The 144,179-nt window shown below is 43.4% G+C and overlaps 1 protein-coding gene and 1 pseudogene across 2 annotated transcripts; both read left to right on the top strand.

Annotated features, from left to right (window-relative positions):
- Nucleotides 1-660: 660 nt before the first annotated feature.
- Nucleotides 661-95,147, top strand: LOC311111813 (disintegrin and metalloproteinase domain-containing protein 10-like). Its single transcript, XM_084154675.1, has 16 exons — nucleotides 661-810; nucleotides 30,429-30,579; nucleotides 56,905-57,023; nucleotides 72,600-72,758; nucleotides 79,815-79,915; nucleotides 82,266-82,430; nucleotides 86,581-86,673; nucleotides 88,326-88,509; nucleotides 91,641-91,804; nucleotides 92,056-92,239; nucleotides 92,349-92,499; nucleotides 92,655-92,838; nucleotides 92,956-93,064; nucleotides 93,214-93,434; nucleotides 93,647-93,773; nucleotides 93,950-95,147. The coding sequence occupies exons 1-16, from the start codon at nucleotides 744-746 to the stop codon at nucleotides 94,057-94,059; spliced, it is 2,289 nt and encodes a 762-aa protein (XP_084010801.1). The 5' UTR covers nucleotides 661-743; the 3' UTR covers nucleotides 94,060-95,147.
- On the top strand, nucleotides 40,286-41,613 carry LOC311111327 (sideroflexin-3-like; annotated as a pseudogene). The gene is made up of 2 exons: nucleotides 40,286-40,306; nucleotides 41,094-41,613. The product of its transcript is annotated as a sideroflexin-3-like (transcript).
- Nucleotides 95,148-144,179: the final 49,032 nt, after the last annotated feature.

A 144,179-nucleotide genomic window follows, 5' to 3' on the forward strand; every position in this document is an offset into this window, starting at 1 on the left:
TTAGACCACTGCGCCACTCAGGAGTGGTGTACTGTATTCAGTACTGAAATCATATTCCATTAAATCAGGGTACAGGGATATTTCTAAAACTCTGTCCAAGACAAATGCATTATTGTCAATACATGATATTGTATTATACAAAGCCATGAGTGGCTCCATTCCATCTTATATAGCGCAATTGAACAGCAAACCTGGTTTCAAAAAACAAATAAACCAACCCCTCACTGCACAACGCCTCTCCCCCATATGACCTACTTGTTGTGTGTATGTACTGACATGTATGTGTAACTGATAGATGCACACACACACAACATGTTAATGTTTTTAAATGTATGTAAATTGTAAAGTATTTTGTCTGTAATGTATTTCTCGTTATATGTTGGACCCCAGTAAGACTAGCTGTCGCCATTGGCGTTGTCTAATGGGGATCCTAATAAATCAAAAATATTAATTCATAGGCTAACTTGATATTGAAGAGTGGCTTGGTTTGTCACTGTTGAATTTATTGCAATTGAATTGTTGTTTTCAACAAATATAAGGGGCCCTATCAAATAAAAGCAAGCAGGTTTTGTTGCGCTAGTGAGGTAGGAGGGACTAGTACTCTGCCTGCGCCTGACGTCAGGCCGTTGGAGACAAGCGGTGAAAGGCGGTTGTAAAGGTACTGCCATAAACAGAGCGCGGACTGCGCCTTTAAGAACTGCAAATCGAAACAGTAAAGCATTCGCGGTGTCAATGTACTAACAATGAATTTAATCGATATGGTCTTGATACAACTCTTGCTGTTGTTTAATTGTATATGGACTATTAAAGGTAAGTTTTGTCATTCTGATTCATACAGCAAGGAAAGTGTTTCATCGCTAGCTTGCTAGCTCGCTAATCGGATTGAGGAAATGGTAGCAAGCGAGCTAGGCTAGCAACGTTACCTAGCTGGGAGGGGTGACTGTTCAGCTCTTGTTTTTATTACAGTTATGGTTCAGCTAGGACTATATCGAGAGAGCCTGCTAGAGCCTACGAAAGGTCCACCGAAGTGAAATAAGAATGTAACTGTGGTGGATATTCTTCTTAAAAAGAAGACATTCTCAACTATCTAGAATGTAATGTTTACTAAAAGTTACCTAGCATCAATATAGTCCCCATCGCTGCAGTTTCAGTCACGCACTGTTAGTTCTGAGAGGTCTAGTACAGTGGTTCCCAAACTTGAAATGGGGTCCCCTGAGAATCTGTGATCTTATCAAACAAATTAAGAACTTTTTTAAATCTAAAATAACTTTTTTTCTCTTCAACTGGGTATAGAATACAACCTTTTAGTGTAAACGAATATCGCTTACACTATTAGAATGCGCTTTCATAGTTCGCTGGACAGCCAGCAGGACCTACAATTGAGTGAATATGAACACACAGCATTAACTAACGTTAGGGGATATACTTTTTCCAAATTGGGTCCTGTATATTCTAGTGTCAATTTAGGGTATTGTGCAGTAAACGTTTGGGAACCCCTGGTCTAGTAGCTAGCTAGCTGATTTGTATAGATGTTTGCTGGCAAAGTGATTAAATGCTAACGTACAGAACTTGCTAGCTATTTCGACAGAAAGGAAAAAGCTAATCACACATTGTGACGCGGTAAATTGCAGTTTTTACTTGACATGTGTCATTCTCATTATATGCCCACTCACTGACTTTTCTTTTTGTATTTTATTTGTACACAGCTTAGCTAGATCTCTATGGCTCTGATGCAAATATGACTTGATTTCTATGGTAGGCTATATGTAGTTAGTGATCCATATTTTCATCGTCATTCTAAGCTGATTTGGATACATTCAGGACTCCGATCTCCTGAAAACATGACATATGGACAGGATGTCCCCTGTGATGTAGTAGCATACATTAGAATAGACCTTTACTGACTCATGTAGGCTATTTCATAAACATGCCATCAAACATATGACTTCATCATTATTCCTCACCCTGTTAAGGTCCCACTCCATCTGGGGCTGACTACTGCTGAGTTGACTATACGCCTCATCTGTCTGACATCGAATGCATTTTTCATTTCCCTCTCCCGTTTGCCATGGGCAAAAAGACAGATGCAGCGTCTGTTTTTACCTGCTCTGACAGTCTGTGTTTTCACTAGTGTGTGTGTGTGTGAACACAAAGTGAGTAATTGATCTGCCTGAAGCTGCTGTGGGCCTTGTGTTCCCCTGTGCCCCCTGAGCATTGAGCTCCCCTGTGTTTCCCCACTGGTGTCCTGTTTGTTTGTTAAAACGATGGAAACGGAAACATTCTACTGCAGATGAAGTGTTGTTTCAGAGATGGCTAGGTCTGATTTAAATGATCAGGACTTGGATTTCGTTTTCGCCTCATAAATTGTTATTGTCTTGTCAAGTCCCAATATTAAAATTACTAGTGCATAATTTATCATCCTAGTTAATTATTTTGTTTGTTTATTCCACTTGAGTAACTCTCATTAGCTAATAAAGTAGAATGAACCATGTCTCTTGGCTCTCCTCGATGAGCTAATATTCCCACTCATTTGCATTAATCATACTTTTTCGGTGTTTGTTGACTCAGTTATGTTATTCATGACTGCCAAGTTTGAGCCTTTAATTTGCCTATTTGTCTTTTAGTACAGTAATGACTCCAATCCATACAAGGGACTGGGGCATACGCTCAAATTCTAATACTGTAAAAGTACATCCTTCCTCCCTGTCTTCAACTGTCCTTAGGGTGAAGACTCTTCTGATGTGGTTTGATTCGTGAAGCAACTCAATGTTACGCCATATTGGTTTTGCCTACCCTACAATGTCTGATCACGGTTCACTTGAAGGGCTTAAATAATTAATAAATGCTTTAAACAATGCCTTCAGCATCGAATTAGTTCACCTGACATGGGCCAGATGTTGAGTTGGGTCAGATACAGTCATTTTGATGTCAGGGCTATCAGACTAATGGCAGAACTAAACAGAGCAGCAGCAGCAGAGCTCTGTTTGAGGCACATGTTCCCTGGTGTGTCTTTAAGAGAGTGTTTGCTGCCAATTGTGAGCAGAGCGGATGCCGCCCAGAGTCAGTGATGGGTTACCACGATGGTTGCTGTCGGTGGAAAAGAGGATATGAGCCAGACCCAGCACAGCCTTGTGTGAATGGAAATCAAAGGTTTACTGAGGAAACAGATTTCTCTTGGAGGACCATGACAATGGTCTTTCATAAACTAAGAAGATATGTCCACTCCGAACGCAATTTTAAAAGCACACATTTTTACTCAAATGGAGAGTTTGGGATTAAATTTGTCACCACTATAGCAATTCATGTCGTCTAGGCTTAGGCTATATGCTCAGAACCTCAGATCGTTGTACACTGAGTGGACAAAACATTAGGAACAATATTGAGTTGCACGGGGCATGGACTCTACAAGGTGTCGAAGGCATTCCACAGGGATGCTTCCCACAGTTGTGTCAAGTTGGCTGGATGGCCTTTGGGTGGTGGACCATTTTTGATACACAGGGGACACTTTTGAGCGTGAAACCCTTCACACACTCAAACCGGTGTGCCTGGCACATACTACCATACCCCGTTCAAACGCACTTAAATCTTTTGTCTTGCTCATTCACCCTCTGAATGGCACACATACACAATCCATGTCTCACTTGTATCAAGGCTTAAAAATCCTTCTTTAACCTGTCTCCTCCCCTTCATCTACATTGATTGAAGTAGATTTAACAAGTGACATCAATAAGGGATCATAGCTTTCACCTAGATTCACCTGGTCAGTCTATGTCATGGAAAGAGCAGGTGTTCCTAATGTTTTCTACACTCAGTGTATAATCTTATTCATTTTACTGGAAAGGCATATTATATTATCAGGATTGGGTTTCAAAATCTATAATTCAATGCCAGATGCCACACGCAGATTAATATTGAATGTGAGAGATGTCATAAAACCATGGACTTGATTCATGGGTGGATATTAATGATTTGTTAGGGTTTGTCGTTAGACGGAGTAGACCAAGGTGCAGCGTTGCAGGCAAACATATTTATTTAAAGAGAGTAAACCCTCGAACAAAACAACAAACGATACGTGCAGTCCTACGGTACAGACCAAAAGGAACAAACCAACTGGAACAAGATCCCACAACTATTGTGGGAAAACAGCCTGTATAAATATGGCTCCCAATCAGAGACAACCAGCAACAACTGACACTCGTTGCCTCTGATTGGGAACCACTCTGGCCAACACAGAAATACAAAACTAGAATCCCAACATAGAAACACAACACATAGAATATACACACCCTGGCTCAACATATAGAGTCCCAGACCCAGGGTGTGACAGTCGTAACAGATTCTTCCCTTTTGACTCAAATATGTTTCCAGGGTTGGAAATTAATTATTCATAGAGGGGAAGCAGGAGATCTGGCTAATCTGTTCTTGCTGAGATAAACATTATCAGCTGGTCCTGATCCAAAAGCCGTCATTTCTAAAGAGGAAGTAGAGTAGGCAACCATGTTAATTAACTAGGAACATCCCTATGTTCCAACGGATCATATTCTCTTCACCTGTTGAGATGCTGTATTTTCACTAGCGCTGTGGGACTCCACACACCGGCTTCATTATCTCCCATTCAGCTGTTTCATCCAGACATTACATGGGGTGTGTGACTTCCCCTGACATTTTAATGTATTGGAGAGCATTTGCCAAGAGAAGATTAGAAGATGTCATAGAGAGAGAGACTGCCTAAAGGCCTTGTTTGTATGTGGAGAATAAAACCGTGTTTTGGAGCCATCAGGAGTTGCACTGAGTCCTGTGCTTTGGTAATACGCAGTGGCTTGTCAGGGAGGCATAGCAAAGCCTTTCAGAATGTGGGGTTGTGGAAAAAAATGTAATCCTGGATTATATTTCCCCTCGCATGTCCAAATATTAAACTTCAATGAGTCTCCACAATTGACATTGTTATAAAAACACTTGATATTGTATTTTGTTAGTTTGAAGCATACAGAGCAGCATTCTAGTATATTCACACTCACAAACTAACAAAGGCAAATATTATTGACTGTATTCAAGATGTGCAATGTCAGTGTCAGAAATGCACTGGGGCAGAGGGGCTTTGTGCATTTTTGACCCGAGATTTTCCATATTTGCCCCAGAAGGCTCTTGACAGGAAAAGCTGCCCCAATCTTTTCCAAAACAAGTCAACGGGCAAAATATGCCCCTAACTTTAGATATTTTTTTCTCCATTGGTATCACACTTCATACAGTATGTGGCCACAAAGGATTCTCCTTGACTCATCCAATCAGATAAAGTGCACTCTGCTGGTAGCTATCTCATTTCCCCACACCACTCCCCCATCTCGCCCTCTTTGTTGTCAACATTCTTATTTTCGGTGTATTTTCCAAGTTGTGAAAATCCTAGTGTTCTTGTCTGGTGTATTGCCAACCAAGGTCAGAGATTGCTTAATTGGATTTTCACCGCTCAAGGGCATCTTTTCCATGTTTCAGGTGTAGCCTAATATACAGCCTATAAACAAATAGGCCCTATGTATGAAGTACAGGGAAGTTTGTCTAGTGGTAGTGTAGTATTGAAACCCAAGGTAATATTACATTTCTTCACCTTAGGAGGAAATGTGATTCACACAATAGTTGTTTTGCTCCTAATTTAAACCTCCTCTGAATAAGCCATGATTAACCCACAGCTGCATTGCATCATACTCTTACTGTAGTGCATGGACTGTAGGGTTGCAACATTCCAGGGACTTTGAATAAAGACACTCCCGCTCTCAGCTGGTCGTAGTGTGTCGCTGCAGTAGTGTGAACTCAGTGACATGATGGGCGGAGCTGTTTCCATTCTGTGCCATCCCAGGGTGAGCAGACAGAGTAGTGTGTGGCACCACCAACATGCACTGTAAGATTAAAAACATGGGTCACTGCACTGACAGGAATTGGGTGCTTTGCTGTGTGTGTGTGTGAATGGTTGAAAAACACAGGGAGGGAGTAAAGATTTTTTTTTTAAACATGACCTTTTAGAGGTGATGTCACTGCTGTTGTAATGTCATAGGTTTCCTGGTTGACAGTATTGTGGACCTCAGCAAAATGGATGCTGAATGGTTTTTGTGTTGAGGCATTTGTATTAATCTTATAAGCAGGCCTATTTGTTCTCGCCAGTCCCATTTTAGGCTTCTTGCTTTAATATGTACTAGTCGAATTAGGCCTAGGCCCTCTGAAGACAATCAAGCAACAATTGCAACAATTTAGTAAACTGAAATCTGTAGCCAAGCATAAACAATCAATAAAGATTACCAGTGATGTTTTACTGACAGGGACCTACCAGTCATTGCTTATCAGACTCACCACATTGGTTTGTTGAAGCACCGTTTCCTCTGCTGCTTTCTTTTTAGGAGAAACTGTGAAATGGTTGGCTAGTTTGTTCATTCTGAGACTTGTGACATGGTGCCTGACATTTGTATTTCTATAATGACTGTGTTATTACATTCCCTGTCAGTTTGTCTGGCTTTATTCAGAGTGCATGGTTCTACCACTAGTGTTTTGACTTGCAGTTTCCTGAAAGACAATAGTAAACAAACATTGACCTGAAAATGGTTCCTGTGTTAAGCTGCTCGGCGATAGTCCTTTAATCGTGTTCCAGTGTCATCACTATTCTTTTCACAGCAGTATCTCTTTCAGCTGGGAGCTGTAAGCAGAATCACATTCAGTTCTGACTTCATTAGGCTCTTTGCTTGTTAACAGTCAGACTTCTAGCCTGCCTTTTTGTTTCTTTGCTCTCTGCATCATATTCAAGTGGATGTTGAGTAAGACTAGAATTAAGAAATCTACTCAAAACCGCAATGTTTTTAGATGTGTATGTGTGTAGTAGTATAATTTGTGTGTGTGGGCCTAGTCTAGTTATCATTTTGTGCTGAGCCCTCAGCCCATAGAAACATGCCTTCACATCACAATCTCCTTTGGCCACTGATGTGACTTTCCACAATAGGCTAACCTAGTTCTATGTGCAGAAATTGTGCTGTGTGAGCCATAATAGCTGCTTCATAACTATTTTAGCGTCACGTGAGCAATGGACCCCACAGCCTGTACAGTAGTTCAGATGAACTTCTTCTAAGCATGCATGGAATGAGGAGGAACATTGTACCTAGCTACTAGTGATGGGGGGGGGGGGGGGTAGATGGTTAATTGTGCTTTGTTTTGCTACTGCAGGCAGCGTTCGCTAGAGACAGTCGGCTGTACCTGCGCCAAAACTCGGCTATTTTTCATCGTATAGCTTGTTCTCCATCTTCCTTTTTAAATGGTGAGCCAACATGTTTTCAGCACTTATTTCCCTGACTGATTAAAACTCATTTTCTCATGCTCTCTCGTCTCTCTGCAGCAGACATATAGTGAGCAATATGTTTGGTACATGAAATCGCAATAAAATCGCAGTATCGTATCGGCACCTAACTATCGTGCTAATATCATATTGTGTGGTCCCTGGCAATTCCCAGCCCTACTAGCTACAGTGGCTTGCGAAAGTATTCACCTCGCCTTGGCATTTTTCCTATTTTGTTGCCTTACAACCTGGAATTAAATGTGATTTTTTTTGGGGGGGGGGGGGGTTGTATCATTTGATTTACACAACGTGCCTACCACTTTGAAGATGCAAAATATTTTTTATTGTGACGCAAACAAGAAATAAGACAAAAAAACTGAACTTGAGCGTGCATAACTATTCACCCCCCCCCCAAAGTCAATACTTTGTAGAGCCACCTTTTGCAGCAATTACAGCTGCAAGTCTCTTGGGGTATGTCTCTATAAGCTTGGCACATCTAGCCACTGGGATTTTTGCCCATTCTTCAAGGCAAAACTGCTCCAGCTTCTTCAAGTTGGATGGCTTCCGCTGGTGTACAGCAATCTTTAAGTCATACCACAGATTCTCAATTGGATTGAGTTCTGGGCTTTGACTAGGCCATTCCAAGACATTTAAATGTTTCCCCTTAAACCACTTGAGTGTTGCTTTAGGAGTATGCTTAGGGTCATTGTCCTGCTGGAAGGTGAACCTCCATCCCAGTCTCAAATCTCTGGAAGACTGAAACAGGTTTCCCTCAAGAATGTCCCTTTATTTAGCGCCATCCATCATTCCTTCAATTATGACCAGTTTTCCAGTCCCTGCCGATGGAAAAACATCCCCACAGCATGATGCTGCCACCACCATGCTTCACTGTGGGGATGGTGTTCTCGGGATGATGAAAGGTGTTGGGTTTGCGAAAGACATAGCGTTTTCCTTGATGGCCAAAAAGCTACATTTTAGTCTCATCTGATCAGATTACCTTCTTCCATATGTTTGGGGAGTCTCCCACATGCCTTTTGGCGAACACCAAACATGTTTGCTGTCATGTGAATTTCTATCTCTAATTCGACCTAAACTTGAATCATTACCAGAGGTTGTAAAGCTCTGGTTTTAATCATCAATGATTCAAGGTCCACAATCCACAAGTAATTATCGGTACATTTATTCATGGAGAGCTCTGCTCAAAAACACAAATAACCTGTTTTTTATACCCCTTGACAAACAAAGACACTATGCTCCTCCCACCTTTAGGTGGCTTTCTTAAACAGTTCCCCCCTTCCCCCTTGAATGGTTAGTAACACCCCCTCTGTTAGTGGGTTGACACTACATGATAATTCTAACATTTATACTGTGTTTGGGGTGAAATTCTTTAGTCATTATTCTTAAAATCCAAATTAATCTAACAATCCACCCCTTTGACTAAATATTCCCACATTCAGGATAAATGTATTTTACAAGCATGATTAATCTCAGAGATCACATCAGAACTAATAAACATTTCATCCAATTGCGGTCTTTCAGGGTCCAAATCCTCGTCATCCACCAAGCCTGGAGGATTGTTTTTCACATTCCCCTGGTCAGAGTCCGGAGTCAGTCCATCTCTCATCATTGTTTAGATACTGCATTTCACCAACGCCTGACTCACCAATCCTCGGACACAGGGAACAAGACAACAACCACATAATACAAGAATACCCATACAAACACTGATCGCTCCTAAGATGGTGGCTGCTAGGGTTTTCCATTTACCAAATATTTAATCAAACCACCCTATCCACAATGTACTAACTTCTGAGTTCAGTTCATCCTTCACTTAGTGCAGTTAATTCTGTAAGAGCTCTGGTGACTGTCCCATCCAGTGTGGTGTTGTTAGGGATAAATATGCAACAATGGCTTATCTTTCTATAGACACCGGCCCTTTCTGCCTGATCTAGAACCAACCTCTACTAAGTTATGAGCGGGATGGCGGATAATCGCTCAGAGATCCCCTTTACTGCATCTCTAGTCTTGTCAATAAATCGTTGTTGGTTGTAATAGATATAATTTATCCAATCCATATTTTTGTTTGTCACCCACCAGAAAAATGTTGTAGTAAAACTCTCCCATATTTGATTTATAGCTTTGTATTCGTTTGGAACACCCCTGGGGATGCCTATACCATCTATCCAAATTGGGCTATTTCCTTCCTGACTTATTTATTTTTCTCCTAATTATTCTTCCCATCACTGGTCTTTGATGACCAATTCTTACAGGTTGGACCAACAATACTGGTGCACAAGTACCCACCCATCCCTCTGGTAATGTCTGCCGAATGCTCCCTTTGTTAGTGCATGCCCACCACACATCAGATAGAGGGATGGTTAGGTTCCTAATTTTTTTTCCTTCCTTCCTTATCTAAATCAGTCACATTAATTATCTCCTTACAGCCATCAAAATCACCCAAGTTACGGGTGCCATTTCTATGTCTGTAACACTGGTATTCGCCAGGAGTTAAAGTGAATCTAGGTGGGCTGGCCCAGTATGTCAATTTTGCCAGCCCAATCCCTGTGCAATTTGGCTCTTTTTGATTGGACCCCAGGTCTAATACACAGGGAAACATTGCCTTTGGCATTGGGGCGGTCAACATTGTTGGTCGCCCAATGGAGCATGCATAACAATTGGTCTCCCCCAAGGCCCTAGCGGTGTATTTCATCCACTTTAACCAGAGATTCTCATCAGGGACCCCCTCCACTTCCCCATTGTTCCATTCTTGGAGGAGAAAATCTTTCATAGTGGACGGGTTAGTTGAATTGACTCCGTCATCCCTTGACTGATTTACTCGGTCTATTGCTGTTAGTGGATTAATGACAGTACCTGCTCCCTCTATATCTTTTGACTCCATCAAATATAATCTTAGACAAGTATCCCGTCCGTATACGTCCGCGCAAGCCCAGTAAGTTCTTTTCATGTCCTCTTTAGTGACTTTTACTATTGTTACTACCATTTCCGTGGGGATGTCGTTATACCTTCTTATCCTCCATCTTGACGTCCAGCCCCCCCCCCCCGTCTCATATCTCCGTCCCCCAGTATATCTAAATACCTGAGCCCAGGAACAATCTGCCGAGGGAGCTGAACATAAATACAACGGGATCTTATAATCCCCTGTTGCTTGCTTATCCGCTCTGATAAGATCCCTAATCCTAATTTTGAATCTTACTCCCCACCCCTCTCTGACTCCTATTTTGTAGATCACTCGCCCTTGATGGTCAGTATGTCGGGTCGCTTTCCCTTTATTTCTTAATAATGGTAAGGCCATAGCGTAATTGGTGCGAGGTGGTGGTGGATTTTGACCTACCACGACTATTGCCGAGACTATGATGCAGCTCAGGGTCACCCATATTCCCAAAAACCGCCAACCCTCTCCTGTCTTGAGTCCTTCTGCTCGGTACCACCCCATACTCACACCCTAGGAACACACTACAGTGATGATAGGTCTGGGTAGGAGATCTTCGTTGACAGAGATGACCCCCGGACCCTGTGGCCATGTTCCGCTCGTCAACTCTGCGTGTGCTAAGCGGTGCTTGTATGTGGTCTTACCTTCTTGCAGTGGGTAACATGGACCCAGGTTCCTCTCTCTGCTATTCTAATGGCCAAGGTGGTTACCAACATAACCTGATAGGGCCCTTCCCAACAGGCCTGCTTCCAGTTTTCCTTCTAGTGACTGGATGCTCACCAGTCACCTGGTTAGATAGTGGGTCACCTTCTCCTTTAGTTCACCTGTGGGGCACAAAACCTCTGACATACGGGTGTGGTTAATAAACTATCTTCACACATGTTCAGATTAATCTAACAATTTCTGACTGCATTCTCTTTTTAGACTATCTAAAAAATGTTTGTTTTTTTAAAAGTATTTTGTCCTCTCCTTCGTATATTATTTAATACAATTAGCCTCTTCCCCCCTCTTGACACATAGTTCTGCTTATGTGTCAATTTTTTCCACCTTCCTAAACATTCCCTTAGGTTATTTATCAACCAATTGCCATGCCTTTCATTTTTGAGATTGTCTTTTGCTTCTTTATTGCTCCTCCCACTTCCTTTGTCTTTATGGCGGCTAAATTCGACTTTCATTCAGTTCAGAATCAATTAGTAATCCAATCAAACAATCTCTTATCTTGTAAAAACACTTATGTTTAGTTCTACCCCGGCTCTCCCGGGCTTGACCTGAAGACTGATTGTTGGACATGACAAGTCAATTTTTTAGGTCACTTAAGTATTCTGCCTAGCAACAAAGAATAAAAACCTCTATGTTCGTGATTAACCCAGTTATCTCTAATAGCCCACCAAAAAAACCCTCATCTTTAAATCACGACCAATGTCATCCCTCCATCTACCATTTGGGTAACATCCCTGATATATGTATGAAAAGCTAAGACTGTTTGGGAAGAGAGCAACAACATAAACTGTTCTTCCTCCTCAGAGTTCCAAATGATTTTATCATGGGCTGCCATTGCCTTCCCATAGATAAGATCACTTAACTTCCCAGTATGTAGTTCATGATGCGGTACCCAAGCTCTACAGTAGTTTATCATCCCCAAAAAGCTCATCATTTGTTTTTGTTTTTTCCAATGGTTTTGGCGCTTCAAGTATAGCAGTTTTCCTGGATGAGTTTAACATTCGCCCTTCCTGAGTTATAGCGTGTCCTAGGTAAATCACCTCGCTCTGCCAAAGTTGAAGTTTCTTTTTGCTCACTTTGTGTCCCTGTTCTGCTAGGAAGGTTAACAATTGGATTGTATCCCTCTTACATCCCTCCTGAGTGGGATTAGCCAATATAATATCATCTACATAAACTAACATTTGGCTTCCCTCCTGAGGTTCAAACTTTCCCAAATTCCTAGTTATAGCCTGGGCAAAGATTGTAGGACTTTCCGAGTAGCCTTGAGGTATCCTAGCCTAAGTCCATTTTCTTCCCTGAAAAGTAAAGCCAAACCACCCCTAACTATCCGGATGAACTTGGATACTAAAGAAAGCATTAGCTAAATCTATCACTGTAAAATAGGAGTTCTCTGGTTTCAATTGGTTCAGCAATGTATGTGGATCTGATACACATGGAACTCTGGGAATGATATTTCTATTAACCCCCTGCAAGTCCATGACCATCCTCCAGTCGGTGCTAGGTGCCTCCTTTCTAACAGGAAATACTGGAGAGTTCCATTGTACCTCATCTCCAGGAATTATCACCCCTCCCTTAAGTAAATGCTCAAATGTAGGTGTTATCCCTTTTATTGCTTCTGGTTTCATAGGGTATTGCTTTTGGTATGGTCTATGATCGGATCGAGGAATCACTTGTACTGGAGCTACCCCCTTAATTAGTCCCACATCGGCTGGTCCTTGTGACCATAATTTGAACGGAATTGCTGCTAACTCAGCCTCCTGTTCCTGAGTTAAGAAAATCTCTTCCTGTCATCCGTTAAAACTTATCTCCAGGTGGACCCTGGGCTGGGTTTTTTGCTCTCCAATTCAACTTTATTCTATATCTCCCAGTGGAGTGGCCATACTGATCCCCATTTGGTGTATTCTGCCAGTCCGTGATGTTTTTCCCCTGTTTTATCCATTTACCTAGTGATAACCATTCCTCTGAAGGTTCTTTAACATGGGGGCTCCACCTTTCTCTGTACAGTCTCTGGCTTTGTGGTCCTAACTCCACCTCTACAGCTGCCCGTTTTTTATCATAGTGAACCCATTTCATCCCAATTGTTTTTTCTGTGGTTTTTAACAATTCTTCCTCATAATCTGGGTTAGGACCTGGGTGCTCATTACACCATAATGTACAGTGTAAGTCATCTACCGTCATCTTGGTTGATCCAATCACTAACTCATTACTTAGGTCCATTAGTGATTTCGGTATGTCTGTGAGTCCCCCTCTTAGCAGATCCTGGCTATACCAATAGCATGGTTTTCCCTCCCCGCTCAATACCATATTATCTCTTACGACATATGCCTTCATACCCCTTAGCGTCGGCTTTACAGCTACGTTCAACTGAGTCATGGTATCCCTTCCTAGCAAATTGACTGGACACAGGCTTGATACAAGTACAGGTATGCATACCTCTCCCCCTGAATCTTCATGTTTTAAAGTCACTGGGGCCGATAATCGCTCTATAAATTGATGGCCCGAGGCCGAGCGTACCATGATTTTTTTTCCCCATTCATTTTAATTCCTTTGGGTATGTCGGCTACACAGATCGCTGTGCGACATGCCCCTGTGTCACACAATAATTTAATATTTTTCCCCAATATTGTTAAGGTGAGGTATGGTTTCTGTTCTTGCTGCAGAGCCAATTCAATCGTTTCCAATTCAAACACTTCACACCCCGTATCAATGGTATCCTCTGACCCCTCTCCTTCCTGTCTTAGGGTGCACTACACCCTCTATAGCTCTTACTACCTCTTTCTCTCTATCTAACTTCTATCATTACTGAATCAATGATAATACATTTACATTCTAGTCACCCAGCAGACGCTCCTATCCAGAACAACCTACAGTTAGTGAATACATATTATTCTTTTTTTTTCTTTTTTTTTTTCTCTCCTGGCCTCCCCCCGTGGGAATCGAACCCATAACCCTGGCGTTGCAAACACCATGCTCTATCAACTGAGCTACATCCCTGCCGGCCATTTTCCCCCCTACCCTGGACGACACTGGGCCAATTGTGCGCCGCCCATGAGTCTCCCGGTCGCTGTCGGCTGCGACAGAGCCTGGATCCGAACCAGGATCTCTAGTAGCACAGTTAGCCCTGCGATGCAGTGCCTTAGACCACTGCGCCACTCAGGATAATAATAACTGCAATAACTATCAATAATAATTATAATAACTATTACGAATTATATTGTCCTTTTTCTGATGTTCTAATTGTAGTCTATCACCTTAGTTCAAACTATAAAGTTATTCACAACAAATCCAGAACCCACCACAGGCTGGCGCCATTCCCCCAGCACAACAGCCAATGCCACTTGCTTCCCTGTAACGAAAATAAATTATTGTTTTAAAATCTTCCAACCATTTGTATTTTCCTGTCTCTCACTCCCCCCCCCCTCTCCTGCTCCTTCCTACATTATGGGGGAGGCGCGGGAAACTTCCCTACAATCTACCTTCTTAGGAAATAATGTCATTTGTAACATATTTTCATAGATTATTTAGAATACTACTAGTTATCTTATGCAACTTTTAATACACGTAAAAACTCTCCACCCATTCTCTATTGAATAAGTGAGTCTTCCTAGTTACCCCATAACCACGCCTCAAATCTTTTATTTAGCATTTAACCAACCAAATACTAAGTAGTATCCGGTTATCATTTATACCCGCCGTTGAATTTCCTCATACACACATATTTCACCTTATGCCATTCAAATGCCCAACACGACAGAATAGTTCAATGCAACTCTCTATTGGTTTTTCAAGTCGCTCCGGACCAGAGCGTCTGCCAACTGACCAAAAACGCAAATATTCTCCACCTTCTCACCCATTACGTACGTCTACGTTTGAGTGCGAAAGTTCAGACACATGCATAATAATATGGCATCTAGCAGACGCTTCTATCCAAAGCGACTTACAGTCATGCGTGCATACATTTTTTATTATGGGTGGTCCCGGGGATCGAACCCACTACCTTGGCGTTACAAGCGCCGTGTTCTACCAGCTGAGCTACAGAGGACCACATCGTTGGACTTTATAGGTACCTCTCAAATAATCGCTTTGTGGTGTTTTTAGCCAATTCTTAATTGACACAAATCCTTTTTTCAAACATTTTACCCGTTGAACAAAAATGGACTGTCCTCCTTTTCTTTACCCATGCAGTCACGATGGTTAAATATTCCTTTGTTTACCGTTAAAGCACTTTCGCGCTTAAAAAAACGCTGTCTCCAGCCCCTCTCGCTGTTTTTTTTTCAAATTCATTTGATATGCATCTGCCTACTAACTTTTTTACTTCGAGATGCCCAATAAATTCATACCTCTTCTCCCAAATGGATTCATAACACATATTTATTCGATCTCTTTAGAAGTTTTATTTCCCATGGCTGAAAAATAAAAAGTAATAATTCCCAGAATTATTGTTCTAGGAGCTATTATTTTAGTGCGTCTTTTGAGCCAACGTATGATTTGCTTTTATAATTAACCATTTAAAATTATTTAACCCCTAACCCAGAGCTTTTATTTAAAACTCCGGTTTCATGAAAGGGGTCGATAACCATTTTTTTCTCACGCGACCTAATTTTTTAGCTCCTTCCTAGAAATAATTATCACGTATACTGATGGATTCTTAAGTCTCACACGTACACAACATTATACAATCATTTGCTAAACCTATTTGTAACCTAGAGGTCGTAACTGCTCTAGTTTCATGAAACACACAGAGTTCTAGCAAATCCCCAGCCGTATACGCGACTTTTGAACCGTCCATCCATAGCACACGACGAAAAATCATCACTTTCCCTGTTTATCGTAGCACTGTACCCAGTACAGTCTCAATAAAAAAACTAGTTTACATTGGTGATGGCCTTCACCCCTTGTCATTTCGGACTAGATTATTCTGGTAATAGCTATTTACCTAGGGTCAATTGCGGACCCTCCCTGTTTCATAATAATTATTACTTCCTTTGACTTTGGTAACTAAGTTCAACTCATTTTACCAAAATCCATGAATAAAAATTACTGACCTTTTCCTCGCAGTCTGGATTAAAATGCTTTTTCAAACTTGTTAACGTCTTTATCGTTCATAAGAGTAATCACCAGCCTGTTTTATAACCTTAACGTCGAAGGCCAGGACTATTCTCCACGGATATAATCACCCGGCCGTGCACGGACTTCGGTGTCTCTAGAACGATAAAGATGTATTAAGATCCGGCTCGAAGGACCAATCTGTCATGTGAATTTCTATCTCTAATTCGACCTAAGCTTGAATCATTACCAGAGGTTGTAAAGCTCTGGTTTTAATCATCAATGATTCAAGGTCCACAATCCACAAGTAATTATCGGTAAATTTATTCATGGAGAGCTCTGCTCAAAAACACAAATAACCTGTTTTTTATACCCCTTGACAAACAAAGACACTATGCTCCTCCCACCTTTAGGTGGCTTTCTTAAACAGTTCCCCCCTTCCCCCTTGAATGGTTAGTAACGCCCCCTCTGTTAGTGGGTTGACACTACATGATAATTCTAACATTTATACTGTGTTTGGGGTGAAATTCTTTAGTCATTATTCTTAAAATCCAAATTAATCTAACATTTGCTTATTTTTTTATTTAAGCAATGGCTTTTTTCTGGCCACTCTTCCGTAAAGCCCAGCTCTGTGGATTGTACGGCTTAAAGTGGTCCTGTAGACATATACTCCCATCTCTGCTGTGGAGCTTTGCAGCTCCTTCAGGGTTATCTTTGGTCTCTTTGTTGCCTCTGATTAATGCCCTCCTTGCCTGGCCCGTGAGTTTTTGTAGGCGGCCCTCTCTTGGCAGGCTTGTTGTGGTGCCATAATCTTTAAATTTTTTAATAATGGATTTAATGGTGCTCCGTGGGATGTTCAAAGTTTCAGATATTTTTTTATAACCCAACCCTGATCTGTACTTCTCCACAACTTTGTCCTTGACCTGTTTGGAGAGCTCCTTGGTCTTCATGGTGCCGCTTGCTTGGTGGTATTGCAGACTTTGGGGCCTTTCAGAACAGGTGTGTGTGTATATACAGTGGGGGAAAAAAGTATTAAGTCAGCCACCAATTGTGCAAGTTCTCCCACTTAAAAAGTTGAGAGAGGCCTGTAATTTTCATCATAGGTACATGTCAACTATGACAGACAAATTGAGATTTTTTTTCTCCAGAAAAAGGATTTTTAATGAATTTATTTGCAAATTATGGTGGAAAATAAGTATTTGGTCACCTACAAACAAGCAACATTTCTGGCTCTCACAGACCTGTAACTTCTTCTTTAAGAGGCTCCTCTGTCCTCCACTCGTTACCTGTATTAATGGCACCTGTTTGAACTTGTTATCAGTATAAAAGACACCTGTCCATAACCTCAAAACAGTCACACTCCAAACTCCACTATGGCCAAGACCAAAGAGCTGTCAAAGGACACCAGAAACAAAATGGTAGACCTGCACCAGGCTGGGAAGACTGAATCTTCAATAGGTAAGCAGCTTGGTGTGAAGAAATCAACTGTGGGAGCAATTATTAGGAAATGGAAGACATACAAGACCACTGATAATCTCCCTCGATCTGGGGCTCCACGCAAGATCTCACCCCGTGGGGTCAAAATGATCACAAGAACGGTGAGCGAAAATCCCAGAACCACACGGGGGGACCTAGTGAATGACCTGCAGAGAGCTGGGACCAAAGTAACAAAGCCTACCATCAGTAACACACTACGCCGCCAGGGACTCAAATCCTGCAGTGCCAGACGTGTCCCCCTGCTTAAGCCAGTACATGTCCAGGCCCGTCTGAAGTTTGCTAGAGTGCATTTGGATGATCCAGAAGAGGATTGGGAGAATGTCATATGGTCAGATGAAACCAAAATAGAACTTTTTGGTAAAAACTCAACTTGTCGTGTTTGGAGGACAAAGAATGCTGAGTTGCATCCATAGAACACCATACCTACTGTGAAGCATGGGGGTGGAAACATCATGCTTTGGGGCTGTTTTTCTGCAAAGGGACCAGGACGACTGATCCGTGTAAAGGAAAGAATGAATGGGGCCATGTATCGTGAGATTTTGAGTGAAAACCTCCTTCCATCAGCAAGGGCATTGAAGATGAAACGTGGCTGGGTCTTTCAGCATGACAATGATCCCAAACACACCGCCCGGGCAACGAAGGAGTGGCTTCGTAAGAAGCATTTCAAGGTCCTGGAGTGGCCTAGCCAGTCTCCAGATCTCAACCCCATAGAAAATCTTTGGAGGGAGTTGAAAGTCCGTGTTGCCCAGCGACAGCCTGAAAACATCACTGCTCTAGAGGAGATCTGCATGGAGGAATGGGCCAAAATACCAGCAACAGTGTGTGAAAACCTTGTGAAGACTTACAGAAAACGTTTGACCTGTGTCATTGCCAACAAAGGGTATATAACAAAGTATTGAGAAACTTTTGTTATTGACCAAATACTTATTTTCCACCATAATTTGCAAATAAATTCATAAAAAATCCTACAATGTGATTTTCTGGAAGAAAAAAAATCTCATTTTGTCTGTCATAGTTGACGTGTACCTATGATGAAAATGACAGGCCTCTCTCATCTTTTTAAGTGGGAGAACTTGCACAATTGGTGGCTGACTAAATACTTTTTTCCCCCACTGTATACTGAGATCATGTGATACTTAGATTGCACACAGGTGGACTTTATTTAACTAGGATAATAATGTGACTTCTGAAGGTAATTGGTTGCACCAGATCTTATTTAGGGGCTTCATAGCAAAGGGGGTGAATACATATGCACGCACCACTTTTCCGTAATTTATTTTTTATAATTATTTGAAACAAGTAATTTTTTTTCATTTCACTTAATCAATTTTGACTTTTGTGTATGTCCATTACATGAAATCCAAACAGAAATCAATTTAAATTACAGGTTGTAATGCAGCAAAATAGGAAAAATACGCCAAGGTGGATGAATACTTTTGCAAGGCACTGTACATCATGCTTTTGTGCTTCAGACCCCTCCCTTGACAATTGCCCATACAGCACTGTGGCTCCCAGACCCAACATAAAAGTGTATTTGTCCAAAGACATCTGCTGCCACCACTGCCCATCTGATTAGTAGCTCCTCAGTGGTCAAAGGCTGCGGCTAGCCACAGGGACCACCGGACAGTGGACGTGACATTGGTCCACACCACAACAGTACCCACCAATGCCATGTTATTTCAGCCCCTCAATAGTCAGTGGCTGGATGTCTTTTCTTTATTTTATTTTTATGTATTCTTTTTTTTTTTTTTTTTGTCATTTAGCAGACGCTCTTATCCAGAGCGACTTACAGGAGCAATTAGGGTTAAGTGCCTTGCTCAAGGGCACATCGACAGATTTTTCACCTAAGCTACCTAAGTTACCTGCCGCCCCCTTTTGTCAGGGATGTAGGCTAGTGGTTTACCCATCACTCATAGTGTTGTAAGGTTCAAGCGCAGCCAGGAGAACAAGTGGTGGAGCCCTGAGTCCTCTGGCCTGCTTTACCCAGCATGGTAATGTATGGGGAGGGTGAGTCATCATAACGCAAGCTGTTTCCTCTTCCTCTGTTCCTGTCAAGGGGTTCTAGCCTGTCAAGCTTGGCACCTCCGTGAGTGAGGATAAACACTTTACTGAAATACTATTGACAGAATGAAGCCCACAGGCACTACTTGTCATTGACAGCTCCTGCAATTTGGGCTAGCAGGTACATCCCAGCAACATACAAATAAGGAGTAGCCTACATTTTCTCTTGCAAATAGTGTTAGTCCTCTTAGTCCTTTACCCTGCCAACTAATTCAAAGTCAGTGACTTACAACACTATTCAAATGGTTTGACTAGGCTAACAACATTCTTGTATTGGCTAGGCATAGGCCTATATTGTATCTCGATTTGAATATTCCATAGGGTTTTGCATTAACTTTTTGTGGCTGCTAGATGAGGGAGGAAATTATGTTAATGAACGACTTGCTAAATCTGCCTTTTCTTTTTTTTTATAATGTCATGAAAACACTTCCTTATCCTGGCATATCCAGCAGTGGCCTTGTTTTCAGAGGCCCACTGGGGTCACAGTCCTCACATGCCCCTTCTTCCTTCCTCCGGACAGTGACCCTACACACAGACATGGTGTGATATGGAAAGGAAATTAAGAGGCACGGCTGTGCCATGGTAACAGTTAGTTGTACATCAACAGCCTCTGAGTTGACCTTTACCCTGTTGATTCAGTTTATCCTGTGGCAGCTTTGGCTGCTGTAGGCTGGGCTAGAGTGGGTTTGTACAAGGGTCTCACAACAGGCTAAATATTTCCCTTTGAGATTTAACAACTGATGATGAGAACTGAGGATCACTGGAAGGCATATCCCCTGAAACTGTAGATTGTACTAATAGAGAGCAAAATACGTCCCATTCTCATGAAGTTTTAAATTATCTGGGGTTTTTTGAACTGTGAATAAATCCACTTTGTTGCAACTTCGTTTCTTAGAAACTTTCAGTGTTGCAATTACTAAGGCTGTGACGATACCACTATCACAATATTTTTTCCATGGCTAAAATGAAAACAGGAAGCAGACAAATCTATTTGGTCCTTTAACAATCTGCTGTATTTAAGTTGTGTGCCATAGCTTGGAAAATAAATACATGTGACTCTGGATGACAACATAATAATGTTTGTTTCCAACATTAGGGCTGTTTTCCTAAAGCAGTTAAATCCGCTTTGTGTTTTGTTTCCTTGCCACGGTACTAACCAGTATCGCCATACTGGTATCATCCCGGCCCTGTCAATTACCCCAATCAAATATTCAAATGAGAACTAACCTTGTTCTTTAACCAAACATTTCAATTAAACTAAAGGCTGTTTTGCATTATAGTGTTGTGTAATTTTGTTGATATTTTGTGTATCACTTCTCAGAAATACCAGCCCTGGCCAAATTGAGCCATATAAAATGAGCCGTATCTTTAGTCAAATAATTGCATTTCTCTCTAGTCTCTTCTGCTTTATTAAACTGGTATTGCATGTTAATAGGCTGTGTGGGACAATGCATAGGAGATGTCATGCCAATGTATGGTGGTTGATGGAGGCAATCTGAGTGTGCTCTGTTTTGTTTTCATAAAAGGCCCCTCTGTTTCCTGATTTGATTAATCTTCTTCCCTTGTTCTCACATTACAAAGCCCACCAGCCCCTGTGTTTCTGCCCATCAGTGTGCCATAGTCTAGACCGCTGCTGTCATTAGTCTATTTGTTGGGGGGAGGGCTAAAAAAAGCTAGTGTAAATCTCTCTGAATATTTTCTCCCTGACTCGTTCAAGAACATGTCATGGCAGGCCGGGTGTGGCCCCTGCTTGTTGAAGAGTTTACTCCCACACACTGGGGCCACCATGACAATACAATGTGTCTCTGTCTGTGTGTGTGTGTTTTACTGTGGGACCATTACCCCAGCAGTAGCACTGTATGAGCTCCTCTCTTCAGGTAATTATTCCCAGAGCTGTGAAGCACGGAGTGTCCCCTTCATATCAAACACAGCATTAACTAATGACCATACATTTCTTAATGGTGTTTTAAAATAGCTTCTCAAGTATTAGGCTAACACATCAACAGCTGTGAGAATCTCTGAAAGGAACCGGCCATCTCAGCCAATCTCTTTTGACCATGTTTTTTGTATGGTGACTTAGTAGTCTCCTTGCTCATGAGGTTATAGACAGGTTGGTTGTTTAGCAACAAAACCGATGCGTGGGTAACTATGAGGAAAAACAGACAGGGTTGGCTTAGATTGTTAACAACATGTGAACTATATATTTAGTCTCCAATGTTAATTAAAAACTAAAATAAATTTGCACAATGAGCTTGTTGTCTCTCAAATACATCGTTACAGTTGTTGGTTAGCTAGCTAGCGAATTTTTGCCATATTAGCATAGACGTGACATCAGTAAAAACACCTCAAAACAAGACATGGTATCAAGATAAAACTAGCTGAAAAGAGCCACCAACGATTCCCACATGGCAGCTTCTTGTCATTGTTGCTAGCTATCTGGCCATCCAGAATCACAACAACACGGCCTTCTGCCTCATTGAAGCGTGCACATTGTTTTCGTGACGTTGTCAGCTAACCCGTCTATAGCCAGCTAGCAGGTGGACTGCTAAAACAGCAACTCATTTGGCTCCTGTCCTCAGGTGTGTTCAACTGTTCGTATCTGACCATTCTTTAAAGCCTTTGTTGACTAGGAGTGGACCAATGATAACGCTGGGCGGATAAGCTGTTCTGTGCGGCGGTGAGTCTCGTGCACCAGCTGTGTGTGTGTAAACCTGTTTAGCGTGGCTACTGTGCTTCGTGGTAGAGAGTTGAGCTGCTGCCATGGTGTCGCTGTGGGAGCCAGTCCCGCCCTCCCTCCCTGGCCGTGCTCCGTCTTCATTACCCAGAGTTGTGTGGAGGCACATTGCCAGAGCGTGCTCTTTAGCATCTCAAAGTTCCCCCAGTGTCACAGCGCTTTAATGAAATTGATGGCCTATGTCTAAATCTGAGCCTGTCTTCATGCAGCTCTCTCCTCTGAGGATTATGCTTTGCCTCAACAGTTCTCTCCACTGTCACACGTCCTCTTGACTTCCTGCAAACTGAGGGCTTCATCAGCGGAGAGCTTGGAGACTGGGTAGATGTGCTCATTTAACAGGCTTGGGACTGTCTGGGAGACATCTCTACCAGCCTTAGCTCTCGCCAACCACTTGTTTTAAAGTTAGGCATTTGTTTTTCATAGGTGGCAACAGCTTACTTTTTTTGTATTTTTTGACATATCCCTCCTTTTTAAGGATAATCTTTTAGCTATTTTGCCTTCAGCTGTTTATTCATCTAATCTCCTCAGATCCACTTCTAGCATTCTGGAGGTAAGAGGAAAATCGAGTGTGGAAAAATGATTATTCTCCCCAGATGAAATAGTCTGCTGTCAATGCTCTCCCTTCATAGAAAAGCATTGTTCCTTTGCCACACTGTTGTGCTGTGCGCTTAAAAAAAAGTGTTTTTGTGTTCCAGTCTAGCAGATGTGATTTTTATTTTTTCTCTCCCTCAGTATTTTTTGAGCCCTTTCAAATTCAAATGTTTAAACGCTCTCAACTCTGATAGTACACAGCTGTCAGGAAAGAGGCTGTATTTTACACTTCGGCAGGATCCTAAGGAGCCCCTCAGTGTGAATGAAGTGGGATCATGTTCCCACCAAGGGACAGCTCTGGGGACACCAGACTGGACACACAGTCTAGCCCTACTGTCTGGACTAACTAGTGAGCGGAGCAGTTTGACCATTTGCCCAGTGTTGCCAAGCTGTCTGGGCAGAGGAATATTCTCAGCTAGCATCAGCCAGTATAGTAGGCAGTCTCAATAAAGCTCAAACATAGCAGCCAGCCAGCATCAGTCAGCCAACCGCTGAGCTACATATGAGCAGGAGCCAGTGTGCTTTGCTGTTCCTATGGTACCAGCTTTAATTTTAACCTGAAAAAGAAGCGAATGAATAAGTGATGGCTGCTTCCATCCCATGTTGATTGCTAAAAGTGTGACTGTTGCATCTAAAAGCTCTTAAAAGCCTCCTGATTCCCCTCACTCTCCTGTAATATAACAGGGTACCGCACAGTGACAGACCCCCCCAGGAGAGAGAGAGGAGCCTCGTGTGGAATTGCGATGCACGTCAGTGTCCCTCTCTTAACGAGCAGCATTTATCCCCTCGCCGGAACTAGATAAGTGGAGAGTTTTTATCACAGCCGAGCAGGTGGAAGCAGGGGCCGCGTTGCTGCTGCCTCCGGGAGAGAACTCCATCTAACACTGCTGCTTCCAACTACAAAGTCTTTAGTGATTTCTCCTTTATTTTCTCTGTCTGCAGGTTTGCTTTGTTCAAACTATGAAGGAGTTTTCCTCATTCATTTCAACCACAATCACTATGAAATTCTAAGGAACTGGAAATCTCTAGCTTCTGATCTGGGCTATAGGCCTATAGGCTAAACATACACATATTTAGGCAGTACATCTGTGGGAGTGCACCAAGTCCTTGCCTTGCCTGATGATCAACCTTGGTAATCTAGAAAGTAAATGCCCTTGCCTCAGAGTGGAAGATAGCTTTTTGGTCCAGTGGTATGGTTGACTCTGGAGTAGGGCTGTCCCCAACTTGTTCAACATTTTTAAACGTGTATTTTTCCATATATAGACACATCCTATGTGTTTTTATCAAATCAACTATATGCAGTGAGCGTGTCTGATGCTGTAAGCGCACTGTTTGATGAAATAATTAAGATACACAAATTACTAGAGGGAATCCGACCGCAATTGATTTGATTGTGCCGGGCCAGGCTCAGACTAGCACCCGTTGTCTCTCTCTCCTCCCTGCTGCAGCGACCACCACAGAACATCAATAGTGTTTATCCCGCTGTCCGTGTTGCTGAAGCTGCAACATAATTAGCAGCCATTTCTGACTGAAAGTTATGTTACTGAAATCCCTCATTTGTTTAGGAAAAACATTCCCTATTCTCTCAACCCTTGTTCTCTTTACGTGACACATTTATGCATCGCATGCACGTGACCAAAAGGGCCTGACCTGTAGCATATCATAATCACATCAATAAATTGGTTATAACAAACTCTGAACACCGTAACACGTGACGGCAAAATGGATGTAGAGGACATGACAAATAAACTCGAAATGGGGCCATGTTTACTGGTTGCTCAGGAGGTAAGGGGAAGTCAGATGTGTGGAATACATTTGACTAGTTGTGGAAAATACTGGAGATCAAGAAAAAGAAGGTAAGGAGCAAGCGCTGCGTGCCAAACAGGTGCTGTTAGATGACAATATAATTTCTCTGACCGTTTGGAACAATGTAAACAACACTAAATAAATATAAGCGTACCAGAGAGTCATAAAATAAATAAAAATAAAGCCTTTTTACAGCAGTCGACTAAATGGGGTTAGCCCTACTCTGGAGTGTGGCGTACTGATGACCAGGTTTTGATAGCAGTCGGTTACATAATGGTACTACTCCTCAGTTTTTCTCAGCTTTATTGAAGAGTACGTAAGCCTTGGTTATTTTTCATGTCTTAGTCGTGACAGACTTTCAGCATGCTTATAGAGAAGACCACACAACATGTACTGCACTGACACAAATGACTGATGATTTGTTGAAAGAAATTGATACGAAGATTGTGGGAGCTGTACTGTTAGATTTCAGTGCAGCCTTTGATATTATTGACCATAACCTGTTGTTGAGAACTTGTGTTATGGCTTTTCAACCTCTGCCATATCGTGGATTCAGAGCTATCTATCTAATAGAACTCAGAGGGTTTTCTTTTAATGGAAGCTTCTCTAATGTCAAACATGTAAATTCTGGTGTAATGACCTGCCACTGGCATTAAACAAATGCTGATGATTCAACCATAAACGCATTAGCAACCACAGCTAATGAAGTCACTGAAACCCTTAACAAAGAGTTGCAGTATGTTTTGGAATGGGTGGCCAGTAATAAACTGGTCCTGAACATCTCTAAAAGTAAGAGCATTGTATTTGGTACAAATTATTCCCTAAGTTCTAGACCTCAGCTGAATCTGGTAATGAATGGTGTGGCCGTTGAACAAGTTGAGGGGACTAAATTACTTGGCGTTACCTTAGATTGTAAACTGTCATGGTCAGAACATATAGATGCAATGGTTGTAAAGATGGGGATAGGTCTGTCCGTAATAAAGAGATGCTCTGCTTTTCTGACACCACACTCCACAAAGCAAGTCCTGCAGGCTCTAGTTTTATCTTGATTATTGTCCAGTCATATGGTCAAGTGCTGCAAAGAAAGACCTAGTTAAGCTGCAGCTGGCCCAGAACAGAGCGGCACATCTTGCTCTTCATTGTAATCAGAGGGCTAATAGTAATACTATGCATGCCAGTCTCTCTTGGCTAAGAGTTGAGGAAAGACTGGGTTGAAATTCCTTTGCATAGTCAACTTACACACAGCACTGACACACATACTTACCCCACCAGACATGCCACCAGAGGTCTTTTCACAGTCCCCAGGTCCAGAACAAATTCAAGGAAATGTACAGTATTATACAGAGCCATGAGTGCATGGAACTCCCATCTTATTTAGCGCAAGTGAACAGCAAACCTGGTTTCAAAAAACAAATAAAGCAACACCTCACGGCACTACACCTCTCCCCCATGTGACCTACTTGTTGTGTGTTTGTAATGACATGTATGTGTAACTGATAATGCACACACACTACATGTTAATTTTCTTAAATGTATTTTGTCTGTAATGTATTTTTTGTTATATGTCGGACCCCATATATACCGATATTTTAGAAATACAGACGGTTTAATTTTCAATGCGGGGGTGCGTGCTACGCCGCTGCTTATACAGTTGAAGTCTGAAGTTTACATACATCTTAGCCAAATACATTTAAACTCAGTTTTTCACAATTCCTGACATTTAATCCTAGTACAAATTCCCTGTTTTAGGTAAGTTAGGATCACCACTTTATTTTAAGAATGTGAAATGTCAGAATAATAGTAGAGAGAATGATTTATTTAAGCTTTTATTTATTTCATTACATTCCCAGTGGGTCAGAAGTTTACATTCACTCAATTAGTATTTGGTAGCATTGCCTTTAAATTGTTAAACTTGGGTCAAAAGTTTCGGGTAGTCTTCCACAAGCTTCCCACAATAAGTTGGGTGAATTTTGGCCCATTCCTCCTGACAGAACTGGTGTAACTGAGTCAAGTTTGTAGGCCTCCTTGCTCGCACATGCTTTTTCAGTTCTGCCCACATTTTCAATAGGATTGAGGTCAGGGCTTTGTGATGGCCACTCCAATACCTTGACTTTGTTGTCCTTAAGCCATTTTGCCACAACTTTGGAAGTATGCTTGGGGTCATTGTCCGTTTGGAAGACCCATTTGCGACCAAGCTTTAACTTCCTGACTGATGTCTTGAGATGTTGCTTCAGTATATCCACATAATTTTCCTTCCTCATGATGCCATCTATTTTGTGAAGTGCACCAGTCCCTCCTGCAGCAAAGCACCCCCACAGCATGATGCTGCCACCCCCGTGCTTCACGGTTGGGAGGGTGTTCTTCGGCTTGCAAGCGTTCCCATTTTTCCTCCAAACATAACGATGGTCATTATGGCCAAACAGTTCTATTTCTGTTTCATCAGACCAGAGGACATTTCTCCAAAAAGTACGATCTTTGTCCCCATGTGCAGTTGCAAACCGTAGTCTGGCTTTATGGCGGTTTTGGAGCTGTGGCTTCTTCCTTGCTGAGTGGCCTTTTAGGTTATGTTGATATAGGACTCGTTTTACTGTGGATATAGATCCTTTTGTACCTGTTTCCTCCAGCATCTTCACAAGGTCCTTTGCTGTTGTTCTGGGATTGATTTGCACTTTTCGCACCAAAGTCCGTTCATCTCTAGGAGACAGAACGCGTCTCCTTCCTGAGCGGTATGACGGCTGCGTGGTCCAATGGTGTTTATACTTGCATACTATTGTTTGTACAGATGAACGTGGTACCTTCAGGCATTTGGAAATTGCTCCCAAGGATGAACCAGACTTGTGGAGGTCCCCCCAAATAATTCTGAGGTCTTGGCTGATTTTCTTTTGATTTTCCCATGATGTCAAGCAAAGAGGCACTGAGTTTGAAGGTAGGCCTTGAAATACATCCACAGGTACACCTCCAATTGACTCAAATTATGTCAATTAGCCTATCAGAAGAATTGTCCAAGCTATTTAAAGGCACAGTCAACTTCTGTCCCACTGGAATTGTGATACAGTGAATTATAAGTGAAATAATCTGTCTGTAAACAATTGTTGGAAAAATTACTTGTGTCATTCACAAAGTAGATGTCCTAACCAACTTGCCAAAACTATAGTTTGTTAACAAGAAATTTGTGGAGTGGTTGAAAAACGAGTTTTAATGACTCCAACCTAAGTGTATGTAAACTTCCGACTGTAACTATAAGTTAAGTATAACTATAAGAAATCTAAGATGTGTCAAATTATATCCAGCTCAGGGCTCCAGCTGTTCAAGTGGCTATATTTCAATATCAAGCTTATTTTCTTACAGCAGAGATATTCATACGGCCCAACCCTACGCATGGTATACATCGTCCAATGAAATGCTTACTTGCAGGTTCCTTCTTGACAATGCAACAATAATAAGAAATAGTAACAGATAAGAATACGAACATAAAGTGAATGGCTCAGTAGAATAGAATAAGCAATTCCGGTACCAGGCCATAATGCAACCGGTCCGCATGCTCTCGATGGTGCAGCGGTAGTGTTTGGAGAGGACCCAGGGCGGCATGCCAAATTAGGAGGGCATGTTCCCTCCTATGCTTCCTGAAGTCAACAATCAGCTTTTTTGTTTAGCTGACGTTGAGGGAGAGGTTGTTGTCATGACACCATAATGCCAGGTCACTTACCTCCTCCCTATAGGCAGACATGCCACCAGAGGTCTTTTCACAGTCCCCAGGTCCAGAACAAATTCAAGGAAATGTACAGTATTATACAGAGCCATGAGTGCATGGAACTCCCATCTTATTTAGCGCAAGTGAACAGCAAACCTGGTTTCAAAAAACAAATAAAGCAACACCTCACGGCACTACACCTCTCCCCCATGTGACCTACTTGTTGTGTGTTTGTAATGACATGTATGTGTAACTGATAATGCACACACACTACATGTTAATTTTCTTAAATGTATTTAAATTGTAAAGTATTTTGTCTATAATGTATTTTTTGTTAGATGTTGGACCCCATATATACCGATATTTTAGAAATACAGACGGTTTAATTTTCAATGCGGGGGTGCGTGCTATGCCGCTGCTTATACAGTTGAAGTCTGAAGTTTACATAAATCTTAGCCAAATACATTTAAACTCAGTTTTTCACAATTCCTGACATTTAATCCTAGTACAAATTCCCTGTTTTAGGTAAGTTAGGATCACCACTTTATTTTAAGAATGTGAAATGTCAGAATAATAGTAGAGAGAATGATTTATTTAAGCTTTTATTTATTTCATCACATTCCCAGTGGGTCAGAAGTTTACATTCACTCAATTAGTATTTGGTAGCATTGCCTTTAAATTGTTAAACTTGGGTCAAAAGTTTCGAGTAGTCTTCCACAAGCTTCCCACAATAAGTTGGGTGAATTTTGGCCCATTCCTCCTGACAGAACTGGTGTAACTGAGTCAAGTTTGTAGGCCTCCTTGCTCGCACATGCTTTTTCAGTTCTGCCCACATTTTCAATAGGATTGAGGTCAGGGCTTTGTGATGGCCACTCCAATACCTTGACTTTGTTGTCCTTAAGCCATTTTGCCACAACTTTGGAAGTATGCTTGGGGTCATTGTCCATTTGGAAGACCCATTTGCGACCAAGCTTTAACTGGTGATCAAATTGATTTAAAAAAAAAAAAAGATCCCACGGAATTGGCAGGGAAACAAAAAATCTGTCCTCTCTGAAGTTTGACAAATGGCCATTTTGCTGTGTTGGCAGTGTTTGTCTGTTGTAATGTGTTTCTGGGAGCAGGGCATGGGGAGGGAAGATGAGACTGGGGCTGGGGATTGGATCACATCAGTGTAGAGTTGCCTGGAACCCCTGCTAGGAGCCGGAAATGGAGAATGGTGTTTGTGTCAGCTAATAAAGTGGTTTGAGTCAGCAGGAGGCAGAGTAAAGGGTGTCTATCTAGCTGCTCTTGATGGGAATCTTTCTAGGTCCCTATGATGGGAAAGGGAATGGTGATGTCATTGGCAGCACACTGCAGTCTTGTGCTTATCATATATTCAACTTGTGGAGGGTGTTTTTTCCCAGCATTTCAACATTGTAAATCTCTTACACACCCTCAAAGAAGGGATTCAAAATGTGTTTGCAGTAGCCGATTGTTTCAATTGGATTGTTTTCACTATTGCTGCAGCAGTTTTAGATGGAATGGGAAAAGTGAATGAAGCAAACGTTGAGCTGAAAAATAACCATTGGGCCTCTACAGTATTGTAGTATCATGTGGGCTCAGCTGTCCTTCAAAAGTGCAGCTATTCTTACTTCCTCAAGCACTGTTTTTGGGACTAACATCTTTATCCAAGGAAGGATTAAATGGAAAACACACACACACACACACACACACACACACACACACAGTAGACCTAAATCAATGGTGAGAATGAGCGAAATGCACACAGCCTGCTGTTGTATTATTCATAAGATATTATTCATAAGATACTTGTGAATCTAGTCAAGGCTAAAGCTTTCGTAATGAGGGACTATGTGTCATGGTCTCAGGTTAAAAATGATTCCTAATAGACTAGCTACGTTTTGAAGTTGTGCTGTTCTGAAGTTTTGTCACTGCGCCCCATGCCTACCTGCCAGTGAGGAATGAGTGGTTTGTGACTTTTTAATTGGCCATTAAAAGCCTGTGTTCACTTCTGTTCCTGCAGGTCAGTATGGAAACCCTCTGAACAAGTACATCCGCCACTATGAGGGCCTGTCCTACGACACCGAGGCCCTGCACAGCAACCACCAGAGAGCCAAGAGGGCTGTCTCCCACGAGGACAAGGTCCTGCAGCTGGACTTCCACGCACATGGAAGGTACGTCACACTCTTTTGTCTACTGGACATCAAAAGTTCATAAAATATCTAGCGTTAGCCTGGTTTCCAAATCTGTAGTGCTTTAGTCAACTCATCTGATTATTGTTGTCATGCCATTCATTAATTCATTTACCAATTATTGAATGACATGACAATGTCAGTCAGAGGAGTTGGCTAGAGTATGACCAGATCTGGCTTCTGCTTTCCAGGCAAGTCGAGTGTCACGCCAAACTCAACAAACCTGTCCATGCTCGTAGTAAATAACTGACCTGTGACGTGTTTTCCTGCATGAGCAAAAGCTCTGTCTACCTGAGGGATTTTTTCAAGGGAGGAATCTCCCAATGAAGTCTCTGTTCTCTGTGTGGGGTTTTGGATTACAGGAATATCTTAACATGGGATCAGGAGCAATCCTGAGCGCTGGAATCGTGTGAGCGAACATTGTCTTTTCCACACTGGCTGGGACATTGAGAGAGTGGTGTGGTACAGTCTGGCTTGGTATTGTACACCAGAGTGATACAGGGATAGCCTACTGGAAGACAGAGGGTGTTCACTGGTAACCAGGCCTAAAGTGTTGTTATATCAGCTTGCAGCAAGCTACTTCTTCTCACAGGCCCCCACCTATTCCTACCAAACATTTAGTATTCTGTCCAAGTCTGACTCTGTGCCTGTCTGTATGTGGGATGTGTTGATGGTTATTCAATCCAGCCGATTGTAGTCTCCAGCTATCTCTGACCTTGACTGATATGATCACCAAGGAGCTTTTCCAATTCACATCTCAGCAAAACATAAACCTAGAGGTTAATTTGAAGGGACAGAGAAGATGAGCATACATCCAAGAGAAGAGCTGCTATCTGTTTTTTGGTTAATCCAAAATGCTTTGTTTGGGGAATGATGGCCAGGAGCTCTCTCTCTCTCTCTCTCGACCCCCACATAATCTGCTGTTTCTATTTCAGATGGTAGATAAAGTCTTACCGATTTGGGGATTGGCAGTCCATGTTACCACCTGTCTCTTAATAAAGATGACCCTCACCCTCCCAACAGGGCAAAACCCTCTCTGTCGTCCTCTGACAGTTCTAAAACCGTCAGTACAGGACTGTGTTTTATTCCGCCAGCTCTGTTCTCTCTCTTTTCTCCCTCTCTACCCTTTGTCACGGAACGGTACTGAGTCCTGACCTTGATGTGTGGATTCACTCCCAGTGAAGGGAAGGGAGTATCGTCCTCTTGTGTAACAGACACCAGCAGCACCCCAGGCGGAGGCAGGTAGAGTAGGCAGGCAGAGGTTCCTTTTGGGAGCTTCAATACAGCTAGGCCTATCTGTTAAATAGTTGTTGTATATAGAAACTATCTCTGCTATAGTGTCACCTACCCCAAAGCTACTGGGCAGATGACTCTTCTCACTGGGAAGTCACATAGGCTACCATCATTCTTTAGCATATATGGTTTTTGTGTCTGTACAACATCATGTGCATGTCACTTTCCTGTCAAATTATGATAATCTTGTCAGTTTTAACCCATCCCCCGGCTTAAATCACGTCAGTCCTATTCTGTTCAAGTAGACCCTAGTTTATCTCTTTCATAATGGCACCATTTATGTTTTGGAAACATTTACTTTGGGTGATAGTAACACAGCTTAGAGATCCTGCTGTCTGTATTTCCAGCTAGCAGTGTTGTGGTCTCCCAGGGATGGTGAGATAACAGGCTGCAGCGGTCACTTCCTGGTTCAGTCTATTTCAGAGGACAGTTTAATTCACTGCTTGTTCTGGAGATAGCCCTGCAGGTGTTCATATTGTCTCCCAGTAGCTACACCAGATGGGTAGAATGGGCTAGTTTGTCAGTTAGCAGTCACAAAAACACTGCCTCTCTGTGTAGAGCAGAGCTCATAATTACACAGTGCCTCTGGACATGAAGGGGAAAATGCAGCTTTTCTGGAGCCGGCTCGTCTTGTACACCTCCCACCCCTCGCTGTGCCTCGGACGAGCTCATCACCAACGAACACTTTCAAACTGGGACACACGCACACTCTTACATACATACATATACGTGCACACACACACGCACAATGAAACACACATATTCTTTCTCATTGTGTGTGATCCCAGTGTGGTTGCGTCACTGTCCCAGCTATTAGAAAAGGTCTGTCCCCCTCTCTCTCATTCTCTCTCTCTCTCTCGGTCTCATTCTCTCCCTCTCTCATTCTCTCTCTCTCTCTCTCTCTCTCTCTCTCTCTCTCTCTCTCTCTCTCTCTCTCTCTCTCTCTCTCTCTCTCTCTCTCTCTCTCTCTCTCTCTCTCTCTCTCTCTCTCTCTCTCTCTCTCTCTCTCTCTCTCTCTCATTCTCTCTCTCTCTCATTCTCTCTCTCTCATTCTCTCTCTCTCTCTCTGTGAGACCTAAAAATAATCTATCCCAGGAGCCCTGTCATTTTCAACACGCTCCCCATCTGCTCCTTTCTTCACCACTGTCTTCTGAAGGTTTTGTGTGGGGGAATGATCAGAATACCCCCCTATTGTACTGCTTACACTCTCTGCGTCATGCCATTATTAGCCCTTTGGAAACCGCAGTGGAGGCAGTCACAGCTAACGTTAACTTCATGTGAACATTTTCCTCAACCATGTCTTTTCTGCAAGCCCTTTGCTCTGTGGTGTGATGTCTTCAGCAGTTTTCTGTCTCACCCTGAGTGTAGTGTGATACTCGCCTGGCCTGTTAAACCACTAGATGTATCTGTTGTGAAGAAAAATGATTGAGAGGATGGTGCACAACAGTACACGTCATTATTCATTCACCCTTTTTGGGCAGCCCATCTAACATTTCCCTGAATTACTGACATTCCAATAATGGTAGTGGAATGATTGAATGTTTGGATTGGATAGTTCTGAGGTATTTCCAGCTCTCCATTCCAGCCGTTGAGCACCGCCCTTATGACTGAGAACATGTGATGAGAGGGTAACGTCTGGGCTAGCACACCAAGGCCGGCATTCAGCCTCCGTACCCCAGCCCCCCCCCCAAAAAAAAGAAAAGAAAATGGTGCACTTTCTCTGTCTAGTATAAAGCTGGAGGGAGTTTCTACCAAATGTACTTCAATTTACTTACCCCAGGCCGTTTCTTTTTACCTCCAGTGTGAACGAGTGCAGACTTGTGGTAGAAGGGTTAAGAATCAGACTGACCAGCTGATAATGACTTCTGTAAGTGAAGACTGAACTGCTGACTCTGTTTCCTCCACTCTGTGTGACATTTGTATTGTGTTGAGCATGAACTCTTACTCCACGCCTCCGTCACAGCCAAGGCAGGGGTGTCTGGTGCTTAGGAGGCTCTTCACAGAAAAAACCTTTTGTATGCCCAGACTCACGTCACCACCACTCACTCCCCTCCTCCCACTCCAACACTATGAGCAGCTACTTCAAGGTACCCGACAGGGCAATCCTGAGGCTTTGTACTGTGTAGGATCACATGCCAGGGTACAGAACAGTACGCACCAAGGGTTCAGTGCCAGGGGAAATACTTTTTGAAGTTCTCTCTTGCAAGAGATTTCACCTCACTAGGGCAAATGTGATCAAATAAAGGTTCCTAGCTAACCGAAGCAAACAACCTCTACAGTAGAGCATTCCTTTTAGTAAGGGGACAGGACAGCATGGTTCAGAGATAGGCCTACACCTTCACATGCCACCTCCCAAACAGTTAACACACCAGTGGTCTGGTTCAGAGGGGAACCCCCTAAATGTGTTATTCCAGGCCACCATTCAGTCAGGCTGCATGTTTATTTGTGTGAGCGTGTGTTCAGCGTGATTGTCCTGCTCATCTATCTACCCCAGACTGGGATGAACATGTTAAGCCACAGTGAAGCTGCATGCCACAGGTCAACTAACATGAACCCTGCCACTGTAATCTCTCTAAGGTGAGTTTGGCCTTGCAGTGAACTGCCTGCCATGACTGGATTGGCCAGAAGGATGGACGACTGCTGCTGCATAGATAGCCTGTAGCGTTTTGTAGGTGTGGGTTCTCATTTGTGTGTTTGTTTGTCTTCAGGCCTATACCTGTCTGTGTGATAATGCATTATCTCATGCCTGGTTAGTTGGAGTCTTTCCTTTATCCAGTTCCCCAGTCTGTCTCGGGGGTTAGGACAAGAGATAAGGGAGTGTGAAAGTCAGAGTCCCACTGACTGGCGGTCTGATTGTGGGCCTGCATGCTTCCCTCTGCTTGGGGCTGTGCTGGATACAGAGAGGCCAGCTGTATGACTGTCAGACGCTCAGTCAGGCTCTGAATCATTTATCAGTCAGCTGCTGCCCTTAGTCTAACTGCATCTCTATTGGTTATAAAAACCTCCTCTCCCACTGTGAAGCACGGCCCTGTTTGTGTGTGTACGGTGTGTGTTTTTCATAGCCTTGGCTGTTCCGTGGTACACAGGAACCAGTTTCTCTGCCCTTGGATGAATGTTTCATGGAGCACTAATGATGTCAGAGCAACCTCTAGACTGAGCATGGCAGAGATGGAACGCAGCACTGCGCCGGCCCCAGCCACAGCTACCCACAATGCTCTATGGCTCCCATGAGCCCTCTGCGAGGTCAGGCTGTTGCTCAGTGAGGAGAGCTTGGTGCTTGATCAAGGACAAGCATTTATCTCTCTCAGGTGGACCTCCAGTACCCAGCTAGTGGTACTCAGTACTGCTCCTCTCAGCCCACACTGTCTCCCAGCGCCTTGTTTACTTCATGACTAATCAGGAAGTTGTTCAGAACCTGTCCTGAGAACCAGCAGCAGGAAGGAAGATCTGTTATTCTGTATTCAGTCATTTTGTTTATTTATTTTCTAGATGTTTAGTTTCTAGGTCGAAACCCCCTGTCAACCATTTAGTCGTTTTTGGCAGTGTCAGTGAAGTTCTGTGTTGGTATGATAACAATTTGATGGGAAGACTCAAAGTGGCACTTAAACGTAAACACATTAACACAAAGTCAAACAGTTAAAATGAGTCTGTTAAGGGCTCGACATTAACGCTTGACAAGTGAAAACAATCACACACAAATCACAATATCAAACAATTACTCCGAGCAGAATTGGATCAGTGTCCTCTGGATGCGATGTTTTGCGCACTGTTCTCCCAATTTCTGCAGAGCGCATCGGAGTAGAATTGAATTGCATTGACAGGCACAAGCAGTCTTTTTCAATCACCTTTTGAGATCAAAGCGTGTAGCCTCGTGTGCACATTTGTTGATATTCCTTGCTAGTTTGTGAGTCATTTGCCCAATTATAGCTCATTTTTGGTCATAAACGGGGTTTGTATGGTCATGAAAATCCTGGAAAAGTAATGTGTGTATCACATGCGTGTGGGCCCGAGGAGCGAGAGAGAGACATTACAGTAGCAGGTAGCCTATAATAAGGATAGACAACAGATAACTAGATAGCCAATGCATAACATATTGTGTTGCCTGGCTAGTTATCTTGGTAGTTAACTATTTAGCTATTAGCATGTATTAATGTCATGTCCGATGCCCTAAAAAAACTTTTCAGCGGCACTCCCACAAATAGCCGACACACAATTGATGAACGGGGTGCGTTAATAAACCAACGCTACATACAATCTGACACAGTGGGAGAGCTTAGTCTAATTGACAAATAACACATGCTTTCAATAGCTCTCCCCTGAAACCTGAATAATTTAGCCTTTCAAGGTTATGGATAAACATGCCTTAGTTAGTTACCTTGCTTTGAAGTAGCCTACCTTAGCCGTTTGATCGCTGATTCATTGAATGAGGGAATTATTTTATAAAGACAAAGTATTTCATTGTAATTGTAATGTTGCAATATTTTATAGGCTACTAAAGGCATCCGAATTCTTCCCATCCGGAACAGTTCATGAATATATTATGACGTTTTTGTTCATTTTGGCCTTCGACTAGGTTTTTTTTCCGGCTGTTCATGCACACACAAATCTCAAGACAAGCCGAAGTTCGGAAGCCGAAGTCTACGCCCTTTCGTCAGTGATTGGTCAACAGTAGGGATTCTCCAATTAAGTGTTTGTTGTCATTCAACGATAGACAACTCGTTTTCATGCACATTCTTCACTTAAGAAATACTGCACCAAACATTTTAAACGTAAAAGGATTTCTTGAGTTATCTTAGATTAAGTCTGACTATTTTGTGGAAGTGTATACTGGCTATGGCGTCTCAAGATGGACAAACGGTACTATTGCCACCTTTTTCAAGTTTTTCTAGAGAAGGTCTTTTAAGGTTGTATGCGAGCACACTTGTTCGGTTCGCCTAGCCGCCAGCCAAACCGAAGCATGCGGCCAACTATCCTCCAGGAGAGCCTTAAAGGGGCAGTGTTGTATTTTGAGACTGGCTTGTATATGTAAAGAAGCCAATAGGCAGTGTAGCCTAGCTACATTACATTTTTGTCTGATTCTCTATGGTAATAATAATGATAATAATGTAATTTATTTTGTAAATTGGTTCCTTGCATCATTCAATTATGTAAAAATTGTGTTACAGACCATATTTGAAGTTCTCTAAGTAAAAAATCAGTCCTACTTGTCTGAAGGACACGTGGCTTACATTTTTTTATGTCAAGCCCTGCTGTTTGTAAATGTAAGCAATATTATTTTTAAGAGGATAAATCACAAGCTAATGTTTTTATTTTTTAATCAACAAAATTGTCAGCCTATACTTTTGAGAGTTTGAAAAAGCACAAATTTGGCAAGCCTTTGTAAATAAGCACTTTCATTATCCGGTGTTGCTCTACATGCAATCCACCCACAGCAACTATAATGACATTTATCAAAGACACATTTTCTGAAGTTAGATGACATCCATCTGTTTGTGACAGTAGTTAGTGAAGATGTGGTGACACACATTATTGCCTGCGTCCGTAACGGGTCCGCGGTCAAACGACCACCCCTCATCACTGTCAAACGCTCCCTAAAACACTTTAGCGAGGAGGCCTTCCTAATTGACCTGGCCCAGGTATCCTGGATGGATATAGATCTCATTCCGTCAGTAGAGGATGCCTGGTTGTTCCTTAAAAGTAATTTCCTCTCAATCTTAAATAAACATGCCCCATTCAAAAAATACAGAACTAAGAACCGATATAGCCCCTGGTTCTCCTCAGACTTGACTGCCCTTGACCAGCACAAAAACATCCTGTGGCGTCCAGCATTAGCATCAAATAGCCCCCGCGATATGCAACTTTTCAGGGAAGTTAGGAACCAATATACACAAGCAGTCAGGAAAGCAAAGGCTAACTTTTTCAAACAGAAATTTGCATCCTGTAGCACTAACTCCAAAAAGTTTTGGGACACTGTAAAGTCCATGGAGAATAAGAGCACTTCCTCCCAGCTGCCCACTGCACTGAGGCTAGGAAACACTATCACCACCGATAAATCTACAATAATCGAGAATTTCAACAAGCATTTTGCTACAGCTGGCCATGCTTTCCATCTGGCTACCACTAACCCGGCCACCAACTCTGCACCCTCTGCTGCAACTTGCCCATGCCCCCCCCGCTTCTCCTTCACACAAATTCAGACAGCTGATGTTTTGAAAGCGCTGCAAAATCTGGACCCCTACAAATCAGCTGGGCTAGACAATCTGGACCCTTTCTTTCTAAAACTAGCCGCCGAAATTGTCGCAACCCCTATTACTAGTCTGTTCAACCTCTCTTTCATAACGTCTGAGATCCCCAGAGATTGGAAAGCTGCCGCGGTCATCCCCCTCTTCAAAGGGGGTGACACTCTAGATCCAAACTGCTACAGACCTATATCCATCCTGCCCTGCCATTCGAAAGCCAAGTTAACAAACAGATCATCGACCATTTCGAATACCACCGTACCTTCTCCGCTATGCAATCCGGTTTCCGAGCTGGTCACGGGTGCACTTCAGCCACGCTCAAGGTCCTAAACGATATTATAACCGCGATTGATAATAGACAGTACTGTGCAGCCGTCTTCATCGACCTGGCCAAGGCTTTCGACTCTGTCAACCACCGCATTCTTATTGGCAGACTAAATAGCCTTGGTTTCTCAAATGACTGCCTCGCCTGGTTCACCAACTACTTCTCAGATAGAGTTCAGTGTGTCAAATCGGAGGGCCTGTTGTCTGGACCTATGGCAGTCTCTATGGGGGTGCCACCGGGTTCAATTCTTGGGCCGACACTTTTCTCCGTGTATATCAATGATGTCGCTCTTGCTGCTGGTGACTCTCAGATCCACCTCTACGCAGACGACACCATTTTGTATACATCTGGCCCTTCATTGGACACTGTGTTAACAAACCTCCAAACGAGCTTCAATGCCATACAACAATCCTTCAGTAGCCTTCAACTGCTCTTAAACACTAGTAAAACTAAATGCATGCTTTTCAATCGAACGCTGCTAGCACCCGCCCACCCGACTAGAATCACCACTCTCGACGGGTCTGACCTAGAGTATGTGGACAACTACAAATATCTAGGTGTCTGGTTAGACTGTAAACTCAACTTCCAGACTCACATAAAGAATCTCCAATCCAAAGTTAAATCTAGAATCAGCTTCCTATTTCGCAACAAAGCCTCCTTCACTCATGCTGCCAAACATGCCCTCGTAAAACTGACTATCCTACCGATCCTTGACTTCGGCGATGTCATTTACAAAATAGCCTCCAACACTCTACTCAGCAAATTGGATGTAGTCTATCACAGTGCCATCCGTTTTGTCTCCAAAGCCCCATACACTACCCACCACTGTGACCTGTACGCTCTTGTTGGCTGGTCCTCACTACATGTTCGTCGTCAAACCCACTGGCTCCAGGCCATCTATAAATCTCTGCTAGGCAAATCCCCGCCTTATCTTAGCTCATTGGTCACCATAGCAGCACCCACCCGTAGTCTGCGCTCCAGCAGGTATATCTCACTGGTCATTCCCAAAGCCAACACCTCCTTTGGCCGCCATTCCTTCCAGTTCTCTGCTGCCAATGACTGGAACGAATTGCAAAAATCTCTGAAGCTGGAGACTCTTATCTCCCTCAATAACTTTAAGCATCAGTTGTCAGAGCACCTTACCGATCACTGCACCTGTACACAGCCCACCTGAAATTAGCCCACCCAACTACCTCATCCCTATATTGTTATTTATTTTGCTCTTTTGCACCCCAGTATCTCTATTTGCACATAATCTCTTGAACATCTAGCATTCCAGTGTTAATACTATTGTAATTATTCTGCACTATAGCCTATTTATTGCCTTACCTCCATAACTTGCTACATTTGCACACACTGTATATATATTTTCTGTTGTATTTCTGACTTTATGTTTTTTTTTTACCCCATATGTAACTCTGTGTTGTTTTTATTGCACTACTTTGCTTTATCTTGGCCAGGTCGCAGTTGTAAATGAGAACCTGTTCTCAACTGGCTTACCTGGTTAAATAAAGGTGAAATAAAAAATAAATAAAATAAAAAACCTTGACTACCTGTAAAACTAGCTCTGCTGAACATTGAGAGGGGAAATGGCTTCACATAATGGTGCAGAAAACTCCACCATATGTGTCACCACGAGGTTAAGACCAGCTTTCACAACTCAGATCCTCACTTTCACTGGGGTGGAGAGATTATTATTATTATTGTGGGTCAAATGAATGTCTCTCTCTCTATGTCCTCCTTCTCTTCTACATATCTACACTACGCCCTCTACACTCTCTCTCTCTCTCTCCCTTCCACCCTCTCTCTCACATCCCTGGGAGGCTGCAGGATGCAGACAGCCATGGGCCCTGTGAGACCTATCTGACAGTCTCCTGAAATCCTGGAGGATTGTCACTGCTACATTAGATTAGTGTTGCAGCAGTCCGAGAGCCTTCCTCTCGCAGAGCTGCGGTCTGAGGTTATCCCAGCTGGCAGCAGCTGAGGGCAGGCAGGCTGGCCGGCCGTGTGGTGGTGGTGTGGGTCTCTGGTACCCAGCGGCCCAGCACTTATCCCTGGTTTGATCACCCGCTCCTAGGGTTTATGGGTGTCTGATCCCACCCCACTGACGCTGTTGAGGGATGACATGCCCTCTGCCTCTGCTCCACCGATGACACCAAGTTCAAACGGATAAATCTGAACAGTGTAATTGCGTCTGCTCTTTATCAGTGCAGTTTGTCTAAAGGTCAGTGATTCGTGAGAGCTGGGAGGCATGGGAATGATGGCGTGGAGGGAGACAGAGGTGGTGGGGGTGGAACTCATGCTACTATCCTGCACCATGTAGAGATGTTCATGGTTTTGTGAATTGAATAGTTTTTTATAAAGTTTCGAACCAGGTTTTATCTTTGAGTGAACTGAGTCATCAAATTGCACTGACAACTATCATCATAGTTGTTTAAATTCTTACTGCTGTTCAGGTAAGGCTTCCCTGTGAAACCCTCTCTACAGTAATACTGAAGATATTTTGTGTTCATCCTTGTGAAGAACTGTGGCCGTGACCAGGCCCACCCCGTGATCGATGCCTGGCAAAAAGGTCTGTCTAATTATGAGGAGGAAATGATGAGGCCATATTGATTGTTATAGTGCCCATTAATAATCAGCTGGCTGCAGCGTAGGTCAGTACAACCACAGGAGCCGTAGTCTCAGCCCTGGGACTCAAGTCTCTAGCCAATCGCCTTCCAGCCATAATGAGCCGGTTCATCCCCTTCTTTGCTGTAGTGGCTGCCAACTGTATCAACATCCCCTTCGTGAGGCAGATGGAGCTGAAATACAGCATCCCAGTGACTGATGAGAATGGGAACCGGTTAGGAGTGTCAGTCACCCCTGCCAAGTCAGGCATCATCCAGGTGGTCGAGTCCCAGGATCGGCATGGCTGTGCCAGCTATGGCTATCCCCCTTGTGATAATGAACGTCCTGGAGAAGAAAGCCTTCATGAAGCGGTTTCCAGTCCTAAACGCCCCAGTACAGGTGGGACTGTTGGGTCGGTGCCAGGTGTTTGCCACTCCTCTGTGCTGTGCCTTGGTCCCACAGGCTGTGAGCAGCCTGGAGCCAGATCTTCAGGAGAGGATACAACCGAGCAGTCCTGACACTACTAACGTCTTCTTCAACGAAGGCCTTTAGGCCCACACAATAATACACACCACAGACCAGCCCCCTCTGCTGGCTGGACCCCTCTACTACAGCTCAGTAGGAGCAACTGAAAGGGCACAGATAAAATTATACAGTATTTATGCATATGTTTTATTTACCTGTTTATGATGTTCTAGGCTTTTGGATTTGATTAGGGAGAGGTGATGGAGAAGGGTGTGTATCAGTCCTACAAAGTTGCTTCCTTGTCTGAAATTATGGAATAAGTGGGTGAAAGTCTACCAGTCAAGTTTTTCTCATTGGGGAGGAAGCAACTTCGAAGTAATGAGACTCTGCCGAGGCGAGAGTAGTGTGACAGACAGTTATCTTACACTCCTATGACAAATGGACTATGGTTTGATTTGGGTTTAGTTTTTGGTGTGTTTATTGTCCCTGGGGTTTTGGGTTGTGGGTGTTTAATTACTGACTGCTGTGAATGTTACTGAATGACAAATCTTTTTTAATCCGCCCAAACTAGATACATTTCACCCTTCGTATTCGACCCAATAGATTTTTTTCTCTCCCCAAAGTACCCTTTGAGCTATGTGCACGGAAACCATTTGTGACTTGCAATTAGAAAATAGTTCAATTTAATCTGCTAGATAGATATCCACTCCCTCAAGTTGGCTCAGCTGTATTCTGTAGTACAGGTAGTAAAAGACAACAGTTGGTTTATGAGCACAATATAGACTGACCCGTTATTAAATCCCTTTTTGGGTCTACCAGGGTTTTGTTTTTCATTGCAAAACGTTTTGCTACAGTGTGCCCTAATGAACATTACCCAGTTGACTAGCACAGCTTCCCTCTCTCTCCACTGACATTGGAAGCGTACACACACACACACACACACACACACACACACACACACATACACACACTGTCCCACCAGATAACCTTATCAACCCCTCTCATCCTAGTGCACTGGGTAACCCTGTGCGTTTTGTAACCCTGTGTGTTTTGTGTTACCAAGAAAACCTTTAGAGATGCAATGACCCTGCATGGGCACTCCTAACTGATTTCAGTAAGCACATTCCTAGTAGCATTGATGACAATGATATGCCAGCAGAAAGCTTTATGTAGGACAGGATCTAGGCCTAATGTTTCAGCCCCATATCAAGGCCTTTCGGCAGGTAGCCTAGTGGCTAGGAGCGTTGGGCCAGTAATTGAAATGTCGCTGGTTCAAATCCCCGGGCCAGCTAGGTGAAAACATCTGCCGATGTGTCCTTGAGCAAGGCACTTAACCCTGTAAATCGCTCTGGATGAAAGCGTCTGCTAAATGACTAAAATGTAAATGTAAATTGAGTGGAGAGGCCAGAGGCAGTAATGGGCGTGCCATGGTGAATAACAAGCAGAGGAAGTGGCAGTACATTTAACCTCTGCTCATCTCTGGAGTGCTGCTGTTGCTGGGTTGATACACAGGTGCTCTCCTTCCTCTTTCTCTCTCCCTCTATATCTCTCACACTCTCAATCTCTTTTTCCCACACTCCCTGTCTCCTTAACGCCTTGTCTCTCTCTGCCTTACTCTCTCCCTCTCTTACTTGCTCTCTCTCATTTCCTCACACACTCTCAGCCCTTCCCACCCTGACTCTCTCTCTACACACGCTCTCACATGACATCCCGGGCTGCGGGAGATATTAAGAGTGTGCTGAGTCCCTGGGAAGCTCAGGAAGAATTACTTCCCCTATCCAGGCTCCCCTCACATATTTCACCTGGTCTGCTGTGGCAGACAGGGCAGGTTGGAAAGGCCAACCACAGGGCTGACTGACTGACTGAAGACCAGGGGCAGGTGGGAGAAGATGTATATGGTGGATGCTAAGGGATTCCATTGGCTTCAACTGAGTCAGTCATAGCAGAATGAGAGGCAGACTGAGAAGTTAGTTTTGAGGCATTTCAGTCCACATGTAGCCTAATCATCACACAATTAGATGAGAGGAGAGGGTCAGGCTAGATGTTGAGGCTGACCCCACCAGGCTGTCACATGTTCCTGCCTGATCTCCAATCATTGTGAGAGGGTGGACCGCCCGTCACTTCAGCTTTAAAAGGGGACTGTCAGCCAGGGAGACTGTGTGGGACAGACGGGCACACACAGCGGGAAGTAGGGTGACAGTTTGGTCAGTGTTCGTAACAGGAATAACAAGGTGTGTGTTGTGTCAGAGGCTGTGTCCCCAAATGTCAGTTCTTCTCAGGCCTCCAGTGCAGACACAAGGAGAGGTTGTGACGAACAGACAATGGAGGATTAGGGAGGCTGCATTGTAGTGGGATTATGGAAAGGTGACAGGGGTCTGTAAACACATCATGGCCAATGAAATCAAACACCTCTGTATTTGGAAGGAAATTATCCTATACCTTGCTTGTGAACTGTTTGAGTACTGTGTGGATTACAAATTGGTTGTAGTGAATCAAAGATGCACAGTAATTTGTGTTCCACTCTGTAGATAAATAGACAGCCACTTCAGTGATGCAATCAATAAGTGGCTCATTTTGTGTGGGCTGGAGTGCAGCGGCCCATGTGAGAGTCATGTCTGACGGATGGAATCTCTCTAGGAGTGTTGGGAAGGAGCCTATAGGCTAGCTGGTAGCAGCCTACTGGAAAGACTCCTAACTGGTGAACAGAACAACTCAGTCTTCTGGGAAGTGAGTGGGTCATATGCAGCTCATGTGGTGCTAGGTCGCCCTTTCAGAATTTGAGAGCGTGCTCAGAGAACAGGATCACAGGAGGATTAGGAGGGAATGCAACACACACTGTATGCTCATACAGGCTTTACTTATGCCACATTTGCCTAAGCATAGTGTTATTGTTATCCCTATGGGAATCCTTCAGTGAAGTGATTAGCCTGTTCAGTGAAGTGAGTTTTGGAGTCAACTCTTATCACAGGGTGGGGCCCTCAGTATAGAGGTCTAGGCGGGATTGATTTCTTCATCCCGCTCCCGGCCGCACCCGCAGCTTTTCATACCTGTACCCACCCGCTCCCGCTGGTTTTCTGTCCGACTCCCACCCACTCCCGCAAGAACTGGTCCTGAACCCAACCGCAGTCCTGCAATGTTATTTTAGGCGTAGGCTATTTGACGCAGATCGCTTGCTAGCCATGGTCCCATCAATTTTGCGCCCTATAGGCAATATCAAAATGCGCAAAAATAACCTAAGAAATAGGTTACATTTCCAAAGATGATCACATTCTTCATTATATTAGGCTATCAGGATTACTGGGCTATATCAGCCAATAGCCTTAGTATGAAGAGAGCAGAGTTGGAGAGAGAGCGGACACTTGCACTTTTAGACAGAGACCAAAATGGGTAATCAATATTTATTTTGAGGCAGTGTAGTAAACTATAGCTTAATTAAGAAGTTCATTTCCTTGGAAAGAGAACTGCCCCGTGATTCTCCGTTCATGCATAGGCTATATCCTACTATTTAATTGAGACCAACACGCGCACCTGATCTCACACATATGGCTACTGAACTTGAAGCAGCAATAATAATGAGAGCAGACACTTGCACTTTCTCTTGAGCTACGTTTTGCATATAGGATATAGCCTACCTTTTAGGAGCGGGACGATTTGCAGGCAGAGACAAATAAATGCTTAATCAATACTTATTGAAAAGGAAAAGGCGTAACGCTCACTCGCCATGCTATTCGCTAGTTGCGCCCTTTCCTTTTCAAATCATGTTTTTTTTATTGCACCTCGACTCACGTTGGTTGAGCTCCCGCCACTTCTTTCCATGATCTATATTTATTTACGGACACTGCAGTAAACTATAGCCTAATCATATTTAAGTTAATTTTCTTGGAAAGATAACTGCCCCGTGATTCTCCGCCCTTTCATAGGCGGTCATTGAGATCATATATTGTAGGCGTGCTTGATCTTGTACGCCCATCTAGGAGAGGAGCGGCAGGCTACTGAACTTGAAGCAGCGAATTCTGACAGTGTGTGAATAATGCGACACAGAGGTGCTTTTAATACAATAGGTTGGCGTAGGCTAACGCATACACAGCAGAAAGACGACCGTTTCCTAATAATCTGTGGGACTCAAATATTTTCATCCCAAAGCCCGCTCCCGCCTGCAGCATGAGAAATGACGACCGTGCCTCAATGATCTCTGTCGGGACCTGCAGCCCTCTACGGCAGTACTTTACCTTCCTCTGCTCTGAATAATGTGTGGTTTGAAATGACACTGCCTGTACCGCTGCATATTTTATTTCCGGCCTGTTGGCTTTGAATCAGCCATGCTCAACCTGAGGTAGTTGGCTGGCTGGGGATCAAAGCAAGGAGAGAAATATTTGAGGGAAATGTTTTTTTTTAGATTAATCTCACTTCTCATTGTTCATAGTGTTTAATGTTCCTCTCGTCTTTAACCACAACACACCCATTCTGACATTTGAAGGTGACAGTAGTCAGCAGTGGTTTGATCTGTAGAGTTGATCTGCTGTCCTCCTACTGTGTTAAGACAAACATGCCTTTAGGCTCCGTTTACTGTATTAAAACTCTTCTTATCATTCTCACTTCCCTGATCAATCTGATTGGAGGATTATGCAAGTAAATACAGTGGGGGGAAAAAAGTATTTAGTCAGCCACCAATTGTGCAAGTTCTCCCACTTAAAAAGATGAGAGAGGCCTGTAATTTTCATCATAGGTACACGTCAAGTATGACAGACAAATTGAGAGAAAAAAAATCCAGAAAATCACATTGTAGGTTTTTTTAATGAATTTATTTGCAAATTATGGTGGAAAATAAGTATTTGGTCACCTACAAACAAGCAAGATTTCTGGCTCTCACAGACCTGTAACTTCTTCTTTAAGAGGCTCCTCTGTCCTCCACTCGTTACCTGTATTAATGGCACCTGTTTGAACTTGTTATCAGTATAAAATACACCTGTCCACAACCTCAAACAGTCACACACCAAACTCCACTATGGCCAAGACCAAAGAGCTGTCAAAGGACACCAGAAACAAAATTGTAGACCTGCACCAGGCTGGGAAGACTGAATCTGCAATAGGTAAGCAGCTTGGTTTGAAGAAATCAACTGTGGGAGCAATTATTAGGAAATGGAAGACATACAAGACCACTGATAATCTCCCTCGATCTGGGGCTCCACGCAAGATCTCACCCCGTGGGGTCAAAATGATCACAAGAACGGTGAGCAAAAATCCCAGAACCACACAGGGGGACCTAGTGAATGACCTGCAGAGAGCTGGGACCAAAGTACCAAAGCCTACCATCAGTAACACACTACACCACCAGGGACTCAAATCCTGTTTGCTAGAGTGCATTTGGATGATCCAGAAGAGGATTGGGAGAATGTCATATGGTCAGATGAAACCAAAATAGAACTTTTTGGTAAAAACTCAACTCGTCGTGTTTGGAGGACAAAGAATGCTGAGTTGCATCCAAAGAACACCATACCTACTGTGAAGCATGGGGGTGGAAACATCATGCTTTGGGGCTGTTTTTCTGCAAAGGGACCAGGACGACTGATCCGTGTAAAGGAAAGAATGAATGGGGCCATGTATCGTGAGATTTTGAGTGAAAACTACTTCCATCAGCAAGGGCATTGAAGATGAAACGTGGCTGGGTCTTTCAGCATGACAATGATCCCAAACACAACGCCCGGGCAACGAAGGAGTGGCTTCGTAAGAAGCATTTCAAGGTCCTGGAGTGGCCTAGCCAGTCTCCAGATCTCAACCCCATAGAAAATATTTGGAGGGAGTTGAAAGTCCGTGTTGCACAGCGACAGCCCCAAAACATCACTGCTCTAGAGGAGATCTGCATGGAGGAATGGGCCAAAATACCAGCAACAGTGTGTGAAAACCTTGTGAAGACTTACAGAAAACGTTTGACCTGTGTCATTGCCAACAAAGGGTATATAACAAAGTATTGAGAAACTTTTGTTATTGACCAAATACTTATTTTCCACCATAATTTGCAAATAAATTCATTAAAAATCCTACAATGTGATTTTCTGGATTAATTTTTTCTCATTTTGTCTGTCATAGTTGACGTGTACCTATGATAAAAATTACAGGCCTCTCATCTTTTTAAGTGGGAGAACTTGCACAATTGGTGGCTGACTAAATACTTTTTCCCCCCACTGTATATAGACTAATTCCATTGGCCGGATATGTGCCACATTATAAAACGGTCAGCCTGAAATATTGGACCTCAAGTAGATCCTAATCTGATTTATCAACTTCATCTATCACCAGTAGCCTATAGCCTGAACACAGCCTTGGATAGCCATCAGACACCATGTGAGAGACGCAATGTTGATGAACTGCAGTGACTCAGATCTGTCCCATGGAGTAGGGCTGTATAATCAGACTAGACCGTCAAGTGCCTGTTTGCTTCTTAATCACATTTTATATAATGTGCTGATAACACTCCACTTGGCAAGTAGAGACATGTACCATGGTTGGAGCCAGAAGATTTTTGTTGAGGTTTTGAAAGAATGGGGCCTGCTATTAGCCTGTCGTGTTGAGACAAGCACAGGTTTTTACATGGTGCCACCATCTTATCAACCCTCTCAATCTCTGGAGTCTGGTACTGGAGAGTCTGCTCATGGATAATTGTCATAAATGTAGTTTTCTGAGCAGTGAATGAACCGTCTGTTTTTAGGTCTACTTGTTTCCCCTGGAGAAGTAGGAATGTATTTTAAGAATTTATAAACTTATTAGGGACTATTTAGAAGTCTCTAATGCACCTAGTTTTCACTTCACTTTCTGTACGCCAGGCAGATGGGTGTCAGCATTATTTTAGCATTACTTTTAGCACTATTTCCATTATATAAAGACCTGCCTGTCACATCACCTCTACTCCTGGAGTGCTGAGAAAAGCTGAGGCGTTCAAATGTACTTTGAGATGTGGTGCTAGCGCCAGACATTTTTTGGAGGAGATGACGGGTCGCTTGTTTTTATTCTATATTCAAATGCCATTTCTGCTCAGATTCTTCATAATGAAACTTTTAGTACTTTCTGTTCCCTTCTGACTGAGATGTACAGATTGTCCTCCAGAGCTCAGGATGACACAAACTCTGTCTATGAATAATACAGAGATGTATTCCATTCAGTGACAAGTAGAGGGAAGAATGGCTGTATTTGACATGGGAGAACACTGCACTCTGATGGGCTGGGAAGCAGTAAGCCGTCTCCAGTGTTTGGGTTGCAATTAATCAGGATGTTTTAAAGAGTGAGCTGAGTGGCTATGGAGCTCTGAGCTCGAAATAATATGATCAGCCCACAGACATTTGCGTGTTTTGATGTTTCATTGAGGTGCGTTTGGGACGTTGGGAGCATTAATTCCTCTAATATACTATCTTGAAATGAGAGAAGATAATTTGCTGTCAGAAGTCTTCGCAGCCGCCCTGCAGACACCACTGTTAATGAGTTTTTTTAATAGAGGTTCATCATCTTGCCGCAATTGAATTAACAACATCATGAACATCAGGCTTGAAACAAATGCATTGGTCATTCGTTTGTATGTTCCCATCTCTGTTCTCCCGAGTGGCGCAGTGGTCTAAGGCACTGCATCGCAGTGCTAGCTGTGCCACTAGAGATCCTGGTTCGAATCCAGTCTCTGCTGTAGCCGGCTGCAACCGGGAGACCAATGGGGCGGCGCACAATTGGCTCATCGTCGTCCAGGGTAGGGGAGGGAATGGCCGGCAGGGAGGTAGCTCAGTTGGTAGAGCATGGCGTTTGCAACGCCAGGGTTGTGGGTTCGATTCCCACGGGGGGCCAGTATGAAACAAAAAAAGAATAATGTATGCACTAACTGTAAGTCGCTCTGGATAAGAGCGTCTGCTAAAAAATGTAAATGTATCAGCTGTGGCCTGATTCCTCTCTCCCTCTCTTCTGTTGTTGTTTGTGTACCCCACCATACGGTCCCCCTGCCTCGGTTTCATCTGCTCTGCATTGTATCATCCCCTCCTCCACTCACCTCTGCCTTTTTAAACAACTTTCAGAAGTTCAAAATTACATATCTGGTGGTTAAGGGTGTCCCTGCAGCAAGGACTCTCTCTCACTTTCTCTCTCCATATCCCCCTCTCCCTCCCTCCCTCTCTGTGCCCGATTCATGTTTTCGCCCACTGATGTGCAGTATTTCACAATAACGTCTTTGGTTAGCGTTTCTCTCAAAGGCAATGGTTAAGCACATAGACTCCATGTTTGTCCTATGTGTCTGTCATCTCAGGGACGCGGTGCTGAAAGGGACTGGGACTGACTAAGAGTCTCAGCTCGATTATGGTGAGCGTCAGGAATTATTAGAACTGCTGAAACCTCCACAAGAAGCATGTATGAAGTAACAGTCACAGCCTACACTGTTGTTGCCATTGGCAGGGATCAGATCCCAGGCTTTGGTCTACACACGTCCTGTTGATATTTTGCTGTATTCTGTGTTCTCTGTCTGTTTGTTCAGGTCATCCGGTGAACCCTAACTCAGAGCCTGCTGCACGATTAAAGATAATATTGTGTCCCCCTCCCCCACATCCACATAGAGACTGAGATAAACAAATCTCTACTGGGACCTGCAGCAGGATTGGAGTGGTTCAATTGATTCTGGAGTTGAGCAGTGTTTCATTTAGATACACAGATGTGTGAGTACACAACACTGCCTTTAGCTCAAATTCTCTGTAGAATTCTCTCTCACCTCTGCTTTTCAACATCTGTCTGATCTGATATGGAATCCATGAATAGCCTGAGTGTACAAAACATTAAGAACACCTTCCTATTATTGAGTTGCACCCCTTTTGCCCTTCGAACAGCCTCAATTCGTCGGGCATGGACTATAAGGTATCGAAAGCGTTCCACAGGGAGTCCATATTACCGCAGAAACAGACTCAACTGCACGAATGCCAGGCCGTCCCGTTTTCAGTCAGCTGTTCATTCCCCCAAAAATAAACATATTTCTTTCTACGCATAAGACTGTTAATTTATTTCATGACGGTATTCATCATCAAGGTTGTGCCAGCCCTACTCATCTGTAATGAAAGAACTGCTATGAAAGTTACTATCTCCAGCCCTGTTTCTGGCAGCATCTGATTGCTGTGGCTCACTGAAGCCGAGTGCAATGGAGCCAAACCACTTTAAATAGTCTGACGGATCATTTCACACCAGTGCCGCCCGGCACCTGAGTTTCAGAAAGGAAGCAGCCTAGATGGAGCTGTTGTTTTTGTTGGTGTACCAGGACTATAGCATTTACTGGCACCCATCGCCACCCACACTTCTGACAAGTCTGACTGAGACTCCAGAAGAGTGGGGATGTGATGTACTGCAACTCACTGACACGCAGAGAGGAGGTGTAGGTAGAGAGAACAGGAAAGGAAAGAAGATGTTATTAATATGGCGGTTCGTCATGTTGCTGGTGATATGCTTGTGTAGACAAAGGCCTTGTGGTTGGATAACCTCCTTAAGAGTTTTAATGAGAGAGTAGCTACTCCCCTAGTGCAGAGATTTGCTGCATTAACTCCAGTCACATGACTATGAAGTCATGGTGCTGGAAATAGTTTCTCTACGGGTGTAATTACATTGTCTAAGAATTTCTGCTATTTCATAGAGACAGAAGGCATGTGGATGAGGATGCATTCATTTAGTGGGATTATTATCAACCTAAAAGAATGTCCTGAGTGCATCATAAGTAGATTGTTTTGGGTTCCAGTAACTGACTGGGAGCCTGCTGTACAATGTGTGATGATGGAGGGAGGGAGGGAGGGTAGTCTATACCCTGTGGTTCTACTGAGCAGTGGCACTGACTGACTGACTGACTGACTGACCCAATGGGGATGCTGCTGAGTTTGAGAGCCAGACTGCTCTGATGGGGGTTTATTGCTTTGTTGATAATGTAGGCCTCGGGAAATCAAACAACTTAAATATAGAAATGGGGTAATTCAGTCACTGCACTTCATCACATCTCTATTAGTATCTCCCCTGCCTGCCTGTCAAATAGAAGAAGATCCATTTCCTGCTCCATTATGTAACACTGATAGTCTGTCTTTTCCCAGGCAGAATGCTGCAGTGTAGCTATAGCCTAACTGTTATCCCTGGCCTCTAGTTTAGATGTTGTAACAGTCATTGCCAGTTCATGCACAGACCTGCTACAACATGCTGTGGCTATAGATGCAGATCCATGGCCCATGCACGGTTTTGAGAGGGGAACAGCCCTGACCCATAGGAGTATGTTAAATCTTTCCTGGAAGTAGAAGGTTGACTCATCTCTCACCCCCTCCTGCCCCCCCACCGCTCTGCAGGCCCCACCCCTTCTCTCCCAGTATTCAGTATGCCTGTGTGCTCTGTCTGGTTGCTGAGGCTGGCAGTAAAGGCTCACTACACACACAGCTGTGCTCTTTGCCGTCATTACCACTCTAAAAATACTGCTCCACATTTTAGAAAACGAAAGTCCAAAAATCTGTCTAATTTTGTGCAGCCATGCTCTGGTGGCTGTCCGTCTGCTGTCTCGTTGGGGGTGTGTGCAGAATAGGGAATCTGGAGACCAATACCTGGCTGTACTGTAGGGCATGTTCTACCAGTTGTGCACAGTGCTGAAGAAAGGCATCCAATATAATATAGTACATTGTATCTACAGTGGTACATGTTGCAGAAGTTTCACACATAGTCAGCGTTCTGCAGTCAATCCCCCAGTGGATTCTCTGAGAATTGATTAGAGACAGGGCATAATAAAGAAGGCCTGTAAAGTGAAATCTTCCTGACGGGAATTAAATGCACCTGTCCCTGTGCCACTGCTTCTTTGATTGCACTGTGGAGTGTGTCTCCGGTTGGTGTGCCAAGGTTAAGTGTTGTTTGGTAATTGAGTGTGTTCTCCCAGTGGGGGCTGGTGGAGGTGGCGGTCTGTCTAATGGCTGGCTGAGTCACTCACTAACAGACATTAGCATAATGCTTTGTTCTCTGAAGGGTCTCAAACAGAGAGGGCCAACCGCTTCACCTGACCAATACGGCCTGATCTATTGCATATCATAAACACATCAATAAATTGGTTATAACAAACTCTGAACACCGTAACACGTGACAGAAAAATGGACGCAGAGGACATGATAAATAAACACGAAATGGGGCCATGTTTACTGGTTGCTCAGGAGGTAAGGGGGAAGTCAGATGTGTGGAATAAATTTGACTAGCTGTGGAAAATACTAGAGATCAAGAAAAAGAAGGTAAGGAGCATGTGTGCCAAACCGGTGCTGTTAGATTACTATATACGTTTTCTGACTGTTTGGAACAATGTAAACACTAAATAAATGATAAGCGTACCAGAGAGTATGTTGTAATGTTATTAAAAAAAATTGTAAAGCCTTTATTACAGCAAAGACTAAAAACAGTAGCATGCATTCGTGAATCCAATTGCTGAAATGGAATGGTTTATTTATTGTTTACGCTAATTATTCAAGGGTTGCTTTGATCTTTTATTTTTAAACTAAAAAGCTTGATTGCATTTCAAATCATGAATGACTCGTATGCTGTGTGATGACATGAACTAATAAATGATTGATTGATACAGTAGCCTATATAAGTATTGAAATATAGGCCTAAAGTATTAAGACTAAACAGGGTGCGCTCTTAGGCCTACAGCTCGATGTTGGTTATACAAGTCTGCTATACTAATAATGATAATGACATTACTTATTGTTGTTGTTGTTGTTGTTGTTGTTGTTGTTGTTGTTGTTATTATTATTATTATTATTATTATTATTATTATTATTATTATTATTGTTGTTATTGTTATAATAACAATAATAACAATAATAATAATAGCATTATCAATAAGAAGGAGATCAAGAAAAATGAGGGTTATTTTTATAAATATAATTGTTCTGACAATTTGGAACAAGGCTGTTAACACTAAAATTAATTATAAGTAATACCGGCTCCCAAGTGGCACAGCGGTCTAAGGCACTGCATCGCAGTGCTGAGGCGCCACTACAGCCTCAGGTTCGATCCCAGGCTGTGTCACAGCCGGCCGTGACTGGGAGACCCATGGGGTCACAATTGGAGGGAGCAGGGGTTAATAAAGGAACCCAGTCCTGCTCCTCGCACCAAGAAAGTGGTGCGTGTCGCCAGTCCGGTCCGGCCCGTTCCTGCTCCTCGCACCAAGCCAGTGGTGCGCGTCGCCAGTCCGGCCCGGCCTGTTCGTCACACCAAGCCTGTGGTGCGCGTCGCCAGTCCGGCCCGGCCTGTTCCTGCTCCTCGCACCAAGCTAGTGGTGCGCGTCGCCAGTCCGGCCCGGCCTGTTCCTGCTCCTCGCACCAGGCCAGTGGTGCGTCTTCCTAGTCCGGCCCGTGCCTGCTCCTCGCACCAGACCAGTGGTGTGTGTGTCCAGTCCGGCACGGCCCGTGCCCGTTCCACCGGTGCCTGGTCCGGCATCGGTCAGCGGCTCCACTCCGGAGCCTGAGCAGTCCGGCGGCAGGTAGCTTAGTGGTTAAGAGCGTTGTGCCAGTAACCGAAAGGTCGCTGGTTCTAATCCCCGAGCCGACTAGGTGAAACATCTGTCGATGTGCCCTTGAGCAAGGCACTTAACCCTAATTGCTCCTGTAAGTCGCTCTGGATAAGAGCGTCTGCTAAATGACTAAAATGTAATGTAAAATGTCCGCTCCACCGGTGCCCGGTCCAGCTCCGGTCAGCGGCTCCAGTCCAGACCATGACGTCAGCCTCTCTCCAGGTTCGGGGTCTCCCACACCATGGTCCAGACAGGGCCTGGAGTATCGTGGGAGGAAGGAGAGGGGAAGCAGCGCGCCGAGGTCCAGACCTGACCAGGGGCGCAACAGGGAGGCGGAGAGTATGAGGCGGAATGCCCACCCGGCCCCTACTCTGTTAGGTGAAGGTTGTGCGGTCGGAGTCTGTCACGCCCTGACTCAGGGGACTCGTATATGTTGAGTCAGGGTGTGTATATTCTTTGTTTGTGTATATTTCTATGTGGTTTATCTAGGATGGGTATTTCTATGTTGGCCGGTGTGGTTCCCAATCAGAGGCAGCTGTTGCTCGATGTCTCTGATTGGGGATCATATTTAGGCAGCCTATTGGCACTATTGAGTTGGTGGATCTTGTTAAGGTTTGTTGTATTCTACCTTAGGACTTCACGTTTCGTTTCGTTTATTGTTTGGTCGTGTGTTATTAAGTTGAATAAACATGTACGTATATCACGCTGCGCCTTGGTCTGTCCCGTCATTCAACGAACGTGACGTACTGTGTGACTGTCAACAACACAAATGAACACAGATTAGTCTATACATTTTCTTTGACAGGCCTAGTCAGTAGTCACAAGATGGGCTATTTCAGGTTGATATACATTTGTAATCTTTCTTCCCTTTTCTCTCCTATTGTTGCCGGCGTTGAGTACACCCACATGCCCGCCTGCTTACCGGAGCACTAGTAAAGATCCAATTACACAATGGGAAACTAGGTGCAGGGTGAGCCGACTGCTGGGCCATGCTTAATTAGATAGCTTAAGGTGTCCACCCCACACCTCCGCTCTCCCACTCTCCATCTGTCTCTTGTTTTCTTTGTGTGTTTGTCTGAAGACTTCCCAGGATGGGCCATTCAAATGGGACTTGTGTGTCTGTGACTCACGTTGTCCTTTCCTGACTCTGGGTTAGTTGTGTAACCAACCATGTGTCCACTAACACCCCAGCAGCCCTGAGGGGAGCCTTAATCAGAGAGCTGCTCTGGGCAGGGATGCCCACGTCAATTACAGCTGCCATTTGTTACCCAGTGAGAGGGCCTGGGCCTCCCTCTGTTATCAACAAAGCAAATTAGGAGGGCCGTTGTTGTGAAGTGCTGTAGCTGTGATTAATCTGAGATGGCCCTCACTACATCCTAAACTAAGAAGGAACAGAGGGGAAATGGCCAGTGGTTTTGTTTGTCTTGTTCTCAGTGCTTACAAATCCAAGAGAGAAATATGACAAGATACATTTTAACTGTCCAATTGTTGCAGTCACAATGGGTCACTTTTATTCACTAAAGATGCATGTTGTCTAATATGTGAGATTTTCCCTAATGTTGTTCTCCATCATGCCATTATTGGGAAATACAATCTATTATGCATTCACGTCATTGGTTTGTTGACAGTCAATCGGCTCATCCTCATGGACTCACACAGATGTAACCTACGAGTCTGTTCCATTTCATATCCTATTCACATGGATTAAGAGCCAGGATATTAATATTATGATTCATGACTCATTCTGAAAAATGGTTGATGAAACTGAGTAATAATGTCTATCTCTTAAGGCCTTCCCACACTGTATGTGCGACGTTACCAAATTAAAATCTTGCTATCAACCTGGCCAGATTGTATGATTTTCTTCAGTTCTGTCGTCACATTCTGCGATTGGCTTGCGAGGCTACGTCAGCCTGCAGCAGTGTATTTCATCTGCGCACGTGCCAGCACCAGCAGCGCAATCCTCACTCTATGCTAATGTGTGAGTGAAGTGAGTTCGGACATTTTTTAAGTATGCGTCTTAGATATTTATATGTCCCAAAAATAACATGGTCGCTGTGGGAGAATGTTTCTTTTGATTGGGGATTTTGTACATTTATCAAAATCCCATCAAGGGAAATCTTCTTCTTGCAAAGCATGTAAACGTTTGAATCAAACTATATTATATTCATCTGACTATTCACAATAGTTGTATTATTGTGTGCATATCATGTGGCTGGCCGTAAGACCAGCCACTATACGATAATGGCTCAATTTCTGGCACTGCGAGAACTTTGTCGGAGCCTACGACCCATAGAAATTAAAACCAGTAGATAGTGATAGCGCTAACGGCATCCATGTATTCCTATGGAAAACTCCCGATGGCGCATGAAGCCGTAAGTATTGATATGAGTGATATGGAGTAATGATTTACTTGACCTGTGTTCTGATAAGAGACTGGTGTGATTCTTTGGAGGTCCCAGCCCAGGCCTCTGAGTCATCAGGACTTTATAGGAAATATTCTTCCTGAACAATACAGACGTGTGCTGCTGAACTATCTAAAGAATTTGCACATCCATTAAGATGTTTCTCAAATAACAACCACTTTCTATTGTCTCCCCTAAGAGAAGTTGAAGGCCCTATGTGTCTGTATTTATTTTCCCTTTATTTTCCTTTGCTGTGAAATGAAAAGGGTCTTACAGCCTAGGAGTCTGTCTGTGTTGGGAGACACTGGTTTGGCGTTGTACTTGCCCTAATCTTTCTCCTGTCATTTTGGCTGCATAGATGTTTACTGAACCATGAGTATGAATGTTGGAGGTACTAAATGGGGTCTGGGTAGTGTAGTAATGTCTTTTCATGTTCCTCCCTTGCAGGCATTTCAATCTGCGGATGAAGAGGGACACCAGCCTGTTCTCTCCAGACCTCACAGTAGAGGTGTCAGGAGAGGAGGCTCCCTACGACACCTCCCACATTTACACTGGAGAAATCTTCGGTAAGTCCAGCAATTATTTCTGGAACGACAAAGTCCTTGTGCACACAGGAACAATTACGATAGTTACCAGGGAAACGCTTCCCGCATCCAATTTGTTTATTTGCTTTTGCGTTCATCTGTTGTGTGTGTGGGTGTGCGCCAGAGTGTTGTTGTGGGATTGTTAGCGTTGGCTGGCTGGAGGAGTTCGATGTAAAAGCCCAGCCACCATGAAGCTGTGGTTTTGAACGTTGTTAATGAATATCATTCTCCACTCCTCTGTCTGTCTGTCTGTGTGTGTGCGTATACGTGTGGAGAATGTGTTGGTCACGTTCCAGCCTCACATCCTCAGGATCCTCCCCCTCCCCCGCCCCATGCCTGCAGCAGAGCTCACATATAACACGAGGGGAAACAAGGCCAAGGTGTGTCCGTCCGGTCATGTGACGTGGTGTGTTTGTGTGAAGCTCTCAGATCTCAGCGGGCTCAGCTCCACTCCCACCTCATCATTCCCAGATGCTGTCATCTCTCTTCTCCTCTGCTGAACAGGCTGTAATTCAAATCAGACTCCACTGGAGCACTTCTCATCTCTATCAAATGGAAATCTTGAGATCTGTTTCCTTTTAGAGAAGCAGCAATGTTCCAAGGACGACGATGTTGTAGCCTATTTCTCAGATCTGTAATGTAGAGGGATTTGTAATGGAATGGAAAGGTTTGTCCGGACCAAGCCTTTTCTTGTCAGTAATAAAGGTGGACATTCAAAGGTGGAATTTTAATTTAGTGCACACTAAATTTACTTTTCTGCTTACATTTTCATGTACCGAATAAAAACCTTAAGTTCAATGTGTTTCCATTGCATTTTCGACTCTAGCGATTGTTTTGTCACAAAAAGCAGTGCGTTAAATAATAAATGTGCCTACTCTGGTCTTGGCACATGTGCTCTAGCCAACAGCTCGCAGATAGACTACAATGCGGGTAGGCTGTGCAGGTAGGCTAGGCTACATGATGAGATTATTATGGATAAGAGCGAGAATTTTTTTATTTGTCAAATGGCAGTCAAGCATCGATCATCATGTCACCAGAATAAGACCCTCGATGTTTATTGGAAAGGAGCATCAAACTCATCACTGTGCATTTTCACTACCCTGTGAAGCTCATCATAACTTATTTCATCTGTAGCCTAATAAACTGCATGGTTTCCCAAATTGCAGTGGGAGGACCACACACAATATCATCGTGTGACTCCAAGTTCACTTCGATATGATGGTTATTATATCAATATTTGCGCATAAAGTAATTTCCCCGCCATTTCTCGCATAATTCATTTTACAGACACAAAGATCCTACCATGTCAAACAAACAAATGATCTAGAGGCATTTATAAACTTGTATCGAAACTTCCGGTTTCCATCACAGCTGTCGTGATTTTTTTTTTTATACTCATAAAAACTGGATGGAAACGTGGTTACTGATACATTTAATTGCCAGATTCACTCTGGCTTACTGAGGGAATAATTAGAATAGGCAGAAGATGATGTTCATGTCTACCGAGGCCTTGATGTATGACAGAGAACCTTAGGCTTTACAAAATCAAATCTAAAACCTTGCTTTTTTTCCCCCATTCTTTTTGTAAGTGGACAGTTTCCATACGAGAGATGAAACGCTACAAGGAACACATAATATTGTCCTCAAAGATGTAATATATTTTTTCACGTTCTCCGAGCTTGAGGAGTTTGTTGGCAGTTGCTAATCTTCAGAGAAATGGTAGTCGGGTAATCGTCATGCAATCACGCTTCAGCAAGCAAGGCAGCTTGCCAAAGGCATAATTGCTGCAATAACAAAGTGTTACAAAAACGTAATACTCTAGAATACTGCAATTAGAGATAAAGATTGCACTCAGAGTTGGATTGCAGTAAGTGGCAACATCTTTCTCTCCTCAACCCTTTGCTGTATAATACAGTGCCTTCCGAAAGTGTTCATATCCTTTGACTTATTCCACATTTTGTTGTGTTACAGCCTGAATTCAAATTGTATTTTATTTTTTTACTGATCAACACATAATAGCCAATAATGACAAAGTGAACACATGTATTTAAACATTTTTGCAAATGTATTAAATGGGATACAGAAACATTTTAAATTTAAGTATTCACATCCCTGAGTCAATAAATGTTAGAATCACCTTTGGCAGCGCTTACAGCTGGGAGTCTTTCTGGGTAAGTCTCTAAGAGCTTTGCACACCTGGATTGTACAATATTTGCACATTGTTATTTTTTCTTCAAGCTCTGTCAAATTGGTTGTCGATCATTGCTAGACAGCCATATTCAAATCTTGCCATAGATTCTCAAGTCAAATTTGTAACTAGGCCACTCAGGAACATTCAAAGTAGTCTTGGTAAGAAACTCCAGTGTATATTGGCCTTGTGTGAATTTGTCTCCCAGTGTCTATTGGGACGCTGACTGAACCAGGTTTTGTTCTAGGATTTTGCCTGTGCTTAGCTCTATCCCATTTATTTTTATCCTTAATAACTCCCTATTCCTTGTCGATGACAAGCATACCCATAACATGATGCAGCCACTACCATGCTTGAAAATATGAAGAGTGGTACTCAGTGATGAGTTGTGTTGGATTTGCCCCAAACATAACACTGTATTCAGGACGTGAAGGTCATTTCTTTGCCACATTGTTTGCAGTTTTACTTTAGTGCCTTATTGCAAACAGAATGCATGTTTTGGAATATTTGTATTCTGTACAGGCTTCCTCCTTTTCACTCTCATTTAGGTTAGTATTGTGGAGTAACTACAATGTTGTTGATCCAGCCTCAGTTTTCGCCTATCACAGCCATTAAACTCTGTTTTAAAGTCACCATTGGTCTCATGGTGAAATCCCTGATCGGTTTCCATCCTCTCGGGGCGGAGCTAGCATGTTGGAGTGAACGGCTGTGTGTGAGAGGCTCCTGCAACTTTTTTGCGAAATAATCTAACCTAACTTACTTTATGGCACTTGTTACAACAAACGTTTCTTTCTAATACAATATTGTAACTTTCTATGTGAAAATGCTGAGTAATAATCGACCAAAGGACAATAAATCCACATCGGAGGCCTACTCCCCACCAAACAACGAGACAGACATGGCAGAAGGCACAGGTAACAACGTGACATGTACAGAACTTACCCAGGCTTTGGGAGAACTATGTGTTGCTATAGCGGAGGATCTTAAGGATACTATTGCTGAACTGGACACTAAAATCGAGAGCACCATTCGAACGGTCGCTTCGCAGGGCCAGAGTATTGTGGACCTTGAGAAAGCTTCTGAATTCAACGCTGGTAGGATCGACGAGTTAGAGAAGCTATGCACGTCATTGCAGGATAGTGTGCAGAGGCTTTCTGTGAAAGTGGTCGACCTGGAGGGCAGATCCAGGCGTCATAACCTTCGCGTTGTGGGTCTGGCAGAAGGGGTGGAGGCGGGCTCTCGCCCCACCGACTTCTTCGGCAAGTTACTGAAGGATGCAATGGTACCGGATGTTTTGGCTTCTGATCCTCTACTGGACCGGGCCAGCGTCCTCGCCCAGTAATCATCTGTTGTCACAGTTTCAAGACCAAGGATCTTATCCTGCGCGAGGCTCGAATGAGGGGCAACCTGTTACATAAAGGGCACCCCTTTCGTGTCTATGAGGATTATGCGCCCGATGTGGCAAAGCACCGCCCTGGCTACAGAGATGTCATGACCAAACTCTACAAACTCCATCTTCGCCCAGCCTTGCTCTTCCCTGCAAGACTAATAATTACCCCGCCTTCCGGGGAGAAGATTTGGCTCTCCTCGGTTTTGGACGCAGAGAAGTTTATCCGGGAATTTACGCCAATCCCCCGTACAGGTTAGAGTGCCTTGTCATTGTGTGTTAGGGTCTGCTCATGGACTCGAACCCATACTATACCATAACGGGTGAAACCGTATTAAACGGTCTCAGCAAGGGCTACCGAACATGTAATACGCTGAGCTGACCAATGGAGGGCGGTCAGAGCTCTCATTTAACGTTAATTTCACTTTCATTCCGACTGGGTTTAGAGCGATGCCTGTTTGGGAGGCCTTCCAGGTCGGATCATTGACACTTTCGGATGGATATACTTATATTCCCCCATTTTTTTGTTTTGTTTCGTTATTTTTCAATTCTTACATTATTGCTATTACCATACCATGTATTTATTGCTTGCAGGGGTCTGGGGGTGATGGTTGGGAAGGGGCAGACGCAGACACCTGGATAGCAAGTTGATGCTTTGTGCTGTTCTGCCTTTGTCATAGCCTGGTCCACTCTCACAATCTGATTCCCACCAGCCCTCCGTGGTGCTTGTGTCTGTGTAGGTGTGCGTACATATAATAATTTTTATTTGTACTTTATTATTATTTTCTCTTAGTATTATGTATGTGTATATTTTAAATTAGTATAGATTATTATTCTTGTGTGTGTGTGTGTGTGTGTGTGTGTGTGTGTGTGTGTGTGTGTATGTATGTATACAGTGGGGGAAAAAAGTATTTAGTCAGCCACCAATTGTGCAAGTTCTCCCACTTAAAAAGATGAGAGAGGCCTGTAATTTTCATTTTCAAATCCAGAAAATCACATTGTAGGATTTTTTATGAATTTATTTGCAAATTATGGTGGAAAATAAGTATTTGGTCAATAACAAAAGTTTCTCAATACTTTGTTATATACCCTTTGTTGGCAATGACACAGGTCAAACGTTTTTCTGTAAGTCTTCACAAGGTTTTCACACACTGTTGCTGGTATTTTGGCCCATTCCTCCATGCAGATCTCCTATAGAGCAGTGATGTTTTGGGGCTGTCGCTGGGCAACACGGACTTTCAACTCCCTCCAAAGATTTTCTATGGGGTTGAGATCTGGAGACTGGCTAGGCCACTCCAGGACCTTGAAATGCTTCTTACGAAGCCACTCCTTCGTTGCCCGGGCGGTGTGTTTGGGATCATTGTCATGCTGAAAGACCCAGCCACGTTTCATCTTCAATGCCCTTGCTGATGGAAGGAGGTTTTCACTCAAAATCTCACGATACATGGCCCCATTCATTCTTTCCTTTACACGGATCAGTCGTCCTTGTCCCTTTGCAGAAAAACAGCCCCAAAGCATGATGTTTCCACCCCCATGCTTCACAGTAGGTATGGTGTTCTTTGGATGCAACTCAGCATTCTTTGTCCTCCAAACACGACGAGTTGAGTTTTTACCAAAAAGTTATATTTTGGTTTCATCTGACCATATGACATTCTCCCAATCCTCTTCTGGATCATCCAAATGCACTCTAGCAAACTTCAGACGGGCCTGGACATGTACTGGCTTAAGCAGGGGGACACGTCTGGCACTGCAAGATTTGAGTCCCTGGCGGCGTAGTGTGTTACTGATGGTAGGCTTTGTTACTTTGGTCCCAGCTCTCTGCAGGTCATTCACTAGGTCCCCCTGTGTGGTTCTGGGATTTTTGCTCACCGTTCTTGTGATCATTTTGACCCCACGGGGTGAGATCTTGCGTGGAGCCCCAGATCGAGGGGAGATTATCAGTATGTCTTCCATTTCCTAATAATTGCTCCCACAGTTGATTACTTCAAACCAAGCTGCTTACCTATTGCAGATTCAGTCTTCCCAGCCTGGTGCAGGTCTACAATGTTGTTTCTGGTGTCCTTTGACAGCTCTTTGGTCTTAGCCATAGTGGAGTTTGGAGTGTGACTGTTTGAGGTTGTGGACAGGTGTCTTTTATACTGATAACAAGTTCAAACAGGTGCCATTAATACAGGTAACGAGTGGAGGACAGAGGAGCCTCTTAAAGAAGAAGTTACAGGTCTGTGAGAGCCAGAAATCTTGCTTGTTTGTAGGTGACCAATACTTATTTTCCACCATAATTTGCAAATAAATTCATAAAAAATCCTACAATGTGATTTTCTGGAAAACATTTTCTCAATTTGTCTGTCATAGTTGACGTGTACCTATGATGAAAATTACAGGCCTCTCATCTTTTTAAGTGGGAGAACTTGCATAATTGGTGGCTGACTAAATACTTTTCCCCCCACTGTATATATGTGTGTGTGTGTGTGTGTGTGTGTGTATGTATGTAGGTATGCACATGTATGTATGTATGTGTGTGTGTGTGTGGATGTGTATGTGTGCACATATGTATATATAAATCACTATTTTTTTAAATTATTTTATTTTTTGATTGGGGGGTACGTTCAATTTATCAAAATCCTTGTTCCCATCTCCTAACCCACAATATGTAACTGTACTGCTGTCTATGTCGGTTACAGATGGTTTATGTTTAGACCGGCATTGCTTAGCAATAGAATCTTGTGATGATACATCTTGCCTATCTCAGGGATTGACCCAAGATTAACCTTAAGCTTGCAATATGTTTAAGTTGCAACTTATTCTGTTTAGGTTTATTAGATGCTAATTGAACACTTTAAGCGCGGGAGCCTCCTCAGTTCATATGTTAGTAGAAGTTCTAGGATAGTGAGAGGTGAACGTATAGTTGGGATTTTATTTTTGTTTTACCTCTTGTTCGAGGTCGCGTCGTGCTTTTTTGGCATCGGCCAGACAATGTGTTTTATTTTTATTTTCATATTTTTTTCTGTCCTATATGTGTATGCCTGTTAAATGTGGGTTGATGGGGAGGGGGGGGGGTAAAGGTTGGGGAAAGTAGGGGAACAGGGTGGAGAGTAAAGGTGCTTGCGGGGGGGAGGGGTGGGTTGGATACTACTCAGGTGTAGGTGCTACATATGCTGATCGTGTTGGTTTGGTGCGCTTTCTTACCTTTTTAGTGAGTTACATGTTATGCAGGCCACCATAGGAACTACAAATGAGAGGAGGGCAGGGCTTACATTCTCTTCCTGGAATGTTAAGGGTTTAAACGAACCAATTAAGAGAGGCAAGGTCCTAGCCCACTTGAAAGCACTTTCGTCTGATATAATATTTTTGCGAGAAACCCATCTGAAAAACAATTCTCATAAGACTTAAATGTAAGTGGGTGGGGCAAGTGTATCACTCTAACTTCTCTGCCAAAACGAGAGGCACAGCGATTCTGGTACGGAAAGGAATTCCCTTTCTACATAAAACCACTATTGTGGATAAAGAGGGTCGTTATGTGATCGTAATAGGAGAGATCCACTCTACTTCTGTAACTCTACTAAATATCTATGGGCCAAACATTGATAACCCCTCTTTTTTCAAAAGAGTCCTTGCCCTGATTCCAGATATCTCCCATACTAATCTGGTCATTGGAGGGGACCTTAACTGTGTACTAGACCAATATTTGGATAGATCCTCTACCCGGCGAACCCCTACCTCCTAATCAAGCGAATTCTTGAATACCTACATAAAAAATTCAAACTTATTTGATATATGGAGGATCTCTAACCCTACGGGTAGGGAATACTCCTTTTACTCTCATGTTCACAATGTATATACTCAAATTGACTACTTTTTGGTTGATGCTAAACTACTCCCTTATACCTGTAATGTGAGATATCATGATATTATAATCTCTGACCACAGTCCACTCACCTTCTCCCTGAGATTGGGTGACATCGTACCAAACGAGAGGGTCTGAAGGTTGAATCCTCAGCTCCTCACAGAACCAACATTCTGTGAACATCTTAAAGACCAAATTACATTTTTCTTTGATACCAACGACAACACAGACTTCCCCAGCATTATTGTGGGAAACGCTGAAGGCGTATTTGAGAGGCTGTATCATCTCCTTTCAGACTGCCAGGAGTAGGCAAAACAGAAGAAAATTGGTGGAACTGGAGGGACAAATTCACTTACTGGATAGGGAGAATACTAGACATCCATCTATGGAGAAACATAAGAAAATTATGTCTTTAAAATGTAAATACAATCAGATCCTCTCGGCTAAAATTGCTAAATCTTTTTTCTATGCCAAACAAAAATATTTTGAGTTTAGTGACAAACCACACAAATTACTCGCCAGACAACTTTGAAAAAATGTGAGTGACCGAATGATTCACAAAGTTAAATCTGCATCTGGGGAATTACTCTCCTCCCCCAAAGACATCAATGACAGATTCCGTCAGTTTTATGAGACTCTATATACAGTGGGGAAAAAAAGTATTTAGTCAGCCACCAATTGTGCAAGTTCTCCCACTTAAAAAGATGAGAGAGGCCTGTAATTTTCATCATAGGTACACGTCAACTATGACAGACAAATTGAGAAAAGAAAATCCAGAAAATCCCATTGTAGGATTTTTAATGAATTTATTTGCAAATTATGGTGGAAAATAAGTATTTGGTCACCTACAAACAAGCAAGATTTCTGGCTCTCACAGACCTGTAACTTCTTCTTTAAGAGGCTCCTCTGTCCTCCACTCGTTACCTGTATTAATGGCACCTGTTTGAACTTGTTATCAGTATAAAAGACACCTGTCCACAACCTCAAACAGTCACACTCCAAACTCCACAATGGCCAAGACCAAAGAGCTGTCAAAGGACACCAAAAACAAAATTGTAGACCTGCACCAGGCTGGGAAGACTGAATCTGCAATAGGTAAGCAGCTTGGTTTGAAGAAATCAACTGTGGGAGCAATTATTAGGAAATGGAAGACATACAAGACCACTGATAATCTCCCTCGATCTGGGGCTCCACGCAAGATCTCACCCCGTGGGGTCAAAATGATCACAAGAACGGTGAGCAAAAATCCCAGAACCACACGGGGGGACCTAGTGAATGACCTGCAGAGAGCTGGGACCAAAGTAACAAAGCCTACCATCAGTAACACACTACGCCGCCAGGGACTCAAATCCTGCAGTGCGAGACGTGTCCCCCTGCTTAAGCCAGTACATGTCCAGGCCCGTCTGAAGTGCATTTGGATGATCCAGAAGAGGATTGGGAGAATGTCATATGGTCAGATGAAACCAAAATATAACTTTTTGGTAAAAACTCAACTCGTCATGTTTGGAGGACAAAGAATGCTGAGTTGCATCCAAAGAACACCATACCTACTGTGAAGCATGGGGTTGGAAACATCATGCTTTGGGGCTGTTTTTATGCAAAGGGCCAGGACGACTGATCCGTGTAAAGGAAAGAATGAATGGGGCCATGTATCGTGAGATTTTGAGTGAAACCCTCCTTCCATCAGCAAGGGCATTGAAGATGAAACGTGGCTGGGTCTTTCAGCATGACAATGATCCCAAACACACCGCCCGGGCAACGAAGGAGTGGCTTCGTAAGAAGCATTTCAAGGTCCTGGAGTGGCCTAGCCAGTCTCCAGATCTCAACCCCATAGAAAATCTTTGGAGGGAGTTGAAAGTCCGTGTTGCCCAGCGACAGCCCCAAAACATCACTGCTCTAGAGGAGATCTGCATGGAGGAATGGGCCAAAATACCAGCAACAGTGTGTGAAAACCTTGTGAAGACTTACAGAAAACGTTTGACCTGTGTCATTGCCAACAAAGGGTGTATAACAAAGTATTGAGAAACTTTTGTTATTGACCAAATACTTATTTTCCACCATCATATGCCAATAAATTCATTAAAAATCCTACAATGTGATTTTCTGGATTTTTTTTTCTCATTTTGTCTGTCATAGTTGACGTGTACCTATGATGAAAATTACAGGCCTCTCTCATCTTTTTAAGTGGGAGAACTTGCACAATTGGTGGCTGACTAAATACTTTTTTTCCCCACTGTACATCTAAAGCGGATCCTAACCCCTTAATTATGCAAAACTTTTTGGAGGACTGTAATCTTCCTGCCCTGAACCAGGAAGACTCTAACTTCCTGAATAAGGAAATATCTCTTGAAGAAATTAGAGAAACAATTAAATCTCTAAAGAGTGACAAGACCCCGGGCCCAGATGGATACCCTGGTGAATTCTATAAAACATTCAGCAACATGCTCTCTCCCTACGTGCGCAAAATGTTGGTTCGGGCCAATGAGGATGTAGCTCTCCCATCTACTTTGGATGAGGCGTTTATTACAGTTATACATAAGAAGGGTAAAGATCCAAAAGAGGTAGGGTCATACAGACCAATATCCCTCCTTAATACAGACCAAAAGATTTTAGCAAAAACTCTGGCTAACAGGCTTAGCACTTTAATTGGCAAATTGGTCCATTTGGACCAGACCGGCTTTATCCCTAACAGAAACTCATTCTTCAATCTCAGGCGCCTCTTCAACATTATGTATTCTCAGAGGTTACCTAACGTTGACCTTGCAGTTATATCTCTTGATGCCGAAAAGGCCTCTGACCAAGTTGAGTGGCCCTATCTATTCAAGGTCCTACAGAAATGTAATATTGGCGATGGGTTCATAAATTGGATCCAGCTTTTATATAGGAACCCCTGTGCGAGAATACTCACTAACCAATCACTGTCGCCCCGATTTAACCTTTACAGAGGGACAAGGCAGGGTTGTGCGCTGTCGCCTATGCTCTTCGCCCTAATTATTGAACCTCTCGCTCAAGCGATCAGATCTCATTCAGCAATACACGGCTATAATACTAAAGATACTCTAAATAAGATTTCCCTATACGCAGATGATATTCTCCTCTATGTAACAGAACCCCAAGCTAGTATTCCAGCTATTCTTGAGGGGATTAATTTGTTTGGTACCTCGGGATACAGAATAAATTGGAACAAGAGTGAATTAATGCCCATACGGTTGCAAAACACCTCCTGGCTAGAACATCTTCCAGTTAAGTTATCTTCAGAAAAATGTATCTACCTTGGAATTGTAGTTACCAAACAATACTCCTTACTATTTAAAGAGAATTTCCCATCTCTGATGCAAAATCTCAAGGCAAACATACAATTTTGGAGAACTCTCCCAATTTCTCTGCTCTGAAGAATTAATGCCATTAAAATGGTCTTCCTCCCACAACTGCTCTACCTATACCAGAACATCCCAGTATTCATACCTAAATCCTTTCATAAACAACTGGACTCTATTGTCAATCCTTTCATCTGGGATTATAAAACACACAGGATAGGTAAAAAACACCTATGTAAATCCAAGATGGAAGGAGGATTGTCTCTCCCAAATTTTATATTTTACTATTGGGCCGCTAACCTCCGCGCTGTTACGTTTTTGCTGGATGACGCACCCCCGCCATCCAGCTGGGTTAGTATGGAGCGTGAGGAGTGTCACCCCTTCTCTATTGGTGCTGGGATTTTGTCACCTGTCAATCTGGAGATGTCACTTTACCGTAACAATCCTATTATACATAGCACAGTCCGAATCTGGAAGCAAATTAAAGTCCACTTTGAGCTTAGACCAATATCATTCATGCTCCCTGTTGCCAGGAATTCCTCCTTTGCCCCCTCTAACCTTGATAACACCTTTGAGCGATGGGGAGAGTTGGGGATAAGTACCATAGGGGATTTATATATAGGAGGGACCTTTGCTTCCTTTTAAATCGCTGAGGGAAACTTATAACCTTCCCAGAAGTAACTTTTTCAAATACCTACAAATTAGAGACTATGTTAGAAAACACCTCCCAACATTTGGGAATGCTAAACCTTCCATGTTTGACGGATGCATAGAAATATGCCCCACCTCAGACAAACTGATATCTCGTCTATATGACACTTTTCAATCTGTTAGCGCACCCTCTACTGATGCCATTAAGGCAAAATGGGAGGAAGAACTAGGGACTGACATTTCGGTGGCAGACTGGGAGGATAGCTTGGAGTATATCCACACCTGCTCCATTAACTCCAGACATCGTCTCATACAATTTTAAGGTATTACACAGATTACACTATTCCAAAACTAAACTGCATAGGATATTTCCTGATACATCCCCTATGTGTGATAAATGTCAGGCTGAGCAGGGTACACTACTCCACTGCTTTGCCCTATGCTCTAGCCTGTATGGTTATTGGTGTGGAATTTTTGGGGTCCTCTCTGAAGTTCTGGAGACTTCAATAGACCCAGACCCGCTTCTGATAATCCTGGGAGTGTCCGATTCCCTAAACGGATTAACCAACTCCCAAAAACAACTCATCTCTTACGGTCTCATTTCGGCAAAAAAATGTATCTTGTTGTTTTGGAAAAGGAGGGAAGCGCCCTCTACCAAATTATGGCTCAGCGAATTGGCAAACACTGTACACTTAGAAATAATTAGATATATTCTGAACAATAAATTATCAACATTTGATCAAATCTGGCAGCCTTTCCTTTCTTACTTGGACCAGTCGGTGCTGTGAATTTGTACTTTTTAACACACTCTCAATTGTCATATTGTAATCTACCTTTGGGCAGCTTGTGCTGGCCCCGCCACCCGAGCAGTCGGGAGGGGAATAGGGTGGAATATGGGGGGGGGGGGTATAAGTATAAGTGGGGGGGTTACATCTACCCTTTTTCTTTCTACCTGTCCCTGTTCTGTATGTCTTGTTTTGTAATATTTGTTTTGTGCCCAGAACTCTGAGTCTTGTTGTTCATATCTGTTCTCTTATGTTTAGATAAGAACTGTACACGTGTCTTTCATACCTATACACCATTCTTGTGTTTGTTCAATAAAAAATATTTGAACGAGGTTTCCATCCTCTCCGGCAACTGAGTTAGGAAGGACGCCTGTATCTTTGTAGTGACTGGGTGTATTGATACACCATCCAAAGTGTAATTAATAACTTCACCATGCTAAAAGAGATATTCAATGTCTACCAATAGGTGCCCTTCTTTGCGAGGCATTGGAAAACCTCCTTGGTCTTTGTGGTTGAATCTGTGTTTGAAATTCACTGCTCGACTGAGGGACCTTACAGATAATTGTATGTGTGGGGTACAGAGATCAGGTAGTCATTCAAAAATATTGTTAAACACTATTATTGCACACAGTGGGTTCATGCAACTTATTATGTGACTTGTTAAGCAAATGTTTACTCTTTTTAACTTATTTAGGCTTGCCATAACAAAGGGGTTGAATACATTGACATTTGAGCTTTTCATTTTTTATTAATTAACAAACAGTGACCCAAAATCTCAATTTAATCCATTTTAAATTCAGACTGTAACACAACAAAATGTGGAAAAGGTCAAGGGGTGCGAATACTTTCTGAAGGCACTGTACATCTCCGGCATTGTGTGTTGTGTTAAGTGCAGTTGCTCATCAGTTAGCCTCTGCCTGATATTAGAAGAACCGTGAACTGGTGGTAAAGCGGTAATATCCCCAGTCCCATTCTCCCTTGAGTCCCTTCCTCCTCCACCTGTACCTCTGCATTGCTTGCTGTTTGGGGTTTTAGGCTGGGTTTTCTGTATAGCACTTTGTGACATCTGCTGATGTAAAAAGGGCTTTATAAATTTAATTTCATTGATAGCTAATAGCTGTCTGTACTGTGATGGGGATGGGAGTAGGACCCATCTGCTAGTGAAGTACTGTAATCTAGTAGAGAGACAGACCAGACCACTCCATTATGTGTGATCAGATGTGCCTATACATTCATTTTGTCATTTGCCTCTCATAAAGACCAGCAGACTCCACTCTCCTTACTTTACATTAGCCCACTTAGCGCTTTGGGGACCAGGCAATTTCATGAACTAAATGAGGTGGTTACTGTGGTCCCTGTCTACTGGAATTCTCATAATTGGAGTGAAGCTGCTTGTATCTGGACTGCAGTAGGGTTTCTGATGATAAGGTACAGGGGTAAAGAATATTCCATTTCCACTGTCTATATGGCCACATTAACCCAGCTCTCATTAGTGTAGCATGTTCTTTTCACTCCTCTTTCTCTCACATGAAAGTCTTGTCAGTTGCCCTTGGAACCGGCCGTATTCTCCTGACTTAAACTTGGAATTATGGGTACTCCCTTTGCTGAGGGTATCAGTGTCTGAGGTGTGAGCACTCCTTGGTACAGTGATCAGACTTGATCCATATGTGAGCAGAGGATGGGTCTAAACCCCTCTGCACTGGCCTTTCATGCCCAGATAAAGGGCTTCCTCTTTGGGCAAATGAGCAGTGCCCAAGCTGTGCCTTCTGGAGATCAGAAGGGGGACTCTGTTCCTGAAATGATATCAGAACCATAGGGCTCTCTTTAATGTTACCAAGTGCTGCCCAGCATTAGACCACATAGATTAAATTGGTCCTCATTCTAATCTAAGCTGTAAGTGGGGAAAGTATTATTTATGTATGATTATGAAGAAAATGGGACAGCAGAAATGACACATGAAGTCATCTAAAGTGACAGTTATTACTGTCAATGAATGGTCTCAGCATAGCTCAAAATTCCTTTCCCTAGTATCCTGCTGATTTTGTTTAGATGGAGGTAATCTAGCCTACAGTATTATTTTGAGCAAGCACCTCCATTATTGACTGTGGTTTGCTATTACTCTAATCTAATATGTGCCTAATAACATTAATGGAATGCACTTTCTGTTTTTCTCACTTTCAGTATCAAAACTACTACCAATACCAGTTAGTGTCCCAGTGTTTCCTGACAAACTACATGGCTAGGGCCTGGACAAACCAGGGGAAACTATGGGCCCTTTCCATGGAACACACAGAGAAGAGATTTAGAGCGAAAGAGCTGGATGCTCCATGGGACAGCTGTGTGTTCTGCTGCTCTTGTTATCTCCAGCAGGAGAGCAGAGCAGACGGCCCCCAGCGGGCCTACTGGGCCTCTTTCCTCTGGAAACACAAACCTAACTTGGGAGAGAAGCTGGTTGGCTAGCTGGCTGGTTGGCTAGCTGGCTGGTTGGCTGTGTTTCTCTGTTTACGCTAAACTGCAATGGTCCCTCAGGATAACTATGAGACAAAAGCTCCAACATTTTCGCAAACAATACTGAACTGAAGAGAGCAGCAGATAAAAATAAGTTGATCTTCCTCCATCCTGTGGAAAACAAGTCTTATTCTCTCCCTGATTAGTTATCTTCTCCCATTGAGTTGTCAGTGATCTATGTGCAGTTTTATTATAACCCTCCAGAGTCTGCTGTTTTTATAACACAGGTTTTTTTTCTTCCAACCTGCAAAGGTTTTTCAAGGCGCTTGCTCTTGACAAACACTGAATGAAAAACCGTGCAGTCTTCCTCTGTCTGGTTGAAAGGCGGATGATGTTTAATAGACTCTGCTATGCCCTGAAAACATTTGGTTTTATTCCGTCTTACTCCTGTTACTATTGTCAAGGCAGTGCTTCTTTCTCACTGGTTCCTTGATTCTTCAAGCGTTAGTTGTGCCTTTTGTGTAAGAAGCCCAGCTGTTCTCTGATTGTCCCTGACACTAACCAGAGTCCAAGCTCTTATTACTAGTCATTATTTGTCTGATTTGAAGGTCAGATGAGAGGAGCAGGGATGGGTCTTTATGATACAGACAGACAGGGATATGGTGGGCCCCACCCTGATACTCTGCTCCAAGACGCTATTCCCCCCAGGAACAGCTCACTGTCTACCATCTGCTCAATGTTTAGAGCTGCCTGTGTGTGTCTGTGTTTGTGTGTCCGCATTATGTTCTGTTAGTTTGTGTGTCAGCTTGCGTTGGTGTGTATGTTTTGACTGTGTTTCTCTCACACGTTGAGCATTGACTTCCCGTCCTACCCCCAACTGAATAGAGTTGAGTTGACCACCCTTCATCAGCCACCTGACCTGAGTCTTTCTCCTCCAGGTGAGAAGGGCACTCTGACTCACGGCTCGGTGGTGGACGGCAGGTTTGAAGGCTTCATCCAGACCCACCAGGGCATGTACTACGTGGAGCCCTCGGAGAGGTACCTCAGAGACAAGGACGTACCTTACCACTCAGTCATCTACCACGAGGGGGACATCAGTGAGTATACTCCGCTGCCAGTCACCCTGCAGGCCTGCTGGAGTCATGGTGCCAACATCACAGCACTAAAATGAGTTATGGCTGTCATTAATGTAATAGGTATATTTTATAGACTTAAAGGACGTGTTCGTTAATGCTTTTGCTATATTGATTCAGACAATGTTGCCCATACAATATGACTATGGGTGTGTGTGTATAAGTGTTGATAGTTTTTTAGGGATGTAGCTTTAGAAATGAGGTGTTCATTATCCAATTAAGCAGTTGAAATACAATTTAATTCCAAATAACACATATTTTGTGCAGGCAAAGATGGTTATTATTGGAAGCACATGGGATGGCTTGTTAACACCACAGTCATTCGTCAATGTTATTCGCTTTGAAAGCGAATGGATTGAATTGGCTGTAGCAGCTCTAAATAGCAGTACCATGGCTGTGCTCTTTTTAATTACAGTTGTTGTCATCAACTGACAGCAGTGACTAATCCATGCTGGCTCGTTTGTCCCAGCTTTTCTCTCTCCACCTCTGCTACATGCACATCCCTCCCTATCATAGAGAACAGTAGGCGTCATACTGTTACAGGACAGGGACCTTAGATAGAGAGTAACACCGAAAGGCGATTCTCTGCTGGAGGTATTTATTGTAAGCAGAGATATGGATGGATGTGTACCTAAATGGCCTGAAGGATGGGGGGTGGGACAGCACAGGACCGGTTTCTCTAGGCTTGGAGGTAAGGTCTTAAAGGCTGTGGAATGCATTCTGAGCAGAGTGGAGGTATACGGTTTAAATACAATTCAGAGCTGTCAGAGGAGAGGTCTATCCAAGGGGAGTTTACATTGGGCATTTAGCCAGGCATAATGTCAAGTCAAGGTCATGTCAGATGAACTGTGGAATGGGTCTGAGCCAGAGGAAGGGGAGCTGACGAAGGTTGCACTGGGACACTGCAGCAAGAAACGCACGCACGCACGTACACACACACACACACACACACACACACACACACAGGGTCAGGGTTAGGCTGAGCCCTGATGATTGATGTGGAATCAGGATGAGACGCCAGTGCCAGGGAGTGAATCCTCTTCCTTAGCAACCAGCCCACCAATTATAGATCATTCTGAGGTGTGGGTGTGGGCTAAGCTCCAGAGACCATTGACCCCACTCATCCCAGTACAGGCCAGAGAGCAGCCCTCTCAGGCAGGCAGGGAGGAAGCAGCATGGAGGCCCACCCTGTGTTGCTTGGCCCTCTTTTCCTCAGGTGGGGCTGATTCACAGCCAGCCTGCCTGCTGACACACAGGCACAACCAGCCCAGCATGAGCCTGCAATCAGAGAACCTTTCTCTTATGCTACTACTCCACAATGTAGGCCTACTCTCTCGCTCTTTCTCCTTTCCCTCTATTTCTTCCCTGTCTCGCGCTCTTTGTCATTTTCTATGTCTGTATGAGGTGTCAAGAAAGCTCTCACCCTCTATTCCTCCTCCCATCCTGCTCTTTCTGTTTATCTGAGGGTGTGAACAGAGCTTTTCTGTTCCTCTTCCCTTTCTCTGTCCCTCAGTGTCATATCCAATGACAGGCTGTCATCTGAACCCCTCAATAGTACTGCAGGGCTTGGCCACTGCACCTGCTTTGAGGTAGTTATGCCCTACCCATTCTTTGTGTTCTTCACATCTTTCTTCTTCTTTCCTTAGCAGATTATATTGCCTGAGACATTACATGAAGGACCCCATTTCATATTTTTCCCTTCACTAATCTATGAAGCGAATGCCGGTGCCCCAAATTGAGATTTTCTGTCAAGTCATGCTGCCATGTGAAGTCAGGTCATAGCACTGATGGCAGCTCTCTTATCTCATTTGTGCCACTGTGGGTTAACATGCTCCACACTGCCTCCTTGTGGTACATAATATTTGTATTTGCATAGCCTTTCATGTTATCAGCTGTACATTTACACATAGTTGAGTCATTTATTAATCTAACTTTGGCTACATTCCTGTGACACAATGAAGTATCGAGTCCATATTGATACAAGGGGACTGGGTAAAGACAATCTTCCAATAGACCTGTTTGAGAACTTCATTCTATTCAAATTTTTACATTTTAGTAATTTAGCAGACACTCTTATCCAGAGCGACATACAGAAGCAATTAGGGTTAAGTGCCTTGCTCAAGGGCACATCGGCAGATTGTTCACCTAGTTGGGTCGGGGATTCGAACCAGCGACCTTTCGGTAACTGGCCCAAAGCTCTAACCGCTAGGCTACCTGCCGCCGCATTCTGTTCAGTGTAACATTCAGGTTTCAGCTGTTTTATTCAAACTGTGTCTTTATCAACCTATTAATGAGTCTCTTCTCACTGATATCCTGTCTGCACTTGGATGTTTTCAAAGACATCAAAGACGCACTTCAAACAGGTTCATTTTGTTGCGGAGGCTTTTTTCCTTGAAGAAACTGTGGCACCTAATTTTAGAATTCTCTTTCCTGTTGAAGCTGGTGTTGGTGAGAGAGAGGAAGGACAAATGGTGGATGGATGGAATAAAGAATGAAAAGGCGTGACTGACTCTGACTCCCATTTACCCCGGCTTTCACAACTTTGTCTTTCTTCGCTTCTCGTTCGCAAAGGCCTTTTGATTAGCATCTGAATGAGAGGGCATTCACTGCAGGGACAATGACAGCTTTCTGTCGGGAAATAGAGAATACATTGTCAGGGCAGAATGTTTTGTTGTTCGGTCAATCCGGTCAGTCCAGTACAGAGCCATTCTCCTCAACTGACAACGGGGCACAGGTTGACCCTGAGCCCACTCTCTCCTCCTCCAACCCGTTGACCTGACTGCCCACTAGTGGCACTTTGTGGGGACTCATTATATGATATGCAAAGCAAAATGCAAATGAACTGCGGTCAGTCAATAGTGCTGTAAGTACGGCCAGGCTTTTGAGGAACGGCATCCTGGCCCTGCAGCACTTATCCTGACTTTTAAAAAAGCGACTATAAATAAAATAAAGTGCCAAAATAACTCCCCCGGCACTTTTCTGCCATCGAAGAGTGTGAATTAAAATGTCTGTTTGTCCAAATTTGTTTGAGGACAGGAGGAGGGTAGGAAGGTTGAGGGAGTGTGAAACGCTGGCTGAGTATACTATTTACTTGTAGGCTGCAGACCTGAGTGTGTGTGGTTTTGTCGGGACTGAGTTTGTGTTCTTTGGGACTGAGTGTGTTTTCCTCAAGTTTTGAGGTGTATTCGTTGGCACTGTGTGTGTTCATTACGGCGATGCGTGTTCTTTAGGACTGTGTTTGTGTTTCTGGGAGCTGAGTGTGTGTGTGTGTGTGTGTGTGTTCCTTGAATTTCCTTGGGCAGAGTGTATGTTCCTTGAATCTCCTCGGGCAGAGTGTGTGTTCCTTGAATTTCCTCGGGCAGAGTGTGTGTTCCTTGAATCTCCTGGGCAGAGTGTGTGTTCCTTGAATCTCCTGGGCAGAGTGTGTGTTCCTTGAATCTCCTCGGGCAGAGTGTGTGTTCCTTGAATCTCCTCGGGCAGAGTGTGTGTTCCTTGAATCTCCTCGGGCAGAGTGTGTGTTCCTTGAATCTCCTGGGCAGAGTGTGTGTTCCTTGAATTTCCTCGGGCAGAGTGTGTGTTCCTTGAATCTCCTCGGGCAGAGTGTGTGTTCCTTGAATTTCCTCGGGCAGAGTGTGTGTTCCTTGAATCTCCTCGGGCAGAGTGTGTGTTCCTTGAATCTCCTCGGGCAGAGTGTGTGTTCCTTGAATCTCCTCGGGCAGAGTGTGTGTTCCTTGAATCTCCTGGGCAGAGTGTGTGTTCCTTGAATTTCCTCGGGCAGAGTGTGTGTTCCTTGAATTTCCTCGGGCAGAGTGTGTGTTCCTTGAATCTCCTGGGCAGAGTTTGTGTTCCTTGGATTTCCTCTGGCAGAGTGTGTGTTCCTTGAATCTCCTCGGGCAGAGTGTGTGTTCCTTGAATTTCCTCGGGCAGAGTGTGTGTTCCTTGAATCTCCTGGGCAGAGTTTGTGTTCCTTGAATTTCCTCGGGCAGAGTGTGTGTTCCTTGAATTTCCTCGGGCAGAGTGTGTGTTCCTTGAATCTCCTCGGGCAGAGTGTGTGTTCCTTGAATCTCCTCGGGCAGAGTTTGTGTTCCTTGAATCTCCTCGGGCAGAGTGTGTGTTCCTTGAATTTCCTCGGGCAGAGTGTGTGTTCCTTGAATTTCCTCGGGCAGAGTGTATGTTCCTTGAATCTCCTCTGGCAGAATGTATGTTCCTTGAATTTCCTTGGGCAGAGTGTGTGTTCCTTGAATCTCCTCGGGCAGAGTGTGTGTTCCTTGAATCTCCTCGGGCAGAGTGTGTGTTCCTTGAATCTCCTCGGGCAGAGTGTGTGTTCCTTGAATTTCCTCGGGCAGTGTGTGTGTTCCTTGAATCTCCTCGGGCAGAGTGTGTGTTCCTTGAATCAGAGGCGTTGCTATTGCTGCTCCCGCCATGCAGGGTGGTGACTGACAGGTTAATTTGGGAGGCTTATAACAGCAGCTCTGCCGTGTCCTCCCAGCACTGCCAGACTCAGCCGGGGGACCTTGAGGATTAACCACTCACGAGGACTTAGTCTCACTCACAATACATCTACATGATGCCTATAAGGCCTTGAAGAATAGGACTGTGTACTGAGTTATGTTTTTCTACAGTCTACACTACTAGACGCTACAGTATGTCTTTGGAGTCCATTTCCATGCCAGTATGTTGTGGTGGCCCTGGTTGTGATGGATGTAAGAGTGCTGATTTAATGAGACGCATGCATGTACTGTAATTACATGATCCTAGTTGTAGGATTGATTGCTTGTGTTTACTGGTGTGTTTTTGTTGTAATTAGGGGGGCTTTCGCTATTGACCAGAGCAGCGGCATCGACTGTGTTGTGTACATTAGGGAAAAGATGCAGTGGAGAGAGGAGACCTGTATTGAAGCGTGCAGTCAGCGTTATTGACTCCATCTCACTGTTTGTTACTATCTGGGGACAACTGGGGGAGGGAAGAATCTCTCTGCTAGGAACTGATCACAGAGCAGTCTGACCTGATGTAGGATCTGATCCAAATCCATGTTTTATTATCAGCACATTGTACAGTAACAGCCTGATTGATGGCATATGCATTCAGTTATTCTGTGTATTCAGGGTTATTGTATTGCGGTGTATAGGTTAAAACATTCAAAGTGCTGAGTGTGGGATTGTGCTGGCTTGTGTTTGAAGTCCTGTCTCAGGTATCTGAGGCGGAGTAGGGAGGGCATGTTGCCCAGGGGAGGGAGAGATGGCTGTTATCCCTGAGTCCTCATTAGTGACAGAGACACACACACACACATACCGCTTCTTCCTCCTCACTCTGCTTGCTCTGTTATGCAGCCCGCTTAGACAGCAACAGAGCTGTCAGGCCTGGTTGACACTGCACCATTCCCCATTCCCAGAGAGCCCTGGCTGAGGCCCCTGAGTTCAGCACACTCTGCCCAAACCCAAAACAGCATACCTATATGTTACTCTGCCTACCTCCCAGTCACCCGCATAATTAGGGTCAGAAGTTTTCCATGGCCACGTAACCTAACCAGGAAAAAGTAGCATACCCAAAATAGACTGCCTGTCTCCCAGTGTGTCATCCATACCTGTCCCCAACCCTGTGTCTTCATCCTGGAACACATGGCGTTGTTCTGTAGGGACTGACAACATCAGACAGAGAGAAGACAGAAGTCGTTTGCTGTGAATAGATAAAGCCAACTAGGGAAGAAGTAGAAAGCTCTGTGTATCCTGTTGACTAAACACACAGCCGTAATTGGAGTTCATTAGCATTCAAGCCTGCTGTGAAGGTAAAGAGTATAGATTACAAAAACCCATTATACAAGTTTGAAGATTTCCACAGGCAATTATGGCTCTCTGCTAAGAGTTCTGTGTCACTATGGTTTACTCATTTTCATGTTTCACTGTGCAGTTCTGTGTTCTGCATAGGGATCACTGGGCTCATTCTACAGGGGCGCTCTGTACTATGGTGAGACTGTCTGCTTGTTTATTGGCTCATTTAGGAACAGGATGGTAATGACAAGGAGGGTGCTCTCCAACTTGCTTGCTGGCTGCTCTTCAATGGGTGACATCAGAGCAGAGTCAATAGATTTGAATTGGATGCGTTAATCAAAATCATGTTCCTTTTTTATTAGGAAATTGGATCTGTGCATGTGCTTGATCTGTGCACCTGCTTTAGGCAGATGCCCGTGAACAAACGGTGTTCTTGATGATCACCATCTTAGCTGGGTTGTAAAGTACCCAGCTCTGTGTCTGTCTTACTGCTTTGGTCCCATTGGGAATGCTCCAGCAGCCAGCCAGTCCACAGAGGGACACAGCACCACGTGTTGTTCTGGGCAATGGCATCATTTCTCAGCAGAGGGCAAGGATACGATCTGCTTAGATGTAGGTTTAAATCTGGACTGTGGCAGACTCTGTGGTATCTCAGACCATTCTTTGACATTGATCTGTGTTAGTAATTGTGAAAGTGTATTGCTTGAATATTGGACTTTTCTGGATACTGTAGTTGCAAGTAGTGTTGTTGCTCCTTATTGAGTCTGGTGTTTTTCAGAGCCTCTGGCAGAGGAAGGTAGAGGAAAGTCGAGCAGTGAGTGAGTCAGTGACATGTAATTTGGGAGGAAGACTGCTTTCTTTCCAGCCTGGAGAAGGAGACGCCAGCTGTGAACAGAGGATTATACTTTCAGTTAGCGTAGACAGTCTGTGTGTTAGGCCTTGTTACACACACACACACAGAGAGAGAGAGAGAGAGATATTAACTACAGCTTCTTTCTGTCCTAATGAACAGACATTTAATGCTCTGAAAGATATCTCCACCCTCAGGTGAATGAGTTGTTGCTGCTAGGGATAATAAGGTTATACTGCTATGTTTTAGAGGGCCTTGCATAGAGTAGATGAGGCAACACTATGGCTTCGTGTACAACCTTTCTCTTTCCCCTTCTAAACAGGTTTAGCCTAAAGCTGAGAGAACCAATATTACTGGTAATATGGTTGAGCTCATATTGATGGTTTCCTATTCTCCTCCCAGATTACCCTCATAAGTATGGCTCAGAGGGAGGCTGTGCTGACCACTCAGTGTTTGAAAGGATGAAGAAGTACCAGGCCTCAGCTATGGAGGAGCCTCTCAAGGTGAGCTGATAACACCCCACTGTGAAACCAACCCTATACAGTGAGGGAAAAAGTATTTGATCCCCTGCTGATTTTGTACGTTTGCCCACTGACAAAGACATGATCAGTCTATAATTTTAGTGGTAGGTTTATTTGAACAGTGAAAGGCAGAATAACAACAACAAAAATCCAGAAAAAGGCATGTCAAAAATGTTTTAAATTGATCTGCATTTTAATGAGAGAAATAAGTATTTGACCCCTCTGCAAAACATGACTTAGAACTTGGTGGCAAAACCCTTGTTGGCAATCACAGAGGTCAGACGTTTCTTGTAGTTGGCCACCAGGTTTGCACACATCTCAGGAGGGATTTTGTCCCTTTTTTTTTTCCCTGATTTGCAGATCTTCTCCAAGTCATTAAGGTTTCGAGCCTGACGTTTGGCAAATCGAACCTTCAGCTCCCTCCACAGATTTTCTATGGGATTAAGGTCTGGAGACTGACTAGGCCACTCCAGGACCTTAATGTGCTTCTTCTTGAGCCACTCCTTTGTTGCCTTGGCCGTGTGTTTTGGGTCATTGTCATGCTGGAATACCCATCCATGACCCATTTTCAATGCCCTGGCTGAGGGAAGGAGGTTCTCACCCAAGATTTGATGGTACATTGCCCCGTCCATCGTCCCTTTGATGCGGTGAAGTTGTCCTGTCCCCTTAGCAGAAAAACACCCCCAAAGCATAATGTTTCCACCTCCATGTTTGACGGTGGGGAGGGTGTTCTTGGGGTCAAAGGCAGCATTCCTCCTCCTCCAAACACGGCGAGTTGAGTTGATGCCAAAGAGCTCGATTTTGGTCTCATCTGACCACAACACTTTCACCCAGTTCTCCTCTGAATCATTCAGATGTTCATTGGCAAACTTCAGACAGGCTTGTATATGTGCTTTCTTGAGCAGGGGGACCTTGCGGGTGCTGCAGGATTTCAGTCCTTCACGGCGTAGTGTGTTACCAATTGTTTTCTTGGTGACTATGGTCCCAGCTGCCTTGAGATCATTGACAAGATCCTCCCGTGTAGTTCTGGGCTGATTCCTCACCGTTCTCATGATCATTGCAACTCCACGAGGTGAGATCTTGCATGGAGCCCCAGGCCGAGGGAGATTGACAGTGCTTTTGTGTTTATTCCATTTGCGAATAATCGCACCAACTGTTGTCACCTTCTCACCAAGCTGCTTGGCGATGGTCTTGTAGCCCATTCCAGCCTTGTGTAGGTCTACAGTCCCTGACATCCTTGGAGAGCTCTTTGGTCTTGGCCATGGTGGAGAGTTTGGAATCTGATTGATTGCTTCTGTGGACAGGTGTCTTTTATACAGGTAACAAGCTGAGATTAGGAGCACTCCCTTTAAGAGTGTGCTCCTAATCTCAGCACGTTACCAGTATAAAAGACACCTGGGAGCCAGAAATCTTTCTGATTGAGAGGGGGTCAAATACTTATTTCCCTCATTAAAATGCAAATCAATTTATAACATTTTTGACATGCGTTTTTCTGGATTTTGGTTTGTTATTCTGTCTCTCACTGTTCAAATAAACCTACCATTAAAATTATAGACTGATCATTTATTTGTCAGTGGGCAAACGTACAAAATCAGCAGGGGGTCAAATACTTTTTCCCCTCACTGTAGCTATACAGCACTCACCACTACCATACAACCACTTACACATTCTGTACACAGTACTGGAGGACCATACAAACATAGCACATACACACCATCTGTATAGTCGATATTGCATCCACAGGCATGCTGTGGAAAACCAGTACTGCGCAACCCATTTTATTACCAAGTTGTGATTGGTATTATCAGTTTTCCCTTTAGTTCTTGAATCCCAATAAATACCACCTCACATATTCTTGCTCCATGGTAAAATAACAGTAAGCACGATTAGCATGATAAGGAAACATGGAAGTGATTAAGTCCGACTTGTTATTGGAGCTGTAACTAGAGCCAGGTTCCTGTTATTGTTCCTGGGTTCTTATCCCTTTCAGCTCTGTGGATGACTGAGTAGAGTGATGTCACAGATCATCTGGCAGGGTGAGGTGTTAGTGTTCTCTCTCAGGGGATGAGTTAGACCAGACCAGGGGTGTGTCCGGAAATGTTTCCCCATGTTCTGGAAGACCTCTCCCTACTCCCTTCAGAAGTCAGGGCCCTCTTTCTCCACATCTGAAGACATGGGATTTTTTTTCTTCTACCTTCCACTTTCCACTCTCAATCTAGCTCCCCTATCTCTCTTCTTCCAGCTCCCCTCTTTCCACCTCACTCTCCCTCACATCCATCTCTCCCTCCTAGTTGACTAATGGTAGTTGTTCCTCTGGTTGTTGTCTCTGCAGGAGCCCAACAGTGTGGTGGAGGAGGAGAGGTCCCATGAACATGGTCCAGTGATCCTGAGGAAGAAGAGAGCAGCTCAGATAGAGAAGAACACCTGCCAGCTCTTCATCCAGACTGACCACCTCTTCTTCAAGTACTACGGCACCAGAGAGGCAGTCATCGCACAGGTATTGAGGGTGTACACACACTAGGGCATCCCAGACAAAAAGAAATCTTGGTTGACCGAGAGTCATCTGTTCTTTCAATTAATCTATTGGTCTACATTTTGAAACATGTATTTTTCCATATATAGACACACCCTATGTGTTTGAATAAAATCAACTACATGCACTGAGCTTGTCTGATGCTTTAAGCTCACTGTTTGATGAAATAATTAAGACACACAAATGACTCAAGAAGGGAGCCCGATGGCCACGCTGTGTTAAAATGAAATGACAGTGAGTGCCTGTGTGACTGGTGCACGTTGTCTCTCTCCTCCCTGCTGCAGCGAACAGGCACCACAGCACAGCAAGTGTTTATCGCGCTGTCTGTGCTGAAGCTGCAACATAATTACAGCCATTTTGTTTCTTACTTGTTTCTGACTGAAAGGTTCTGTAACCAAAATACCTAATTTGTTTAGGAAAAACATTCCCTATTCCCTCAACCCTTGCTCTCTTTATGTAAAACATGTATGCAGTGCATGCACGTGATCAATAGGGCCTGACCTATAGCCTATCATAATCACATCAATAAATTGGTTATAACAAACTCCGAACACAGTAATGTCGACAGCAAAATGGATGCGGAGGACGTGAAAGATAAACTCAAAACGGCCAAATGTTTACTGGTTGCTCAGGAGGGAAAGGGGAAGTCAGATGTGTGGAAGACATTTGACTTAGTTGTGGAAACGATTGGAGATCAAGATAAAGGAGGGTATAGTAAGTAGCAAGCGCTGCATGAGTATTGTGTGCCAAACAAGTGCTGTTAGATTACAATATTATAATTTGTTTCTGACCATTTGGAACAGTGTAAACAACACTAAATAAATTATAAATGTAACAGAGAGTCTGTTCTAACTAAGAAAAATAAATATATAAAGCCTTTATTACAGCAAAGACTAAAAACGGTTTAATGCATTCATGAATTCCGGTTTGTTTAATGTTTAGGCTAATTATCCAACGCTCCCTTTGTTAAATGATTTAAAAACTAAAATGCTTGATTGCATTTCAAAGCATGAATGACTCGTATGCTGTGTGATGACATGAACGAATGAATGATTGATTGATTGATACATAATGGTCATCATAATAATAATTGTAATAATAAGAAGGAAATCAAGAAAAAGGAGGGTATAGGAGCGAGAGCTGCGTGCATTTTATGTGTGACAAACAGGTGCTGTTAAATTACAATATAATTTTTCTGCCCGTTTGGAACAGTGTAAACAACATAAATAAAATAGAACAGACTCTGGTATTACTTACAATGAAAAAAAAAGTTTCAAAGCCTTTATTACAGCATAGCAAAGATAAAATATTTGCTTTATATGACATTTTGCAGTTGCGTGATGCTTGGTGCTCACGGAATCAGTAGGCTATTAAACAAACACTCAAACTGGCAACAGAAGCAGGATCTGTCTTATTTCTGTAGATATACAGTGGGGGGGGAAAATATTTAGTCAGCCACCAATTGTGCAAGTTCTCCCACTTAAAAAGATGAGAGAGGCCTGTAATTTTCATCATAAGTACACGTCAACTATGACAGACAAATTGAGAAGAAAAAAATCCAGAAAATCACATTGTAGGATTTTTTATGAATTTATTTGCAAATTATGGTGGAAAATAAGTATTTGGTCACCTACAAACAAGCAAGATTTCTGGCTCTCACAGACCTGTAACTTCTTCTTTAAGAGGCTCCTCTGTCCTCCACTCGTTACCTGTATTAATGGCACCTGTTTGAACTTGTTATCAGTATAAAAGACACCTGTCCACAACCTCAAACAGTCACACACCAAACTCCACTATGGCCAAGACCAAAGAGCTGTCAAAGGACACCAGAAACAAAATTGTAGACCTGCACCAGGCTGGGAAGACTGAATCTGCAATAGGTAAGCAGCTTGGTTTGAAGAAATCAACTGTGGGAGCAATTATTAGGAAATGGAAGACATACAAGACCACTGATAATCTCCCTCGATCTGGGGCTCCACGCAAGATCTCACCCCACGGTGAGCAAAAATCCCAGAACCACACGGGGGGACCTAGTGAATGACCTGCAGAGAGCTGGGACCAAAGTAACAAAGCCTACCATCAGTAACACACTACGCCGCCAGGGACTCAAATCCTGCAGTGCAAGACGTGTCCCCCTGCTTAAGCCAGTACATGTCCAGGCCCGTCTGAAGTTTGCTAGAGTGCATTTGGATGATCCAGAAGAGGATTGGGAGAATGTCATATGGTCAGATGAAACCAAAATAGAACTTTTTGGTAAAAACTCAACTCGTCGTGTTTGGAGGACAAAGAATGCTGAGTTGCATCCAAAGAACACCATACCTACTGTGAAGCATAGGGGTGGAAACATCATGCTTTGGGGCTGTTTTTCTGCAAAGGGACCAGGACGACTGATCCTTGTAAAGGAAAGAATGAATGGGGCCATGTCTCGTGAGATTTTGAGTGAAAACTACTTCCATCAGCAAGGGCATTGAAGATGAAACGTGGCTGGGTCTTTCAGCATGACAATGATCCCAAACACACCGCCCGGGCAACGAAGGAGTGGCTTCGTAAGAAGCATTTCAAGGTCCTGGAGCGGCCTAGCCAGTCTCCAGATCTCAACCCCATAGAAAATCTTTGGAGGGAGTTGAAAGTCCGTGTTGCCCAGCGACAGCCCCAAAACATTACTGCTCTAGAGGAGATCTGCATGGAGGAATGGGCCAAAATACCTGCAACAGTGTGTGAAAACCTTGTGAAGACTTACAGAAAACGTTTGACCTGTGTCATTGCCAACAAAGGGTATACAACAAAGTATTGAGAAACTTTTGTTATTGACCAAATACTTATTTTCCACCATAATTTGCAAATAAATTCATTAAAAATCCTACAATGTGATTTTCTGGATTTTTTTCTCTCATTTTGTCTGTCATAGTTGACGTGTACCTATTATGAAAATTACAGGCCTCTCATCTTTTTAAGTGGGAGAACTTGCACAATTGGTGGCTGACTAAATACTTTTTTTCCCCACTGTATATTAAATGGACAATTTATAAAGCCAGGCACGTTTAACAGTTAGGTTATTTATGATAGACCTAATTAAGTTGGTTTCCTCTCTCCTCAATTAAGGCAAGGGCTGTTTCCCCGTCTCCTCACTCCGCTGCTGCCTCCGTCACATTGTTCTCAACACCAATATGCTGGGTAATGTTGCTATCATGCACATAGCAACATATAGGAAAAGGCACCAATTCAACGACGCACTGAAGATTACGTTTCAGAACCGTGGACAACGACCACTATCCATTGCGGTAGAAAGCACATATAATATTGTTATATAATATTATTTAATTTATTAGTGTTGCACCATTATTCTTACATAATATAGCCATTTACAATTTCAGAAGCACATGTCTTAGAGAGATGGACTGTGCCAATGGATTAGTCCACTGAGACTGGCGCGAATCAGGCAGGTGTCTTGTGCACCATTAAAAAATTTTATCAATTTGCGACTGCTCGACTAAAGAAATCTCAGTCGACCCTAATACACACACACACTCTGAGTCAATCGGAAGGGGGGAAATCAGGGCCTGCCCTTTAGTTCCGGCAGGATAAATCGATTACAAACAGAATAGTGTTTGTCTGTGGGTCTGATCAGTTGTTGTTGGCTTCCTTCAGCCAACCAGCCCAGCAGGGCAGACTTGTTCCTCCTGACTGAGTTCTATAGTCTAATGAATCAGATGCAGATGAAATGCTGCCTTCCACAGTAGAGGGTCCAGTTAAAGGAGAGACAAGCTGATTAAAATGTAATTTCTGTGGACACTCACTCTCTCCATAGGTGAGATAAAGACAAAGGTTCAGTATAATGAAGAAGTAAATGTGTTCGTTATGATAGCTGTTTAGCTCTGAGACTAGAGGCTTGTTTATAGGATGGGCTGGACAGTGTGGAGCAAATCTTCAACAGATTGATTTCAATAGGCTGAACACAGTGATTCTGTAATTAGAGATATTTTTTATGTGTTCATTGGTGGGGTAACAGACATGTCATGTCTTTAATGTCATGCTATGATTTATCTGATGTTCTCTCTGCAGTGCAGTTGTTCCACAGTTCTCATAATCTAATGGTGACTGTTTTATTCTCTAGATCTCCAGCCATGTAAAGGCCATTGACTCTATCTACCAAGGTACTGACTTCATGGGCATCCGCAACATCAGCTTCATGGTCAAAAGGATCAGGGTGAGTTTATTTGTGTTCAGACCGCCACTATTTGCCTCACTCATCAGTATTCCACCACACTCCAAGATACCTAATAAATCCTTAAAATCCTCAGGTGAACACCAGCTGCCATTTAAAGTAGGGAGCTCTGGGCCCCATTCCAAAATCAATTCAAAACAACTCTCACAAAAGGTTTCTCTGGGGCCAAGGAGCTGGCAACTTTTTAAGTAGAATAATTTCTCTGTCTAAAGCCTTTTCCCACTCTCTCTTCAAACACACATTAGCATAGTTACCTTTAGCGATGATTATAGTGATGTAGACACAGTGGCCTTTATGTGTGAAGTCAATTCTCCAATACCCCAGGGACCTGTTACTGTAGGCCCTCCCAACAGAGCTCCAGTCTGTTCCCCTATCTCGTGTGTGTGTGGTGGGGGGTTTCTGTTAGCCGATAACAGCCTGCTTTTGGCCAATAAAAAAAATTGTAAAGCTGATAAATAAAATTGGCGCTGGTCAATTGTCCGGGAGAAGAAAAAAAATCCTGTTGCGAAATAATGCTTTTTAGGCTATTCATTGATGGAAATACCAGTCGATGGAAATAAATGTATCGGTCTATAGGTTAACTTGCTTAATTTAGTGGAATTAAATTGGCACTTGTGTACACTATATTCGTTATGTAGGCATATCTTATTTATCACATGCCTACAGCATACAGATACAGAGCCTTTGAGCTGAAAATCTGTCAGACAGCGCGAGAGTTGCTGTACACATTTCCACCGGTCTAATGTCCATTGCTCGTGTTTCTTGGCCCAAGCCAGGTCTCTTCTTCTTATTGGTGTCCTTTAGTAGTGGTTTCTTTGCAGCAATTCGACCATGAAGGCCTGATTCACACAGTCCCCTCTGAACAGTTGATGTTGAGATGTGTCTGTGACTTGAACTCTGTGAAGCATTTATTTGTGCTGCAATTTCTGAGGCTGGTAACTCTAATGAACTTGTCCTCTGCGGCAGAGGTAACTCTGGGTCTTCCATTCATGTGGTGGTCCTCATGAGAGCCAGTTTAATCATTGCGCTTGATGGTTTTTGCGACTGCACTTGAAGAAACTTTCAAAGTTCTTGACATTTTCCATATTGACCTTCATGTCTTAAAGTAATGATGGACTGCCGTTTCTCTTTGCTTATTTGAGCTGTACTTGCCATAATATGGACTTGGTATTTTACCAAATAGGGCTATCTTCTGTATACCCCCCTACCTTGTCACAACACAACTGATTGGCTCAAACGCATTAAGAAGGAAAGAAATTCCACAAATTAACTTTTAAGAAGGCACACCTGTTAATTGAAATGCATTCCAGGTGACTACCTCATGAAGCTGGTTGAGAGAATGCCAAGAGTGTGCAAAGCTGTCATCAAGGCAAAGGGTGGCTATTTGAAGAATCTCAAATATAAAATATATTTTGATTTGTTTAATACTTTTTGGTTACTACATGATTCCATATGTGCTATTTCATAGTTTTGATGTCTTCACTATTATTCTACAATGTAAAGAATAAAGAAAAAACCTTGAATGAGTAGGTGTGTCCAAACTTTTGACTGGTAGTGTACGTGTGCATAAGCGTGTATGTGTGATTACCTGCTCATGACCTATTCAGTGAGCCCATTCCTCTCTATCTATTCAGATAAACACGACCAGTGATGAGCGGGACAACACCAATCCGTTCCGCTTCGCTAACATCGGGGTGGAGAAGTTCCTGGAGCTCAACTCAGAACAGAACCATGACGACTACTGCCTGGCCTACGTCTTCAGCGACAGGGACTTTGATGACGGGGTGCTGGGCCTGGCCTGGGTCGGAGCTCCTGCAGGTACACACACACACACACACACACCAATTGAACTTGTGTACTGCATTCATTGGCATAAAGACTCTCAGGGTAGGAATTCAGGCGAAAATTTAAAAAGAAAACTGAGAATAGTGGACATTTATGCCTTCTTAAAGAGTAGGAAGGATCCAAGAAGTCACCCAAGTGTTCAGTGGTCTGTGAGAGACTCCCTGGCTCCAGTATCTCTAATGGTGGTCCTCTGTAGCTCAGCTGGTAGAGCACGGCGCTTGTAACGCCAAGGTAGTGGGTTCGATCCCCGGGACCACCCATACACAACAAAAAAAAATGTATGCACGCATGACTGTAAGTCGCTTTGGATAAAAGCGTCTGCTAAATGGCATATTATTATTATTATATTATTATTATATTATAATGGGATCGCTCCATTGTAAGGAGGAGAGGAAGCAGAGGCTTTGCTGCAGGTTCCCTGCTCTGCCCTCTGAGTCCTGCACTCTGAGGATGTTTATCAGAACTCTCAATGAACCTCAGCGTGTCCATTAACCCCAGCACATGCCCTCTGATAAGCTGCTCCATCTCAGTCACTGCAATATCCCCACTTTCTCTCTTTCTCCCCTCGCTCTCGCTCTCCCCCCCCCCACCTCTCTCTCGTTCCACCAGCATGTCTGTAATTTAATTGTCAAGGCAGAGGAGGACTGGATTTGCCTAGGCATCGTCTCCACGCTGTTTCCACTTGAAATGCATTTTGAAGTTGTTGAATTTTTGCCCGCTCAGCACTTTTGCGATTTCCGCTTTCTCCCTTCCTGGGTGTTTGTCAAAACTACAGCGTTCTCCAAACCAGGTTCACCCAAGGACAAATAAGCTACATACAGGGTCCTTCTTCTGAAGGAAGTTCTTAGACATTTGTAGAATGTGAAACAGTCCATGGAGATGATCACACACCCCTTTCTATAGCCTGCAGCTGGGTCTCCCTCTTATCTCCCCCAACCCCATAGTGGTGACAGGCTGCCAGTCAGCCAGTCAGTCAGTCAGTCAGTCAGCCAGTCAGTCAGTCAGTCAGTCAGTCAGTCAGTAGTGTGGACTGTGAGAGGGGAGAAATCAACAAGAGAGCCACAGCACACAAATGGTCCTGTCACACACACACATACAAGTAGGCTAAACGAGTACAGGCTCAACACCTCTGAATGAATGGTTCACACTAGAATAATATGAAGTTGTTGAGTGTGACTGTAGCGGTGCGCTCTCCAGTGACAGGGGTGACCCAGAGCTCTACAGTGCTGTCTGACGGGTCATAGTCAGATAGAACAGGAGTCCATACAGATGCAGGCTGTGCCTGGTTCGGGATATCCTCTCAGTAATAGTTAAGATGTAGAGAGAGTGGACAGTACTGTAGTTGAACCCCAAGTTCACATGTTACTGCTATAGGCTTCTTTCAATGAGCAGCAGCCCCAGAGGTCAGAGTTCAGGCTGTGTTTTCCTTCATGAGGTTTAAATGAAGGGTCAGTGTCAGTTGGCCCAGGTATCGTCAACATGTCTTGATTAACTTCTGACAGAACCCGGGATGAAAAACAACAACAAACACTAGGAATCAATACAGGCAAATAAGCAATGTTCTAAACCGGCTGAATCGATCTGGGCATGTAGAGCTGTAGAGGGAGGATGTGGGCTGTGGGCTAGTAGAGAAGAGATCTGCCTAGAATGCTCCAGCGGAGTGGACTGAGAACAAACGGCCACTAGAGACACCAGTCAGACCTGGGTAATGGGCTTCTTAATGAATTTGATCCATTACCACACACTCATAAATGACTTCAATGGAGGCATTCCTCCTACACACACACACACCACATACCACACCACACACACACACACACAAATATATGCCAAACTGTAAAGTGCTTTGGTTTCATGTTTCTGTGTGCCTAAAAGCTGTTGTTGTCAAAGGTGTTGCCTCCTTATGACTAAGCACACAGGCTATTCTCAGATAAAGATTTCGCCACTGCCTGGTATTCCAGCAGAGCAGAGCCCCAGTCCTCCTAGCCTGGCTGGTTAGAAAATAGAAATCCTCTCTAGTCCACAGTTGTAGGAGAGATTGGACCTTCTCTCTCTCTCAATTTCAGGGGCTTTATTGGCATGGGAAACATATGTTAACATTGCCAAAGCAAGTGAAATAGATAATAAACAAAAGTGAAATAAACAATAAAAATGAACAGTAAACATTACACTCACAAAAGTTCCAAAGGAATAGAGCCATTTCAAATGTCATATTATGTCTATATACCGTGTTGTAATGATGTGCAAATGGTTAAAGTACAAAAGGGAAAATAAATAAACATACAATCTCACACACACACTCTGTGATCTCAGACAGGGCAGTGTTGAGTGCAGGGGGAGCCCAGAGGCAGACCGGCAGTATGCCAGCTGAATCTGATAGTACAGCAGGGTGGGGCGGGGAAGCCTATTCTGACTCCGCTCTGTCTGCTACTGCTCACTCCCACTATCTGAGCTGACTTTAAACACTCCCTTTGAACACAACATGAAACTACTCAATCAAAACAGTCAACCAGGTTTCCCAAATTGATTGAGAAGAATGGAAGTGTGTGAGTATGCTCCACACTCGCTCTATACAGCTGACCGGCCATGTCTGTCTATGTGTCTGCTCCAGACAGTATGTTTCTCTCTTTGAGAATGGGTAAGTGAGCGGATTGAAATTGGCATTCTCAGCGACTCTGGAGCAGCGCCCTTCAGCTCCCCTGCTGTGCCCGAGCTGTCACTCTCCTCCTGCGGGCATATTCAGCACCACCTGGCTGCTCTGCTCTGCTCTGCTCTTCCTGCTGCTGTCTGTGTCTCACCTACAAGGGTGGCCACTGGGCCCAAATGCCCTCTGCTCCCCTACAGTAGAAAAGACTTCTGCTTATTCACTCCAGGCAGAGTATCAGGTTTAATTTACTCCAATAAGAGTGTCACTTCATTTCACTGTCACTTGTGTCAGAGTTGGAAACTACAGCAATGGGAGACGGTACATCCTCAATGGCATGGAAATCCTCAATATAGTCCTGGTAGTCTGTTGGGTGCTGTACAGTGTGAAAGAGAGAATCCTCCTCCTCCATGGTGTGTACTGTATGTAATCTTGATGAGTGGTTTTACTGTGTTCTTAGGGAGCTCCGGGGGTATCTGTGAGAAGAGTAAGTTGTACTCTGATGGGAAGAAGAAGTCTCTGAACACAGGCATCATCACGGTGCAGAACTACGCCTCCCACGTCCCCCCCAAGGTCTCCCACATCACCTTCGCACACGAGGTTGGACACAACTTTGGCTCTCCGGTGAGTATTCTGGCCTGGGCCTTGTCTGGTTGTAGCCTGGTCTTTTATCTCAGTGCACAGCTCTTACCAAATCACACTTCACATGCTAATCAGTTGTATATACTTGATTAACACTTTGTTGAGATATTCACCATAGGATCTCTCTTGGATTAAAGCCACAGTAGTGGAGGAGGCTATGTTATTGCCCTCTGTGGAGGGAGGAGAGGGATACGCATTGCCTCACTGTGAACCTCTTCCCTATGATTTGACAGCATGACTCTGGGACAGAGTGCACTCCAGGAGAGTCGAAGGCCCAGGAGAAGAAGGAGCAGGGCAACTACATCATGTACGCCCGGGCCACGTCAGGAGACAAGCTCAACAACAACAAGTTCTCCATCTGCAGCGTGAGGAACATCAGCCAGGTCCTGGAGAAGAAGAGGGGCAACTGCTTTGTGGGTAAGTGCTGTGTGTGTGGGTTGTGTGGGTGCGCTTGTCATTGGAATGGGCATCCAAGGTTATGTGTCCTCTACTGCATCTCATCACTCCTTCCTGTGTGTTTGTGCAGAGTCTGGCCAGCCCATCTGTGGTAATGGTCTGGTGGAGGCAGGGGAGCAGTGTGACTGTGGTTACAGTGACCAGTGTAAAGACGAGTGCTGCTACAGCGCCAACGAGGTCGACGGCAACAAGTGCAAACTCAAGCCCGGCAAAATCTGCAGGTAACTGGTCAATAATGTACAACAAAATGTTTTTGTTTTTTTTACGGTTAGGACTGTTGTAGTATTTATTTAATATAGTATTCAACTTGTTTCTGTTTCTGACTTAGTAAAAAGTAAGTTGAAGCTGACTTGGTGTGTGTGTTCTGTGTGGTCAGTCCCAGCCAGGGTCCATGCTGTTCACCTACATGCTCCTTCAAGGGCTCCAATGATAAGTGTAGGGAGGAGTCAGAGTGTGCTGAACAGGGTATGTGTAACGGAGGCACTGCCCAGTGCCCCACCTCTGAACCCAAAGCCAACTTCACTGCCTGCCATGGAGAGACACAAGTCTGCCTCAACGGGGTATGGTCTAACTCTCTGACCAAACGTGTGTTGAAGTGCTTTTAATCATGACTATAGAGCATAGCTGACACTCTCCCCCTCTTTTTCCCTTTCCCTCTCACCCTCTCTGTCCGCCAGGGCTGCTCTGGCTCCATCTGTGAGAAGTATAGTCTGGAGGTGTGTACATGTGCCAGTATTGAAGGCACAGACGAGACTGAGCTGTGCCACGTCTGCTGTCAGGAGAAAAGTAAGTGTCTGTTATTTACCTGTTACCACTATCATTGGCCCATTATGGGCCATTCGTCTCATTATGACATGTATCTTAAACCACCAAGACTGTGCTGTTAGCAGTGACCTCACAGTGGTGTTCCCCATCTCTCCTCCCCCACCCTGCAGTGAAACCAGACACCTGCAGCAGCACGGGCTCTGAGAAGTGGGCCCGCTTCTTCAGCAAGAAGATCACCACGCTGCAGCCCGGCTCGCCCTGCAACGACTTCAAGGGCTACTGCGACGTGTTCATGAGGTGTCGGCTGGTGGACGCAGACGGCCCCCTGGCCAGGCTAAAGAAAGCCATCTTCAACGCAGAGCTCTACGAGAACATCGCAGAGTGGATAGTGGTTGGTGTCCCAGGCCCAGCCAATGTCTTAGTTATACTGTAGCTACCTGTGTTCAGAATATTAGTTCACCCTCCTGCTGAAAATGTCTCTCCCGTTGGCATTAAAACAATTTCAGGAGCTAAATACACTTTACATAACATTTTCTGACCAGTTTCAATATGAAAGTTGTGTCCGACACTGAAAAAACATGACTTGTGTTCTATGTGTTCCAGGCTCATTGGTGGGCAGTGCTGCTGATGGGCATTGCTCTCATCATGCTGATGGCTGGTTTCATCAAGATCTGCAGTGTCCACACACCCAGCAGCAACCCCAAACTGCCCCCACCCAAGCCACTGCCAGGTATGTCACGCCTCAACACTTGGGAAAAAACTTATCTCCCCAGCTAGACTGAAGATGGGGGAGACAAGATTCATAGTGTATCATATTGTATGTGTAACTCTGGTTCATTTTATGCATGCAGGTATGTGTGTGAGTGTTATGATGTTGAGAGCGGTGTGTTCCTGTCTCCCATGCAGGCACGTTGAAGAGGAGGAGACAGCAGCAATCGAATGCCCAGCAGCCCCAGCAGCAGCGCAACCAACGCCAGCCCAGAGAGAACTATCAGTTGGGCCAGATGAGACGCTGAGACACTAGGCCCCTCTTTGCCTTGGTTCTTCCTAGTGCCTACAGTGGGAACACTTCACTCCAAAGAGTTACCTGTACCATTCATTGCAACCACCCATCTGCAAAACTAAAACTGGCAACAGAACTGATTTCAATAGACAAAACATACAGTTCCAGGACCTAATGGACTTACTCAACACCACTGCTCTGGGAGCCAGTCGAGCTGTCGTTCACACAGCTGTAAGCAGAAGATATTACAGGAAAGCTCTAGGCAATGACGGGAAGAGAAAATGACTGATTTCTGTTATGTGGTCTACCTTTGTTTCTTTCTTTTTAACTGGAGTGCAGGGGAGAGGAGCAGCATTGTGGTAATGCAGCCTCTCCTCTCCTCCTTTTAGGTTATTTCTTTCCATCTGTTTTTCCTTTCTGAAGTGCTGCCCTCCTGAGCAGGAAAACAGGACTGCAGGTCACATGGGTTTTTGCTGCCATGCAAGGCTAGGATGTGAGACATTGTAGCAGAAGAGACTAATTTGCCAATGTATTATTATTATTATTTTTTAAATCAAAACATAAGAAAAAATACGCAGGCTTTTTTTCCCAAAGCATACATGTTCTTTCTGCTTGCAATTGTACAGATATTGAGATATAGATTATTTTCTTTGTATCATATGAAATCGAATGTTTTCCTGCTGTCTGATAAAGATTATTTACTGTTTTAATTCACTCTCTCAGGATTAATAAAATGAAAAACAGCCCTGTCTGTCACATTTAGCAGCTGCTGTGGGGTGAATCAGAACAGACCTCGGTTGTCAGAAGGAAATGGAGGAAATGTAAAAATAAAGCTGAATAAGATTAAAGCAGTCCTCTGTCAGAGGACTGGAGGGTATAGAGAGGCGACAGAGTTGTAGTGATATTTGGATGTGATGTAGTGGGATATCATTGGGCTGGTGGAAGGTGTCATATTCAGACAGGTTTGCTTCTAGAGGTGCAGTTTGGGGATGTGACTAGCTTTTTAATTTTTTATTTAAATGACATTGTTCTCTTCAGCTATTTTTTCTGACTCAATGCATTGATGTGAATCGCTGAACAACCACTAAATACAGCAGATGTACTTGTCTATTGATCATTCCATGTGAGAGATGGGTAGGATGGAGGGAGAAATGAGAGCATCTTCAGTGCTTTAGCATACAAGGCTGTCCGAGGGCTGGCTGGTGCTACACCTCATGACTATGCCACTGAACATAGTCACATCATATCCTTCAAGTCACAGGGCCTTGGCCAGAGCCTGCGAACACAGGCCAGGGTCCATAGGGGGCAATATTACAGAGAGCATCACAGACAGTCACTGTCCTGTACTGGTCTGGACATGCTCTCACCTAGCTCAGCTGCCCTCACCAATGTTGTTACCTTAATAAAACGCACAGTCTTGAAGAGCTGACCTGGGAACAACTGATTGCCCTGTTACATACCAGTTTGAAGGCAGCTTGAGGAATCTTCTACACTTATGGCATGCATTAGGAATGTGATGAATGGTTTGCCAGATGAAGATCCTGGATGGCTTCAATGTGATTGTTGGTTTCTTTTTCTTTTGTTTCTTGTTTTAGCAATTCAGATATTTGTATGTGGAGGAAATGTATTGATAAAGTCCAACAATGGCTTAATGTCTGAGTGTCCAGCTATGCCAAGCTGGTACATATGAACTGAGATCGGGAAGGCTACCAATTATCTGTAACTTTTCTCCCTTTGGCTACCATTTCCATGTCCTGTCTCTCTCCCTAACCCCACATCTCTATTGGAAGGACATAGCTCTGCCATGGGGATGATCTCCACCAAAATAAACATGTATGTCATAGTCTGTGGTTTGTGTAAAGACATAAACAATGTGCCTAAATGGAGTTGAGTCTGATTCTCCTGAGGCCATTGCAACTCCACAGTCTGACTGGAGGTCAGTGGGGTTTGTAATGTATCCCCAGCTCAGAGCCACAGAGACCAGGACAAACCCAGAAGGCAGGATATCCAAAGATACTCTGTTTATCAGCTTGGAGTGCTGAAGTCTCAGGAGGCTTGAGGAAACAGATTGCAAAAGTGGCACTGATTGACTTCAGGTGTCTTTTAGAAGGTCAATTTCACTGACTGTAGGGAGAGGAGAGGATGTGGGATAAATGTACTGTCCTGTTTGCTTTCCTGTCTTTGTGTGGCAGGTGTTGAAAGTCTTTCAAAGCCTGTTACCAAGGTCTCTCATGAGTTTCTCAGAATGAACATAGACTAGGAATCAAGGTCAGGAGGTAACCCAGAAACCCTAAGTCCTTTTATTTATGATGACTTTGTTTGTCCCATATAAATTATATGTGACTATATATTGATATTTTATGACTGATTATGGCCCATTTATGCCTTATCAGGTAGGTAGACCCTAGGCAGAGTGTGCTGGAGCTTAGGCCTCTTCACATACTAATGCCTGCATTGTTTCCTCCCAAAACTGGTCAATGACAAAATGGCCACATACAATGTCTACAAGAGAGCCTCTGAAATAGAAACAAACTGATCCTTGATTCTAAAATGTATTTCTCTGTTCTTTCTGTTTGGTGCTGGTGGGGATAGGTTTGTGCTGTATAGTAAAATATTGTTTCTCCTTACCTTTGGCATTAGTAAGGCTCATCTGAGTGTGATCATCTTTAATCATTCTTCTCATAGATTTTTTGATCCTGTGGTAAGGTAATAGGTGGGTGTATAGGGGGAGGTGCCTGGGATTTTCATTTCTGTCTTTCATTTGTCTTGCTAAAATTATTTGAGAAAAGTGTGCTCTGAAGTGTAAGTGATGTAAACCGAGAGAATCCAGAATGGAAAAAGTCTAATACTACTGTCTGATTTTAATGTCCGCTGTGTTTTATACAGTATCTTCAATTTTCTTTATGATTTACTTTTCTTTTCTTTTCTTTTTTTGGTTCTGTTTCCTATTTTGCTCACTTTTAAAAAATTTACTAAAATTGCTAAAAGTATTGTGCAAAGATTATTATAATTTTTTTGAAGTACTTGAAATGCTTTAATAAAAATAGACTTGAACAAAAAATGTTGTTCACAGAATGGAAAATAATGGCTGAAAAATCATTCCATGGTTGGTATGTTCATTGTCACTTTCAGTGGATGAGCAAAACAGAAGGCCCACTTCAAGATATCACACAGCTTGACTGGGCTAGCGTCCAAGGAAATCAAGCTCATAAACTCATAGAATAAAACGGAACATTTTACATCTCCCTAAGTCTGAGGGTGGTTTTAACCTCCCAGACTTGGAATTGTATCAACTCGCCACCCAAGGCTTTTACTTGAGACATTGTTAAATGCACTAAAAAGGAACAATGGGTAAATATTGAAGATGCGCATGCTCACCCCCAGAATATTTTCACGTGTCTATTTTCAAAGGATACAGCTAAGAACATTTAACAACTTCATAGTTTATAACTATATGGAAGAAAATGAAACGGATTCTACAAGAACCAATATCACTGGCAAAAAAACAGTCTTATTGAACAATCCTTGGATAGCTTTTTCGGAATGCACCGATAATAACATGGAAAACTAAAAGGTATAGAAACAGTCAATTACTTGGTAATAGGAAATACATGTTTTTCCATTACAGAATTAAAAAGCAATTTTGGACTGACCAATGTAGATATTTGAGTTAGAAAGTTGGCTGTCAGAAGTATTACAATGTAAATGTGCGTTTAATCTGTTTGTTTGCATATTTCAAGGCCTGTCATATGAGTGTGCAGTGAGATACCCGATGGGTTGGACGATACTCTTCTTGTCAATTATCTTGAAAAAAACGTATACTTAACTGTAAATAAACCAACCCTCTGTCGTGAAGACAATGGAAAAATCATATGCTTCATTATCTAAATATTGAAAGAGCGTGGGCGACTGAGAATAACAAAATGGTGCAATTTGATGACGTGATGGAGAGTAGTGCAGGCACTGGAGACGGGTGAGAACAGGTGGGTCTGGGCAGGTGTGATGTTGTTGATGTTCGTGTGCGTCTATATGTTGTCTTTTGTATGTTCATGTTTTGTATTGTAACATTTTTTATTTTATTTTTTACAAATAAAAGGAAATCAAGCTAATTTCCTTACATTGGCAGACTAATAAGTGGTTTCTGTGGATGATTTAGTCTATAATTTTGATTTTTTGAAGTGATGTGGACAATTCTCAGCAGCATCCAACAGAGGGGATAATAGAATACTATCTCCCAAGGTTTTTTCGTTACAACTAATGACATATATCTCGTTATGTTGGAACGTTGTTTTCTATATCACACACAGCCCCAAGGTAGCCACCTGTTTTCCGTGGCGGCTCTAGTGAAATCGTAGACCCGGCTACCTTTGTACTTCCTCAGTATTGAGAGCAGAGGTAATTGCCTGCAGCCTCCCTGCCACTGCTCTCTGCATTCCAATATTCACAATGACTTCTCTCTCCCTTGTTATTAATCACCATTTCTGCCACACCAGTTGTGGGCTGAAACTCCCAATTTTTTGCACCATGCTTATCTTGCCCCACAGTCACTTGAACATGTTAAATAGGGCTCCTCCTTCAGCATTAAATTGATTCCATGAATTGATTTATATGATGATTTATCATATCTCCTCTTACACGGAAAGGTTTGTGCAAATGTATAGCTTTAGTGAGATGTATCATATCCCATGGGACTGTATCAGAATTGGTTATCATAATCAAGTACCCAGGAACTGTGTCAAGTATTTGTACAAGCAGTTTGGATTGATAATACAATATTATAAATAGCTGTAAAATAAGTGGTTGTAATCAGGGTATCAGTATGCTGTGAGGGGCTATCGGCTATGTGAAATATAACCATGGTCCCTGTCTAATCAGTGTCCTGTTCTGCAGATTGGTCTTATGCCTGAACACTGCAGCCCATAAGGGGGCAGGCTGTCGGATTGGGGCCTGCTGCAAATGCACAGTCGCTTCATAGCGCCGCGCTATCTCTGGGCCAACGCTCTCTGGGGACACAAGGAGGACAGTTTGTCCAGGATAGGATCTCATTTCCCTCAGACACAACTGGGACATGGGGAGCAGTCCTGCTGTGTGCTGGGCCGTCTGATCCAGTCTGGTGTCAGACATATTATATTATTATATTATATTTCCCCAACAGGCATTAGTATAGTTGGTGATAAAAAATAAAATGTATGTATATGACTTTGTGTATCCTAATTGGTACAACATTTTATATTTAGAATGACTTCTTTGCAACCATTTGACAATATCTGTATAACATTCATGATTGTCAAGATTTTTTGTATAAATCTTTTTATATAAATTAGTTTGGAAGACAGAAACTGTAGTTGGAGAAAATTGAGATATTAAAAACCTTTTTTTTTTTTTTACTTAGTCAGGGTCTCAACTTACTATTGAGAGTAAGAATGGTAGAATACACCATGTGCAATTTCGTCATTTGGTTATGCATCAGCAGTTTTTATCTTACGTCAGTCACTGGATTGGCTGACAATAACCCATGTCAATTTTTAGATTGGTAGTTAGTCTACCCAGCTATCTAAACTTGTAGTAATCGAATACCAACCAGGCATTCAGGGGACCCTCCATTGATTTTGTTAGTCATTCACACTCAGATATCATATTTACATGGCATAAGTCATGGTAAAATGTGTAGAATTGTAGGAAATTAGCTTCAAATTGGCAAAAATGTCTCTCTACCCTATAGAAAAATGGGTAGATTTGCATGAAATTAGCTGTAAAACTGCAACAACAAAAAATGTATCTCTGCCCCATGGCAAAATGAGTAGAATTCCATTAAAATTGTTATAAAATGGCAACATTTTCTTTCTGCACCTTTGCAAATTATGTAGAACTGCAGAAAATGAACTTTAAAGCGTAACATTTCCTCTCAGCTGTCAAGAGGGGGGCACTAAAATGTTTTGCGGTGAGGTGGGGAGACCCCAACCAAATCTTGCTTAGGGCCCCCAAAAAGCTGGAGCCGTCACTGATGATGGAAGTATCCGTCTCAAGACACATGCGTTTTTCTTCTGCGCTGTTTTTGAGGCTTTTCTTCACAGCGCACGAATACATTCTCTTGCGATGGCCAAATGTACACTGCTCAAATAAATAAAGGGAACACTAAAATAACACATCCTAGATCTGAATGAATTAAATAATCTTATTAAATACTTGTTTCTTTACATAGTTGAATGTGCTGACAACAAAATCACACAAAAATTATCAATGGAAATCAAATTTATCAACCCATGGAGGTCTGGATTTGGAGTCACACTCAAAATTAAAGTGGAAAACCACACTACAGGCTGATCCAACTTTGATGTAATGTCCTTAAAACAAGTCAAAATGAGGCTCAGAGTGTGTGTGGCCTCCACATGCCTGTATGACCTCCCTACAACACCTCCCTACAACACCTGGGCATGCTCCTGATGAGGTGGTGGATGGTCTCCTGAGGGATCTCCTCCCAGACCTGGACTAAAGCATCCGCCAACTCCTGGACAGTCTGTGGTGCAACGTGGCGTTGGTGGATGGAGCGAGACATGATGTCCCAGATGTGCTCAATTGGATTCAGGTCTGGGGAACGGGCGGGCCAATCCATAGCATCAATGCCTTCCTCTTGCAGGAACTGCTGACACACTCCAGCCACATGAGGTCTAGCATTGTCTTGCATTAGGAGGAACCCAGGGCCAACCGCACCAGCATATGGTCTCACAAGGGGTCTGAGGATCTCATCTCGGTACCTAATGGCAGTCAGGCTACCTCTGGCGAGCACATGGAGGGCTGTGCGGCCCCCCAAAGAAATGCCACCCCACACCATGACTGACCCACCGCCAAACCGGTCATGCTGGAGGATGTTGCAGGCAGCAGAACGTTCTCCACGGCGTCTCCAGACTCTGTCACGTCTGTCACATGTGCTCAGTGTGAACCTGCTTTCATCTGTGAAGAGCACAGGGCGCCAGTGGCGAATTTGCCAATCTTGGTGTTCTCTGGCAAATGCCAAACGTCCTGCACGGTGTTGGGCTGTAAGCACAACCCCCACCTGTGGATGTCGGGCCCTCATACCACCCTCATGGAGTCTGTTTCTGACCGTTTGAGCAGACTCATGCACATTTGTGGCCTGCTGGAGGTCATTTTGCAGGGCTCTGGCAGTGCTCCTCCTGCTCCTCCTTGCACAAAGGCGGAGGTAGTGGTCCTGCTGCTGGGTTGTTGCCCTCCTACGGCCTCCTCCACGTCTCCTGATGTACTGGCCTGTCTCCTGGTAGCGCCTCCATGCTCTGGACACTACGCTGACAGACACAGCAAACCTTCTTGCCACAGCTCGCATTGATGTGCCATCCTGGATGAGCTGCACTACCTGAGCCACTTGTGTGGGTTGTAGACTCCGTCTCATGCTACCACTAGAGTGAAAGCACCGCCAGCATTCAAAAGTGACCAAAACATCAGCCAGGAAGCATAGGAACTGAGAAGTGGACTGTGGTCTTGCTAATTGCCTATAATTTCCACCTGTTGTCTATTCCATTTGCACAACAGCATGTGAAATGTATTGTCAATCAGTGTTGCTTCCTAAGTGGACAGTTTGATTTCACAGAAGTGTGATTGACTTGGAGTTACATTGTGTTGTTTAAGTGTTCCCTTTATTTTTTTGAGCAGTGTATATTCCATCACTTGTCTGGGCACAAAAAGTCATCCTAAAAAACAGAGTTGTACATGATCAGGTGTGTTTCCGTCAGGGTCATTTCTGATGATAAAGCCTATTGTATTGTTCTGTAAAAACATTATTGGTTATAATCACCAATCAAATGATCGTCCTCCACCAGGAATCTAGGGTTGATCAATGAAAGGACAGCTACGGTGGGATTAATTGTGAACAACCGGCTTGTGGTGCAATGGATAATGCGTCTGCCTACGAATCATCAGATTCTAGGTTCGACTCCTGGCAAACTTATGTATTTTGTCTGTGTCTGAGTGAGATTTGGAAATGAGCGATAGCTTGTGAATTTGTGCTGAGTGTTTTTGTCTATATGCGCCATTAATTTATAGCTCATATATACATATTTTACATTTTTGTCATTTAGCAGACACTCTTATCCAGAGCGACTTACAGTTAGTGAGTGCATACATAATATATATATATATATAAAAAAAAAAAGCATACTGGCCCCCCGTGGGAATCGAACTACGACAGAACCTGGATTCGAACCAGGATCTCTAGTGGCACAGCTAGCACTGCGATGCAGTGCCTTAGACCACTGCGCCACTCGGGAGTACACCAGCAACGGTGAAGCGGAATCAACGGGGGGATTCGATTATGCTGCGCCGCGGGGTTATCAGTCTATGACCCATGAAGTGAACGGGCAAAAGCGGTGAGTGAGGAGCGCACTTCTCAAATCGAACAGTAGTCTAATCTGCGCCGCTCGGTCATGTTGTCAATAAGGCAGCATGGTGCATTGTCCAGAAACGTTCAACATAAAATAAAATGTTCGAATTTTCAAACTAGTTTTCATTGGGAAGGCAGATAAAGTGTTTATATAAAATAAACAATTACTTTTGCATGTGAAAATACTGAATCCTACTCATTACTCAACATACTTAATTAAGTCACTTTTGTTTTGAGCCGACTTCGCCGTGGGCTTTGAACGGGGCTCACGCCCGATTCCTAACCGGGTGCCTGGCCCAGATTAATCGATCCCCTCAATGTCCGCAAATTTGATGTGACCAATAACCATAATAACCAATCATATTGCCGTGCGCGACCAAATATCCAAAATTAACCAATGAGAGTGGAGTTATGTCTGTGTCTGAGTGAGATTTGGAAATGAGCGATAGCTTGTGAATTTGTGCTGAGTGTCTTTGCCTATATGCACCATTAATTTATAGCTCATATATACACCAGCAACGGTGAAGCGGAATCAACGGGCGAATTCGATTATGCTGAGCCGCGGGGTTATCAGTCTATGACCCATGACGTTAACGGGCAAAAGAGGTGAGGGAAGAGCGCACTTCTCAAATCGAACAGTAGTCTAATCTGCGCCGCTCGGTCATGTTGTCAATAAGGCAGCATGATGCGTCGTCCAGAAACGTTCAACATAAAATAAAATGTTCGAATTTTCAAACTAGTTTTCATTGGGAAGGCAGATAAAGTGTTTATATAAAATAAACAATTACTTTTGCATGTGGAAAAACTGAATCCTACTCATTACTCGACGTACTTAATTACGTCACTTTTGTTTTGAACTGACTTCGCCGTGGGGTTTGAACGGGGCTCACGCACGATTCCAAAAAAGAATGTAATCAACTTTCACCCGGTGCAAAACACCCCTAACCGGGTGCCTGCCCCAGATTAATCGAATCCCCTCAATGTCCGCAGATTTGATGTGACCAATAACCATAATAACCAATCATATTGCCGTGCGCGACCAAATATCCAAAATTAACCAATGAGAGTGGAGTTATGGTTGCCAAATAAATAAGTATTGGGCTTGTGGCGCAATGGATAACGCGTCTGACTACGGATCAGAAGATTCTAGGTTCTTCTCCTGGCAAGCTCGTGTGTTTTGTCTGAGTGAGATTTGGAAATGAGCAATAGCTTGTGAATTTGTGCTGAGTGTCTTTGCCTATATGCACCATTCATTTATAGCTCATAAATACACCAGTAACGGTGAAGCAGAATCAACGGGCGAATTCGATTATGCTGAGCCGCGGGGTTATCAGTCTATGACCCATGACGTTAACGGGCAAAAGAGGTGAGGGAAGAGCGCACTTCTCAAATCGAACAGTAGTCTAATCTGCGCCGCTCGGTCATGTTGTCAATAAGGCAGCATGGTGCGTCGTCCAGAAACGTTCAACATCAAATAAAATGTTCGAATTTTCAAACTAGTTTTCATTGGGAAGGCAGATAAAGTGTTTATATAAAATAAACAATTACTTTTGCATGTGGAAAAACTGAATCCTACTCATTACTCGACGTACTTAATTACGTCACTTTTGTTTTGAACCGACTTCGCCGTGGGGTTTGAACGGGGCTCACGCCCGATTCCAAAAAAGAATGTAATCAACTTTCACCCGGTGCAAAACACCCCTAACCGGGTGCCTGGCCCAGATTAATCGAATCCTCTCAATGTCCGCAGATTTGATGCGACCAATAACCATAATAACCAATCATATTGCCGTGCGCGACCAAATATCCAAAATTAACCAATGAGAGTGGAGTTATGGTTGCATAATAAAAAGGTATCGGGCTTGTGGCGCAATGAATAACGCGTCTGACTACGGATCAGAAGATTCTAGGTTCGACTCCTGGCAAGCTCGTGTGTTTTGTCTATGTCTGAGTGAGATTTGGAAATGAGCGATAGCTTGTGAATTTGTGCTGAGTGTCTTTGCCTATATGCACCATTAATTTATAGCTCATATATACACCAGCAACGGTGAAGCGGAATCAACGGGTGGATTTGATTACGTTGAGCCGCGGGGTTATCAGTCTATGACGTGAACGGGCAAAAGAGGTGAGGGAAGAGCGCACTTCTCAAATCGAACAGTAGTCTAATCTGCGCCGCTCGGTCATGTTGTCAATAAGGCAGCATGGTGCGTCGTCCAGAAACGTTCAACATAAAATAAAATGTTCGGATTTTCAAACTAGTTTTCATTGGGAAGGCAGATAAAGTGTTTATATAAAATAAACAATTACTTTTGCATGTGGAAAAACTGAATCCTACTCATTACTCGACGTACTTAATTACGTCACTTTTGTTTTGAACCGACTTCGCCGTGGGGTTTGAACGGGGCTCACGCCCGATTCCAAAAAAGAATGTAATCAACTTTCACCCGGTGCAAAACACCCCTAACCGGGTGCCTGGCCCAGATTAATCGAATCCCCTCAATGTCCGCAGATTTGATGCGACCAATAACCATAATAACCAATCATATTGCCGTGCGCGACCAAATATCCAAAATTAACCAATGAGAGTGGAGTTATGGTTGCGTAATAAAAAGGTATCGGGCTTGTGGCGCAATTGATAACGCGTCTGACTACGGATCAGAAGATTCTAGGTTCGACTCCTGGCAAGCTTGTGTGTTTTGTCTGTGTCTGAGTGAGATTTGGAAATGAGCGATAGCTTGTGAATTTGTGCTGAGTGTCTTTGCCTATATGCACCATTAATTTATAGCTCATATATACACCAGCAACGGTGAAGCGGAATCAACGGGTGGATTTGATTATGTTGAGCCGCGGGGTTATCAGTCTATGACGTGAACGGGCAAAAGAGGTGAGGGAAGAGCGCACTTCTCAAATCGAACAGTAGTCTAATCTGCGCCGCTCGGTCATGTTGTCAATAAGGCAGCATGGTGCGTCGTCCAGAAACGTTCAACATAAAATAAAATGTTCGGATTTTCAAACTAGTTTTCATTGGGAAGGCAGATAAAGTGTTTATATAAAATAAACAATTACTTTTGCATGTGGAAAAACTGAATCCTACTCATTACTCGACGTACTTAATTACGTCACTTTTGTTTTGAACCGACTTCGCCGTGGGGTTTGAACGGGGCTCACGCCCGATTCCAAAAAAGAATGTAATCAACTTTCACCCGGTGCAAAACACCCCTAACCGGGTGCCTGGCCCAGATTAATCGAATCCCCTCAATGTCCGCAGATTTGATGCGACCAATAACCATAATAACCAATCATATTGCCGTGCGCGACCAAATATCCAAAATTAACCAATGAGAGTGGAGTTATGGTTGCGTAATAAAAAGGTGTCGGGCTTGTGGCGCAATGGATAACGCGTCTGACTACGGATCAGAAGATTCTAGGTTCGACTCCTGGCAAGCTCGTGTGTTTTGTCTGTGTCTGAGTGAGATTTGGAAACGAGCGATAGCTTGTGAATTTGTGCTGAGTGTCTTTGCCTATATGCACCATTAATTTATAGCTCATATATACACCAGCAACGGTGAAGCGGAATCAACGGGTGGATTTGATTACGTTGAGCCGCGGGGTTATCAGTCTATGACGTGAACGGGCAAAAGAGGTGAGGGAAGAGCGCACTTCTCAAATCGAACAGTAGTCTAATCTGCGCCGCTCGGTCATGTTGTCAATAAGGCAGCATGGTGCGTCGTCCAGAAACGTTCAACATAAAATAAAATGTTCGGATTTTCAAACTAGTTTTCATTGGGAAGGCAGATAAAGTGTTTATATAAAATAAACAATTACTTTTGCATGTGGAAAAACGGAATCCTACTCATTACTCGACGTACTTAATTACGTCACTTTTGTTTTGAACCGACTTCGCCGTGGGGTTTGAACGGGGCTCACGCCCGATTCCAAAAAAGAATGTAATCAACTTTCACCCGGTGCAAAACACCCCTAACCGGGTGCCTGGCCCAGATTAATCGAATCCTCTCAATGTCCGCAGATTTGATGCGACCAATAACCATAATAACCAATCATATTGCCGTGCGCGACCAAATATCCAAAATTAACCAATGAGAGTGGAGTTATGGTTGCGTAATAAAAAGGTATCGGGCTTGTGGCGCAATGAATAACGCGTCTGACTACGGATCAGAAGATTCTAGGTTCGACTCCTGGCAAGCTCGTGTGTTTTGTCTATGTCTGAGTGAGATTTGGAAACGAGCGATAGCTTGTGAATTTGTGCTGAGTGTCTTTGCCTATATGCACCATTAATTTATAGCTCATATATACACCAGCAACGGTGAAGCGGAATCAACGGGTGGATTTGATTACGTTGAGCCGCGGGGTTATCAGTCTATGACGTGAACGGGCAAAGGAGGTGAGGGAAGAGCGCACTTCTCAAATCGAACAGTAGTCTAATCTGCGCCGCTCGGTCATGTTGTCAATAAGGCAGCATGGTGCGTCGTCCAGAAACGTTCAACATAAAATAAAATGTTCGGATTTTCAAACTAGTTTTCATTGGGAAGGCAGATAAAGTGTTTATATAAAATAAACAATTACTTTTGCATGTGGAAAAACTGAATCCTACTCATTACTCGACGTACTTAATTACGTCACTTTTGTTTTGAACCGACTTCGCCGTGGGGTTTGAACGGGGCTCACGCCCGATTCCAAAAAAGAATGTAATCAACTTTCACCCGGTGCAAAACACCCCTAACCGGGTGCCTGGCCCAGATTAATCGAATCCTCTCAATGTCCGCAGATTTGATGCGACCAATAACCATAATAACCAATCATATTGCCGTGCGCGACCAAATATCCAAAATTAACCAATGAGAGTGGAGTTATGGTTGCATAATAAAAAGGTATCGGGCTTGTGGCGCAATGAATAACGCGTCTGACTACGGATCAGAAGATTCTAGGTTCGACTCCTGGCAAGCTCGTGTGTTTTGTCTATGTCTGAGTGAGATTTGGAAATGAGCGATAGCTTGTGAATTTGTGCTGAGTGTCTTTGCCTATATGCACCATTAATTTATAGCTCATATATACACCAGCAACGGTGAAGCGGAATCAACGGGTGGATTTGATTACGTTGAGCCGCGGGGTTATCAGTCTATGACGTGAACGGGCAAAAGAGGTGAGGGAAGAGCGCACTTCTCAAATCGAACAGTAGTCTAATCTGCGCCGCTCGGTCATGTTGTCAATAAGGCAGCATGGTGCGTCGTCCAGAAACGTTCAACATAAAATAAAATGTTCGGATTTTCAAACTACTTTTCATTGGGAAGGCAGATAAAGTGTTTATATAAAATAAACAATTACTTTTGCATGTGGAAAAACTGAATCCTACTCATTACTCGACGTACTTAATTACGTCACTTTTGTTTTGAACCGACTTCGCCGTGGGGTTTGAACGGGGCTCACGCCCGATTCCAAAAAAGAATGTAATCAACTTTCACCCGGTGCAAAACACCCCTAACCGGGTGCCTGGCCCAGATTAATCGAATCCCCTCAATGTCCGCAGATTTGATGCGACCAATAACCATAATAACCAATCATATTGCCGTGCGCGACCAAATATCCAAAATTAACCAATGAGAGTGGAGTTATGGTTGCGTAATGAAAATGTGTCGGGCTTGTGGTGCAATGGATAACGCGTCTGACTACGGATCAGAAGATTCTAGGTTCGACTCCTGGCAAGCTCGTGTGTTTTGTCTGTGTCTGAGTGAGATTTGGAAATGAGCGATAGCTTGTGAATTTGTGCTGAGTGTCTTTGCCTATATGCACCATTAATTTATAGCTCATATATACACCAGCAACGGTGAAGCGGAATCAACGGGTGGATTTGATTATGTTGAGCCCTGGGGTTATCAGTCTATGACGTGAACGGGCAAAAGATGTGAGGGAAGAGCGCACTTCTCAAATCGAACAGTAGTCTAATCTGCGCCGCTCGGTCATGTTGTCAATAAGGCAGCATGGTGCGTCGTCCCGAAACGTTCAACATAAAATAAAATGTTCGAATTTTCAAACTAGTTTTCATTGGGAAGGCAGATAAAGTGTTTATATAAAATAAACAATTACTTTTGCATGTGGAAAAACTGAATCCTACTCATTACTCGACATACTTAATTACGTCACTTTTGTTTTGAACCGACTTCGCCGTGGGGTTTGAACGGGGCTCACACCCGATTCCAAAAAAGAATGTAATCAACTTTCACCCGGTGCAAAACACCCCTAACCGGGTGCCTGGCCCAGATTAATCGAATCCCCTCAATGTCCGCAGATTTGATGTGACCAATAACCATAATAACCAATCATATTGCCGTGCGCGACCAAATATCCAAAATTAACCAATGAGAGTGGAGTTATGGTTGCGTAATAAAAAGGTATCGGGCTTGTGGTGCAATCGATAACGCGTCTGACTACGGATCAGAAGATTCTAGGTTCGACTCCTGGCAAGCTCGTGTGTTTTGTCTGTGTCTGAGTGAGATTTGGAAATGAGCGATAGCTTGTGAATTTGTGCTGAGTGTCTTTGCCTATATGCACCATTAATTTATAGCTCATATATACACCAGCAACGGTGAAGCGGAATCAACGGGTGGATTTGATTATGTTGAGCCCTGGGGTTATCAGTCTATGACGTGAACGGGCAAAAGAGGTGAGGGAAGAGCGCACTTCTCAAATCGAACAGTAGTCTAATCTGCGCCGCTCGGTCATGTTGTCAATAAGGCAGCATGGTGCGTCGTCCAGAAACGTTCAACATCAAATAAAATGTTCGGATTTTCAAACTAGTTTTCATTGGGAAGGCAGATAAAGGGTTTATATAAAATAAACAATTACTTTTGCATGTGGAAAAACTGAATCCTACTCATTACTCGACGTACTTAATTACGTCACATTTGTTTTGAACCGACTTCGCCGTGGGGTTTGAACGGGGCTCACGCCCGATTCCAAAAAAGAATGTAATCAACTTTCACCCGGTGCAAAACACCCCTAACCGGGTGCCTGGCCCAGATTAATCGAATCCCCTCAATGTCCGCAGATTTGATGCGACCAATAAACATAATAACCAATCATATTGCCGTGCGCGACCAAATATCCAAAATTAACCAATGAGAGTGGAGTTATGGTTGCGTAATAAAAAGGTGTCGGGCTTGTGGCGCAATGGATAACGCGTCTGACTACGGATCAGAAGATTCTATGTTCGACTCCTGGCAAGCTCGTGTGTTTTGTCTGTGTCTGAGTGAGATTTGGAAATGAGCGATAGCTTGTGAATTTGTGCTGAGTGTCTTTGCCTATATGCACCATTAATTTATAGCTCATATATACACCAGCAACGGTGAAGCGGAATCAACGGGTGGATTTGATTATGTTGAGCCCTGGGGTTATCAGTCTATGACGTGAACGGGCAAAAGAGGTGAGGGAAGAGCGCACTTCTCAAATCGAACAGTAGTCTAATCTGCGCCGCTCGGTCATGTTGTCAATAAGGCAGCATGGTGCGTCGTCCAGAAACGTTCAACATAAAATAAAATGTTCGGATTTTCAAACTAGTTTTCATTGGGAAGGCAGATAAAGGGTTTATATAAAATAAACAATTACTTTTGCATGTGGAAAAATTGAATCCTACTCATTACTCGACGTACTTAATTACGTCACATTTGTTTTGAACCGACTTCGCCGTGGGGTTTGAACGGGGCTCACGCCCGATTCCAAAAAATAATGTAATCAACTTTCACCCGGTGCAAAACACCCCTAACCGGGTGCCTGGCCCAGATTAATCGAATCCCCTCAATGTCCGCAGATTTGATGCGACCAATAAACATAATAACCAATCATATTGCCGTGCGCGACCAAATATCCAAAATTAACCAATGAGAGTAGAGTTATGGTTGCGTAATAAAAAGGTATCGGGCTTGTGGCGCAATTGATAACGCGTCTGACTATGGATCAGAAGATTCTAGGTTCGACTCCTGGCAAGCTTGTGTGTTTTGTCTGTGTCTGAGTGAGATTTGGAAATGAGCGATAGCTTGTGAATTTGTGCTGAGTGTCTTTGCCTATATGCACCATTAATTTATAGCTCATATATACACCAGCAACGGTGAAGCGGAATCAACGGGTGGATTTGATTATGTTGAGCCGCGGGGTTATCAGTCTATGACGTGAACGGGCAAAAGAGGTGAGGGAAGAGCGCACTTCTCAAATCGAACAGTAGTCTAATCTGCGCCGCTCGATCATGTTGTCAATAAGGCAGCATGGTGCGTCGTCCAGAAACGTTCAACATAAAATAAAATGTTCGGATTTTCAAACTAGTTTTCATTGGGAAGGCAGATAAAGTGTTTATATAAAATAAACAATTACTTTTGCATGTGGAAAAACTGAATCCTACTCATTACTCGACGTACTTAATTACGTCACTTTTGTTTTGAACCGACTTCGCCGTGGGGTTTGAACGGGGCTCACGCCCGATTCCAAAAAAGAATGTAATCAACTTTCACCCGGTGCAAAACACCCCTAACCGGGTGCCTGGCCCAGATTAATCGAATCCTCTCAATGTCCGCAGATTTGATGCGACCAATAACCATAATAACCAATCATATTGCCGTGCGCGACCAAATATCCAAAATTAACCAATGAGAGTGGAGTTATGGTTGCGTAATGAAAATGTGTCGGGCTTGTGGTGCAATGGATAACGCGTCTGACTACGGATCAGAAGATTCTAGGTTCGACTCCTGGCAAGCTCGTGTGTTTTGTCTGTGTCTGAGTGAGATTTGGAAATGAGCGATAGCTTGTGAATTTGTGCTGAGTGTCTTTGCCTATATGCATCATTAATTTATAGCTCATATATACACCAGCAACGGTGAAGCGGAATCAACGGGTGGATTTGATTACGTTGAGCCGCGGGGTTATCAGTCTATGACGTGAACGGGCAAAAGAGGTGAGGGAAGAGCGCACTTCTCAAATCGAACAGTAGTCTAATCTGCGCCGCTCGGTCATGTTGTCAATAAGGCAGCATGGTGCGTCGTCCAGAAACGTTCAACATAAAATAAAATGTTCGGATTTTCAAACTAGTTTTCATTGGGAAGGCAGATAAAGTGTTTATATAAAATAAACAATTACTTTTGCATGTGGAAAAACTGAATCCTACTCATTACTCGACGTACTTAATTACGTAACTTTTGTTTTGAACCGACTTCGCCGTGGGGTTTGAACGGGGCTCACGCCCGATTCCAAAAAAGAATGTAATCAACTTTCACCCGGTGCAAAACACCCCTAACCGGGTGCCTGGCCCAGATTAATCGAATCCTCTCAATGTCCGCAGATTTGATGCGACCAATAACCATAATAACCAATCATATTGCCGTGCGCGACCAAATATCCAAAATTAACCAATGAGAGTGGAGTTATGGTTGCATAATAAAAAGGTATCGGGCTTGTGGCGCAATGAATAACGCGTCTGACTACGGATCAGAAGATTCTAGGTTCGACTCCTGGCAAGCTCGTGTGTTTTGTCTATGTCTGAGTGAGATTTGGAAATGAGCGATAGCTTGTGAATTTGTGCTGAGTGTCTTTGCCTATATGCACCATTAATTTATAGCTCATATATACACCAGCAACGGTGAAGCGGAATCAACGGGTGGATTTGATTACGTTGTGCCGCGGGGTTATCAGTCTATGACGTGAACGGGCAAAAGAGGTGAGGGAAGAGCGCACTTCTCAAATCGAACAGTAGTCTAATCTGCGCCGCTCGGTCATGTTGTCAATAAGGCAGCATGGTGCGTCGTCCAGAAACGTTCAACATAAAATAAAATGTTCGGATTTTCAAACTAGTTTTCATTGGGAAGGCAGATAAAGTGTTTATATAAAATAAACAATTACTTTTGCATGTGGAAAAACTGAATCCTACTCATTACTCGACGTACTTAATTACGTCACTTTTGTTTTGAACCGACTTCGCCGTGGGGTTTGAACGGGGCTCACGCCCGATTCCAAAAAAGAATGTAATCAACTTTCACCCGGTGCAAAACACCCCTAACCGGGTGCCTGGCCCAGATTAATCGAATCCCCTCAATGTCCGCAGATTTGATGCGACCAATAACCATAATAACCAATCATATTGCCGTGCGCGACCAAATATCCAAAATTAACCAATGAGAGTGGAGTTATGGTTGCTTAATAAAAATGTGTCGGGCTTGTGGTGCAATGGATAACGCGTCTGACTACGGATCAGAAGATTCTAGGTTCGACTCCTGGCAAGCTCGTGTGTTTTGTCTGTGTCTGAGTGAGATTTGGAAATGAGCGATAGCTTGTGAATTTGTGCTGACTGTCTTTGCCTATATGCACCATTAATTTATAGCTCATATATACACCAGCAACGGTGAAGCGGAATCAACGGGTGGATTTGATTATGTTGAGCCCTGGGGTTATCAGTCTATGACGTGAACGGGCAAAAGAGGTGAGGGAAGAGCGCACTTCTCAAATCGAACAGTAGTCTAATCTGCGCCGCTCGGTCATGTTGTCAATAAGGCAGCATGGTGCGTCGTCCCGAAACGTTCAACATAAAATAAAATGTTCGAATTTTCAAACTAGTTTTCATTGGGAAGGCAGATAAAGTGTTTATATAAAATAAACAATTACTTTTGCATGTGGAAAAACTGAATCCTACTCATTACTCGACATACTTAATTACGTCACTTTTGTTTTGAACCGACTTCGCCGTGGGGTTTGAACGGGGCTCACACCCGATTCCAAAAAAGAATGTAATCAACTTTCACCCGGTGCAAAACACCCCTAACCGGGTGCCTGGCCCAGATTAATCGAATCCCCTCAATGTCCGCAGATTTGATGTGACCAATAACCATAATAACCAATCATATTGCCGTGCGCGACCAAATATCCAAAATTAACCAATGAGAGTGGAGTTATGGTTGCGTAATAAAAAGGTATCGGGCTTGTGGTGCAATGGATAACGCGTCTGACTACGGATCAGAAGATTCTAGGTTCGACTCCTGGCAAGCTCGTGTGTTTTGTCTGTGTCTGAGTGAGATTTGGAAACGAGCGATAGCTTGTGAATTTGTGCTGAGTGTCTTTGCCTATATGCACCATTAATTTATAGCTCATATATACACCAGCACGGTGAAGCGGAATCAACGGGTGGATTTGATTACGTTGAGCCGCGGGGTTATCAGTCTATGACGTGAACGGGCAAAAGAGGTGAGGGAAGAGCGCACTTCTCAAATCGAACAGTAGTCTAATCTGCGCCGCTCGGTCATGTTGTCAATAAGGCAGCATGGTGCGTCGTCCAGAAACGTTCAACATAAAATAAAATGTTCGGATTTTCAAACTAGTTTTCATTGGGAAGGCAGATAAAGTGTTTATATAAAATAAACAATTACTTTTGCATGTGGAAAAACTGAATCCTACTCATTACTCGACGTACTTAATTACGTCACTTTTGTTTTGAACCGACTTCGCCGTGGGGTTTGAACGGGGCTCACGCCCGATTCCAAAAAAGAATGTAATCAACTTTCACCCGGTGCAAAACACCCCTAACCGGGTGCCTGGCCCAGATTAATCGAATCCTCTCAATGTCCGCAGATTTGATGCGACCAATAACCATAATAACCAATCATATTGCCGTGCGCGACCAAATATCCAAAATTAACCAATGAGAGTGGAGTTATGGTTGCATAATAAAAAGGTATCGGGCTTGTGGTGCAATGGATAACGCGTCTGACTACGGATCAGAAGATTCTAGGTTCGACTCCTGGCAAGCTCGTGTGTTTTGTCTGTGTCTGAGTGAGATTTGGAAACGAGCGATAGCTTGTGAATTTGTGCTGAGTGTCTTTGCCTATATGCACCATTAATTTATAGCTCATATATACACCAGCACGGTGAAGCGGAATCAACGGGTGGATTTGATTACGTTGAGCCGCGGGGTTATCAGTCTATGACGTGAACGGGCAAAAGAGGTGAGGGAAGAGCGCACTTCTCAAATCGAACAGTAGTCTAATCTGCGCCGCTCGGTCATGTTGTCAATAAGGCAGCATGGTGCGTCGTCCAGAAACGTTCAACATAAAATAAAATGTTCGGATTTTCAAACTAGTTTTCATTGGGAAGGCAGATAAAGTGTTTATATAAAATAAACAATTACTTTTGCATGTGGAAAAACTGAATCCTACTCATTACTCGACGTACTTAATTACGTCACTTTTGTTTTGAACCGACTTCGCCGTGGGGTTTGAACGGGGCTCACGCCCGATTCCAAAAAAGAATGTAATCAACTTTCACCCGGTGCAAAACACCCCTAACCGGGTGCCTGGCCCAGATTAATCGAATCCTCTCAATGTCCGCAGATTTGATGCGACCAATAACCATAATAACCAATCATATTGCCGTGCGCGACCAAATATCCAAAATTAACCAATGAGAGTGGAGTTATGGTTGCATAATAAAAAGGTATCGGGCTTGTGGCGCAATGAATAACGCGTCTGACTACGGATCAGAAGATTCTAGGTTCGACTCCTGGCAAGCTCATGTGTTTTGTCTATGTCTGAGTGAGATTTGGAAATGAGCGATAGCTTGTGAATTTGTGCTGAGTGTCTTTGCCTATATGCACCATTAATTTATAGCTCATATATACACCAGCAACGGTGAAGCGGAATCAACGGGTGGATTTGATTACGTTGAGCCGCGGGGTTATCAGTCTATGACGTGAACGGGCAAAAGAGGTGAGGGAAGAGCGCACTTCTCAAATCGAACAGTAGTCTAATCTGCGCCGCTCGGTCATGTTGTCAATAAGGCAGCATGGTGCGTCGTCCAGAAACGTTCAACATAAAATAAAATGTTCGGATTTTCAAACTAGTTTTCATTGGGAAGGCAGATAAAGTGTTTATATAAAATAAACAATTACTTTTGCATGTGGAAAAACTGAATCCTACTCATTACTCGACGTACTTAATTACGTCACTTTTGTTTTGAACCGACTTCGCCGTGGGGTTTGAACGGGGCTCACGCCCGATTCCAAAAAAGAATGTAATCAACTTTCACCCGGTGCAAAACACCCCTAACCGGGTGCCTGGCCCAGATTAATCGAATCCCCTCAATGTCCGCAGATTTGATGCGACCAATAACCATAATAACCAATCATATTGCCGTGCGCGACCAAATATCCAAAATTAACCAATGAGAGTGGAGTTATGGTTGCGTAATAAAAATTTGTCGGGCTTGTGGTGCAATGGATAACGCGTCTGACTTCGGATCAGAAGATTCTAGGTTCGACTCCTGGCAAGCTCGTGTGTTTTGTCTGTGTCTGAGTGAGATTTGGAAATGAGCGATAGCTTGTGAATTTGTGCTGAGTGTCTTTGCCTATATGCACCATTAATTTATAGCTCATATATACACCAGCAACGGTGAAGCGGAATCAACGGGTGGATTTGATTATGTTGAGCCCTGGGGTTATCAGTCCATGACGTGAACGGGCAAAAGAGGTGAGGGAAGAGCGCACTTCTCAAATCGAACAGTAGTCTAATCTGCGCCGCTCGGTCATGTTGTCAATAAGGCAGCATGGTGCGTCGTCCAGAAACGTTCAACATAAAATAAAATGTTCGAATTTTCAAACTAGTTTTCATTGGGAAGGCAGATAAAGTGTTTATATAAAATAAACAATTACTTTTGCATGTGGAAAAACTGAATCCTACTCATTACTCGACATACTTAATTACGTCACTTTTGTTTTGAACCGACTTCGCCGTGGGGTTTGAACGGGGCTCACACCCGATTCCAAAAAAGACTGTAATCAACTTTCACCCGGTGCAAAACACCCCTAACCGGGTGCCTGGCCCAGATTAATCGAATCCCCTCAATGTCCGCAGATTTGATGTGACCAATAACCATAATAACCAATCATATTGCCGTGCGCGACCAAATATCCAAAATTAACCAATGAGAGTGGAGTTATGGTTGCGTAATAAAAAGGTATCGGGCTTGTGGTGCAATGGATAACACGTCTGACTACGGATCAGAAGATTCTAGGTTCGACTCCTGGCAAGCTCGTGTGTTTTGTCTGTGTCTGAGTGAGATTTGGAAACGAGCGATAGCTTGTGAATTTGTGCTGAGTGTCTTTGCCTATATGCACCATTAATTTATAGCTCATATATACACCAGCAACGGTGAAGCGGAATCAACGGGTGGATTTGATTACGTTGAGCCGCGGGGTTATCAGTCTATGACGTGAACGGGTAAAAGAGGTTAGGGAGGAGCGCACTTCTCAAATCGAACAATAGTCTAATCTGCGCCGCTCGGTCATGTTGTCAATAAGGCAGCATGGTGCGTCGTCCAGAAACGTTCAACATCAAATAAAATGTTCGAATTTTCAAACTAGTTTTCATTGGGAAGGCAGATAAAGTGTTTATATAAAATAAACAATTACTTTTGCATGTGGAAAAACTGAATCCTACTCATTACTCGACGTACTTAATTACGTCACTTTTGTTTTGAACCGACTTCGCCGTGGGGTTTGAACGGGGCTCACGCCCGATTCCAAAAAAGAATGTAATCAACTTTCACCCGGTGCAAAACACCCCTAACCGGGTGCCTGGCCCAGATTAATCGAATCCCCTCAATGTCCGCAGATTTGATGCGACCAATAACCATAATAACCAATCATATTGCCGTGCGCGACCAAATATCCAAAATTAACCAATGAGAGTGGAGTTATGGTTGCGTAATAAAAAGGTATCGGGCTTGTGGCGCAATGGATAACGCGTCTGACTACGGATCAGAAGATTCTAGGTTCGACTCCTGGCAAGCTCGTGTGTTTTGTCTGTGTCTGAGTGAGATTTGGAAATGAGCGATAGCTTGTGAATTTGTGCTGAGTGTCTTTGCCTATATGCACCATTAATTTATAGCTCATATATACACCAGCAACGGTGAAGCGGAATCAACGGGTGGATTTGATTATGCTGAGCCGCGGGGTTATCAGTCTATGACGTGAACGGGCAAAAGAGGTGAGGGAAGAGCGCACTTCTCAAATCGAACAGTAGTCTAATCTGCGCCGCTCGGTCATGTTGTCAATAAGGCAGCATGGTGCGTCGTCCAGAAACGTTCAACATAAAATAAAATGTTCGAATTTTCAAACTAGTTTTCATTGGGAAGGCAGATAAAGTGTTTATATAAAATAAACAATTACTTTTGCATGTGGAAACACTGAATCCTACTCATTACTCGACGTACTTAATTACCTCACTTTTGCTGAGCCGCGGGGTTATCAGTCTATGACCCGTGACATGAAGGGGTAAAAGAGGTTAGGGAGGAGCGCACTTCTCAAATCGAACAATAGTCTAATCTGCGCCGCTCGGTCATGTTGTCAATATGGCAGCATGGTGCGTCGTCCAGAAACGTTCAACATAAAATAAAATGTTCGAATTTTCAAACTAGTTTTCATTGGGAAGGCAGATAAAGTGTTTATATAAAATAAACAATTACTTTTGCATGTGGAAAAACTGAATCCTACTCATTACTCGACGTACTTAATTACGTCACTTTTGTTTTGAACCGACTTCGCCGTGGGGTTTGAACGGGGCTCACGCCCGATTCCAAAAAAGAATGTAATCAACTTTCACCCGGTGCAAAACACCCCTAACCGGGTGCCTGGCCCAGATTAATCGAATCCCCTCAATGTCCGCAGATTTGATGCGACCAATAACCATAATAACCAATCATATTGCCGTGCGCGACCAAATATCCAAAATTAACCAATGAGAGTGGAGTTATGGTTGCGTAATAAAAAGGTATTGGGCTTGTGGCGCAATGGATAACGCGTCTGACTACGGATCAGAAGATTCTAGGTTCGACTCCTGGCAAGCTCGTGTGTTTTGTCTGTGTCTGAGTGAGATTTGGAAATGAGCGATAGCTTGTGAATTTGTGCTGAGTGTCTTTGCCTATATGCACCATTAATTTATAGCTCATATATACACCAGCAACGGTGAAGCGGAATCAACGGGTGGATTTGATTATGCTGAGCCGCGGGGTTATCAGTCTATGACGTGAACGGGCAAAAGAGGTGAGGGAAGAGCGCACTTCTCAAATCGAACAGTAGTCTAATCTGCGCCGCTCGGTCATGTTGTCAATAAGGCAGCATGGTGCGTCGTCCAGAAACGTTCAACATCAAATAAAATGTTCGAATTTTCAAACTAGTTTTCATTGGGAAGGCAGATAAAGTGTTTATATAAAATAAACAATTACTTTTGCATGTGGAAAAACTGAATCCTACTCATTACTCGACGTACTTAATTACGTCACTTTTGTTTTGAACCGACTTCGCCGTGGGGTTTGAACGGGGCTCACGCCCGATTCCAAAAAAGAATGTAATCAACTTTCACCCGGTGCAAAACACCCCTAACCGGGTGCCTGGCCCAGATTAATCGAATCCCCTCAATGTCCGCAGATTTGATGCGACCAATAACCATAATAACCAATCATATTGCCGTGCGCGACCAAATATCCAAAATTAACCAATGAGAGTGGAGTTATGGTTGCGTAATAAAAAGGTATCGGGCTTGTGGCGCAATGGATAACGCGTCTGACTACGGATCAGAAGATTCTAGGTTCGACTCCTGGCAAGCTAGTGTGTTTTGTCTGTGTCTGAGTGAGATTTGGAAATGAGCGATAGCTTGTGAATTTGTGCTGAGTGTCTTTGCCTATATGCACCATTAATTTATAGCTCATATATACACCAGCAACGGTGAAGCGGAATCAACGGGTGGATTTGATTATGTTGAGCCGCGGGGTTATCAGTCTATGACGTGAACGGGCAAAAGAGGTGAGGGAAGAGCGCACTTCTCAAATCGAACAGTAGTCTAATCTGCGCCGCTCGGTCATGTTGTCAATAAGGCAGCATGGTGCGTCGTCCAGAAACGTTCAACATAAAATAAAATGTTCGAATTTTCTAACTAGTTTTCATTGGGAAGGCAGATAAAGTGTTTATATAAAATAAACAATTACTTTTGCATGTGGAAACACTATATCCTACTCATTACTCGACGTACTTAATTACCTCACTTTTGCTGAGCCGCGGGGTTATCAGTCTATGACCCGTGACATGAAGGGGTAAAAGAGGTTAGGGAGGAGCGCACTTCTCAAATCGAACAATAGTCTAATCTGCGCCGCTCGGTCATGTTGTCAATAAGGCAGCATGGTGCGTCGTCCAGAAACGTTCAACATAAAATAAAATGTTCGAATTTTCAAACTAGTTTTCATTGGGAAGGCAGATAAAGTGTTTATATAAAATAAACAATTACTTTTGCATGTGGAAAAACTGAATCCTACTCATTACTCGACGTACTTAATTACGTCACTTTTGTTTTGAACCGACTTCGCCGTGGGGTTTGAACGGGGCTCACGCCCGATTCCAAAAAAGAAAGTAATCAACTTTCACCCGGTGCAAAACACCCCTAACCGGGTGCCTGGCCCAGATTAATCGAATCCCCTCAATGTCCGCAGATTTGATGCGACCAATAACCATAATAACCAATCATATTGCCGTGCGCGACCAAATATCCAAAATTAACCAATGAGAGTGGAGTTATGGTTGCGTAATAAAAAGGTGTTGGGCTTGTGGCGCAATGGATAATGCGTCTGACTACGGATCAGAAGATTCTAGGTTCGACTCCTGGCAAGCTCGTGTGTTTTGTCTGTGTCGGAGTGAGATTTGGAAATGAGCGACAGCTTGTGAATTTGTGCTGAGTGTCTTTGCCTATATGCACCATTAATTTATAGCTCATATATACACCAGCAACGGTGAAGCGGAATCAACGGGTGGATTTGATTATGCTGAGCCGCGGGGTTATCAGTCTATGACGTGAACGGGCAAAAGAGGTGAGGGAAGAGCGCACTTCTCAAATCGAACAGTAGTCTAATCTGCGCCGCTCGGTCATGTTGTCAATAAGGCAGCATGGTGCGTCGTCCAGAAACGTTCAACATCAAATAAAATGTTCGAATTTTCAAACTAGTTTTCATTGGGAAGGCAGATAAAGTGTTTATATAAAATAAACAATTACTTTTGCATGTGGAAAAACTGAATCCTACTCATTACTCGACGTACTTAATTACGTCACTTTTGTTTTGAACCGACTTCGCCGTGGGGTTTGAACGGGGCTCACGCCCGATTCCAAAAAAGAATGTAATCAACTTTCACCCGGTGCAAAACACCCCTAACCGGGTGCCTGGCCCAGATTAATCGAATCCCCTCAATGTCCGCAGATTTGATGCGACCAATAACCATAATAACCAATCATATTGCCGTGCGCGACCAAATATCCAAAATTAACCAATGAGAGTGGAGTTATGGTTGCGTAATAAAAAGGTATCGGGCTTGTGGCGCAATGGATAACGCGTCTGACTACGGATCAGAAGATTCTAGGTTCGACTCCTGGCAAGCTCGTGTGTTTTGTCTGTGTCTGAGTGAGATTTGGAAATGAGCGATAGCTTGTGAATTTGTGCTGAGTGTCTTTGCCTATATGCACCATTAATTTATAGCTCATATATACACCAGCAACGGTGAAGCGGAATCAACGGGTGGATTTGATTATGCTGAGCCGCGGGGTTATCAGTCTATGACGTGAACGGGCAAAAGAGGTGAGGGAAGAGCGCACTTCTCAAATCGAACAGTAGTCTAATCTGCGCCGCTCGGTCATGTTGTCAATAAGGCAGCATGGTGCGTCGTCCAGAAACGTTCAACATAAAATAAAATGTTCGAATTTTCTAACTAGTTTTCATTGGGAAGGCAGATAAAGTGTTTATATAAAATAAACAATTACTTTTGCATGTGGAAACACTATATCCTACTCATTACTCGACGTACTTAATTACCTCACTTTTGCTGAGCCGCGGGGTTATCAGTCTATGACCCGTGACATGAAGGGGTAAAAGAGGTTAGGGAGGAGCGCACTTCTCAAATCGAACAATAGTCTAATCTGCGCCGCTCGGTCATGTTGTCAATAAGGCAGCATGGTGCGTCGTCCAGAAACGTTCAACATCAAATAAAATGTTCGAATTTTCAAACTAGTTTTCATTGGGAAGGCAGATAAAGTGTTTATATAAAATAAACAATTACTTTTGCATGTGGAAAAACTGAATCCTACTCATTACTCGACGTACTTAATTACGTCACTTTTGTTTTGAACCGACTTCGCCGTGGGGTTTGAACGGGGCTCACGCCCGATTCCAAAAAAGAATGTAATCAACTTTCACCCGGTGCAAAACACCCCTAACCGGGTGCCTGGCCCAGATTAATCGAATCCCCTCAATGTCCGCAGATTTGATGCGACCAATAACCATAATAACCAATCATATTGCCGTGCGCGACCAAATATCCAAAATTAACCAATGAGAGTGGAGTTATGGTTGCGTAATAAAAAGGTATCGGGCTTGTGGCGCAATGGATAACGCGTCTGACTACGGATCAGAAGATTCTAGGTTCGACTCCTGGCAAGCTCGTGTGTTTTGTCTGTGTCTGAGTGAGATTTGGAAATGAGCGATAGCTTGTGAATTTGTGCTGAGTGTCTTTGCCTATATGCACCATTAATTGATAGCTCATATATACACCAGCAACGGTGAAGCGGAATCAACGGGTGGATTTGATTATGTTGAGCCGCGGGGTTATCAGTCTATGACGTGAACGGGCAAAAGAGGTGAGGGAAGAGCGCACTTCTCAAATCGAACAGTAGTCTAATCTGCGCCGCTCGGTCATGTTGTCAATAAGGCAGCATGGTGCGTCGTCCAGAAACGTTCAACATAAAATAAAATGTTCGAATTTTCTAACTAGTTTTCATTGGGAAGGCAGATAAAGTGTTTATATAAAATAAACAATTACTTTTGCATGTGGAAACACTATATCCTACTCATTACTCGACGTACTTAATTACCTCACTTTTGCTGAGCCGCGGGGTTATCAGTCTATGACCCGTGACATGAAGGGGTAAAAGAGGTTAGGGAGGAGCGCACTTCTCAAATCGAACAATAGTCTAATCTGCGCCGCTCGGTCATGTTGTCAATAAGGCAGCATGGTGCGTCGTCCAGAAACGTTCAACATAAAATAAAATGTTCGAATTTTCAAACTAGTTTTCATTGGGAAGGCAGATAAAGTGTTTATATAAAATAAACAATTACTTTTGCATGTGGAAAAACTGAATCCTACTCATTACTCGACGTACTTAATTACGTCACTTTTGTTTTGAACCGACTTCGCCGTGGGGTTTGAACGGGGCTCACGCCCGATTCCAAAAAAGAATGTAATCAACTTTCACCCGGTGCAAAACACCCCTAACCGGGTGCCTGGCCCAGATTAATCGAATCCCCTCAATGTCCGCAGATTTGATGCGACCAATAACCATAATAACCAATCATATTGCCGTGCGCGACCAAATATCCAAAATTAACCAATGAGAGTGGAGTTATGGTTGCGTAATAAAAAGGTATTGGGCTTGTGGCGCAATGGATAACGCGTCTGACTACGGATCAGAAGATTCTAGGTTCGACTCCTGGCAAGCTCGTGTGTTTTGTCTGTGTCGGAGTGAGATTTGGAAATGAGCGACAGCTTGTGAATTTGTGCTGAGTGTCTTTGCCTATATGCACCATTAATTTATAGCTCATATATACACCAGCAACGGTGAAGCGGAATCAACGGGTGGATTTGATTATGCTGAGCCGCGGGGTTATCAGTCTATGACGTGAACGGGCAAAAGAGGTGAGGGAAGAGCGCACTTCTCAAATCGAACAGTAGTCTAATCTGCGCCGCTCGGTCATGTTGTCAATAAGGCAGCATGGTGCGTCGTCCAGAAACGTTCAACATCAAATAAAATGTTCGAATTTTCAAACTAGTTTTCATTGGGAAGGCAGATAAAGTGTTTATATAAAATAAACAATTACTTTTGCATGTGGAAAAACTGAATCCTACTCATTACTCGACGTACTTAATTACGTCACTTTTGTTTTGAACCGACTTCGCCGTGGGGTTTGAACGGGGCTCACGCCTGATTCCAAAAAAGAATGTAATCAACTTTCACCCGGTGCAAAACACCCCTAACCGGGTGCCTGGCCCAGATTAATCGAATCCCCTCAATGTCCGCAGATTTGATGCGACCAATAACCATAATAACCAATCATATTGCCGTGCGCGACCAAATATCCAAAATTAACCAATGAGAGTGGAGTTATGGTTGCGTAATAAAAAGGTATCGGGCTTGTGGCGCAATGGATAATGCGTCTGACTACGGATCAGAAGATTCTAGGTTCGACTCCTGGCAAGCTCGTGTGTTTTGTCTGTGTCTGAGTGAGATTTGGAAATGAGCGATAGCTTGTGAATTTGTGCTGAGTGTCTTTGCCTATATGCACCATTAATTTATAGCTCATATATACACCAGCAACGGTGAAGCGGAATCAACGGGTGGATTTGATTATGTTGAGCCGCGGGGTTATCAGTCTATGACGTGAACGGGCAAAAGAGGTGAGGGAAGAGCGCACTTCTCAAATCGAACAGTAGTCTAATCTGCGCCGCTCGGTCATGTTGTCAATAAGGCAGCATGGTGCGTCGTCCAGAAACGTTCAACATAAAATAAAATGTTCGAATTTTCAAACTAGTTTTCATTGGGAAGGCAGATAAAGTGTTTATATAAAATAAACAATTACTTTTGCATGTGGAAACACTATATCCTACTCATTACTCGACGTACTTAATTACCTCACTTTTGCTGAGCCGCGGGGTTATCAGTCTATGACCCGTGACATGAAGGGGTAAAAGAGGTTAGGGAGGAGCGCACTTCTCAAATCGAACAATAGTCTAATCTGCGCCGCTCGGTCATGTTGTCAATAAGGCAGCATGGTGCGTCGTCCAGAAACGTTCAACATAAAATAAAATGTTCGAATTTTCAAACTAGTTTTCATTGGGAAGGCAGATAAAGTGTTTATATAAAATAAACAATTACTTTTGCATGTGGAAAAACTGAATCCTACTCATTACTCGACGTACTTAATTACGTCACTTTTGTTTTGAACCGACTTCGCCGTGGGGTTTGAACGGGGCTCACGCCCGATTCCAAAAAAGAATGTAATCAACTTTCACCCGGTGCAAAACACCCCTAACCGGGTGCCTGGCCCAGATTAATCGAATCCCCTCAATGTCCGCAGATTTGATGCGACCAATAACCATAATAACCAATCATATTGCCGTGCGCGACCAAATATCCAAAATTAACCAATGAGAGTGGAGTTATGGTTGCGTAATAAAAAGGTATTGGGCTTGTGGCGCAATGGATAACGCGTCTGACTACGGATCAGAAGATTCTAGGTTCGACTCCTGGCAAGCTCGTGTGTTTTGTCTGTGTCGGAGTGAGATTTGGAAATGAGCGACAGCTTGTGAATTTGTGCTGAGTGTCTTTGCCTATATGCACCATTAATTTATAGCTCATATATACACCAGCAACGGTGAAGCGGAATCAACGGGTGGATTTGATTATGCTGAGCCGCGGGGTTATCAGTCTATGACGTGAACGGGCAAAAGAGGTGAGGGAAGAGCGCACTTCTCAAATCGAACAGTAGTCTAATCTGCGCCGCTCGGTCATGTTGTCAATAAGGCAGCATGGTGCGTCGTCCAGAAACGTTCAACATCAAATAAAATGTTCGAATTTTCAAACTAGTTTTCATTGGGAAGGCAGATAAAGTGTTTATATAAAATAAACAATTACTTTTGCATGTGGAAAAACTGAATCCTACTCATTACTCGACGTACTTAATTACGTCACTTTTGTTTTGAACCGACTTCGCCGTGGGGTTTGAACGGGGCTCACGCCTGATTCCAAAAAAGAATGTAATCAACTTTCACCCGGTGCAAAACACCCCTAACCGGGTGCCTGGCCCAGATTAATCGAATCCCCTCAATGTCCGCAGATTTGATGCGACCAATAACCATAATAACCAATCATATTGCCGTGCGCGACCAAATATCCAAAATTAACCAATGAGAGTGGAGTTATGGTTGCGTAATAAAAAGGTATCGGGCTTGTGGCGCAATGGATAATGCGTCTGACTACGGATCAGAAGATTCTAGGTTCGACTCCTGGCAAGCTCGTGTGTTTTGTCTGTGTCTGAGTGAGATTTGGAAATGAGCGATAGCTTGTGAATTTGTGCTGAGTGTCTTTGCCTATATGCACCATTAATTTATAGCTCATATATACACCAGCAACGGTGAAGCGGAATCAACGGGTGGATTTGATTATGTTGAGCCGCGGGGTTATCAGTCTATGACGTGAACGGGCAAAAGAGGTGAGGGAAGAGCGCACTTCTCAAATCGAACAGTAGTCTAATCTGCGCCGCTCGGTCATGTTGTCAATAAGGCAGCATGGTGCGTCGTCCAGAAACGTTCAACATAAAATAAAATGTTCGAATTTTCAAACTAGTTTTCATTGGGAAGGCAGATAAAGTGTTTATATAAAATAAACAATTACTTTTGCATGTGGAAACACTGAATCCTACTCATTACTCGACGTACTTAATTACCTCACTTTTGCTGAGCCGCGGGGTTATCAGTCTATGACCCGTGACATGAAGGGGTAAAAGAGGTTAGGGAGGAGCGCACTTCTCAAATCGAACAATAGTCTAATCTGCGCCGCTCGGTCATGTTGTCAATAAGGCAGCATGGTGCGTCGTCCAGAAACGTTCAACATAAAATAAAATGTTCGAATTTTCAAACTAGTTTTCATTGGGAAGGCAGATAAAGTGTTTATATAAAATAAACAATTACTTTTGCATGTGGAAAAACTGAATCCTACTCATTACTCGACGTACTTAATTACGTCACTTTTGTTTTGAACCGACTTCGCCGTGGGGTTTGAACGGGGCTCACGCCCGATTCCAAAAAAGAATGTAATCAACTTTCACCCGGTGCAAAACACCCCTAACCGGGTGCCTGGCCCAGATTAATTGAATCCCCTCAATGTCCGCAGATTTGATGCGACCAATAACCATAATAACCAATCATATTGCCGTGCGCGACCAAATATCCAAAATTAACCAATGAGAGTGGAGTTATGGTTGCGTAATAAAAAGGTATCGGGCTTGTGGCGCAATGGATAACGCGTCTGACTCGGGATCAGAAGATTCTAGGTTCGACTCCTGGCAAGCTTGTGTGTTTTGTCTGTGTCTGAGTGAGATTTGGAAATGAGCGATAGCTTGTGAATTTGTGCTGAGTGTCTTTGCCTATATGCACCATTAATTTATAGCTCATATATACACCAGCAACGGTGAAGCGGAATCAACGGGTGGATTTGATTATGCTGAGCCGCGGGGTTATCAGTCTATGACGTGAACGGGCAAAAGAGGTGAGGGAAGAGCGCACTTCTCAAATCGAACAGTAGTCTAATCTGCGCCGCTCGGTCATGTTGTCAATAAGGCAGCATGGTGCGTCGTCCAGAAACGTTCAACATAAAATAAAATGTTCGAATTTTCAAACTAGTTTTCATTGGGAAGGCAGATAAAGTGTTTATATAAAATAAACAATTACTTTTGCATGTGGAAACACTGAATCCTACTCATTACTCGACGTACTTAATTACCTCACTTTTGCTGAGCCGCGGGGTTATCAGTCTATGACCCGTGACATGAAGGGGTAAAAGAGGTTAGGGAGGAGCGCACTTCTCAAATCGAACAATAGTCTAATCTGCGCCGCTCGGTCATGTTGTCAATAAGGCAGCATGGTGCGTCGTCCAGAAACGTTCAACATAAAATAAAATGTTCGAATTTTCAAACTAGTTTTCATTGGGAAGGCAGATAAAGTGTTTATATACAATAAACAATTACTTTTGCATGTGGAAAAACTGAATCCTACTCATTACTCGACGTACTTAATTACGTCACTTTTGTTTTGAACCGACTTCGCCGTGGGGTTTGAACGGGGCTCACGCCCGATTCCAAAAAAGAATGTAATCAACTTTCACCCGGTGCAAAACACCCCTAACCGGGTGCCTGGCCCAGATTAATCGAATCCCCTCAATGTCCGCAGATTTGATGCGACCAATAACCATAATAACCAATCATATTGCCGTGCGCGACCAAATATCCAAAATTAACCAATGAGAGTGGAGTTATGGTTGCGTAATAAAAAGGTATCGGGCTTGTGGCGCAATGGATAACGCGTCTGACTACGGATCAGAAGATTCTAGGTTCGACTCCTGGCAAGCTCGTGTGTTTTGTCTGTGTCTGAGTGAGATTTGGAAATGAGCGATAGCTTGTGAATTTGTGCTGAGTGTCTTTGCCTATATGCACCATTAATTTATAGCTCATATATACACCAGCAACGGTGAAGCGGAATCAACGGGTGGATTTGATTATGTTGAGCCGCGGGGTTATCAGTCTATGACGTGAACGGGCAAAAGAGGTGAGGGAAGAGCGCACTTCTCAAATCGAACAGTAGTCTAATCTGCGCCGCTCGGTCATGTTGTCAATAAGGCAGCATGGTGCGTCGTCCAGAAACGTTCAACATAAAATAAAATGTTCGAATTTTCAAACTAGTTTTCATTGGGAAGGCAGATAAAGTGTTTATATAAAATAAACAATTACTTTTGCATGTGGAAACACTGAATCCTACTCATTACTCGACGTACTTAATTACCTCACTTTTGCTGAGCCGCGGGGTTATCAGTCTATGACCCGTGACATGAAGGGGTAAAAGAGGTTAGGGAGGAGCGCACTTCTCAAATCGAACAATAGTCTAATCTGCGCCGCTCGGTCATGTTGTCAATAAGGCAGCATGGTGCGTCGTCCAGAAACGTTCAACATAAAATAAAATGTTCGAATTTTCAAACTAGTTTTCATTGGGAAGGCAGATAAAGTGTTTATATACAATAAACAATTACTTTTGCATGTGGAAAAACTGAATCCTACTCATTACTCGACGTACTTAATTACGTCACTTTTGTTTTGAACCGACTTCGCCGTGGGGTTTGAACGGGGCTCACGCCCGATTCCAAAAAAGAATGTAATCAACTTTCACCCGGTGCAAAACACCCCTAACCGGGTGCCTGGCCCAGATTAATCGAATCCCCTCAATGTCCGCAGATTTGATGCGACCAATAACCATAATAACCAATCATATTGCCGTGCGCGACCAAATATCCAAAATTAACCAATGAGAGTGGAGTTATGGTTGCGTAATAAAAAGGTATCGGGCTTGTGGCGCAATGGATAACGCGTCTGACTACGGATCAGAAGATTCTAGGTTCGACTCCTGGCAAGCTCGTGTGTTTTGTCTGTGTCTGAGTGAGATTTGGAAATGAGCGATAGCTTGTGAATTTGTGCTGAGTGTCTTTGCCTATATGCACCATTAATTTATAGCTCATATATACACCAGCAACGGTGAAGCGGAATCAACGGGTGGATTTGATTATGTTGAGCCGCGGGGTTATCAGTCTATGACGTGAACGGGCAAAAGAGGTGAGGGAAGAGCGCACTTCTCAAATCGAACAGTAGTCTAATCTGCGCCGCTCGGTCATGTTGTCAATAAGGCAGCATGGTGCGTCGTCCAGAAACGTTCAACATAAAATAAAATGTTCGAATTTTCAAACTAGTTTTCATTGGGAAGGCAGATAAAGTGTTTATATAAAATAAACAATTACTTTTGCATGTGGAAACACTGAATCCTACTCATTACTCGACGTACTTAATTACCTCACTTTTGCTGAGCCGCGGGGTTATCAGTCTATGACCCGTGACATGAAGGGGTAAAAGAGGTTAGGGAGGAGCGCACTTCTCAAATCGAACAATAGTCTAATCTGCGCCGCTCGGTCATGTTGTCAATAAGGCAGCATGGTGCGTCGTCCAGAAACGTTCAACATAAAATAAAATGTTCGAATTTTCAAACTAGTTTTCATTGGGAAGGCAGATAAAGTGTTTATATAAAATAAACAATTACTTTTGCATGTGGAAAAACTGAATCCTACTCATTACTCGACGTACTTAATTACGTCACTTTTGTTTTGAACCGACTTCGCCGTGGGGTTTGAACGGGGCTCACGCCCGATTCCAAAAAAGAATGTAATCAACTTTCACCCGGTGCAAAACACCCCTAACCGGGTGCCTGGCCCAGATTAATCGAATCCCCTCAATGTCCGCAGATTTGATGCGACCAATAACCATAATAACCAATCATATTGCCGTGCGCGACCAAATATCCAAAATTAACCAATGAGAGTGGAGTTATGGTTGCGTAATAAAAAGGTATTGGGCTTGTGGCGCAATGGATAACGCGTCTGACTACGGATCAGAAGATTCTAGGTTCGACTCCTGGCAAGCTCGTGTGTTTTGTCTGAGTGAGATTTGGAAATGAGCGATAGCTTGTGAATTTGTGCTGAGTGTCTTTGCCTATATGCACCATTAATTTATAGCTCATATATACACCAGCAACGGTGAAGCGGAATCAACGGGTGGATTTGATTATGCTGAGCCGCGGGGTTATCAGTCTATGACGTGAACGGGCAAAAGAGGTGAGGGAAGAGCGCACTTCTCAAATCGAACAGTAGTCTAATCTGCGCCGCTCGGTCATGTTGTCAATAAGGCAGCATGGTGCGTCGTCCAGAAACGTTCAACATCAAATAAAATGTTCGAATTTTCAAACTAGTTTTCATTGGGAAGGCAGATAAAGTGTTTATATAAAATAAACAATTACTTTTGCATGTGGAAAAACTGAATCCTACTCATTACTCGACGTACTTAATTACGTCACTTTTGTTTTGAACCGACTTCGCCGTGGGGTTTGAACGGGGCTCACGCCCGATTCCAAAAAAGAATGTAATCAACTTTCACCCGGTGCAAAACACCCCTAACCGGGTGCCTGGCCCAGATTAATCGAATCCCCTCAATGTCCGCAGATTTGATGCGACCAATAACCATAATAACCAATCATATTGCCGTGCGCGACCAAATATCCAAAATTAACCAATGAGAGTGGAGTTATGGTTGCGTAATAAAAAGGTATCGGGCTTGTGGCGCAATGGATAACGTGTCTGACTACGGATCAGAAGATTCTAGGTTCGACTCCTGGCAAGCTCGTGTGTTTTGTCTGTGTCTGAGTGAGATTTGGAAATGAGCGATAGCTTGTGAATTTGTGCTGAGTGTCTTTGCCTATATGCACCATTAATTTATAGCTCATATATACACCAGCAACGGTGAAGCGGAATCAACGGGTGGATTTGATTATGTTGAGCCGCGGGGTTATCAGTCTATGACGTGAACGGGCAAAAGAGGTGAGGGAAGAGCGCACTTCTCAAATCGAACAGTAGTCTAATCTGCGCCGCTCGGTCATGTTGTCAATAAGGCAGCATGGTGCGTCGTCCAGAAACGTTCAACATAAAATAAAATGTTCGGATTTTCAAACTAGTTTTCATTGGGAAGGCAGATAAAGTGTTTATATAAAATAAACAATTACTTTTGCATGTGGAAACACTGAATCCTACTCATTACTCGACGTACTTAATTACCTCACTTTTGCTGAGCCGCGGGGTTATCAGTCTATGACCCGTGACATGAAGGGGTAAAAGAGGTTAGGGAGGAGCGCACTTCTCAAATCGAACAATAGTCTAATCTGCGCCGCTCGGTCATGTTGTCAATAAGGCAGCATGGTGCGTCGTCCAGAAACGTTCAACATAAAATAAAATGTTCGAATTTTCAAACTAGTTTTCATTGGGAAGGCAGATAAAGTGTTTATATACAATAAACAATTACTTTTGCATGTGGAAAAACTGAATCCTACTCATTACTCGACGTACTTAATTACGTCACTTTTGTTTTGAACCGACTTCGCCGTGGGGTTTGAACGGGGCTCACGCCCGATTCCAAAAAAGAATGTAATCAACTTTCACCCGGTGCAAAACACCCCTAACCGGGTGCCTGGCCCAGATTAATCGAATCCCCTCAATGTCCGCAGATTTGATGCGACCAATAACCATAATAACCAATCATATTGCCGTGCGCGACCAAATATCCAAAATTAACCAATGAGAGTGGAGTTATGGTTGCGTAATAAAAAGGTATCGGGCTTGTGGCGCAATGGATAACGCGTCTGACTACGGATCAGAAGATTCTAGGTTCGACTCCTGGCAAGCTCGTGTGTTTTGTCTGTGTCTGAGTGAGATTTGGAAATGAGCGATAGCTTGTGAATTTGTGCTGAGTGTCTTTGCCTATATGCACCATTAATTTATAGCTCATATATACACCAGCAACGGTGAAGCGGAATCAACGGGTGGATTTGATTATGTTGAGCCGCGGGGTTATCAGTCTATGACGTGAACGGGCAAAAGAGGTGAGGGAAGAGCGCACTTCTCAAATCGAACAGTAGTCTAATCTGCGCCGCTCGGTCATGTTGTCAATAAGGCAGCATGGTGCGTCGTCCAGAAACGTTCAACATAAAATAAAATGTTCGAATTTTCAAACTACTTTTCATTGGGAAGGCAGATAAAGTGTTTATATAAAATAAACAATTACTTTTGCATGTGGAAACACTGAATCCTACTCATTACTCGACGTACTTAATTACCTCACTTTTGCTGAGCCGCGGGGTTATCAGTCTATGACCCGTGACATGAAGGGGTAAAAGAGGTTAGGGAGGAGCGCACTTCTCAAATCGAACAATAGTCTAATCTGCGCCGCTCGGTCATGTTGTCAATAAGGCAGCATGGTGCGTCGTCCAGAAACGTTCAACATAAAATAAAATGTTCGAATTTTCAAACTAGTTTTCATTGGGAAGGCAGATAAAGTGTTTATATAAAATAAACAATTACTTTTGCATGTGGAAAAACTGAATCCTACTCATTACTCGACGTACTTAATTACGTCACTTTTGTTTTGAACCGACTTCGCCGTGGGGTTTGAACGGGGCTCACGCCCGATTCCAAAAAAGAATGTAATCAACTTTCACCCGGTGCAAAACACCCCTAACCGGGTGCCTGGCCCAGATTAATCGAATCCCCTCAATGTCCGCAGATTTGATGCGACCAATAACCATAATAACCAATCATATTGCCGTGCGCGACCAAATATCCAAAATTAACCAATGAGAGTGGAGTTATGGTTGCGTAATAAAAAGGTATTGGGCTTGTGGCGCAATGGATAACGCGTCTGACTACGGATCAGAAGATTCTAGGTTCGACTCCTGGCAAGCTCGTGTGTTTTGTCTGAGTGAGATTTGGAAATGAGCGATAGCTTGTGAATTTGTGCTGAGTGTCTTTGCCTATATGCACCATTAATTTATAGCTCATATATACACCAGCAACGGTGAAGCGGAATCAACGGGTGGATTTGATTATGCTGAGCCGCGGGGTTATCAGTCTATGACGTGAACGGGCAAAAGAGGTGAGGGAAGAGCGCACTTCTCAAATCGAACAGTAGTCTAATCTGCGCCGCTCGGTCATGTTGTCAATAAGGCAGCATGGTGCGTCGTCCAGAAACGTTCAACATCAAATAAAATGTTCGAATTTTCAAACTAGTTTTCATTGGGAAGGCAGATAAAGTGTTTATATAAAATAAACAATTACTTTTGCATGTGGAAAAACTGAATCCTACTCATTACTCGACGTACTTAATTACGTCACTTTTGTTTTGAACCGACTTCGCCGTGGGGTTTGAACGGGGCTCACGCCCGATTCCAAAAAAGAATGTAATCAACTTTCACCCGGTGCAAAACACCCCTAACCGGGTGCCTGGCCCAGATTAATCGAATCCCCTCAATGTCCGCAGATTTGATGCGACCAATAACCATAATAACCAATCATATTGCCGTGCGCGACCAAATATCCAAAATTAACCAATGAGAGTGGAGTTATGGTTGCGTAATAAAAAGGTATCGGGCTTGTGGCGCAATGGATAACGTGTCTGACTACGGATCAGAAGATTCTAGGTTCGACTCCTGGCAAGCTCGTGTGTTTTGTCTGTGTCTGAGTGAGATTTGGAAATGAGCGATAGCTTGTGAATTTGTGCTGAGTGTCTTTGCCTATATGCACCATTAATTTATAGCTCATATATACACCAGCAACGGTGAAGCGGAATCAACGGGTGGATTTGATTATGTTGAGCCGCGGGGTTATCAGTCTATGACGTGAACGGGCAAAAGAGGTGAGGGAAGAGCGCACTTCTCAAATCGAACAGTAGTCTAATCTGCGCCGCTCGGTCATGTTGTCAATAAGGCAGCATGGTGCGTCGTCCAGAAACGTTCAACATCAAATAAAATGTTCGAATTTTCAAACTAGTTTTCATTGGGAAGGCAGATAAAGTGTTTATATAAAATAAACAATTACTTTTGCATGTGGAAAAACTGAATCCTACTCATTACTCGACGTACTTAATTACGTCACTTTTGTTTTGAACCGACTTCGCCGTGGGGTTTGAACGGGGCTCACGCCCGATTCCAAAAAAGAATGTAATCAACTTTCACCCGGTGCAAAACACCCCTAACCGGGTGCCTGGCCCAGATTAATCGAATCCCCTCAATGTCCGCAGATTTGATGCGACCAATAACCATAATAACCAATCATATTGCCGTGCGCGACCAAATATCCAAAATTAACCAATGAGAGTGGAGTTATGGTTGCGTAATAAAAAGGTATCGGGCTTGTGGCGCAATGGATAACGTGTCTGACTACGGATCAGAAGATTCTAGGTTCGACTCCTGGCAAGCTCGTGTGTTTTGTCTGTGTCTGAGTGAGATTTGGAAATGAGCGATAGCTTGTGAATTTGTGCTGAGTGTCTTTGCCTATATGCACCATTAATTTATAGCTCATATATACACCAGCAACGGTGAAGCGGAATCAACGGGTGGATTTGATTATGTTGAGCCGCGGGGTTATCAGTCTATGACGTGAACGGGCAAAAGAGGTGAGGGAAGAGCGCACTTCTCAAATCGAACAGTAGTCTAATCTGCGCCGCTCGGTCATGTTGTCAATAAGGCAGCATGGTGCGTCGTCCAGAAACGTTCAACATAAAATAAAATGTTCGGATTTTCAAACTAGTTTTCATTGGGAAGGCAGATAAAGTGTTTATATAAAATAAACAATTACTTTTGCATGTGGAAACACTGAATCCTACTCATTACTCGACGTACTTAATTACCTCACTTTTGCTGAGCCGCGGGGTTATCAGTCTATGACCCGTGACATGAAGGGGTAAAAGAGGTTAGGGAGGAGCGCACTTCTCAAATCGAACAATAGTCTAATCTGCGCCGCTCGGTCATGTTGTCAATAAGGCAGCATGGTGCGTCGTCCAGAAACGTTCAACATAAAATAAAATGTTCGAATTTTCAAACTAGTTTTCATTGGGAAGGCAGATAAAGTGTTTATATACAATAAACAATTACTTTTGCATGTGGAAAAACTGAATCCTACTCATTACTCGACGTACTTAATTACGTCACTTTTGTTTTGAACCGACTTCGCCGTGGGGTTTGAACGGGGCTCACGCCCGATTCCAAAAAAGAATGTAATCAACTTTCACCCGGTGCAAAACACCCCTAACCGGGTGCCTGGCCCAGATTAATCGAATCCCCTCAATGTCCGCAGATTTGATGCGACCAATAACCATAATAACCAATCATATTGCCGTGCGCGACCAAATATCCAAAATTAACCAATGAGAGTGGAGTTATGGTTGCGTAATAAAAAGGTATCGGGCTTGTGGCGCAATGGATAACGCGTCTGACTACGGATCAGAAGATTCTAGGTTCGACTCCTGGCAAGCTCGTGTGTTTTGTCTGTGTCTGAGTGAGATTTGGAAATGAGCGATAGCTTGTGAATTTGTGCTGAGTGTCTTTGCCTATATGCACCATTAATTTATAGCTCATATATACACCAGCAACGGTGAAGCGGAATCAACGGGTGGATTTGATTATGTTGAGCCGCGGGGTTATCAGTCTATGACGTGAACGGGCAAAAGAGGTGAGGGAAGAGCGCACTTCTCAAATCGAACAGTAGTCTAATCTGCGCCGCTCGGTCATGTTGTCAATAAGGCAGCATGGTGCGTCGTCCAGAAACGTTCAACATAAAATAAAATGTTCGAATTTTCAAACTAGTTTTCATTGGGAAGGCAGATAAAGTGTTTATATAAAATAAACAATTACTTTTGCATGTGGAAACACTGAATCCTACTCATTACTCGACGTACTTAATTACCTCACTTTTGCTGAGCCGCGGGGTTATCAGTCTATGACCCGTGACATGAAGGGGTAAAAGAGGTTAGGGAGGAGCGCACTTCTCAAATCGAACAATAGTCTAATCTGCGCCGCTCGGTCATGTTGTCAATAAGGCAGCATGGTGCGTCGTCCAGAAACGTTCAACATAAAATAAAATGTTCGAATTTTCAAACTAGTTTTCATTGGGAAGGCAGATAAAGTGTTTATATAAAATAAACAATTACTTTTGCATGTGGAAACACTGAATCCTACTCATTACTCGACGTACTTAATTACCTCACTTTTGCTGAGCCGCGGGGTTATCAGTCTATGACCCGTGACATGAAGGGGTAAAAGAGGTTAGGGAGGAGCGCACTTCTCAAATCGAACAATAGTCTAATCTGCGCCGCTCGGTCATGTTGTCAATAAGGCAGCATGGTGCGTCGTCCAGAAACGTTCAACATAAAATAAAATGTTCGAATTTTCAAACTAGTTTTCATTGGGAAGGCAGATAAAGTGTTTATATAAAATAAACAATTACTTTTGCATGTGGAAAAACTGAATCCTACTCATTACTCGACGTACTTAATTACGTCACTTTTGTTTTGAACCGACTTCGCCGTGGGGTTTGAACGGGGCTCACGCCCGATTCCAAAAAAGAATGTAATCAACTTTCACCCGGTGCAAAACACCCCTAACCGGGTGCCTGGCCCAGATTAATCGAATCCCCTCAATGTCCGCAGATTTGATGCGACCAATAACCATAATAACCAATCATATTGCCGTGCGCGACCAAATATCCAAAATTAACCAATGAGAGTGGAGTTATGGTTGCGTAATAAAAAGGTATTGGGCTTGTGGCGCAATGGATAACGCGTCTGACTACGGATCAGAAGATTCTAGGTTCGACTCCTGGCAAGCTCGTGTGTTTTGTCTGAGTGAGATTTGGAAATGAGCGATAGCTTGTGAATTTGTGCTGAGTGTCTTTGCCTATATGCACCATTAATTTATAGCTCATATATACACCAGCAACGGTGAAGCGGAATCAACGGGTGGATTTGATTATGCTGAGCCGCGGGGTTATCAGTCTATGACGTGAACGGGCAAAAGAGGTGAGGGAAGAGCGCACTTCTCAAATCGAACAGTAGTCTAATCTGCGCCGCTCGGTCATGTTGTCAATAAGGCAGCATGGTGCGTCGTCCAGAAACGTTCAACATCAAATAAAATGTTCGAATTTTCAAACTAGTTTTCATTGGGAAGGCAGATAAAGTGTTTATATAAAATAAACAATTACTTTTGCATGTGGAAAAACTGAATCCTACTCATTACTCGACGTACTTAATTACGTCACTTTTGTTTTGAACCGACTTCGCCGTGGGGTTTGAACGGGGCTCACGCCCGATTCCAAAAAAGAATGTAATCAACTTTCACCCGGTGCAAAACACCCCTAACCGGGTGCCTGGCCCAGATTAATCGAATCCCCTCAATGTCCGCAGATTTGATGCGACCAATAACCATAATAACCAATCATATTGCCGTGCGCGACCAAATATCCAAAATTAACCAATGAGAGTGGAGTTATGGTTGCGTAATAAAAAGGTATCGGGCTTGTGGCGCAATGGATAACGTGTCTGACTACGGATCAGAAGATTCTAGGTTCGACTCCTGGCAAGCTCGTGTGTTTTGTCTGTGTCTGAGTGAGATTTGGAAATGAGCGATAGCTTGTGAATTTGTGCTGAGTGTCTTTGCCTATATGCACCATTAATTTATAGCTCATATATACACCAGCAACGGTGAAGCGGAATCAACGGGTGGATTTGATTATGTTGAGCCGCGGGGTTATCAGTCTATGACGTGAACGGGCAAAAGAGGTGAGGGAAGAGCGCACTTCTCAAATCGAACAGTAGTCTAATCTGCGCCGCTCGGTCATGTTGTCAATAAGGCAGCATGGTGCGTCGTCCAGAAACGTTCAACATCAAATAAAATGTTCGAATTTTCAAACTAGTTTTCATTGGGAAGGCAGATAAAGTGTTTATATAAAATAAACAATTACTTTTGCATGTGGAAAAACTGAATCCTACTCATTACTCGACGTACTTAATTACGTCACTTTTGTTTTGAACCGACTTCGCCGTGGGGTTTGAACGGGGCTCACGCCCGATTCCAAAAAAGAATGTAATCAACTTTCACCCGGTGCAAAACACCCCTAACCGGGTGCCTGGCCCAGATTAATCGAATCCCCTCAATGTCCGCAGATTTGATGCGACCAATAACCATAATAACCAATCATATTGCCGTGCGCGACCAAATATCCAAAATTAACCAATGAGAGTGGAGTTATGGTTGCGTAATAAAAAGGTATCGGGCTTGTGGCGCAATGGATAACGTGTCTGACTACGGATCAGAAGATTCTAGGTTCGACTCCTGGCAAGCTCGTGTGTTTTGTCTGTGTCTGAGTGAGATTTGGAAATGAGCGATAGCTTGTGAATTTGTGCTGAGTGTCTTTGCCTATATGCACCATTAATTTATAGCTCATATATACACCAGCAACGGTGAAGCGGAATCAACGGGTGGATTTGATTATGTTGAGCCGCGGGGTTATCAGTCTATGACGTGAACGGGCAAAAGAGGTGAGGGAAGAGCGCACTTCTCAAATCGAACAGTAGTCTAATCTGCGCCGCTCGGTCATGTTGTCAATAAGGCAGCATGGTGCGTCGTCCAGAAACGTTCAACATAAAATAAAATGTTCGGATTTTCAAACTAGTTTTCATTGGGAAGGCAGATAAAGTGTTTATATAAAATAAACAATTACTTTTGCATGTGGAAACACTGAATCCTACTCATTACTCGACGTACTTAATTACCTCACTTTTGCTGAGCCGCGGGGTTATCAGTCTATGACCCGTGACATGAAGGGGTAAAAGAGGTTAGGGAGGAGCGCACTTCTCAAATCGAACAATAGTCTAATCTGCGCCGCTCGGTCATGTTGTCAATAAGGCAGCATGGTGCGTCGTCCAGAAACGTTCAACATAAAATAAAATGTTCGAATTTTCAAACTAGTTTTCATTGGGAAGGCAGATAAAGTGTTTATATACAATAAACAATTACTTTTGCATGTGGAAAAACTGAATCCTACTCATTACTCGACGTACTTAATTACGTCACTTTTGTTTTGAACCGACTTCGCCGTGGGGTTTGAACGGGGCTCACGCCCGATTCCAAAAAAGAATGTAATCAACTTTCACCCGGTGCAAAACACCCCTAACCGGGTGCCTGGCCCAGATTAATCGAATCCCCTCAATGTCCGCAGATTTGATGCGACCAATAACCATAATAACCAATCATATTGCCGTGCGCGACCAAATATCCAAAATTAACCAATGAGAGTGGAGTTATGGTTGCGTAATAAAAAGGTATCGGGCTTGTGGCGCAATGGATAACGCGTCTGACTACGGATCAGAAGATTCTAGGTTCGACTCCTGGCAAGCTCGTGTGTTTTGTCTGTGTCTGAGTGAGATTTGGAAATGAGCGATAGCTTGTGAATTTGTGCTGAGTGTCTTTGCCTATATGCACCATTAATTTATAGCTCATATATACACCAGCAACGGTGAAGCGGAATCAACGGGTGGATTTGATTATGTTGAGCCGCGGGGTTATCAGTCTATGACGTGAACGGGCAAAAGAGGTGAGGGAAGAGCGCACTTCTCAAATCGAACAGTAGTCTAATCTGCGCCGCTCGGTCATGTTGTCAATAAGGCAGCATGGTGCGTCGTCCAGAAACGTTCAACATAAAATAAAATGTTCGAATTTTCAAACTAGTTTTCATTGGGAAGGCAGATAAAGTGTTTATATAAAATAAACAATTACTTTTGCATGTGGAAACACTGAATCCTACTCATTACTCGACGTACTTAATTACCTCACTTTTGCTGAGCCGCGGGGTTATCAGTCTATGACCCGTGACATGAAGGGGTAAAAGAGGTTAGGGAGGAGCGCACTTCTCAAATCGAACAATAGTCTAATCTGCGCCGCTCGGTCATGTTGTCAATAAGGCAGCATGGTGCGTCGTCCAGAAACGTTCAACATAAAATAAAATGTTCGAATTTTCAAACTAGTTTTCATTGGGAAGGCAGATAAAGTGTTTATATAAAATAAACAATTACTTTTGCATGTGGAAAAACTGAATCCTACTCATTACTCGACGTACTTAATTACGTCACTTTTGTTTTGAACCGACTTCGCCGTGGGGTTTGAACGGGGCTCACGCCCGATTCCAAAAAAGAATGTAATCAACTTTCACCCGGTGCAAAACACCCCTAACCGGGTGCCTGGCCCAGATTAATCGAATCCCCTCAATGTCCGCAGATTTGATGCGACCAATAACCATAATAACCAATCATATTGCCGTGCGCGACCAAATATCCAAAATTAACCAATGAGAGTGGAGTTATGGTTGCGTAATAAAAAGGTATTGGTCTTGTGGCGCAATGGATAACGCGTCTGACTACGGATCAGAAGATTCTAGGTTCGACTCCTGGCAAGCTCGTGTGTTTTGTCTGAGTGAGATTTGGAAATGAGCGATAGCTTGTGAATTTGTGCTGAGTGTCTTTGCCTATATGCACCATTAATTTATAGCTCATATATACACCAGCAACGGTGAAGCGGAATCAACGGGTGGATTTGATTATGCTGAGCCGCGGGGTTATCAGTCTATGACGTGAACGGGCAAAAGAGTTGAGGGAAGAGCGCACTTCTCAAATCGAACAGTAGTCTAATCTGCGCCGCTCGGTCATGTTGTCAATAAGGCAGCATGGTGCGTCGTCCAGAAACGTTCAACATCAAATAAAATGTTCGAATTTTCAAACTAGTTTTCATTGGGAAGGCAGATAAAGTGTTTATATAAAATAAACAATTACTTTTGCATGTGGAAAAACTGAATCCTACTCATTACTCGACGTACTTAATTACGTCACTTTTGTTTTGAACCGACTTCGCCGTGGGGTTTGAACGGGGCTCACGCCCGATTCCAAAAAAGAATGTAATCAACTTTCACCCGGTGCAAAACACCCCTAACCGGGTGCCTGGCCCAGATTAATCGAATCCCCTCAATGTCCGCAGATTTGATGCGACCAATAACCATAATAACCAATCATATTGCCGTGCGCGACCAAATATCCAAAATTAACCAATGAGAGTGGAGTTATGGTTGCGTAATAAAAAGGTATCGGGCTTGTGGCGCAATGGATAACGTGTCTGACTACGGATCAGAAGATTCTAGGTTCGACTCCTGGCAAGCTCGTGTGTTTTGTCTGTGTCTGAGTGAGATTTGGAAATGAGCGATAGCTTGTGAATTTGTGCTGAGTGTCTTTGCCTATATGCACCATTAATTTATAGCTCATATATACACCAGCAACGGTGAAGCGGAATCAACGGGTGGATTTGATTATGTTGAGCCGCGGGGTTATCAGTCTATGACGTGAACGGGCAAAAGAGGTGAGGGAAGAGCGCACTTCTCAAATCGAACAGTAGTCTAATCTGCGCCGCTCGGTCATGTTGTCAATAAGGCAGCATGGTGCGTCGTCCAGAAACGTTCAACATCAAATAAAATGTTCGAATTTTCAAACTAGTTTTCATTGGGAAGGCAGATAAAGTGTTTATATAAAATAAACAATTACTTTTGCATGTGGAAAAACTGAATCCTACTCATTACTCGACGTACTTAATTACGTCACTTTTGTTTTGAACCGACTTCGCCGTGGGGTTTGAACGGGGCTCACGCCCGATTCCAAAAAAGAATGTAATCAACTTTCACCCGGTGCAAAACACCCCTAACCGGGTGCCTGGCCCAGATTAATCGAATCCCCTCAATGTCCGCAGATTTGATGCGACCAATAACCATAATAACCAATCATATTGCCGTGCGCGACCAAATATCCAAAATTAACCAATGAGAGTGGAGTTATGGTTGCGTAATAAAAAGGTATCGGGCTTGTGGCGCAATGGATAACGTGTCTGACTACGGATCAGAAGATTCTAGGTTCGACTCCTGGCAAGCTCGTGTGTTTTGTCTGTGTCTGAGTGAGATTTGGAAATGAGCGATAGCTTGTGAATTTGTGCTGAGTGTCTTTGCCTATATGCACCATTAATTTATAGCTCATATATACACCAGCAACGGTGAAGCGGAATCAACGGGTGGATTTGATTATGTTGAGCCGCGGGGTTATCAGTCTATGACGTGAACGGGCAAAAGAGGTGAGGGAAGAGCGCACTTCTCAAATCGAACAGTAGTCTAATCTGCGCCGCTCGGTCATGTTGTCAATAAGGCAGCATGGTGCGTCGTCCAGAAACGTTCAACATCAAATAAAATGTTCGAATTTTCAAACTAGTTTTCATTGGGAAGGCAGATAAAGTGTTTATATAAAATAAACAATTACTTTTGCATGTGGAAAAACTGAATCCTACTCATTACTCGACGTACTTAATTACGTCACTTTTGTTTTGAACCGACTTCGCCGTGGGGTTTGAACGGGGCTCACGCCCGATTCCAAAAAAGAATGTAATCAACTTTCACCCGGTGCAAAACACCCCTAACCGGGTGCCTGGCCCAGATTAATCGAATCCCCTCAATGTCCGCAGATTTGATGCGACCAATAACCATAATAACCAATCATATTGCCGTGCGCGACCAAATATCCAAAATTAACCAATGAGAGTGGAGTTATGGTTGCGTAATAAAAAGGTATCGGGCTTGTGGCGCAATGGATAACGTGTCTGACTACGGATCAGAAGATTCTAGGTTCGACTCCTGGCAAGCTCGTGTGTTTTGTCTGTGTCTGAGTGAGATTTGGAAATGAGCGATAGCTTGTGAATTTGTGCTGAGTGTCTTTGCCTATATGCACCATTAATTTATAGCTCATATATACACCAGCAACGGTGAAGCGGAATCAACGGGTGGATTTGATTATGTTGAGCCGCGGGGTTATCAGTCTATGACGTGAACGGGCAAAAGAGGTGAGGGAAGAGCGCACTTCTCAAATCGAACAGTAGTCTAATCTGCGCCGCTCGGTCATGTTGTCAATAAGGCAGCATGGTGCGTCGTCCAGAAACGTTCAACATAAAATAAAATGTTCGGATTTTCAAACTAGTTTTCATTGGGAAGGCAGATAAAGTGTTTATATAAAATAAACAATTACTTTTGCATGTGGAAACACTGAATCCTACTCATTACTCAACGTACTTAATTACCTCACTTTTGCTGAGCCGCGGGGTTATCAGTCTATGACCCGTGACATGAAGGGGTAAAAGAGGTTAGGGAGGAGCGCACTTCTCAAATCGAACAATAGTCTAATCTGCGCCGCTCGGTCATGTTGTCAATAAGGCAGCATGGTGCGTCGTCCAGAAACGTTCAACATAAAATAAAATGTTCGAATTTTCAAACTAGTTTTCATTGGGAAGGCAGATAAAGTGTTTATATACAATAAACAATTACTTTTGCATGTGGAAAAACTGAATCCTACTCATTACTCGACGTACTTAATTACGTCACTTTTGTTTTGAACCGACTTCGCCGTGGGGTTTGAACGGGGCTCACGCCCGATTCCAAAAAAGAATGTAATCAACTTTCACCCGGTGCAAAACACCCCTAACCGGGTGCCTGGCCCAGATTAATCGAATCCCCTCAATGTCCGCAGATTTGATGCGACCAATAACCATAATAACCAATCATATTGCCGTGCGCGACCAAATATCCAAAATTAACCAATGAGAGTGGAGTTATGGTTGCGTAATAAAAAGGTATCGGGCTTGTGGCGCAATGGATAACGCGTCTGACTACGGATCAGAAGATTCTAGGTTCGACTCCTGGCAAGCTCGTGTGTTTTGTCTGTGTCTGAGTGAGATTTGGAAATGAGCGATAGCTTGTGAATTTGTGCTGAGTGTCTTTGCCTATATGCACCATTAATTTATAGCTCATATATACACCAGCAACGGTGAAGCGGAATCAACGGGTGGATTTGATTATGTTGAGCCGCGGGGTTATCAGTCTATGACGTGAACGGGCAAAAGAGGTGAGGGAAGAGCGCACTTCTCAAATCGAACAGTAGTCTAATCTGCGCCGCTCGGTCATGTTGTCAATAAGGCAGCATGGTGCGTCGTCCAGAAACGTTCAACATAAAATAAAATGTTCGAATTTTCAAACTAGTTTTCATTGGGAAGGCAGATAAAGTGTTTATATAAAATAAACAATTACTTTTGCATGTGGAAACACTGAATCCTACTCATTACTCGACGTACTTAATTACCTCACTTTTGCTGAGCCGCGGGGTTATCAGTCTATGACCCGTGACATGAAGGGGTAAAAGAGGTTAGGGAGGAGCGCACTTCTCAAATCGAACAATAGTCTAATCTGCGCCGCTCGGTCATGTTGTCAATAAGGCAGCATGGTGCGTCGTCCAGAAACGTTCAACATAAAATAAAATGTTCGAATTTTCAAACTAGTTTTCATTGGGAAGGCAGATAAAGT

This window comes from Coregonus lavaretus (assembly GCF_964263955.1).
Source record: "Coregonus lavaretus genome assembly, chromosome: 37".
Lineage (NCBI taxonomy): Eukaryota > Metazoa > Chordata > Actinopteri > Salmoniformes > Salmonidae > Coregonus > Coregonus lavaretus.

Bases quoted from the DNA above. Each gene is read 5' to 3' on its own strand.
- LOC311111813 (XM_084154675.1), top strand. From the start codon at position 744: ATGAATTTAATCGATATGGTCTTGATACAACTCTTGCTGTTGTTTAAT. The intron at 92,500-92,654 runs GTAACTGGTCAA...CTGTGTGGTCAG, and splicing joins AAGCCCGGCAAAATCTGCAG to TCCCAGCCAGGGTCCATGCT. The intron at 92,839-92,955 runs GTATGGTCTAAC...TCTGTCCGCCAG, and splicing joins CACAAGTCTGCCTCAACGGG to GGCTGCTCTGGCTCCATCTG.